This window comes from Gossypium hirsutum, chromosome A05 (genome assembly GCF_007990345.1).
Source record: "Gossypium hirsutum isolate 1008001.06 chromosome A05, Gossypium_hirsutum_v2.1, whole genome shotgun sequence".
In the NCBI taxonomy this organism is placed as follows: Eukaryota; Viridiplantae; Streptophyta; class Magnoliopsida; order Malvales; family Malvaceae; genus Gossypium; species Gossypium hirsutum.
In genome coordinates, this window is record NC_053428.1 from 20650879 (window position 1) to 20793069 (window position 142191).

The 142191-nt window shown below is 32.9% G+C and overlaps 14 protein-coding genes, 2 long non-coding RNA genes and 1 pseudogene across 22 annotated transcripts; 8 read left to right on the forward strand and 9 right to left on the reverse strand.

Moving 5' to 3' along the window:
* Positions 1–7724: 7724 nt before the first annotated feature.
* LOC107958143 (uncharacterized) lies at positions 7725–10284 on the forward strand. Its single transcript, XM_016893824.2, has 2 exons — positions 7725–8898; positions 9444–10284. Exons 1-2 carry the CDS (start codon positions 7995–7997, stop codon positions 9941–9943), a joined length of 1404 nt encoding a protein of 467 aa, XP_016749313.2. The 5' UTR covers positions 7725–7994; the 3' UTR covers positions 9944–10284.
* A 1205-nt stretch (positions 10285–11489) lies between these two features.
* LOC107958144 (SUMO-conjugating enzyme SCE1) lies at positions 11490–13478 on the reverse strand. 3 transcript variants are annotated; one of them, XM_016893826.2, is made up of 5 exons: positions 13205–13478; positions 13007–13090; positions 12234–12386; positions 12044–12157; positions 11490–11914 (listed from the first exon to the last, which is right to left on the reverse strand). In XM_016893826.2, exons 1-5 carry the CDS (start codon positions 13271–13273, stop codon positions 11852–11854), a joined length of 483 nt encoding a protein of 160 aa, XP_016749315.2. In that variant the 5' UTR covers positions 13274–13478; the 3' UTR covers positions 11490–11851. The 3 variants fall into 3 exon arrangements, with proteins under 3 accessions (XP_016749315.2, XP_016749314.2, XP_040969821.1); XM_016893825.2 differs by having other exon boundaries at positions 11490–11924; positions 13205–13392; XM_041113887.1 differs by lacking the exon at positions 13007–13090 and having other exon boundaries at positions 11490–11924; positions 13205–13399.
* Positions 13479–21344: 7866 nt separating this feature from the next.
* Positions 21345–30399, forward strand: LOC107958145 (kinesin-like protein KIN-4A). 4 transcript variants are annotated; one of them, XM_016893827.2, is made up of 26 exons: positions 21345–22220; positions 22687–22833; positions 22915–23064; positions 23459–23712; positions 24158–24342; positions 24433–24557; positions 24944–24980; positions 25123–25214; positions 25349–25450; positions 25639–25752; positions 25860–25953; positions 26054–26169; positions 26336–26431; positions 26518–26631; positions 26724–26840; positions 26961–27041; positions 27239–27310; positions 27397–27490; positions 27634–27665; positions 27761–27858; positions 27951–28049; positions 28362–28583; positions 28728–28884; positions 29140–29295; positions 29381–29694; positions 30039–30399. In XM_016893827.2, the coding sequence occupies exons 1-25, from the start codon at positions 22095–22097 to the stop codon at positions 29597–29599; spliced, it is 3099 nt and encodes a 1032-aa protein (XP_016749316.2). In that variant the 5' UTR covers positions 21345–22094; the 3' UTR covers positions 29600–29694; positions 30039–30399. The 4 variants fall into 4 exon arrangements, with proteins under 4 accessions (XP_016749316.2, XP_016749317.2, XP_016749318.2 ...); XM_016893828.2 differs by having other exon boundaries at positions 30048–30399; XM_016893829.2 differs by having other exon boundaries at positions 26057–26169.
* Positions 30400–31693: 1294 nt separating this feature from the next.
* On the reverse strand, positions 31694–34658 carry LOC107958146 (probable inactive receptor kinase At5g67200; annotated as a pseudogene).
* A 4753-nt stretch (positions 34659–39411) lies between these two features.
* Positions 39412–41505, reverse strand: LOC107958147 (probable WRKY transcription factor 7). Its single transcript, XM_016893831.2, has 3 exons — positions 40474–41505; positions 40230–40355; positions 39412–39872 (listed from the first exon to the last, which is right to left on the reverse strand). The coding sequence occupies exons 1-3, from the start codon at positions 41262–41264 to the stop codon at positions 39713–39715; spliced, it is 1077 nt and encodes a 358-aa protein (XP_016749320.1). The 5' UTR covers positions 41265–41505; the 3' UTR covers positions 39412–39712.
* Positions 41506–60685: 19180 nt separating this feature from the next.
* LOC121229464 (uncharacterized) lies at positions 60686–61205 on the reverse strand. Its single transcript, XR_005927217.1, has 2 exons — positions 61107–61205; positions 60686–61016 (listed from the first exon to the last, which is right to left on the reverse strand). It is a non-coding gene; the product is annotated as an uncharacterized lncRNA (long non-coding RNA).
* Positions 61206–61211: 6 nt separating this feature from the next.
* On the reverse strand, positions 61212–63317 carry LOC107944909 (uncharacterized). Its single transcript, XM_041111896.1, has 5 exons — positions 63084–63317; positions 62920–63021; positions 62623–62741; positions 61329–61418; positions 61212–61215 (listed from the first exon to the last, which is right to left on the reverse strand). Exons 1-5 carry the CDS (start codon positions 63186–63188, stop codon positions 61212–61214), a joined length of 420 nt encoding a protein of 139 aa, XP_040967830.1. The 5' UTR covers positions 63189–63317.
* Positions 63318–73489: 10172 nt separating this feature from the next.
* LOC107958148 (cysteine proteinase RD21A) lies at positions 73490–76475 on the forward strand. Its single transcript, XM_016893832.2, has 5 exons — positions 73490–74257; positions 74726–74964; positions 75084–75224; positions 75542–75994; positions 76108–76475. The coding sequence occupies exons 1-5, from the start codon at positions 73783–73785 to the stop codon at positions 76201–76203; spliced, it is 1404 nt and encodes a 467-aa protein (XP_016749321.1). The 5' UTR covers positions 73490–73782; the 3' UTR covers positions 76204–76475.
* A 2606-nt stretch (positions 76476–79081) lies between these two features.
* Positions 79082–81635, reverse strand: LOC107958150 (uncharacterized). Of its 2 annotated transcripts, none has more exons than XM_016893833.2 (7): positions 80847–81635; positions 80666–80719; positions 80445–80576; positions 80252–80360; positions 80112–80153; positions 79950–80006; positions 79082–79865 (listed from the first exon to the last, which is right to left on the reverse strand). In XM_016893833.2, the coding sequence occupies exons 1-7, from the start codon at positions 81002–81004 to the stop codon at positions 79254–79256; spliced, it is 1164 nt and encodes a 387-aa protein (XP_016749322.2). In that variant the 5' UTR covers positions 81005–81635; the 3' UTR covers positions 79082–79253. The 2 variants fall into 2 exon arrangements, with proteins under 2 accessions (XP_016749322.2, XP_016749323.2); XM_016893834.2 differs by having other exon boundaries at positions 80112–80150; positions 80847–81555.
* A 761-nt stretch (positions 81636–82396) lies between these two features.
* Positions 82397–84650, reverse strand: LOC107961294 (uncharacterized). The gene is made up of 2 exons (XR_001701251.2): positions 84193–84650; positions 82397–82990 (listed from the first exon to the last, which is right to left on the reverse strand). It is a non-coding gene; the product is annotated as an uncharacterized lncRNA (long non-coding RNA).
* A 1548-nt stretch (positions 84651–86198) lies between these two features.
* LOC107961295 (extensin) lies at positions 86199–88238 on the forward strand. Its single transcript, XM_016897464.2, has 7 exons — positions 86199–86628; positions 86705–86809; positions 86920–87046; positions 87129–87200; positions 87275–87320; positions 87409–87691; positions 87852–88238. The coding sequence occupies exons 1-7, from the start codon at positions 86586–86588 to the stop codon at positions 87884–87886; spliced, it is 711 nt and encodes a 236-aa protein (XP_016752953.1). The 5' UTR covers positions 86199–86585; the 3' UTR covers positions 87887–88238.
* Positions 88239–89790: 1552 nt separating this feature from the next.
* Positions 89791–93216, forward strand: LOC107958152 (mannose-P-dolichol utilization defect 1 protein homolog 2). The gene is made up of 8 exons (XM_016893837.2): positions 89791–90064; positions 90371–90524; positions 91075–91147; positions 91249–91315; positions 91535–91594; positions 92237–92297; positions 92383–92424; positions 92826–93216. Exons 1-8 carry the CDS (start codon positions 89918–89920, stop codon positions 92927–92929), a joined length of 708 nt encoding a protein of 235 aa, XP_016749326.1. The 5' UTR covers positions 89791–89917; the 3' UTR covers positions 92930–93216.
* A 489-nt stretch (positions 93217–93705) lies between these two features.
* On the reverse strand, positions 93706–95776 carry LOC107958151 (F-box protein At1g47056). The gene is given in 2 exon segments (XM_016893835.2): positions 93706–93958; positions 93961–95776. Coding segments are annotated over 2 exon segments (1602 nt in total). The 5' UTR covers positions 95480–95776; the 3' UTR covers positions 93706–93875.
* Positions 95777–99770: 3994 nt separating this feature from the next.
* On the forward strand, positions 99771–102305 carry LOC107958153 (protein DCL homolog, chloroplastic). The gene is made up of 3 exons (XM_016893838.2): positions 99771–100247; positions 101250–101364; positions 101865–102305. The coding sequence occupies exons 1-3, from the start codon at positions 99940–99942 to the stop codon at positions 102033–102035; spliced, it is 594 nt and encodes a 197-aa protein (XP_016749327.1). The 5' UTR covers positions 99771–99939; the 3' UTR covers positions 102036–102305.
* A 3996-nt stretch (positions 102306–106301) lies between these two features.
* LOC107958154 (cyclin-D3-1) lies at positions 106302–108275 on the forward strand. The gene is made up of 4 exons (XM_016893839.2): positions 106302–107232; positions 107337–107538; positions 107695–107825; positions 107925–108275. The coding sequence occupies exons 1-4, from the start codon at positions 106753–106755 to the stop codon at positions 108204–108206; spliced, it is 1095 nt and encodes a 364-aa protein (XP_016749328.2). The 5' UTR covers positions 106302–106752; the 3' UTR covers positions 108207–108275.
* Positions 108276–123661: 15386 nt separating this feature from the next.
* On the forward strand, positions 123662–125497 carry LOC107958155 (probable isoaspartyl peptidase/L-asparaginase 2). Its single transcript, XM_016893840.2, has 4 exons — positions 123662–123921; positions 124218–124451; positions 124628–124714; positions 124842–125497. Exons 1-4 carry the CDS (start codon positions 123760–123762, stop codon positions 125328–125330), a joined length of 972 nt encoding a protein of 323 aa, XP_016749329.2. The 5' UTR covers positions 123662–123759; the 3' UTR covers positions 125331–125497.
* Positions 125498–126057: 560 nt separating this feature from the next.
* On the reverse strand, positions 126058–127748 carry LOC107961296 (probable carbohydrate esterase At4g34215). Its single transcript, XM_016897465.2, has 2 exons — positions 127018–127748; positions 126058–126526 (listed from the first exon to the last, which is right to left on the reverse strand). The coding sequence occupies exons 1-2, from the start codon at positions 127615–127617 to the stop codon at positions 126239–126241; spliced, it is 888 nt and encodes a 295-aa protein (XP_016752954.2). The 5' UTR covers positions 127618–127748; the 3' UTR covers positions 126058–126238.
* Positions 127749–142191: the final 14443 nt, after the last annotated feature.

Consider the following 142191-nt stretch of genomic DNA (forward strand, 5'->3'; position numbering starts at 1 on the left):
ATTTGCTGTTTCTCGTAAGTTGAATCTCACAAAATCAACCTCAAAACCTTCTCCACATTGCATCGTAAATTCACACTACCAGAACTGTAGTCGACATACTTCTTGCGCATTGAAATAGAGACAAGCACAAACGCGCCTCTAAGAACAAGAACTAGATAATTCAATCAAGAATCAATATCTTCTTATTCTCAGCACCTCTGTTTTCTTTCTTTTTTAACACCTTCTAATAACTGTATTTCTAGTTCAACTCTATGGCTACTGCACAATCATTTCCATCAGCCAAATGATACACATAAAACAGTAATGAAGCAACTTCATTCAGGTAAACAACAATGGGGATAGTCCTTCAACGTAGCAAGGCAACAGAAATTCGATCTAACACCCTAGAGAAGCACTAATTCAAAGTGGCCATTAGATAATTTGAAGCCTCCATAAACTAATCCAATCAATTAAAATAAAAAATAAGTCAGCAACCATATTCCACTACTGTCCATTGATCAAGTTCAAGATACACATACAAAGCGGCTTGTTCACCAACATAGATGAGCCACACATACAGTACTATATTGTTGATGAAAGAGAAAATGATTCTAAACCCATTATTGTGCTGCAGTTTCCCTCTTGTTAATACCCATATTACATGCCCCTAAACCACCAAAAGCAAATGATACAGAGGCAATATGAGGCAGATATATATACCCACTTGCAAATCTTAAGACAATGGAGGACCACATTGTATACCTTTCCTAACACCGCTTTGGTTTCTTGCCTTTCAACAAATTCTTTCTGTTTCCCTTTTATGTAATTGCTTGAAATGTTATTTACAAATCCAAATTTCTCTTGCATTTCAGACCGCAAACTCCACATGTGTAAGGTTCAGAAGGAGCTACGGCTCCTTTGCGTTCGAGTATGTCGAGGCTTTTCCTCTCCCGACCTTCTTGTAAGACCACTGAGGTAAGAGGATAAACGCGTGACGGTTAGCGTATGCTGACATGTCAACCATACCCCAAATGTTCGTCCCACTGTTCTCAACTGCTTCTCACCAAGTCGATTTCTACGGCGTTGGCGTTGGCGTCGGATTTGATGGTCAGGTGCCATTGGCGTGGTGGGGATTCCGTTTTGGAGAGTGGCAAAAGTGGGAGAGAGAAAAAGAGGGTTCTGGCTTTCTCTGGAGAGGAATAGAGTTTCTGTCAGAGGGGTTTTAGAGGATTCATTGCCTCATTCATTTGTAGGCTTTGGTAGGAACTGTACTGATATAGCTAGCCCAAGACATTTGGACAACAAAAGCCGAAGGTCTAAATATCAACAACAAGTGAGCTACGGGCCATCTATTGGAGAGCTTATATGTTAAGGCTTTTCAAAAAATTGCAGCTCAAAGTATGATAGTCTTTAGGCCTCCGTAATTTGTGAACGATAGATTTGGGCCTACATATTCGACAAAATCAAAACATTCAACTTCAAGTTGAACTGTTGAAGGAAGGAATACATGCTTGTCTGGCCTTTTTATCATTTAACTAAAACCAATCAAAGTGAATAAACATGTCGATTTTTCGAAATTCTTGCTTAAAGAATGTAGGATTTTGTGCCTGATGCAAAACTAGATACTGGGACATGTCAACTTTTGTTTGTGAGGTCCCAGGATATCCCCCCCAAAGCAACCCCTTCAACCGATCATTCTCAGTGTGCATGACTGTCTGCGACATCATAGACAGATAAGATGGAAAGAAGCTCTTACTTAAATGGTTTTGCCTCATCAATCATGACAATCCTGCCAAAGAAAAAGCTTTCCTTTTTAAAAAAATTATTTTGCAGTTTATAATCACCATGCTGGCTTTATATTTTCTTCATCCCTTTATTTCAGATTTTTCTTTTCAGCTATAATATCTATATATATATACGAGCTTTTATCATTTGTGAGAAATTCTTACAAAAAAAAAAATCAAAATCCAAGCCAAAATTCTACCAATTCTTTAGCTTCAAGTACTACCCTAAAATGGAATCAGCATCCTTCTTTTTATTTTATTTCCCTGTTACCCGAAAAATATGAAAACTTTTTAATATGGGTTGAGCATGGCAGCCGACGATTTAGGATAATAATGATGCAACTATTTTGTGAGAATTAAATATAATTACATCATAAACGCAAATCGTCAATCATCATGTTAATTTTTTTATTCACAATTTAAATATTATTGTAAAAGAAGTGTACAATGACTAAATAGAAAATTTTCTCTATTTTCCTTGTACTTTTCGAGGTGATTTGACTTGCTATTTTTTTTAATATATATATATTTTTTATATGAACTGAGCATAAAAAATCAAATTAATGTGACGGTTAACTATTTAAGTTTATAATGCTATCATATTTAATTTTGACAAAATAAATTCATTATTGTCACTCCAAATTATCAATTGTTATGCTCATTTGAGATTTTCATACTCAATTTATATTATTCGAGTAATTAAAAATTTTCATTTTATTCTGATAATTTTTTTTTCCTAAAAAAAATATTTCCAAAATATTTATGGTTCCTCCGTAATGATTTATCCCCTTGAATTATGGCAATTATCTTTAGAATTATGATCTTTACCTTTTGCCTACTATTACCAACACATGATGATTATTAAAATGATGATTGCTTTTATGTTTTATTCTGATACAGGAATGAAATAAATGAAAAAATGAAGAATTAAGAAACCAATTTTTTTTTGCATTGACTACTGTCTCAGTTGTTTTTATTTATTTATTTATTTTTAAATTCACTTGTTAGACCAATGTGGGCTATTGAGTGATTGACTTGATGTAATTTTATTTTTATTTTTTATTAAAAAATTACTTGTTAGATCTGTGTTTTTATGAAAGTTGTAGATTTAATCTTTTAAGTTTTAATTTGATTAATTTTAGTATCTTTATTTTTTCGAATTAGTCAATTTTAGTCCTATATTTTTTGAATTTTGAAAATTCAATTCTGACCCAAAATAATAACGGTTAAATTCAATTACTAGTCTTGTACTATGCGTAAAATTATAAATTTAGTCAATATTCTCCAATTGGATCATTCTAAGTCTTTGTACTTTTTAAACTTTGTAATTTCAGTCTTGACACAAATTATAATCGTTGTTTCATTAACTAAAATTTTAGGGGGATTGAAAATTTAACTTAAAAAGTACAGGGGCTACAAATGACCAAATTAAAATACAATGATTAAATCCATAATTTTCATAAAGTACATAGAATACTACCATTTTTTAACTTTTTTTTTTGTATTCTTCATGTGCATCTCATTATCAATGTTTGAAATTTATGATTATCCTCCCAACAATATTATCTATAAAGTTGGATTATGCATTCTCCTTTAATCCCTTAAGAATGCAATGTATTATCTACACTCAACACTTAGTTAATTTTCTTAGTCAATGTTATTCATATTGCAATAATATGAAGATTGTAGGTTGGGTGAAGGATATTTAAATGTGTAATATATATATATATATATAAACTGTAGGAATTTGAGGTTATAGAATAAAATAAATTTTATGTGGCACAGTTCTGACACATTAATATGATGACAATTGTAATTAATAATTTCATTAAAAAATTTATAGGTTACCATAAAGGAAAGTTTTCATATTGAAATAGAAAATTTTAGTCTAATTGTAATACCCCATACCCGTACTTGAGACCGGGATAGGATACGAGGCATTACCAAAATTTTCAGAATAATTTCAATTAATTTATATTATTTAGTATTCATGTTTCATGTAACATCCTTTTCATATATTCAATTCAAAATATCCTATAAAATACGATACAATACTTAAATTGTTATAGTTACATGCTCATTCAGGGTATCTGAACCTACCTGACTAAATTGCAGAAATACCAAGATTTAGGGGCATATTGATAATTTACCATTTCCCAAATTTCACCCAATCTTAAATTGATAATTTCATTCAATTTATTAATTTAGATAATAAAACAATTTATTCCCTTCAATTTAGTCATTTTTGACATTTTTACAAAATTACTCCTAAAGTTTTACTTTTATTCAATTTAGTCCATGGGCTTAAAACATGCAAATTAGCCATGCTAACTGAATATTCATATATATTTTCCTCCTCCTCCTCTCCATTCCACATCCTTAATGTATATAACATTCTTGTAAGTACGATTTCACAATTTACTTATTAATGCTCATATCAATCTGTTCACACGAGTCATAGTCACTCAATTATTTATAATTCGAGCTACAAAGCTCAAAATTAAGATTCGTAAATTTTTCCTAAAACTAGACTCACATATCATTCCACCATAAAATTTTAAGAATTTTTGGTTTAGCCAATTAGTACAGTTTATTCATTTAAGTTTCCCCTGTTTCACTATCCAACAGTTCTGACCTCTCTTCACTAAAAATTAATTATATCACAGTACACAACTCGGATAATGTTCTCATTGATTTTTATTGAAAATAGACTCATTAAGGATTCTAAGCATATAAATTTGAGACTCTAATTAATTTTCTCAAATTTTTGGTGTTTTTCCAAAGTCAAAACAGGGGAACCCGAATTCATTCTAACATTGTCTCACAAAATTCATTATATCTCATAATTTACAAATTCATTGCTTTCACTGTTTCTTCTATGAAAAACTAGACTCAATAAACTTTAATTTCATATTTTATTCATCTTCTAATTCGATTTCTACAATTTATGGTGATTTTTAAAAGTTAGTCTACTTCTGCTGTCCAATATTGTTTTAGTTCAAGATGTTTATTACCATTTTTCCTCTAAATTTCAAAGGTCATACAATTCAGTCATTGCTCAATTAGCCCATCTATTAAGCTAATTTTTCTCAATTAACATTTTATTCCATCATTCTAAACTATTACACAATCTTTAAAAATCAGAATTTTAACACTAAACTTTAATTCACAACTTTTTCACAATTAGGTCCTAAAATCAATTTCTATTGAAATTACTTGATAAAATCATCAAAAAACAAAATCAAAGCTTAAAATTCATTTTATTTCATCATAAGCAGCTAACACTTACCAATGATAGCTTTTAATTTTGTTCATAAAATCAAAAACTAATGAATTAAACACTTGGACCTAATTGTAAAAGTCACAAAAACATAAAAATCTAAAAGAAAAGGGTAAGAATTGAACTCACACATGTCAAAGTATGAAAAACCAGCAGCTTTCAGACCTCCCATGGCGTTTTTGCTGAAGAAAAATGATGATATCTCTAGATTTTTCAAATTTGTCTTGTTTTATATGTTTAATTTGTAAAATTTCCCATTTTGCCCTTATTCTCCTTGTCTTTTTTGCTGATTTTCTTGCCCAACCGTCCAGCCCATACAATTTGGGTCCAATTCCCTTTTAAATCCCTTAAACTATTTAATCACAATTTAATAAATTTCGCACTATTTTCAATTTAGTCCTTTTTAATTAATTGACTAACCAAACGTTAAAATTTTCTAACTAAACTTTAATACTAACTTAATAACACTCCATAAATATTTATAAAAATATTTATGGCTAGGTTTATAAATCCGAGGTCTCGATACCTCGTTTTCAACCAAATTTATCTGATTAATTTTTTTAAAATCGCAAAATTCGCTAATTAAAAATAATTCTTTTAAGTTCGCGCTTGGCCTATAATTATTATTTTTTAAAATTTCTAAACTTACTCGTCGAATTTAGTGATCTCGAATCACTGTTTCCGACACCACTAAAAAATTTGGCTGTTACACTAATATTATAATATTTATTAAAATAAAAGGTAAAAAAGAAATAGAAAGATTAAGCCACAGTAATCGAAGATTACATAAATTTTCATAAAGAGTACGAGTTTATTTTACAATGTTTATTTCAATCATTGTTTAGAGTAGAGCAAAGGTAAATATAATATTATAAAAAATTAATATAAATAAAATTAACATTAAAATAAATTAATTTAACAATATATAATAAATAACTTATAAAAATATTAATAACATTATTTAAATTACAATACATTAATATTAATATTGAAGCCATAATGATTTTCTGTATTTTTTTAATATTAAATATTTTTAACATTAAACAAATTTAACATAACTAATTCTAAATTTGTTATATATTTTTGAAAATATTTTGAATTACATTAATTTCTCCATTTTTTAGGAAATTAATTAATGATGTTAAATAAAAAATAATGTTATAAAAATATTATAATGATAATATACACAATTGACTCATGCAATGCACCAAAATATAAACTAATATCCTCTAATTTAAATATAAACATAAAATAAAATTATAAATGATTAAATATATCAAAATTTTAAATACAAATAATAATACAATATTAAATGTATAATGTTAAAAAAATAAAATATTTCTTGCTTAATAGTAAGACAGACATTTTGAAAGTTTAGAGATTTTAAATTTGAATTCCATCTTGTAAGTCTTAATTTCTTAAAGTTTTTTTTTTTAAAAAAAAATTGAAGTTATAACAATTTTTGTAAAATCAATCATTATAAATATTAAATTAAATAATTAACTAATAAAAAAATTACAATCTAAAATATCAAAGATTTCCAAAATTTCAAACTTACCATTAAACTTGAATGGAGAGTAAAAACCATGCATACATCTATAATTGTGGCTAAATTAATGAGCTGTGATTTAATTCATTTCTGATTTTGGTGGTTACAACATTGCAGTCCACTATAAAAAGGCCTTTGTGTTTGGTTAATGGTTACCCAAAATAAATGATATTAAATTCTTGTTTTTCTATTAAAATATGATAAGTACAAAAGGGTCAACATAGATTTTCTTTTTCATTTGGCTTCAAAAGGTAAGGGGAAAAAAACAGTTGGTATTTTAATGGTTTTCCAGGAAAATGGAGGCCTTCCACTACTTTGCAAAACGAAACATATTTACTTTGGCTGGCAAAATGACAGGGAAATCACATAAAATCAGAATCCCATTTAAACATTCCCGAAAATACTCATTATTAATTAAATACATATATGGGTTCCTATATTGACACCTAATATGCCTAAACCAATTCCCTACCTCATTTAAAAAAGGTTTGGCCCTCAAAACATATAATCCTATACAGAAATCTGATGTCCCCACCATGGAAATAGCCTTTCGTTTTCCATGGCCAGAGATGATGCCTTAAATGAGACAAATATTCAATGTGCAAGTGTCATGTATTTTCTTTCTCAGGACCATATACATACATTTTTGTTTGATTAGATAATATTATTTCTTTTGTACATGAGATAGAGTTCTTTTTTGAGGTGTGTAAATTATAAGATATGAGACTTAATCCCATATAAGAATTTTCTAATGAATTTAGACTCTCCAATTTTAATAACTAATTTTTGGAATGTGGTTCTCCAAAGATCTGTATTATAGAACAGATTTTACATGGCATTAACAGTCACTCGACAAGTAGCCTTATTTTCTTGGCCACTTCGTCCTTACAATATTCCCCGCTTTGGCGTTTGCTCGACTCCCGAATGCTTAATTGTCTCCTATAGAAAAAGTTTTGAGACTTTCAATGGTTGGTTTTCTAGAAGGGGTTTACAATTTTACTGACGTCGAAACAAGCAATAAACACACCCCTTCTTTCTCTCTCCTTTGAAAAAACAAAATATGAAAGTGAATTAATAAACGCGTTTTTTAATGAAGAAGGATTGTCGGTTTATATTAATTAAAGAATGGACCATAAATAAAGGAAAAATAAAAAACGTTAATTGCCCATATCCCCCCTCCCCACGAAATGGTTCCCTCTTTACTACTATACCATATTTGCTCATTACCATTGTCTCCTGCCTTTCTTGAACCAGTCTTGGTCCACTCTTTCCTTTCCTTGACGTTTCTTTTTTTCTTTTACTTGTTTCTTCATCACCCTTTTCTTCACCAAATACATTTTCAGGAAAAAAAAGGGAGAAGCTTTGTTCATTTGTAAATAGGTTGAGGAAATACTACAGAGAGATGCCTGAATGGGTTCAAATAACGGTAGCAGCAGTGGGCGTCGGAATCCTTTTGATGCTTTTGGTTGTGTTTATACTTCGGTGTTGTTACCGTAAAGATAATATTGACGACAACAGGGCTGTTGTTGGGACTGGAAATTTGCAAGACGGGATTTCTAGACTTCACCAGCCGAGTCTGCATCATCATCACGTTGATTTAGATATCAAGAGAAGAGGGAATTACTATGTTTTCCGACGTGGGGTTTCGGCAAAGCCTTTGTTTAATTGGGCTGATCATCCATCTCTCATCACCGATGCAGTTGAAAACGGATGGTCTCGTTTTGGCTTCACAAAATACACGTCGTCTCCATCTACGAGGTCTAGCCTGTTGGGATTATGTGCAGCTGGTGACCATGGAAGAGGGAACGATGTAGAGGTGAACTGGGAAGTATGCCAAGGATCGGCAGATTTCATGCAGAAGATTAGGCTAAATTCCGGGTCAAAGAAAGGGACTTTAAGCCATCATTCTATGGAGGCAGCATCTGTTATTAGAACAGCTTTGCCTTTGCCAGGGCCTTCTTTGGGGAACTCTGCCTTCCCTCAAGAGGCCTATTTCGAGATCACGATTTTATACTGTCCTGGAGATAATCGTGAGTCAAGCGGCAAACTAAGCGAAGGTGAGAAGACAAAACTCATCCAAGAAAACTCGAACTCGAAAGCAAGTTCAGAATCTTTGGTCCATGCTATCGGAAGTCATGATTTTAACACGATCGACGAATTAAAGCTTGCTACTATAGATGGTGGGAAAGGTGAAGCAGTAATGTTATCAGTGGGACTAACTGCAGGAGACTCTCTTCCTTTGAAGCTTCCTGGTAGTTATCCAGGATCCATTGGTTTCAATTCGGATGGTTCTGTCTATCTAGATGGTAACTCAATTTTTTAATTTTCAATACATTTTATACATGAGAAATCCATTTTTTTATAAAGATTAATGGAGATTAAACACACTCCATTTACAGATAAAATAGTAGCTCAGAAGCTAGCCTTTGTGTTTATCAATAGAAAGAAAACTGGCAACTCTCCACCAATGAACAAATCTCTCAACTAAGAGGTCTCCAAAATTAGCCTGACCCTGAAGTAGTTGAGAGAAAGGCCCACTCTGCCACATTGTCATCATTTATGTATAGAGAAGTATTATTTTATTATTTAGGCTAAAGACCACTTAATTAGTTAATGGTGTCACCCTTCACTGTATCTTGAGTAGGTGTAAACTATTGGCCCCAAAAGATGCATCATTTTCCACTAATTTATTGCTGTATTATCTGTAACTACAAAACATTAGGCTAAGCAGTTCAACTTTCTTAGTCACATGCCACTTCTTCATTAAGCTTTTATTATTATTACTATTTTTTAATTTTGATTTCTGATGAGCACCTGAACTGAACTGATGCAATTTTTTCTAATATTCCAGGGATTAAACTAGTGTTTGAATCAGAGAAAGAAGAGTGGGGGAAAATAGAGAAGGTGATAGGTTGCGGGTTCGATCCTAGGCAAAAGAAAGTGTATTTCACATTAGATTCGGAGCTGGTACGTGTGATAAATTGCAAGACTGAGGAATTTGGATCACCCCTTTATCCAACTCTTGCTGCAAACGACGATGTTCTGGTCCTTGTTAATTTCGGACAAAGTGCCTTCGCATATGGCCCCGCAAATGGACAACGGACACCAAATCCATGCTTCATTGGCCCTCTCGTAAACTCCCCTGCCGCTGCTCTCGGCTATGAAGACAGCAAAGAACTGTTTTCGATGGGAAGAATTGATTCCCAATGGTTTAACAGAAGCACAACAAAAGGCAGCCACAACAATGGAATTAACTACTATTCAACGTCGGAATTCGATGAGGAATCTGAGGCCGATTTATTCGAAATCATCTTGGACAGTAATGGAAGATCCCCCAACTCGGTTTTGTAGCCTACAAGACTGACAATTTTGTTTGTCTCCAAGTTGTCTGGTTTTGGCGTTGAATCAAAGGTTTCTCGTGAGAGTGACATCGTTTGCCTTTGGAAGGATTAGAGTTTCAATAGGAGGTTGATTTATTTTAACTTGAATGGTTGAACCTCTGCAATATTTTTAGCAGCTTGTTCATCTTCGAAAATACAGATACATGAAACTATATGAGAAATTGAGTGCCGAAAATAATTTTAAAAATTTACAATGTTGACTGACAATTGGGCTTATGCCATGTATATTGCCTTCTCAACTATATGTAATTTACACTGTATAGAATCAAATAACACTTGATCCTTTCTTAACGGTTTTGCCTTTTGGTTTAGACAAAAAAAACCTAACGTACGCTATCGTTTAACAGTTGAATTATCAAAATCAAGACCACCAGGAAAAAAGTCAAAAGAAGAACAAAGATAGAAAAAGGGAAGGGAGAAAACAAAGAAATACCCTGTAATAGAAAAGACAAAAAGGTGAGATGCCAAATGCCAAATCTTAGTCACCATTCAATATGCTTAAAAAAAAGGGTGGGGGGATGTTGAATATATATTTGTCAATGGATTGGATTCAGCAACAAAAACAAGTGTCGACAGTCGCGTCAAGTTTTTGTTGGTGAAGGGGTCAATTTTCTAGATTAGATGCTTCCCAATACGATCGTTGGAAATGCTTCTAACTTGATGCTCCCAATCGCAAAATTCCCAAATCCTCACAAAATTAGTGTTAGATAAAATTTCATGCAATTTTAATATTATGATGTATATAAATGGTTGGTAATCGAACAAAAACTTGGTGTGAAGGATTGCACATCAATTACGGTCCTTCACAAAGTCATGGAATCCTCAAATAGACAATAATATCAACAAGTTGAGAAAAGTCTGCACATAAAAAAGAGTTAACAACATCAAAGGTTGCTTGGTGGAGAATGTCAAAACACACCATTCACACTATCATTGTTTGAAAATTAAGTCTAAGCCAGCAATATTTGGCTGCTGAATATTTTATGTATTTAGACTTAAACAGGTTGAAACAAAGCAAAGGAACTTCAGATTAAAATTTGGAACGCTGCACGTTTTACTGCTTTCTTCTAGAACTTGAAATGTAAGACCATGGTCAATGAATTTTATGTTGGAATTGTCATAGTAAAAAGAATCGTGCTACAGAATTTTTAGATAAAAATACTAAAATAAAAATTAATGTGTTTGACTTGGGATACATATCTATAAGCATAATATTTGCCACGGACATGAATTGAAGGAAATATACTTGGGTTGACTTGAATGATAGGACTAGGATTAAGGGACCGACTATCTTTATGATTAACTTGATTCATGGGACACACTCATAATATATTGAATTCCTTTTCTGACCCATAAAAAAAAAAGAGCAATTAATACATAAATCAAGCAAAATTTGCATCAGCTCAATTCTACTTATTGCCTCTTTTATATTTCCTTGCTTCTACCGTGCCTTTTTTCATATTAGACACTAATCTATAAATATAAACAAATAAACATTAGAAAAAGTGGACGAAGCTCTTATATAAGATTAAACCAAGTACAATTGTCATTCTCAAAATTGGGTGCATCAAGCTCCTGTTAGATCAAATACAAAGGCTGAAAAGGTGTGGCTCAGGATCAAAGTCGAGGGGCATTTGCTTATTATAAAAGCAAACAATTGCCATTTAAAATATGGAAGACATTTTCAGCTTGGATTTGTTAGGTAGAAAAGCATGGATCTAATTTCAAAAACGTAATGCATACATCACACTGTCTGTAAATTAAGCATAGCCTGGATTGTCGATAAAATTATAGGTAACAAAAGTGAAGTCGAAAAAGTAATATGAGTTATAACAGTTCAAGCAGATCTAGCATATAACTAGAGAGACGGTGGATATTGCAGGACTTGCTGTTGAACTCTTTCCCGGTACAAATCTGGGTTCTGTATTAGCCTAGGTAGCAGGTCAGTACAACGAAAACAAAACAATATAACATGCTACCAACAGCAACAGAAATGATTAAAGGGTAAACTTTTGTTGTTTTTTTTCCTTTAAAGGGTGATGCTACTTACAGATACGTAAAGCCGATATCCCTCTGTTTGTGCATAGTCGCTAGCATTAGGTTGATCAAGCAAATCTTGAATGCCCACAAGGATTTGCGTCACTGTAATGGAGGGTCTCCACCCCTTGGGAGGAAGACAAGGTTTTGCTTTAGCAAAATAACATGCATTTTAAATCAAAGGTTGGCGTGAAGCTACTTACACGGCGCTCGCTGAGGATAGATAAGCACACATTTCCTGAAGGATAAACATTAGGGTGGAAGAAACCATTTGGAAACTTGCATATAGGGGGTTTGCTAGGGTAGTCCTCACTGAAGTTGATAGTAAGAGGAAAGTAGCCACCTTCCCAATCAGTCTGAAAAGTTCAAAAAAAAAAAAAAGAAAAGAAAAAGAAAAAAGGAACATGAATGGACTATAAGCTGTTAATGGATAAAAGAGCAGTTTAAAAGTTAACTTGATGAGATTTTGTCTTTTGGAAACAGTGAGTTGTTCTACTAAATAAACTATGATAAAAATGTTGAAAAGTAACAAGAGAATCCATTAGTGCAAAATATTTAACTACTTTCAAGCCATGTAAATTCTCTTTCAATGTGTTCTTAGTTAAGTTGAAGCATCAAGTTATTCCTCAGTAGCTGAATCTAATGTATTGGCTAGTCTTCCAGTGCAGAATATACATGTTTTAATGCATAAAGCGATTAAAACCACACAACCCTTGATCAAGAAGGAAAAAAGAAGAAGAAAACGGGGCAGAAATTATTTATACTAAGATTTACACTACGTGTGCTTCAATCAGATATTTGAACATTGTGATTAACTAATAAACGATCATATCAATTTCAGTTCAAATAAATCGCAGGCTTACATACAACATAAGAAAACAAAACGTCAAAAGCCAACAATCGAAAAGTTCAAAGGTCCAAACTTTGCTTAATAGAAAAGAGAGAGAATTTTGTAGTTTAAAAAGTAAAGACTGACCCCTACTTTGCCGGGGATAACACAATGCCAAACCAACAAATTAACAGACCCATCTGGCGCTGACATAGGCTTAGCCACAAAACCCTTCAGAATCACCACCAACAAAAAAAAAAACTATAATATAGGGGGGAAAAGAAAGAGTGAAAGCGACAATATAGAAAAAAAAAAAAGAGTGAGAGAAGAGAATAATGTTTATACATGGGGATGATTTTTGCGCCAGGCTTTTCGTTCCTCCGCAAGACGGCTACGCGCGATACCGTCGGACATGATTTTTTTTTTTGGGGGGGGGGGCGATTGTTACTTTGTTTCTTTGTGTTACTTGAGACTTTTAAGAAGATCTGCGTCTTGTCCAGCAATCTATCTCTATAGTCTATACAAATTTTTGTTGGATGTAGACATTGGACTGAATTTGGTCTTTTAAAGCTGACTTGTGAGTTGTGACCCTCTATTTCCCAAACCGACCTCAAATGTCACGGGACCCTTTTTTGTTTAAGGTAATTAATACGAAAAAATATAAATTATGATGTAAGTTATAATATTTGTATTGGCAGGGGTTTTTAGATTTAATTAACGATTAATAATAATTTTTTCGGTACAATCATAATTTTTTTATACAATTATCAATTAACGGTGTTCAAATGATTAATTGGATCAAATTAATTAAAATTTTTAATCTTTTAATCATTGAAAGTCGAAAATTTTTCAATAAAAATTAATTGAATTAAAATATCGAATTAACCAAATTTTTTATATTTTTTTTGTTAAAAGAAATATAAAACATATAAAAATAAATTGACAATGTTTATTTGACCGAATTAATCGAATTAGTAATAGCCTAATACATATAATATATAAAATCATTTATTAAGTTCAGTTAATTCAATTAATTATCCAAATTCGAACTGAATTAATCATTAATCAAAATTCTAAAAAGATTTTAACTCACCTCCAACCGAACTAAACCAGTTAATCGATCGATTAACCGAATTAAATTGATTCGATGGATTAATTTAATTTTAACCGAAGTTTAAATCCCTTACTATTAATAATAATTTAATATGCTTGTAGGTACCAGGTTTGAGTGAAAAATACATTAAAATCCAAGTGACATTTTAGCTTTCCCTTTAATTTGATTATGCTCGGTTTGTTCTATCTCGAATTCTCGCTATTTTAAATTTTATATAAAATAATTAATATATTAGGTTAAGAAATGTTATAATGAGTATACATATTAATTTTATAAATTTATAGTCTCAGTAGCTATAATTTATAAAATATTAAATTAATAATAGTAAAATTATATTTTGACTCTAAAAAATATTAAAAAATGATTTAATCATTTAAAAATTATAAATATATAGACTATTAAAATGTTGAAATTAAAATAAATATTGAAATTATATTTTTACTATGTAAAACTACAATTTAATTCTACTAAAAAAAATTTCTGACTTTGCCCCTATATAATGCCATACAAAAATTTCAATTTTGTGCGATTTTATAAATGAAAATTTGATTTTATTCAAATTCAATAAATCACTAACATCATTTTATGTTGATATATTGCATACATGAACAATTATATTGATTCAATGTGAAAATAAATGTATGTATTTATTTAAACATTTACAAATATAGTAAAATCAAAATTTTATGTATACATATGAACTACTATTCAAGTTTAAGTGTATAATTACATTAAATCAAAGTTCATGTATCAAATTATGTATTAGACCAAAATTGATGTATAATTTTGATATTTATTTTTTTAAAATTGTAATTTAAAAAACATAGCCATACACAAATTATAAGATGGGGTAATAATTCTAGGCGGGCTTGACCTGTATAAAATTTTGTAAAGCATAGACAGCCGATCTCCTGTTTCCCAGCCGAGGGTGTAATTGCTTTAAGGGCCCGTTTTAGCCGGGCCTTATGGAACAACCCAATTTTTATTTATTTTCCGCTATGTTTTTCCGAGAAAATAATAATTTTGATAAACATAAAAGGATGATTTAGATTCATTCAATTCCAACTTTTTGGATAATTGACAGATGAAAGAATGCTAAAAGTTTGGTGTTAATGGATAAGCATGATCCCTTTTCTACTAGACAAATCAAAACTTATTTCCCAATTAAATCATTGTAGTAACATTATTATCAATATTTTCATTGTAAAAAGCTGTTTAGTTGAACCCAACTCATTTTCAAGCCCAAGAAAAGAAAAACACTGAGAGATGAATAGAAAAGATAAGAGAGAAAATAGGGCTGGCCCTCAATCTGGCTGGAAATACTGTCTACTTTGTAATGAGTCTTGGCAGAGCCAATCATCAATGCATTTGATTGTGATTTATGACTAGATATTAACAAATGGAGCATCTTTCTGAAGATGAATATACCCCTCCAGAGGCCCAAAACCCCACAATCTAATTGCAAAACATTGAAGGCATGCATGCGCATGATGAAGGCCAAGACCCTGCACATGTTTCTGTCTCCAACACATTGAAAATAATAAAAACGAAAACAAAAAAGCTTTTTAATTTCATCATCAAAGTGTTTTTACAATACTAGAGCACAACAAAGACCTTTAGCATTAGTTTTGGTGTTTTATTAGGGACAAAATCATGATGGAGTGGACAAGAAAAACCAAAAAAAGATAAGAAAAGAAACACACAATTTAGATTTGATTATTGGCTTTCTGGTTGACACTAGTGTCTTGACTGTAATAATTATGCCCTCAAGAATCATAACTTTTCTATGAAACCTTAGATCATGTTAAAAGTGTACTTGGAATATTTAAAACCTAGTGCACTGATTAGCAAAAAAAAAAACTAAGTGATTAGACAGTAGGAGGATAGTCCAAATTAGGTTAATGACTGTGTTAATGATTCTAGTTCATAAAGGGTAAAGATTTATAGAGTTTGGTTGTGAGAATGATAGGATGAAAGGAGACAGAAAGATTGGTGCTTAGATAAAAAAAAAAGAAAAAGAAAAGGAAAATATAAAGTAAAAGCTTGAGAATAATTTTTTAGTGATGTAAAGGAGGTGGGAGCATGTGATGCAAAGCTCCACATGGGGTAGAATGAAAAGAAATTAAAAAGAAAAAAAAAAAGTTGGTGCTGGAGACTGGAGAAGGGTGGGACTTGGAAGGGTGGGAATATTAATTAAAGAATAATGAATGCTATTTGCACAATTGCAGCTATCTAGCTAAGCATTCCTGAAATTAGTTATTAAATAATGAAGTTTTTTTTTTTTTCAAAGGATAAACATATGTGAGAACTTACATAGTTGGAAGCAGATTGGAAGGACCAATTGGTACCGATTCTATTATTTATAAATGTAATCATTCATTATATTATTATAAGTAGAATATGTTGAACACTCAAAAATCGAGTAGAATTTTTAAGAGAGAAAAGAGCAGAGAAAGGGAGAGAAAAAGAAGATAGGGAGAAAATCTTATTCATTCAACCCAAAACTCAACGTTTCACTAACTTTTCCAGTACACATCAGAATAAAGGCAAAGAAGAAAACAAATGCAAGATTTGTGTCCTTTTTGGATGTTGCTGGTGTTCATTGGTTGTATGAGATTTCCTCTACCTGCAAGATGGGGAACAAAACTTTTTGGTTTTGATATATAATTCTTAGGATCATCTCTTCCTTAACTGTTACTTCGCTCGCAAGAGTTTGGTTTGGATCCCCTCTTGCCCTTCAAACTAAATCTTTAAAAGGTGTCCTCATTTCAAGATGGATTCTCCAATGGTTTCAGGAAAACTATATCTCTGCGGTCTTCTCAAGAAGTACTATATATACGACCATGTCTTGTACCCTATGGACCATTTGGAAAGCAAGAAACAACCTCATCTTCAGAGGCTCCAATCCATCCCTTTGAAGGCAATAAATAAGCTTAGAGGTGACTCAAACAATTCTCAACTCTTTCTCAAACAACACCCCGCCCTTTCTTAATGAAAGAACTATGACCACCTCCCTGGTGTTTACCTCCACCCCACTTCAATGGTCCCTCACCCTTTGCATTATAAAAAACAGGCTGAATAACCTTATTGGAGGAGTTGCTATGGCTCATACCTCTAAGGGATCGCAAATCATAAATGTGCACAGCTTCAGAACCGGCAACAATTTACTTGTTTGCTCTCTTACTCTTCAAATACTTTGGTATTAAACACTACAGGTTGGTTATTCAAATGGAGGAACATCATCATAGGACGCTCCAAACTTGAGTGGAAACTACAACGTGCCTTTGAAGACATCAAACTCCTCCAAGAGATCAAGATTGTGTTACAACCATCACGCAATTATCACGTGGAGAAAGAAACTTCCTATTAGGCTAGAACTTCTTCAAAAACTCTTATTAGTTTTACGTGGCATTAATTTTGTGTTCTTATCTTGCAACAAAAAAAAAACTATCTTTGCGGAAGGAATTCGTGTATTGTTCAAACAATTGTACGTGTGCATCACTCGATTTTCAGCATAAGTGCTAAACCTACGTAAGTGTATAAGTCTACAATGGATAATGTACCAAGTGTCCAATCACCAATGAACGGTTGTTACATATATGTGTATTCAGCTAGCTTGTGATCAGCTTATGACAAGACATACAAAAGTGCGATAGCAACACAACATACGTACAGAGGAAAACCTAAAAATAATTGGTCGGATATTAAAACATATAAACCATCTAGAAGTAGAAACTGTTCCAATCATATTGGCTTGTTCCAAGATATTGCCCTTTTTGTATAGTTAAGATGTTAAATTATTAGTATTCATAACTGCATTTTTTGAACCCTTTTCAAGGTTGGTAAGATGGGGTTATCGATTTAAAATATAGGGGGAAAAAATCTCAAAGAGTAACAGCAAGTTTTACTCAATGTCACGCCATTTTTTTTTATGATAAAATAAGTAAGCACTAAGCACCCAACAAAAGGGGACAAAAAAGAAGTGGGGTTTGCTTTAGTTGCTTGGTATGTGTCCAATCTAAACGGTCGAATTGGAAAAAGAAAAGAAAAAAAAATCCAGCGATATGGTGAGTTAGGTTGAGGAAAAGGAAACTTGGGGTTAGGGTTTTTGCATCAGCTTTTGATATTGGGAGTGCTGTTTTTCCCTGGGTCATTCCTTGTAAATGAAGGTGTTCGACATGTGCCTCAAAGAATTGGTTCGATGACAAGTTTGCTTTAACTTACAGTCTACCGCATCAATAAAAAGGCAAGCAAGCAAAGCGAACGGGTATGTGTTTGTTTTCTGTTTTGAAATAATGATAATAATTTGTCTCAGTTGTTAAGCCTTAGCTAAATGTCATTTGTTATAACCTAATCTTATAAAATTAAAAGTCCAACTACAACTAAATAGGTTCATTTGAACACCCTTTTGATAGAAATTCATTGTCAAACCACTTTTCTTTTACCAGTAAAACTGATGGGAAATGTTCCTTCAACTGGATTAGTTTGTGCTTAGTTATTCATGTATCTTTTGGGATGTCATAATTTAAAAAGATTTCAACTTCTAAATAATCAATTTTCAAAATTAATTAAACTGAATTAAACATTGAAATAAGAATAAATATATTGTCGACATGAATTTTCAGCTACGGCCCACAAAAGGAGGACTGCGCAGTAGCACGCTACCTTTGGGATGGTGGGGAAATCTTATCAGTCCCTTATCAATTGCCTTATTTTGCATACACATTTTATGAAGCAAGCACTTACAACAGTAAAACAGGGGAAATTATTACAGCAACACTTTCGTTATTGGGTATAAACACAGGGGCGAAGCCGGGGGCTGGCATGGGACCCGGCCCCTCATATAAATTTATTTTTTTGGCTCCTAAAAATTTTTAAAACTTTTAAATTAGTAAAGGTAAAATTTCACTTTGACCTTCTTAAAATTATAAAAATTTGATTTAATCCTTTACAAATTATAAAGGTATAAACTATAAAAAATTAAAATTTTATTCGGCCCCTAAATATTTATTCTGGCTTCGCCCTTGTTTAAACACCAACCCTTTCTCAACTTGATGGGAAGAACCCTTTTCTTTTTTTAATTTTTTGTAAAGAACCCGTTATAGATAATCCTTTAAATTCATAGTACTCCAACTTGAAATTTGTAAATAAAGAAGTAGCCAAGAATGCATGCCTTGCAAGGGGAACCTTTCAATCCAAACGTTGCTGCCAACCTAATTATATAAGCCCCTTAATTTTGACGTTATATTGGTATTGTTGACAACACTTGTTTATCTACAAATTTGTAAAATATAATTATTAATTAGGCAGTGCCTTTAATTATATAACGACTCAGCGATGTAACAACCACCGGCATTTGGTGTGGTACTGTATGTACCGTTTTTAACTAGGACGGCTTCAGCTCGCCAAAGACGCCCAACAGTAATGACATATACCTTCTAATTAAGCCCTACAAATCAAAGGGGTGATGGACTTTTTGTTTGTGTCCTTTCGTTTTCAAACATTGGTTATTAGGAATAAAAAGCTAATTTCTGGTTGTTTTGTTGTGTTAATGATGTTTCACTCTAATTTGGTAGCTCAGAAGGTATACGTATTATACACGAAACAAGAAATATAATTAAAATAATGAATACTTATATATTTTAAAATTTATGTTAATATGAAAAGAAAAAAAAAAGAACCAAGAGTTTCACCATGATTTAAGTTTTGACTTTTAATTTGAAGTTCCTTTTCATATACATAATGCTAATTAATTATATAGATTGATAGATAGAAACTCAATTTAGCTGAATATTCTAAATCATGTCTAAATTTAACATAAATTTAGTTTCATAACTATCCATGAGGGACTAATATGTCTAAATTTAACATTAAAAAAATAAAAATCATTTCCTTTTTGTAAGATTTTATTATATTAGGATTTTGGAAGATTTTTTTTAAAAAATTCACAGTTAAAATAAAGAGAGAGAAAAAGAAATACCAATTAACCATTAATTAATCGATTTCAATAGAAAAGGAGAAAAATAACCGTTTTAATAAGTTTTAAGTCACTAGCACAATTTCCTAGTTTATGAAATAATTTGATTAAATGGTTATAATTTTTTCATTTATGTCTTTTAACTTCAATCTTTAAATTAAAATGGATTACACCACAATAAAATCTCAACTTAGATGTTACCTTTAAAAAAAAACCCAAAATATGGTGGCATCTAAATAAAGATCTCTTTATTAGTAAAATCATGAGATCATTTTAAATCAACGATTGAAATTAAAATAAAAATATATATCAATCAATTGTTGATCATACCACATAAAATTTACATCGAAAATTTTGGATTTGTCTTTTAACCAATTTAATTTATTTTAGCATTAAAGAAATGAATAAATTAATATCTAGAAAAAACAATATATTCTATAATTGATTTAAATGTTCTAGGTTATTGATAAAATTTTCTAATATATGATGTGACTTAATTAAATAATTACAGTCTCTTCATTTTTATTTTTCCACTACAATAATTAATTTAGAAAAATTCCACAAGATCTTAGTATAATAAAATCTCACCACCATCTTAATAATAATAATAATAACCTCTTAATTTCATAAATATAGTGACCAGGTGGCAACATGAGCCACACCCCTCAGGAAAGGCTAATGCAAAACAAAAACACCCAAAAGAGAAGAAGAATTAATTAACTGGCACAGAATCAGTAAAAGGTAGGACCATACATAAGTCTGACTAAGTGAAGGTGGGGTCCACTTTAAAGGATTATTATTTATATTTATACAGACCAAAAAAAAGGCCATGTGAGTGTGGGAGACCACCAGCTGGCTATGTCTATTTTGTGGGTCTTTTTCCTTTCTTTTTTAAATTTATTTTTCCTTATTTTTTCTTCTTCACCATTCACGGGTTAGCTCTCAAAACGCAAAAAAAAAAAAAAAAAACATATAAATATTTTTCTTTCATTTTTTGTCCTTGAAAGAGACTAGCTTTTTGTTTTTGTTTTTTCATGATCAAGTTTATTTCTTCACTTAATTTTAATTATTAACATATAATGGAGGTGAATGGTGGTAATTTGATTTCATTTGTTTTATCATTTATACATCAATTTATTATTTTAATACAACGTGATCTTTTAAAAATCAAAACTAGTGGCAAAGAAAAGTAACACTATATTAATACAGTATTTATATATGATCACATGCAAAAGATTAATCAAAAAGTACATGTATTGTTAGTGTACAAAAATATGTATGATCCATTTTTTTCCCAGAAAATCGTAGATGATTCCTAATCACGTGGCTTATGTGCTGTGCCATCCCTTTTTTCTACCATATTCTGGGCATAATCATGAACTGTTCAGCATCATAATATGTGGTTTTAGGAACACTTACCTATCTTCTTTTTCTTTTCGTTAGGGGTGGGGGATTAAAAAAGAAAACCCAGAAAAGATTGGTGGTGAAAAGGATATACTTGGAAACTAAGAACAAAAAAAACGTAGAGAGGGTCAAAAAGAAAACTCCATGAACAAGGATGGTAAGGACCAGAGAGACAGAGAGAGTAAGGGAAAGGGTAAAAAAGGAAAGAGTGTTATGAAAGTTAAATTAATTTATATTTTTTACAGAAAGATTTTGTAGTGAAGGCCAAGGAAAATGATAGTGGTGGTTGTCACTGCAGTTAACTTATTGGCTGTGTATTCTTGTATGCTAGTGCCACCCCACTGCCTCTAATTCCTCAACTACCCTTCTCTTTACTTTCATTTTCTCTCTATCTCCCATTCTCTCTCTCTCTTTTGTTTTCCCACAACGAGAACAGCAGCAACCCTTTGTCTGGAACTCACTCAGCTTTCTAATTTTTTTTTTCATCGTTAGTTGTTGCATCACTTTCTTTGTCCTGAAACATCTGTATTTTCAGACAATGAGAACGGTATTTTAGAAGGGAAAAAAAAAGAAAATAAAGAATTGATCTTTTTTAACTCTTTAACATAAACTAAAATAAACTTACCCCCCCCCAAAAAAAAAATCACTTTCTCTTTGTTTTTGGGTTTTTTTTTTCTCCTTCTCTCTTCGTGTTTGGAAATTGTGGAAACATTTTTTCCTTTGTTTCTTAGCTGCTTCCTATGGAAGCTGCTGCAGCTTCTGAGGACTGTTGTGTTAAGGTTGCGGTTCATGTAAGACCGCTTATTGGTGATGAAAAGCTTCAAGGTTGTAAAGATTGTGTTACTGTCACCTCAGGAAAGCCACAGGTAGAGAATGTCGGTGTTTCACTGTTGAGTTCTTGTTCAATGGGTGATTTATTGGGTTAATTTTAAGTATATGGAGATCTGGATCTTCGGATGCTTGAATGCTTGATCAGTGAGAAATTCACTGCTGGTTTTTGGATCAGAATTTTTGTCATCGCTTACTATTTCTATAATTGGGATGCTATTGGGTTGGTTTCTTTTACCCTGGAAGTTAAAATATGTAAAATTAAGCTGAATTCAGTTGGTTTCTGTGATGGTTCTATTTTTTTATTTCCATTTTTGGGGTTATGACTTTATGAACCTATTGTAAGTAAGCTTATGAGTTCTTAAGTGGAACTAGTTGATGCTGGATTTTATTTGCTCTGAAACTTCTGTTTAGGTGAAGTAATCAATTTTAAAGGAAGGAGGAACCAAATTAGAAAAAAAAATCGTTTTGCTTATGAAGTTTCATGTTGGTTGTACATTGCAGGTACAAATTGGGACACATTCTTTTACATTTGATCATGTCTATGGGAGCACCGGTTCTCCCTCATCTTCCATGTTTGAGGAATGCATTGTTCCCCTTGTCGATGGCTTATTCCAAGGATACAATGCTACTGTTCTTGCTTATGGACAGGTACAGTTGAATCTCCCACAAGACACGACTAAATATTTGCATTTTTGTTTTCTTATGATTGAAGTTCCTATAAATTTGCAGACCGGATCGGGTAAAACGTATACTATGGGCACAGGCTTCAAAGATGGTTGCCAAACAGGAATCATTCCTCAAGTAATGAATGCTTTGTTTGGCAAGATTGAAAGCCTAAAACATCAAATAGAATTTCAATTGCACGTTTCCTTCATCGAGGTTTGTTAAATAACCAATCATTTCTTTTTGTTTCAGTTTTCAGTTATGCTATTTGCAACGTAATGAGCGGTCCAATTGTTTGCAAGCATAATTTTGGGAATGCATCTGTAGGACTTGTTTTCCAACAAGCTTTTAGTCTGGTCTTTATGTTTTGGTTAAATTAATCTAAGCATTGAATGCTGGAATCTAAAACACCATTAAGGAAACTGTAACACATTTGCCAAAAATAAATCTAATTCCCAGATCAAATATACATGTTATGAATGTATCTTCTGGTTTATGTTATCCTGAATTCTCCTTCAAATGAATACAAATATCATACTTGTTTTGAGTACTTGTTTTGAGTGTCTATTTATAGTTTGTTGTTCTGAAATATGTAATTTTGGTGTGAAAGATTTTGAAAGAAGAAGTGCGAGATTTGCTGGATCCTACTTCTTTGAACAAATCAGATGCTGCAAGTCCGAATACAGGGAAAGTACATGTCCCTGGCAAACCACCAATACAGATTCGTGAATCATCAAATGGTGTTATTACACTTGCAGGATCTACGGAAGTTAGTGTCAGTACATTAAAAGAAATGGCTGCTTGCCTAGAACAGGGATCATTGAGTAGGGCAACAGGGAGTACAAACATGAACAACCAGTCAAGGTTAAATTCATGTTCAATTCTTTAGTATTTATGCGTTTTAATTTCTTCAGAACTGTGGAGATGCTATCCGGTCATTCCTAGTTCTTTAAATATGGGAAAACATTATCTGCCTAGGATCATTATTTGTTAAACCTGTAAACTATTGATGCCCTGCTATGCTAAGGTAATGTCATTACCTTAGTTTATGACGAAAGGGTCATATATTTCTACAATGGTAAAGTTTTTCCATGAAAATCTCTAAATTTATAGATGCTTTTAGAACAAGGCTTGTCCTAAATTTATTTTTATGAAATTCTTTATCTGATGTTTGTAGTTAATAGTCTTCAAAAGAAATAAAAACTCTGGAAATGTTAATGCTTTCTTGACTTGTTTTGGTTTTACCTCTTTCTTATTTTATATGCTTTTCTAAATACAAAATTTTGATAATCTATTTGTGGTTGTATAGTCGCTCACATGCAATCTTCACCATCACCTTAGAGCAAATGCGTAAACTCAATCCTGTTTCTGGAGATGGAAGTCCTAATGACATTATGAGTGAAGAATATCTTTGTGCCAAGTTACATTTGGTTGATCTTGCTGGATCGGAGCGAGCAAAAAGAACGGGTTCCGATGGTATGCGTTTTAAAGAAGGTTAGTGACACTGCTTATCCTGTCTTTATGTCATGAAAGTATTATTCTCCAAATCAAACATAATAATTTCCATCTTTTTCATCTAAACAGGAGTTCATATCAACAAGGGTCTGCTTGCACTTGGTAATGTCATCAGTGCACTTGGTGATGAAAAAAAGCGAAAAGAAGGCGTTCATGTTCCATATCGAGATAGTAAACTTACTCGGCTTTTGCAGGTATCTTTTTGCCAGGCATTATTTATCCTTATTTTACGCAAAAGTGTTAAGAATGTAAAATTGAATGTTTATTTTGTTGGAAACTGTCTATTTAGGCTTAAAATCAATTCTTTCATCTTTCTAAAGCTTTATTGCATTGGAAAATTGAGATACATTAAACATTTTACAAGATATTTGAACACTTAAAGTAGCCTAGCCAAGAGAAGAGAGATGCTATTATTCAGTCTTGAACATGTTGTATATTTTGTGCCTCCTATTTTATCTCAAAGCTCAACTAAGACTTGTTACAGAAAATTATCTCCTCAATTGGTCAAGGACTGTTCCTGCATTTAGTTGTTTGATCATGGTTATGCCCAGGTGTAATAAAAGCTTATTTCTTTGGGCAGGATTCACTTGGTGGCAACAGCAGAACTGTGATGATAGGTACTGCCATTTTTTCTAATTATTTAACCTGCTCAATTGTTTCCTTTTTTTTAAAAAGATAATAATTTGGCATATTCATGTTCTAGTTCCTTCCCATTTTGTGCACTTTAATCATTGTCCTTAACTCTTTCTTTATGAGCAGCCTGCATTAGTCCTGCTGACATCAATGCAGAGGAAACCCTTAATACTCTAAAGTATGCAAATCGTGCTCGCAACATCCAAAACAAGCCCGTTGTAAGTTGAAGACAAAAATTTTCATTACTTTCAAAAGTTTCCTCTTTCTTTTCACTCCTCTGCAGATTTGAATGTTAGATGATATAAAAGGTAGTTTCCATACAGAATTTTCACTCTTGTTCCGATTTAAATAGGTTAACCGAGATCCTATGTCCAATGAGATGCTAAAGATGCGTCAACAATTAGAGCATCTGCAAGCAGAACTTTGTGCACGTGGGGGTTCTGATGAAGTACAGGTATCATGGTACTCATAACTACTTAAATAAACTTAACAATTAATAATGATTGTTTCTTGGAATCTTAAGTTATATGGTAGAACACTTGTTATATATGTCTCAAAGATTAGTTTGGTCCTGAGTTTCTTCTTGGAGATAAGTTATATAGGATTAGTCCCACGGGTCTTTTAATAGGACTGATTTTGTAGGTTCTCAAGGAAAGGATTGCTTGGCTTGAAGCTGCTAATGAGGATCTTTGCCAAGAGCTTCAGGAGTTCCGTAGCAGATGCACCATTGTGGATCAACGTGAAACCGATGCTCAAGTACGTGAAGGGGACCCTTATTTGAAATTTCTTGGTTGATTTACTTACAAGTTTTTATCATGAATTGTGTTTTCGAATGTTTATTAATGAAAAAGTTCCTACTGCAGGATGGAAGTCCTTGTTCTGTCAAAAGTGATGGGCTTAAAAGGAACTTGCACAGTATAGAGTCTTCTGACTATCAAATGGGTGAAACCATGATAGGTACAGGCTTAACCAATCTACGCAAGCTGTATAGCATTTGTCTTCATGATTTTTTTTTTCTCAAGGTGTTTTCTTGACTTTAAAATCATGGCTATTTTAGCAGCTGATTCTAGAGAAGTTGATGAAGCGGCAGCAAAAGAGTGGGAGCACACACTTCTACAAAATACTATGGACAAAGAGTTGCACGAGTTGAATAGACGCTTGAAAGAGAAAGAGGTATATTTTTATGTCTTCAACACTTATGCAATATTGTTCATAGTTATTATTCACAAGTCATATTCTTAGGGGTCTCTATTCTTGATAAGTATATAGCATGTCTGGTTTTAGCAGACTTGGCAACTTATCCAACACTAGCTAATTCTCCTATTTTATGTTTGAGCAGTCCGAGATGAAACTTTTTGGAGGTGACACAATTGCACTTAAGCATCATTTTGGGAAGAAAATTCAGGAATTAGAGGACGAGAAAAGAGCTGTGCAGGTTTAAACAGACATCTTTTAATTCTCAGACTTTACTCGAAGAAAAAAATGCATTCTAACATTTCTTAACCTATTTCCTCCCTTCAGCAAGAAAGGGATCGCTTATTGGCCGAAATTGAAAATCTTTCTGCCGGTTCTGATGGACAAAAACAAAAAGTACAAGATATCCATGCTCAGAAACTAAAATCCCTTGAAGCACAGGTGACATTTAAGTTAAATGGCATTCATTGTTTGACTGGAGAAAAGGGCTAATTCTGATTTCATTGTTATTGTGTAAAACTTATTTGCTCCAGATTCTGGATCTTAAGAAGAAACAAGAGAACCAAGTTCAACTTTTAAAGCAGAAACAGAAGAGTGATGAAGCTGCAAAACGACTGCAAGATGAAATTCAATCCATAAAGGCGCAAAAGGTTAAATCTTATGTTTGTGTTATATTGTTCATATGATTATATATTCATTGTGCTGAATCTCCTCACCTTCCCCCCTGCCCTTTTTTTTCTTTTCTTCCCTTGCCTATTCTGTGGTTGTAGGTTCAGTTGCAACATAGGATAAAACAAGAGGCAGAGCAATTCCGTCAGTGGAAAGCCTCTCGAGAAAAGGAACTGTTGCAGGTGCCTTCTTTTTTCTTTCTATCAACTTACGCAATTTATAATAATCTGTCAGATTATTAACCATTGCACATATTATTGTGATATTACATGAGCGACAGTCATTTACTGCTTGAATTATATCTTGGATTCAACACTGGTATTTGCATCCATTGTTTGTATAATATGCTTAACTGGCTTGATATTGCATGCGCATTCAGTTACGGAAAGAGGGCCGGAGAAATGAGTATGAAAGGCATAAGCTGCAAGCTTTAAATCAGCGCCAGAAAATGGTAAGCATATTTTTGTTTCTTGTGTGGTGAGTATCTCCGACTGATTTGTTTGTAGAGAAATAATTTGCAGCTATTCTAACTTTCAGGTTCTCCAAAGGAAAACTGAGGAGGCTGCCATGGCCACCAAGAGGCTAAAAGAATTGCTGGAAGCTCGTAAATCTTCTGCCCGTGATAACACGGGTAGGTTTTTTCTTTTAAAGGTCCTTCTGTAATGCCTTACGCCAGATAGTCTAGTTTTTTATTGAGGGAAACATAAAGTATTCATATTCATGCCTTCAGTCACTGTTATTTGTTCAAATTATTAATGTTTTGGTATCTTCCAGCTATTGCCAATGGGAATGGAACAAATGGTCAGGTAATGTTCTCTTCCTTTTGTTTTTTTTTTGTGGGGGGGGGGTAGTTTTCAATATTCACGCCTTTCAACCAGTTAATGTATCTTTACTTCTGCAGACCAATGAGAAAGCGCTACAACGTTGGCTAGATCATGAGTTAGAAGTAATGGTGAATGTGCATGAAGTTCGCTTTGAATATGAGAAGCAAAGCCAAGTGTATGTAACAAAATCTTATTTGTATAATAAACCTGGTGCAGAATATATAGACTATTCTTATGTAACTTTCACTTATCATGCATTACCTCCAGGAGAGCTGCACTAGCAGAAGAGTTAGCTGTCCTGAAGCAAGTAGATGAGTTTGCTTCAAAGGGGCTGAGCCCTCCAAGAGGAAAGAATGGATTTGCCAGGTATTAGTTGTCTAAAAGCACTGTACTTCATTAGTAGCAATTTACTTCTTTTCTTACCCTTCCTGCCTTCCATAATATGGTTCTATGGCCTGGTATTAGTAAAGAAGCTTGCATAAAGTATGCTTGGCATATAACCAACATTTGTACTCTCAACATGCTTTTCCTTTCCCGCATTAATAGGTCATCCGTGGTTGGAAGTTTGAGGAGACTAGTTAAATACTTAAATGCGGTTGTAGATATGATACTTTCTCCTTTGTATAAAGTGCTCCAACCTCTCCTAACATTCCTTGTATACGTTTTTCTGCTTCACAGGGCATCCTCCATGTCACCAAATGCAAGAGTGGCCAGAATATCTTCACTTGAGAATATGCTCAGCATATCCTCTAGTTCACTTGTAGCAATGGCTTCGCAACTTTCAGAAGCAGAAGAACGGGAGCGCGCCTTCACTAATCGTGGACGTTGGAATCAGTTGCGCTCCATGGGAGATGCAAAGAACCTGCTTCAGTATATGTTCAATTCTCTTGGAGATACAAGGTGCTTTCACTCACCTAATGTTGTATAAATATACATGAAAGTAGGTAAAATGTAATGGCCTAGTCCTTGAGTTCGACAAGAGGAAAATGAAAGCAAATAAATTATGGCTCAAAAGAGTCTCTGATGTTTATCTGATATGAACAGGTGTCAATTATGGGAAAAAGACATGGAAATCAAAGAAATGAAAGAACAACTTAAAGAACTTGTAGGTCTGTTGCGGCAGAGCGAGCTACGAAGAAAAGAAGTTGAGAATGAGCTAAGAGAGCAAGCTGATGCCATTGCATTGGCTACGGCAGCTACGGTTAGTTTTGTTCAAACTTTATTAAGGTTTTACAGTGTGGCTTTATTTACGTTTTCATCTAAAGCATACTATAGCAATCTAAACTTATTGGTGGAATCTCTAAAAAGGAATTCCAACTAAAATAGGATTTTCTTTTGAAGCAAGATAAATAGAAATTTAAGTTTATTGTCCTGGATCTACTTGTTAGTACTGTTGCCTGTTTCGACATCATTGCAACTCCTAGCATTGCTTTTGACTGAATGTGTCTATGAGCAGGGGAACTCTCCAAATTCATTGAAACATGTTGCTGATGACATGAACGGTTCATTATCTCCAATGTCTGTGCCAGCACAGAAACAGCTGAAATATAGCCCAGGTATTGTTAATGGCCCAGCCAGAGAGTCTGCAGCATTCATAGGTCAAACACGAAAGGTAACATCATTCTCCAATTTTAATCATAGTGACGCAATCTGCTTTCATGCTTAACTAAGGAAAATTGGATTTGCTGCTTGTCCAGATGTTACCGCTTGGGCAGTTACCAATGAAGAAGTTGGTAGCTATAGGACAAGCTGGCAATGGCAAACTGTGGAGGTGGAAAAGAAGCCATCACCAGTGGCTCCTACAATTCAAATGGAAATGGCAGAAGCCATGGAGACTTTCAGAATGGATCAGACACAGTGATGAAACAATGATAAGGGCAAGGCCTCGTTCTCAAGCTCTAACACATAGAGTCTGATATTTGATGGTCACCAGATTACATTGGCCATAGTAATCTTGGTTATATGTATGTTCCTAATCCAAGGTGCGGGTGCAGCCTAGAAAAGAATGCAGGTAATTTCTTCTGCCTTTGTATTTTCATGTTGGTATAACCTCAAATCATGTGCTATTGATGCCCTTATTACAGTTTCTTTTAATTAGCATGGTTTCTAAGTTGTTGAGTAAAGAACCATTAACAAAGCCAGTCATGACTGAAACAATGAGACAATACTTAAAGAACAATTAACAAAGTAAACTGATGGACTGCTAAGTTGTCCACAGGGTAGCCAACTCTAATACCAAATGTCCTAGTTGATGAACTGCTTGGTTGAACCATATTTTCATCTGACTTGAGGGAATTGAGTTAGCAAAACCCTGTTTGCCATTCATCAATGAGCTTTACAGTATCTTTTTATTAGTTAATGCAGTGTACTGGAACTGGCTGTTGGAACCTGCATATGCCGAGTTGGTTTAGTTGATTTTTTTGAGAATGTCAAAGTATAGGTTTGTAATATTCCAATTTTTTGGGGGGCTCTTATTACTGCATGCGGAGCATCTTGTAAAGAAGTGTTGATGCTGCCAATGGGGTGCCAAATACGTTGAAGACATTAGCATGAGATTGTTTCAACGGTGATAAAAATAAGTATATTGGATCTTGCTTGAGCTGTCTCTAAGGTTTTGGTGTATGTTCCATCAATAACACACTTTTAGGGAAGAAACTGTTTGTAAGTCATAGAAATTTGTATGAAAGCTATAGTCTAATTGTATTTTTCTTTTTCAGTTTTCCAATTTTTTTACCCAAATTTATAATTTCTTGGTTCATATATTTCAGCATGTGTGCAAGCTGCTTGTTAGTTTTGTTGAAAGATTAAACTCTGTAGCATTTTCATTTGTTATGCAAGGAAAATTCTCCTAGTCATTTTGCTTCTCATGGAAACTGGTTTTGAGCTCTCTTTTTTTTTTTTATTAATGTGAGCCAATTAAGAGATAAGCACAGCATTTCTTTATAACCCACAGCCAAACGGTAAATGAACTGACAAAGCAGGGACCCCAGAAACTCTATTATGAAGAAACTAAGAGGCACTGCGGATAAAAATGAAATTAATTTTTTGCCCACATCAACATTTCAAACAAAGAAGCAGCTTCTTGTGTAACAAACAGTGATGAACTGGCTAAATAAAAGCCTAAGAAGGCTTGCCTTGAACGATAAGATTACGAACCACTGTGAGAAGTTACCTTCCGTCCTTACATAGTGTTGTACTTGCTGCCATGGGGCGGCGGCGGCGGCATGTCGGAACTTATAGCAGGTGGCATTTAACCTTTCCGTTCTCCGTCGATAAAATAATTTCTGTCCGCTAATCAGGGGTGAAATTCGGCTTTATTCTTACTTGTCTTTAATTCACTGGAGGATTTTGGCAAAATGAAGACTGCACTTTTTGAGTCAGCTTTTGGGATTCTTCTATCGGGCCAATCCTCCATGGGTTTAACTAAGCTCAATCAATGGATTGGGCCATAATGTTTTAAATTTCTCTACCAATGGCATGCAAAGTGCGAGGAAGAAAGTCAAGAAACTATGAATTGTTGGGTAAGTTTCTATTTCCACTTCTATTCATTTGAAGGAATTTAGGAAAAAAAATATTATTTGGAAAAGGAGAGAGATACCAATCTCCTTTTCTTTTTCTGCTCTATGGGACTTAATGAAAGAGGAATTAAGTAGGGTACCTATTTTAAGCTTGGAAAATGGAAATTGACACCGCAAAGCAGCCAAGCATGAAAACGAATTGGCAGAGGCAGCGAGTTAGATACACTTTCCAGCTGATGGACCGACAGCCATTTAATTATTTCACAAAAAAACTTACACAACGGTGACCGGTCATTAGCCCATTAACATCAGCTGCAACTGGCAGAATGATGACGGTGATAATGAAGTTCTTGCATATGAGATATCGAGAAGGAAAACGTGGACATGAGGCTCAAAAAAGGTATCCATGAAGGGGCCAACACTATGAAACGACGTATATAATGTCGGAAATGAAGATCCAAATGTAGCAAGTAGCAGCAATTGCATGCAGTATATATAAGGTGGTTTTTCATTTCTCTATTGCACGTCACTGAAACTATAGTCCCTACAATTACATGCTATTAAAATCATAAATTAATTAATTAGCACGTCCTAGAAAGTGGGTCCAATTCACCGTTCTCCATTAATACAGCTTCTTTAATCTCCTGTAACATCTTCAGGACTTGCCACATCGTGGGCCTTTGTTCAGGAGAGCTCAAACTACAGGATATGGCCACTTCAAGCAGCATCCCTAACCTTTCATCATCCCCTCCATCGTCTTCTCTACAGGACCTAAGCCAATGCATCATCTCATCCGGCGCCAACAACGGCTGCTGGGAAGAAGGTTTCCCTGACAGAAGCTCCAACAATAAAACCCCATATGTAAAAACGTCGGATTTCGATGTCGCCTGGTGATTCGAATTGCGAATTTCCGGAGGTTTACGTGCGATGCCATCGGGATCTTCTTCTTGTACAGAAGTAACTAGGGCTGCCAGGCAGTAGTCGGCAAGACAGGCCTCAAAGTCAGGGCCGAGAAGGACGTTAGTGGACTTGAGATTGCCGTGGACAAGCCTCCATGCTTGGTGAATATAGGAGAGACCTTGCGCTACGTCCTCGGCTATCTTCAAGCAGGACGTCCAGTGGAGTGGCTTTGCCCTTGTTGATTTCGATCCTGCACGTGCAGTTTTAAGTTAACAAATTGAGCCTTTGAATTTCTAATCATTTAATTTTAGTCCCCATGATGTTTTTGAGAAAATTTCAGAACTCAATCGAAAATCCAAGTGGGGTTCTTATTAAATAGTAGCCAATCGGAATTGAGACACTCGGGACTTTGGACTCTGACAATACGACTCCGAATGCGGTCCTACAAAATGTCAATATGATCCGACTATCATGTTACAGTAACAGTGCTTCACGTAGAGACAAAAAGGACAAACCATTATAATAGAAAAAAAAAGAGCTCTATTATTAAATTAACTCTAACTAATAATATTAACACTAATTAATTGACATCAAAATCATATCAATTCCCCATGTAGTGGGGGTCAGCTAGATTCTCGGTGTTTGCAGGATACTTAGATACCTCATAAATGAAAATTATGTAACTGACCAAAGCATGTATCTTTATTCTTTTTTTACTACAAACCCAAGGAATCTACGATTAGGAAAATTTATTACTAAGATTAAGCAAAGCATTTTCTCTTACACGTGTGCCTTTCCCTGAATGGCTGGCAACCCGAGTTAACACCGACTGAAATCGCTGCCTATCTCCGAAACAATGCAAATCGTTCAATAATTGAAGAAAATGAAAGCATAAAGTTATTACCGTGAATGAGGGAGAAAAGACTGCCATTGGACTGAAAATCATAGATAAGAAGCCTCTCTTCTTTGGCTTGGAAATAAGCCCTGAGGGGGACCAAATTGGGATGCCTTAAACCGCCAACTGATTCCATGTGTTGCTCGAACATTTCCTTCGTCGTGGCTGCTAATTTCCCGGCATCCAGCCTCTTGACCGTCACCACCGTACGATTATCAAGCACTGCCTTGTACGTCGTCCCTACGGTTCCCCTCCCAAGCAACTCAGCTGACGCTCTCATCAGCTGGTCCAGCGAATACAACTGCGCCTCACCCGCACAGAATATCAAGTTTCCGCTCTTGGCAACTTGCATTCCTTGCACTCTCTTTACTTTCTCTTCTAACTCGGTTTCTTGTTCCATTTGAATCACCGCCGCAGCTTGTGCTGCAGCCGCCCCATCATCGGATTCAGCCGCAGCAGTTGATTGTTTTTTATCTGTCTGTTTCCTTACTGCCAAGACGAAGCAAAGAAGTGAACCAATAAGAACAAAGACCCCGGTAGAAAAACCTATAATAATCGCGGTCCTTTTGTGTTGCTTTGAACTTGGCTGAGGCTGAGCCAACTCCACCCCATGCTCTTCTGCACTTTGACCAAGAGCCACCGTAGGCGGAGGCGCCACAACTGCGGCTGTGGGACCGAAGAAGTGGGGCCTTGGATGACATTCTTTGTGAATAATCTCTCCACAAAGACCAGGGTTCCATGAAAATGAAGAGAACTCAAATCGTTGCAACGTTGGGGTCACTGGAATTGCACCAGTAAGGTTGTTCCCTGAAATGTTAAAGGTTTTAAGGGAAGACTGGTTAAACGGAGGAATCGTTCCATTAAACCAGTTCCGGTCCAACCGAAGGTAGTATAACCGGTCTAAATAAGTTAATGAGTTTGGTATGTTGCCAGTGAGGTTGTTGTAGGATAAATCAAGGGTTCTTAATCTGTGAAAGGAAAGAGTCGAAACAGGGAAGGAACCAGTGAAGAAATTATGATCGAGAAAGAGGGTTTTGAGGTTGACGAGGGCTGAAAGATCAGGAATCGGACCACTGAGAGAGTTGTTTTGGAGACTCAAAACCCGGAGCTGGCCAAGTTGGGACAATGTGTTGGGAGCAAAAACGCCACCGAGACTTAGATCTTCCAAAATGAGACGTACCACTTTTTGCTGGTAACATGTAACTCCCTGCCAATCACAAAGGGAATGCTTGCATTCCGTGAGAACCCGAGATGGTTTCTCAGATCGGCTTTAGACTGAAAACCCAGAAGAGCAGTAGCCTCAGGTGATGTCAATAGCTTTGCAGCTTCACCGCATAATACCAACAACAAAATGGAGAAGAGCCTTTGAAGAATAAGAAGAAGACGAAGTCTTTCGTTCAGCATTTCTTGGGATACTTGTTAGCTCTCTCTCGGTGGTTTCTACCCTTGGTGAATCTCACTATGTCTTTTCCAAAAGCAATAAGCTTGTTTGATTAAACTGCCTCATTCCCCTGAATCTGATAGGGCAAAGTGTGCGGAGAGAGATAGAGAAGAGTACTTTGAGATGGCAATAGGAGCAAGCAGAACGGGACAAAAGCATGTAATATAGGTAGCGGGGCAGCTGTCCGACTGCAAGCTCAGAATCACGTGAAGGCAGGGGAAAGAATAGGGAGATATGGGCTAAAAAAATATTAATAAATGAAAGCTATCTAGGCATCTCTAATTTCATATTGTGTCAGTAATATATATTTCTGTACGGTTGAAAACTGGCTCTTTATTTGCCCTCTTAACAAGCCACTTCCACTTCGATCAAAAAACAAAACTAACCACTTCCACTCCAAGTAAACAAGTAAACTATAACTTTCCATACAAGTCTTCCCAGTGAGTTCATTAACATTCAAATGTCTGTAATTGTGTATTCAATATCGGGTTCAACCTTTTTTTTTTACATGTTGTGGTGCCATACAGCTGCCACGTGAATTCACAGTTCTGTAATCTTTGTGATGGCCGATGGGGGATTTGATCGAGCTTTTTAAGGTCAAAAAAAGATTGTGGTGTGTGATCTTGGGGTTATATAAAGTTATTTTGTCACATTCTTAACACAGGCCTTCGCCTTACTGGATTGCCTCTCATGGAAGAAAGGTACTTTTTACTGTTATCGGGGATTATGATTTATAGGGAAACATTTCCTTTTTTTTCACATAAGAAACACTTCTTAGCAAAAAAACAAAGTCATTTGAGGTTGTGGATTCTTTTAGTCTTAATCAAGATCATGTTTCAGTAATCAGCTTCGACCTCTCCTGTTTTTTTTTTGTTTTTTTATTCGTTATTTAGCCTGGTTTTTCTTAATCACGAGTAATTCAATCGGTTTAGGATAGTTCACTTAAAAATTTAAACCCATATATTTAAGTATTAAACCAAAGCTTTAATTATTGTTTTAAATAAATTTTTTTAATAATTGAATTGTATAAAGTAAAATTTTATGCAAATTAGATATTATAGGAGGGCAAAATAATTTTATGCAAATTTTATGCAAGTATTAAACCAATTTGATTTTAAGTTTAAGAGTGTAAAAATTCTTCAAATTTTTTTTAAAAAAGTAATTAAGCCTTTTTTTCACTCAATTAGATACTTGAACTTTCAAAATGTATTAAAAAGACCCGGTTGATTTTTATAATTTTTTTATGATGATTAATCATTTTTAAATACTTTTTAAATATTTTTTTAAAATTTAATAATTTTTATAACTTTTATTGATTTTTATCTTTTTAATTTTTTTGTCACATGTCACGTCGTGGTTGTGACATAAGGTGGTTTTAACTGAAAAAAACTAGAGCAATTAACTTTAACGGTCAACTATTAAAGTTAACGACCGAAGGGCTTTTTTGATACATTTTGACAGTTCAAGTACCCGATTGAATGTAAAAAAAAAACAGGAGCTTAATTACTTTTTTTAAAAAAGTTTGAGAGCCTTTTTTAACACATTTTAAAAGTTCAAGTAATTAATTCAATAATAATATTAATAATAACAGTCAATTATTTTTTTTCAAAAAGTTTCACCCATATGCGTAAAATGATTATATAAAACTCACCAGACGGGTTTAGCCTAATTATAATTTGGGCTAGCACGTTAACTCGGAAGTTAAAAGCCTTTTATGGGTTCTGATAATAGTGGAAGGTACATTCAACATGAATGCAGAGCCCAAATAAATGTAGCTGTTGAATGACCCCAATTAGCACACAATAGAACAGAGAGAGGGCCCAAGGCCCCAAACCTTGATTAGCATATTTCAACCGCCATGAAAGTTCCGCAACAGTTTATCTGTGAGATCGAGTGATGTGTTTTCTCCTATTTTTTCATCTTTGAACAACTGTCGTCTCCTTTTGCGCATACTCCAAAGTTCATCGAAACAAAATGTGAGATGCGTTCACCTTTTTCCTACAGAATTTCAAATCATTACTTCCCGTATAGATCATCTCTATAGTTTTAACTAAAGTGTTGCAATGGTGTGTGTGACTCGGTACAAGTACCACTTAAATATGATCCAACCAAGTTCTGCTGCAGTAATAAATGCATTAATTTACGAAGAAGAAAAAATAATACAAAGAGCCGATCCAACGTCACAATCTTGAATGGTAAATGCAGTGCAACATCAAAATAACGCTTATCCAAAAGGGTAGATGAACGCTTCGTCAACATTAAAGCGTAGGTAGCTAGCTAGGGCGAGGCGAAGAAGATTTATTGCAGCAATCAAAACTATTCTGCTTGTGTGAGACGAAAGAAATATATGGTCTTAAATTAGAAAAGGACCCAAACAGGAGAATGCATGGCTAAAAGTTAATGCTGCATAAATCATGAATGGCCGTAGGCCATGGCTGGGGCAACTGTTATTTCAGCCCATAAATTCGAATGGGCTGTTAAGGTTAGTTGATAAACGTAATAAATGGAAAATAAAAAATGAGAGAAGGAACTTTAATGGAAGTATTTAAAAGCTCACCTTGTGTTACGTTCATCCTTCCAAAGGATGAACATATTTTTTCTGATACAAAGAGCAATACAGTAAACTGCATTTCCCCGTCATATTGAACCATAGTACCTAATGATGAGTTAAAAACAAGTGTAAACTATGATCGATAAAACATCTTATAGATGTGCCTATATGATCATAATAATATATTCTATTAGAATAATGCAGACATGCAAATGATACAAGTTCAAAAGCACACCATATCCTTTCAAAGCGGGACGTATTCATTTTCAAAGTAAAAATAATCTAAAAAGGTCAATTAATTCAATTGAACTTACATAATTCACCAGGATTTGCATGATATTTGAAACATTATGGGAAACCTATCTACTTGAAATATGGTGATCTAGTGAAAAACTCTAGTAATTCATAATTATCATGATAAATTTGTAGATAGACTTTAATTTTAGCCATTGATGTAATTTGAACAGTACCATTAGATGTAGGACAGCTCAACTATAAATAAAGGTATTTTTTTCATTTGTATTCATTCATTCAATTTTGTTTAATCAAATTGAGAGAGCATTTACATTAAAATTTTCTTGAACCTTGGAAACAAAGTGATAAATTGTATGGTAGATGATAAGCACGTATCTAGGAAATAAATTGAAATTACACCTTATCTCATTGACTCTCAACATCAAATATTTTCATAGCTTAAAGTTTGCTTACATTTTTAAATGAAAACCCCGCCATTAATGTAGTTCCGTCCTAGTGGACGGGTGACAAGCTCCGAATGGTGTGGTGGTGCTGAAGCTGGAGGAAGGGGACAAGTTTAGATAAAGAGGAAGAGAGCCGCTAGCTTTACTCCATCCTTCTATTATTGAAACAATTAAGGTTTGAAGTTCATGTGAACAATGTACCTTAGCTACAACGTCTCTTCACTTTTACAATTTGGTTTGAAAACACGATGGTGCTAGCTTTAGGAATAAGGAATAGTTTACGTACAAGTGATACCCTAACAAAAAGAAATCAAAGTGCTCTGTTTGCAGCACTTTACTCTTTCTTTATTTCCTTGGTTTCAAAGTAATATTTTTGTCTTTGACATTCTAATTACTTGGTAGACCAAATATCTGAAGTCGTTTGCAAAATCATAACCCAACCTAGAACAAGAATAACTTCAAATTGATATTGTGTGCATCATTTTTCTGACAAAACTGGTGTTTGAATTGCAATTGTAATGTCAAAGTTTTAAACGTTGAACAACTCTACTTTGAGTTTTCAAAATGAACCCTTTCACCATAATCATAATTGACAGCTTAACAGCTCAAATCATAATGGCAAACCTAAGCCTCAAGAATTTTACTTTTGAACTTATCTTCTTTGGCTTTTAGCTTGTGACAGATTAACACAATTTCCACTTAAGGTTGTGTTGTTGGTGAGTGGAGATTTTCATTTCAGTAGGAATAATGATGGAAAAAAGGGGGGAAAGTTGACTTAAAACCAATTAAATCAATGATTCAATCGTACCAAATGAAGAAAATAGTACAAGGAAAGCTCTTATTAGAAGTGAAAATACGCCAACTTCGAGGAAATGTTCCTTGTATGGTTTAAAAAGATAGCAATGGCAAAGAAGTACCCTTAGTCAAGCAATCTAAATATGATAAAATTACGTTCAAAATAAATATCGTCAAATAATTTGATACAGCTATAAATGAAGAAATTCAACATCCCATTTCTAATTTTGACTAAATGCCAACGTAAATTTCAAAAGATTAGTTGTAACATTAAAACTTAGATCCCTCCTTGGAGCATAGGTAAGCAAAGGGCAGTTTTTGTGAATAAATAGTAGAAGTTTGACCTAAATAGTTTGAAGCATGTAATAACAAGAATAAAAGAAATGCTATCTGAATTTCCCCATCTGAAAAGCTTGGAAAAGCAAAGAATTTAGACACTAGATGATGATAATTGAGAGCAAAAAGAGGAGGGGGAGGGGGGACAATAATCAACATGCCAGACCAGCTAGTTTGACTTATTATTATTCTCCAAATTGAAAATGGACACATATCCCGAACAATCTAGATTCTCTACCACTACTAAATCTGACTATAAAATCCCATGATTGCAACTTGAGTCTACAAAACGAACCGAAATGTAGCTTGGGGAACAATCACAAGCTGACAAAAGAACCACCCATACCATTCTCTTTTTTATTATCCTCATCAAATCAAACTCCACTCAACACTAATTTAAATCAGCATCAAGAGTCAACCTTGATATGTAAGACACCATCCATTGTTAATAAAGTAATGAAAGATTCTTTATTTGTTTATTGACTGCAACACTCATTTGCCTTCAAATATAAAAATAAAGTTATCAGAATTCAGAGCTTTGGTGGTCATTGGAGCAAATTAAAGTGATACCATCCTCGACAAGATCCACCACCATATTTGAATAATATTATATATGAAATGAACAAAAATTCTGGTAATCGAGTATAACAACTTTAATAAGTAGAACGATGAAAAGAACCCACCCCCTACTAGTCCTACTTAACATTGTCTTTTGGCAAAACCAAGAATGGGGAATCCTATATTGTCCTTTTAAACAACTAATATTCCCACTAATCAATCTAATTGTCTTGTTGGACAGTTGACTATCTGAACAACCCTACTTCAGGGGGCTGGCTCGATTTAGATGACCATTGAAAAGGAGGGGGGGGGGTGCGTCCGATGGATCAAGACGGGACTAAGAAGACTCAAGGACCAAAGGTGCTGGGGAATCCGAGATGTGGCTATGATTGTGATCTCCTTCATAGGTTACAATCAGCATCATTGGGTCGTCCATAGCTCGCTCTACATGTTTCCTTGCAGGGCAGCCTCTTACGCTGCTACACTTATAATAGCCCCTGAAATTGCCCAAAGAAACGGGTAAGGGGAAACTCGGGTCTGAGTTAAGTGGACTCAAAAGCCTAACTAAATGAACTAACTCAGTGGGCAATTCAACGTACAGCGCAAAAAAAGTCAAATGAGATTTAAGGCCACCCACAATATGACAATTGCAGTTGAAAACAAAAACATTCAATGCAAACTTGAATTATTGTTTGGAGGCTTTTGGTCATGACGCAAATAGGTGAAATATCAGTTAATAGCCCACGATAAAAAAAATAAAATAAATAAATAAAAACTTGAAAGGAAAAAAATTGAATGCAAAAAGAGAAGATGTTAGTTCTTTGGTTAAACAAAAAGAACAAAAATTTACACACCTTGGATGAGGAGAACCTTTGATTGGTTTTTGGCCATACTTTCTCCAGGAATAGTCATCAGGAGGAATATCAGCCATCTTGCTGCTAATAGCTGGAACTCTAACGACTCTCTTCACTCTTGATTTCCTATATATATATACCAGGAATTCAATCGCAAAGTTAAAACTTGAGAAGGGAATCGATTAAACCATCCAAATTAGTTTACATGAAGAACTTGTATGGATAACAAAGATGGAAAACCAACCTTTTTTTGGAGCAGTGGCACCGGCTAGAGGAAGATCCACACTTGAGAGCAGCATCGTCCTTGGAATTACACTTTCTCTTCAAAGAGGAAGAAAACTGAGGTTTACCAGAACAGGGGATATGGAAAGGACTAGTGAATTGAAAACCAGAAGACAAAGATGGATGCATGCTATCAGTGTCCCCTGTTAATGAAGACATAAAAGAATTCCCATCAGACAAAGGCGGCGAAGATGAAAAATTGATAGCACTGGCCGTTTCATTTCTCTCCAAAAGACCAGTCTTTGGCACCAAAAGAGAACTGCTTTTACTCTGGTGGTGATTGTGAGGCAGAGGAGGCAACCTATGACCCAGACTTGAACAAAAAGGCTTAAAAGCAGACACCTGATTTTTGGCTACTTGAAGAGAAGAATCCCCTGACTCTGGTATCTTTTGCCGAGGTTGTCGTGCATCTTGTTGCTGGTGTTTCACCTCTTGTTCGAGATGACTAAGAGGAGCACGTCTAAATCGAGCATGTCCGGTTCTGGGCTGCCCCAATAAAGAAATAACCTTCTTGAAGGACTTAACAGTCTTATCTGTAATAGCTTGGAGTTCCATCGCCGGCTCTGAACCCGACGGAGAAGAAGTTTTAGAAGAAGCATCTTGATTGTAAAGCTGTTGACTTTTGGACATCAACCTTATCAATTCTTCAACACCTTGAATCCCAGCAGTTTTAGCTTCATTCAAGGCAGTTTCCTCTATTTTCCTTACAAAACTATTACCACCATCGTACCCCATCATCAATTCCACAGCCATCTCTGTTCATCCAAGAAGAAAACAAAATTCCCAGCACCCCACAATTTCGACAAACTCAAAAGCTAACACAGTTTTATAGATAGAAAGAAGTGAATAATACTTGATAGAGAAGAAGAGGGAAACTGAATTGAAATAACGATGAAAAAGAACTGAAAAGGCAAACAAAAGAACGTGAAAGATGATAATGTTGCATAAAAGGGAAGGGAAATGAAGTCAAACAGATGCCCTCCCTAATGCAAGGGCATTGGTTGGGTCACTGACCTGTTGCTTCTGTTACGTATTGCCCGTCAACCTTACCCACCAATCAGATACTCCCACGTATACAAAAATTTGTCAGCACGTTGACAAGCGGTTTTAAAAGTGGGGTCCACTAACAACGGGCTAATCCGGTTTGGAAGACCGTGTCGAAATGATGAAAAGAAAAAAGAGAAAGAGAGGGGACATAAGGTCAAAAGGTTGTGATTAGCCGTTGGATTTAAATCGTGAGTTGGAGACAGTGAGGTAGAGTTGACCATTTGCAGGTTTTCAAAAATAAATGTAGGAAAAGTCAGTATGGGCTCCAGTAGGAATGGCCCCACCTTCTTGTACCTGAAACCGAAAGGAACGTCAAACTCTCGTCCCACAAGTCACATTGGATTCTTTTATTCTTTCTCAATAATCAAACAGTTTTTAGTTCTATTATTAAAATGATAGTAGAAGAAGAGTTCGTTTTTTTAGTACCAACTCAATAGATATCGGCCCTGTTGGGTCACATCACTATAAAATCTAAGAAACAAAAGCCCAAGCAGCCCAAGACAATTACCTCAGAGTATACCCAATAAATGGCAACGAACCATGAATTGCCAACAAGCCGAGGACAGGTATCAGATCACAAATGACCCAGCTAGCGAAAGGTTTGAGAAATGTAAAACAGAGGAAACAAAATGGCCTAAACAAAAAAATGAGTTCTGGGCACTACTACATGAGAAGCAGATGGGAGGCAACCATGAAAGGCCTCCAAGAATCTTTACAGATTAAGTTTTTTCACTATACACCATCTTGTTTTATACCTACAAAATGACTTTGGTTTAACTTAAACATCAAAGAATAATTGGAGTGTTAACTCTGACGCCCCATGATTTACTCTCTCTTTCATTTTGTAAGATCCCTCACTTTGATAACCCCAAACCCAAATCTATATCCATATCGAATAAAACATGCATTAATTTTCTCCACTAAAATGTTAATTGTCACTAAGCCGTTAATTGTCGTTAATGGTATAACGGTAAGCTAACGTGACACGTTAAATCCTCGTTCCAAATGAACATTTTAGATTACATTATACAATTGGTCCCTATATTCTTTCATTTAAGCAATTTAGTTTTTTTTTTGTGTTCTTTTAACTTTCCTTTTTTTTTCTATTCTCTTCTGTTTCTCCCTCTGTTTTACTTCCTTCTCCATTTCTTTTAACATAATTTTCTCAATGTTTTCCATTTGTTAAAACTAGTCCCTATACTTTTATTTTTTGGAACAATTTTTTTTTATTTTCTTTTTCTTCTTCCCCTCTATTTTTCTTTCTTATCATATTCTTCATTGCAAAAATATAATCTTTGCCCATCAAATAAACTAAGTTTGTGTTTTATTCACATGATTCCTAAATTGAATTTCACTCAAAACCTAATATGATCTAAATCTTCTTGGATGTTCTCAAACAAGTTTGATTAGAAGCCAAGCATGGATGAATCGAAGAGAGTAAGGGAGCATGAAACGAAACTGGTTTTGGATAAGTTGAAGGTAAGTTTTGTATGGTGGTCGTTTTACTCATTAAAAGTGTAGAACTCATTTGAAGAATCTGTGAAACAATATTGTTTTGAGATGTAACGGCCCAAATTTCACTGGTGTCGAAATAGTGATGTGAGATCACTAAATCCGACATATGAGTTTAGATATTAGTAAGTAAAAGTTAAGTGTGATTTTAGAAATGTTTTTGAATTAGAGAAATTATGAATTAAAGGAAATTTTTAGATAAAATTAGATAAAAACGAGGTATCGGGACCTCTAATTCCTAAATTGAGCCATAAATATTTTTAGAAATATTTATGGAATGTTACTAAGTTAGTATTAAAGTTTTGTTAAGAAATTTTAACATTTCGGTAGTCAATTGAATAAAAAGGACTAAATCGAATAAGATGTAAAACTAAGGGAAGTGATTAAATAGCTTTAATAATAAATAAGAGGGACTTAAAGAGTAATTTGACCAAAATAAAATGGGCTGGACGGTTAGGTAAATATTAGCTGAGAAATAGTGTGAACTAAGGGTAAATTGGTAATTTAGTTGAAATTGAATAGTTAAAAATTGGATTAAATTGGGAAATCTAGAGTTTTCTTCATTTTTCTTCATCCTCTCTAGAAAAAACACCATTGAAGGGCTCTTTTAAGCTGGTCTGTCATATTTTTACAACATGTAAGCTCAATTTTTTATTATTTCTTGTAATTTTTGTGTTTTTGAGACTTTTACAACTAGGTCCACTTGTTTAATTCATTAGTTTTTGATTTCATGAGTAATTTTGAAAGTTTCCATGAATAAGTTCTGAAATTTTATGATGATTTAGTATGTAATTGGGGTTCTAAGTTTATTATATGATGATTTTATGAAGAGATTTTATAAGAATTGATTTTTAGGATCTAATTGTGAAAGTTGTTGAAATTAAATTTTTTTTGTTGAAATTTCGAATGTTAAAGGTTTTGAAGTAGTTTATAGTGTCTTGATAAAATGTTATTTGAGAAGAATTAGCTCAATTGATGAATAAATTGAGTAGGGACTAAATTGTAAAAACTAAAAAGTTTGGGTAATAGTGTAATTTCAAAAATTAAAGGACATAAATTGTGAAGTATAATAGGATTGAATTAGATGCGAATGAGGGAATGATTTTATAATTATAGATCAAGAAAACGAAGTGAATCGTGGAAAGAAGAAATTACAAGAATAGTCCTTGAAAATTCTACGACTTTTACAAATCAGCCCAGGTAAGTTCATATGGAAAAATTTAATGTTTTATTATGAAAATATTATGATTAATAAGGTGTCTTATTGTAGATGAACACTATCAAATTGTATTAATTACCAAATGATATTTAACTAAAAGTGCAAATTAGTCGGAACAATAGTTTTGAGTGCTTTCATTTAATGAACAAGATGAATTGACGGATTAGATGTGCTAAGTGCACCCGATAAGACCATAGCTGGGCTATGGCATCGGTGTATTGTGATATGTACTCCCGTATAAGACTATGGTTGGGTTATGGCTTCGGTATGATGTGATAACGTGCCTCCATATAAGACCATATCTGGGATATGGCATCGGTATGATATGTGATCCATGTAAGACCATGGTAGGGCTATGGCTTCGGTATGTGATATGTGACTATGTGCAAGTCCATGTTTTACTATGGCAATGTGATAATGAAACACTCAATTCCATTATTGTTCCCTAATTTAACTATGGAAGTAAATGAGAAATGGGCCCATAGGAGTTAAATTCGTGAATAGAAACATGGAAATTATTCAAATAAGGTTATTAATGATTTTGTGATTTACAGGAAGAATTAGTTAAATTAAAAGTTATATGATTGTGTACAATGTTCAGTAAGATTTATGTTTTTATGCCTATGAGCTTACTAAGCTTCTATAAGCTTACTTGTGTATGTTATTTGTTTTGTAGATTGACTTATATACATACGGAGGATCGGATCTACATCAAGAATCACACTATCCAGATTTATTCTGGTAGATTTTGTTAAACAACTTTTTAATTTATATGGCATTTATAGGGATTGATTTGATAATATAATTGTATGAATGATTAAGTATATAAGTAAGTTGAATGTAATGTTTGTGTTTGAAAATGAAATATACATGTTTTGTCTTGAAATAATTGATTGGTTGGACTCTATTAGTGTATAAATGTGATTTTGTGCAGGTGATATTAAAAAGGGTGAGAAATGTGGTCTTAAATGGCCTATTTTCAACCACACGGGTAGACTCACGGGCGTGTGTCACACACTGCCTACCTCATGGGCATGTGATAAGGTCGTGTGAGAAATAGAATGTCCAGGTTTGGGCACACAGCCTAGCATACGGGCCTGTGGCTTGGCCGTGTGACTCACACTGGTTCCAACATGGCCGTGTGATGTAGCCATGTGAAATCTGCACCTTAATTGTGAAATTTAATTATCACACGGCCTAGCAACACGAGTATGTGCTTAGACCGTATGACCTAAGTTTCTTCTTAAAAATAAAAGTCAAAGAGCTCTAAGGGTTTGGGCCACCGGCGTGTGCGACCACGAGCCTACCCACACGGGCGTGTCCCTATCCACACGGGCGTGTGGCCCTATTTCACTTAAAAAAAATTAAGTTTTCTAAAAGTACTGAAAGTTCTTAGTTTGGTCCCGATCTAACTCCAACGTATATTTTGGGCCTCGTAGGCTTGTATAAAGAACTTTAAGCATGCGTTTGAATAATAATCAATTTGAAATGAAGTTTTATAATTTGATTTTGGGTGTTACATTTAGGGGTATCAGAGCTTCGGTTTAGCTGATTCTCGAAATGTGTGTGATGTGTACGGTGCTTAGAAATACATGCCATATAAATCTGTGATAGTGTGATGTGTATGATCCGATCTAATCCCTGTTTTTATTATATATTATCTTCGAATTAAAAAAATGTCAAATAGATCAAAATATACTGAGTAAGAAGAAGTTAACAGTAGAGTACAGACCTCTAAACAAAGAACAAGTAGTGAGGTTCCAATTTCCTTGATTCGAGAACAAGAACTCAAAAATATAATTTATAGATTTCTGAATCAGTGGCATAATAAGAATGTGCGAGAAAGAATTAAGACTCAGCAACCTCCTCCCCCTATTTCAACATCAGTAGTACCCTCGATTGCTCCTCTACCCCCTCCAACAACGGAATCCAGTAAACGTCCTTTATTTGAAAAGCTCAAAAAACATGGGGCTGAAGAATTTTGGGGAAGAGTAGATGATGACCCCATCAAAGTTGAGCATTGATTGTAAAGTATAATAAGGGTTTTTAAACAAATGTTATGCTCACCAGATGATTGCTTAAAATGTGATATGTCACTATTGAAAGAATAAGCTTATAACTGGTGGGAAACAATTGAAGCCGTGGTACTGGCTGAAAAAGCCAATTGGGAATTTTTCCATAATGAAATTAAGAAGAAATATGTTGGTAGAAGATATTTTGATAAGAAGAAAAGAGAATTCCTTAACTTACGGCAGGGAAACAAGTCTGTAACACCCCCTACCCGTATTTCGAGCCTAGAATAGGGTACGAGGCATTACCGAACTTAATATGACCAATCATGTAAAAATTAGCCATAAATTTTCTTCTAAATTAAAAACTTTCATACATATGTTTAACGTCCCTTATATGGGCCTACGGGGCCCAAAACATACATTTAGGGTGGTTCGGGACCAAACTGTAAACATATGAAACTTTTGCAACACTTAGAAAATTTTCACACTTTGGAGAGTCACACGCCCGTGTTTTCAACCCGTGTAACTCTCTGTTTATAACTTCATCACCCTTGTCAGTCGTACACTCCATATAAATAACAATAAACGTGTATGGGCTCAATTCTCATTAAATTTATCATATATATACACAATTTCACGTTATGTAATCATTCAACATATATCAGCCATATCTCTGTAATCTAAATATATTTTCATAACAACTTATCTTGATTTCATACTATTTCATATTTAAGCTTAAATAATCAAAGTATTTGAAACATCATCTTTATGCAAATAGTACACATGAGGTATATAATTCCATAATTATGAATAAACACATATATCAAACATTTTCTATATTCATATATCAATGTCTCATGTGTCCATATATCAACAATCGTCATTTTCATGAATTCCGAGTTCAATTTCATAATTATTTGTCTCGTGTTCAATTTATTCCATGCCGGAACTTTATTCATTAAAACATTTGAATTATCAATACATATGGACAGTATATTCAATATGAACAATTATATAATCACAAATGAATTCATTTATCAACCAAGTTCTATACTTATATCTTATGAACTCGTACTTCATTGTATCACATAATTCCATGTAACACTTACCAAACTTTGTCAAATTAGTGAACGTCTTACGGAATTGAGTACTTCGTTTTCTCGATGCCATAGTTCAACTATAGTCTTACACATCTTCACATAATGATGCCATAGCCCAGCTATGGTCTTACACATATTCATATATCGATGCCATAGCCCAGCTATGGTCTTACACGTAATCACATATCACATATCGATGCTATAGCCCAGCTATGGTCTTACACGAATCACATATCTCACTGATGTCATATCCCAGATATGGTCTTATACAGCAGCATATATCACACCGATGCCATATCTCAGATATGGTCTTATACGGAAATCACTTGTCACTTGTAGCCAAAGCTACCACTATTCACTGATCAGGTAGCCGGAGTTATCATTTTTCACTGGTCAGGTAGCCGGAGCTACCACTTTTCACTGATCTGGTAGCAGAAGCTACCACTTTTCACTGATCAGGCAGCCGAAGCTATCACTTTTCACTTGTCATTTGTCCTTGATCAGATAAGTGTAGCTGAAGCTATCACTTATCACTTTCACTTGTCCTTTATCAGATAAGTGTAGCCGAAGCTATTACTTATCACTTTCATTTGTCCTTGATCAGATAAGTGTAGCCGAAGCTATTACTTATCACTTGTTGCCATGGTCCAACCATGGTCTTTTCCTCCAATTCATCTTGTCACTGAACTGAAATGCTCAATTTGATCATTTATTTAATTTTCATACTTTTACATTATTCACGATTTTATCATCAATAAATATGAAATAACACATCATGAAATTCATAAAATTAACAAATAATGTAATAACTCGAATTTTTCCGTTACCGAAACAGTGTATTTTCGGGTCTCCGTTTCTGAAAAACAGATTAGTAAATATTTATTAAAAATATTTACAAAGTAAATTGAGTGGTTAATTAGAGTTTAATTAAGTAAATTTAGCTTAATTAAGAGTAATTAGGAAAAATGACTAAATTGAATAAAGGATGAAAGTTGAATTGTAGATTTAAAGAAAATGAAGAGGACAAAATGACAATTATGTCATTTGTCCTAAGTGAGGCGGCATAAACATAAAAATCTGAGATTTTTATGTGTTAAAATATATATTAAATTATTATTATTATTTATTATAGTTTTATATTTAATTATTATTGTTATTGTTATTATTATTTAAATTGATATTGTATTATAAAATGAATAAAAGTAAGACAAGTGTGTGGTAAAAAAAAATTTATATGTGTACCAATGATATACATACACTTGTAATACACATATATGTTTGCTTATTATATAAGTATATTATATATTATTAAAAGTAAAGTGAATAAAAAGGAAATAAAAGAAAGAAACAGAATGAAAAGAAACAGAATGTGGAAACGAAATAGAGAAGAAACAGGGGAGAAAGAAAGAAAGAAAAAGAAAAAGGAAAATTTGGGGTTTCAAGGTTCAAAGTTAATTTGGTAAGTCAATTTAGCCCCTTTTTCTTTTAAATTTTGAGTTTATGGAATCCTAGAGATGAATACTACTTGATTTAAGTGAAAATTTTGAAAGTTGTTAGCTTTTTAGATATTGTTCTTTTTGAATAAAAAGATGAATTAATGGCTAAATTGATAGAAATTCAAGTTAGAAATGAAATAATGATTAAATTGTAAAGTGATTCATAAGTTTTATGCTTTAAGGACTAAATTGAAAGAATTTTGAAATTATGGTTTTGTGATGAAAAATAGATAATTATGTCTAAGTTTGGTTAAAAATTGAATAGAAATGAAGTATGAATTGAGATAGAAAAAGTAAGTGAATCTAGTTAAGATTAAATTGAAATTAAAGTAGAAATTGAATAAAAATTGTATTAATTAGATATAAATTAGTAGTGAATTAACGAATATGAATTGTTTTATTTTCCATAGCTAATGTTGTCTCAAGAAGTTTCGGCTAAGTAAAGAAATAGCAAAGTCGACGAGGAAAAGCTTGGAAAAACTCGAAAAATACGGTTTGTATTTTTATAATCCTAACCTAGTTATTATTTGTTATATTTATATACATATGACAATTGTTAGTGTTAGAATTATGATATTTTACTATTGAAATGGATTGATTTTGGTATGTGATGAATTTATCAAATTTATATTGATTGAAATCATTTTGATTGAATTTATATTGATTGAAATTATAATATATATAATATATATATATGATTTATGTAAAAATTTGAATATTGAATGAATGTTATATTAAAAAATTATATTGATTGGAAATATGAGGGAATTGATATGAATATATGAGATTTGTGATAATTGAATATTTGATATTGAAAAGTGAATTGAGTTATATTGGATTATGAATTAATGTGAATAATTGAAATATATTTGTTGAATTGAATGAAAATGTATGAAAATGTGAAAATGTGTGAAAATATGTGATTATTAGAATGGTATATTGATGAAAGATTTATTAAATTGAGAAAGTGAATCAAATACCCTATTAACAGTATCGGGCCAGATTGGATACAAATGGCATGCCATTGGGTTTGTGATGTGATGAGGAGATTTGTAGTTCGGCCGAGAAGATGTTTCTGTTATTACATACTTCGGTTTATCCGAAGAGGCATTTAATGCCTTATGGGTGTGTTTGGGAGGATATGATATACTGGTGTGTTATGGAGGATTTATAATATTCCGGGTGTGTTTGGGTTGGATATTCTGATGTGTTTGGGTTGAATATTCTGGTGTGTTTGGGTTTGGGTTGGATATTCTGGTGTGTTTGGGAGGAATCGTCGTATCTATCAGAGTCCGAGTCTTGTTAATAGGGGTAAATAAGTGAAAAGATAAGTCGAGTGAATTTGATTGATTGAGCTATTGGAATGAAATGAGAAATTGAATTGAGAATTGAAATTGAGATATGAGATTGAAAACATGAACCAAAAGGTTTATGAAATGAGTGAAGTTCAAATGGATGATGATTGATGTTAGAATGAATTAAAATGGTATATTGTTAAGAAGTAAAGTGTGAATACAAGTAAATTGTGAATATATTGTATATAATTTATACGGTAAGTAAATGAAAAGAATTGAACAAATATGTTATTGTGTTTGTTATATGACTTGTATAGAATTTTTATGGTAAGTAAATGAAATTTATCTATAAAACAAATAAATGAATACTTATAATTGTTATTGTGATTTTAAGTTTAGTTGTTATATTATTAAGTGTTCGGATTATGGAAATACCACTGAGTATGCCATACTCAGCATACGGTTTGTTTCCGTGCGCAGGTTTAGTAAAGATAGAACGTTGAATCAGCATCCCAGTTCGATCCCGAATTCATTAAGGTAAGGTGTGTTAATTATTGGTAATGGCATGTACCTAGATGTCTTATGTGTGTGTCATTTTGAAATTGTAAATGTAAGGATGAAATGATATTGTATGGAATTAGTGAATAATAGTGGTAAATGAATAAATATGGCCTTCAGTAGTGTAACTTTTGAAATTCACCATAAATTGTGAAAATTTAATTAAGGGCTGAATAAAATATGAGATTAAATCCTGATGAGTCTAGTTTCATATAGAGGAAACGGTGCATGCAATTGGATTTTATGTTATGAGATATTTAGATTGTTGTGAGACAGAGTCTGAATGACTTCGAGATCCTCTGTTCTGATTTCAGAAAATCATTAGAAATTATACAAAAATAATTATGAGTTTTAATTTATATAGTTAAAATCCTTATCGAGTCTTTTTCAAGAGGGATAGATAGGAACATCATCCGAGTCTCGAATTATGAGATAAATAATTTTAAGTGAAGAGAGGTCAGAACTATTGAATAGCGAAACAGGGGAAACTTTTAGAAATAAACTGTACTAATTGGCTAAATCAAAAATTCTGAAAATTTTATGGTAGAAAGGTATATGAGTCTAGTTTTAAGGAAAATTAACGGAACTTAATTTGGAGTTTCGTAGCTCCAGATATAAATATTTTAGTGACTATTGCTCAAGAAGACAGTTTTGACATGAACATAAGAAAGTAATGGAATTGTGTGTAATTATTCTGTAAACTCCGGTAATGCTCCATAACCCTCAGTCCTTGCTCAATTAATCCCTCAATTAAGATAATTTTCTCAATTGATACTTTTACTAGACATTATAAGTTATTTCATAACTATTGAAATTCAAAATTTCCACATAAATCTCTAACTTCAAACTCTTTTACAATTAGGTCCCAAATATTCACTTTCTATACAATTCTTTCAATAAAATCAACATATAAACAATTTAAAACTCTAATTCCATGCCAAATCATAATATACTTCCAGAACATATTCATATAAACTTTCAATTTCTTTCATAGAATAAAAAACTAATGAATTCAACAAGTGGACCTAGTTGTAAAAGTCACAAAAACACAAAAATTTTAAGACATAATCAAGAATTGAGATTAATTGAAGTAAAAATATGAAAAACCAGCTTAAGGGAACTCTTCCATGGCGTTTTTGCTGATGATAATGCATAAAAATAAAGAGAAATCTAGATAATTCCACTTTAGTCCTAGCTTTATTAAGTAAATTTTACAATTTTACAATTTTACCCTTAATTCTCCTTATTTTCTTGCTCATTTCATGCCCTAGCCATCCAGCCCAAAGAGACCTTGGGTCTATTTACCTTTTAAACCCTCTTTCTTTTATCATTTAAGCTATTTAATCGTTTCCCACAATTTTGCATTTGATACAATTTAGTCATTTTTGTTCAATTAACTATCAGAACTTTAAAATTTCTTGATGAAACTTTAATAATAACTTATTAACACTCCATAAATATTTATAAAAATATTTATGGCTCCATTTAAAATTCCCGAGTTCTCGATACTTCGTTTTCGATTATAATTATTTTAATATTTATTTTTAGTACACTATTCACTATTTCAAAATTTTTCCTAACTTCACATTAAACTTATACTCACTAAATTAATAATATTTCCTACTTATTTGTCGGATTTAGTGATCTCGAATCACTGTTCCGACACCACTGAAAATTAGGCTGTTACAAAGTCAGTGGCTGAATATGAAAGAGAATTTGTTTATCTCAGCAAGTATGCTCGAGATATTGTACCTGCTGAAAAGTAAATGTGTATCAGATTTGAAGAATGGCTTAACGATGAGATCAGAATGATGATAGGGGGCACTGAAATATGGGAATTTGTTGTTCTATCAGATCGTGCACAGAAACTTGAAGAAGTATATAATAGAAAGATGCAAATGATAGAAGGAGTAAAGAATCTTTCAAAAGAAGTGCATCTAAGTCGTTTTCAACTATACCGGTGAAGAAATCTAAAGAGGAATTTAGTCGAGCTACTTTAGCACCGGGAAGATCAGGAAGGAGTAGATCAAGATAATCTGATTTTAGGGCATCTGACAGACCTGTTGTTAGCGTGGGTAGTGTGCAAAATACCCCAAGGCCTAAATGCCAATTGTAATAACCCAAATTTTATGGTTATCAGAAAAAGTGTATTTTTGAGTCTCCGTTACTGAAAATTGGATCCGTAAATAATTATAAAAAATATTTAAAAAGTTAGTTGAGTGGTTAATTAGAGTTTAATTAAGGATAATTGATAAAAAGATTAAATTGAATAAAGTGTGAAAATTTAATTATAGATTAATAAAAAAAGGGGACCAAAATGGCAAATATGTCATTTAATATAGTTGAGGCGGCAATTAGATTGAAAAATCTAAGATTTTTCTTAGATTTTATATATATTAAATATTAATTATTATTAATATTAATATTATATTATGAAATAAATTAAAATAGTGACAAATATGTGGTAATTATAAAATACATGTGTAACAAATTGAATACATAAATTTGTAATATGTATATTTAATTATTAGTAGATATTTATTATTCATAAAGGACATTTATTAATTAAATAATTATATTATAATATTTTTATGAAATAAATAAATACAAATAAGACAAATGTATGGTGCATATGGTGACATGTGTAATACTAATATACATACAATTGTAAAATACATGTATATTTACTTATATAATAAGTATATTATTAAGTTATTATATATATATAAAAGAAAAGAAAAACAAGTGTATAAAAATAATTAGTACAAATGTTAAATAAATATTTGTTATTTAATAGATTTTTATTATAGTTATTATTGTTATTATATATATAACAAAACAAAAAGAAAGAATAGAAATAGAAACAGAAAGCCAAAAGAAACAGAGAGCAAGGGAAGGAAAGAAAAGAAAGAAAGGGAGAAAATGAAAAATTAGGATTTCAAGGTTTGGAAGTTTAATAGGTAAGTCAATTTAGTCATTTTTACTTAATTTTGATGTTTTAGAAGCTTTAGAACAAGATTTTGATAAAATTAAGTTGATATTTTGAAAGTTATTAGATTTCTAGATGATGTTCATGTTGAGTAAAGTGATGAAATAAGGGTTTAATTGATAGAAATTCAAGTTAGAAATGAAATAAGGATTGAATTGTAAAGTAATTCATAAGTTTTATGTTGAAGGGCTAATTTTTAAAGTTATTATGAATGAGTGCTGGAAGCATATGATGAATAAACATAGAATTGAATCTTTAATTTTGATATAAGATAATTTTATTAAATAAAATTGACGGAAATTGATTTTAGGACCTAATTGTGAAAATGTTTGGAATTAAAGTCTAGTGCCAAAATTATGATTTCCAAAAGTTGTAAAGTAGTTTAAGGTGATAGAATAAAGTGTTAATTGAGAAAAATCAGCTCAATTGAGAGGCTAATTGAGTAGGGATGAAATTATTAATTATTAAAGTTCGTGGGAAGAATTGTAATAAACAACTTGCACTAAAACAATATTGGACAGTAACAGTAGACTAACTTTGAAAAATCACCATAAATTGTATAAATTTAATTAGAAGATGAAAAAAATATGAAATTAAAGCTTATTGAGTCTAGGTTCTCATAGAAGAAACAGTGTAAGCAATGGAATTGTAAATCATGAGATATAATAAATTTTGTGAGACAATGTCAGAATGAATTTGGGTTCCCCTGTTCTGACTTTGGAAAATCATCAAAAATTGGATAAAAATAATTAGGGGCTTAAATTTATAAGTTTAGAATTTTGAATGAGTCTATTTTCAAGAGAAATAAACATGAATATCATTTGAATTCTTTATGAGGAGATAATTAATTTTTAGTGAAGAAGTGTCAGAACTGTCAGACAGCAGAATAAGGGTAACTTTAAAGAATAAACTGTACTTATTGGCTAAACCAAAAATTTTGAAAATTTTACGCTTAGAAGATATATGAGTCTAGTTTCAGGGAAAATTAGTGGATCTTAATTTGGAGTTCTATAGATCCAGATATAAATAATTTAGTGACTACAACACAAATGGACAGCTTGAATATTCATAAAAGTAAATAATAAAAATTATAGATGATGTTACTTACAAGTGTGTTATATACATTAAGGATGTGGAATGGAGAGGAGGAGGAGGAGGAAAATATATATGAATATTCAGTTAGCATGGCTAATTTGCATGTTTTAAGCTCATGGACTAAATTGAATAAAAGTAAAACTTTAAGGGGCAATTTTGTAAAAATGTCAAAAATGACTAAATTGAAATGAATGAATTGTTCTATTATCTAAATTAATAAATTGAATGAAATTATCAATTTAAGATTGGGTGAAATTTGGGAAATTGGTAATTACCAATATGCCCCTAAAACTAGGTATTTCTACAATTTAGTCAAGTAGGTTCGTATATTTTGAATGAGCATGTAAATATGACAGTTTAAATATTGTATCATATTTTATATGATGTTTGAATTGAATATATGAAAAGGATGTTACATGAAACATGAAAATGAATACTAAATAATATAAATTAATTGAAATTATTTTGAAAATCTCGGTAATGCCTTGTATCCTATCCCGGTCTCAGGTACGGGTATGGGGTATTACACCAATATTATGGCAGAAGTCACCCCGGTGAATGTAGAGGCAAATTAGGGGCTTTTTATAAATGTCGGGCCACTGACCACTTTATTCGAGATTGTCCCCAACTACGAATAGAAGAAGTAGTGCTGCTACAGGGGCAACTCGTTCGGGTGTGAAAGATACTTCTAGTTGATCAAAAGCTAGGGCCCTTGCTCGTATCTATGCCATTCGAGCAAGAGAAGAAGCGACAGCTCCGAAAATAATTGCTGGCACTTTCTATCTTTATGATGTTCCTGTATGCGCTTTAATAGACCCTGTATGTACACATTCATATATTTGCACTGCATTAGCATCTGAAAAGAATTTATTTGTTGAGCCTACTAATTATGATGTACAAGTTATAAATCTGTTAGGCCAAAGTGTGATAATTAATTTAATATGTTGTAATTGTCCACTGAAAGTTAAGGGTTGTGATTTCCTTGCTGATTTGATGTTATTACCCTTTCGGGAATTTGATGTAATCTTGGGCATGGACTGGTTAATGAAACATGACGCGGTAGTAAATTTTCGAGAAAAATGAATCAGTTTGAAATGCTAGACAGGAGATATCATTTTGGTTGAGTCTGGGAATTTGGACGATACTGTTAAAATGATTTCATCTTTTTTCGCCCAAAAATTATTGCATAAAGGAAATGAGGCATACTTAGCCTATATTCTTGACACTCGGAGTTCTAAATCAAAATTAGAGCAATTACCTATTGTGAATGAATTCAATGATGTGTTTCCTGAAGAATTGTCGGGTTTACCACCCGATAAAGAAGTTGAATTTGTGATAGACGTGCTTCCGGGAACAGCTCCATATTAGTGACACTGTATAGAATGGCCCCAGCAGAGTTAAAAAAGTTGAAGACGCTGTTACAAGAGTTGTTAGAAAAAGGGTTTATCAGACCGAGTATGTCGCCATGGGGTGCACCTATTTTATTCATGAAAAAGAAGGACGGTTCACTGAGATTGTGTATAGATTACAGGCAGTTGAATAAGATAATGATTAAAAATAAATATCCTTTGCCTCGTATTGATGATTTATTTGAACAGTTGAAGGGTGTAGCAGTATTTTCAAAGATAGTTCTCAGATCCGGGTATTATCAATTAAAAGTAAAAGAATGTGATGTGCCGAAAACAACTTTTAGAACTCGGTATGGCTATTATGAGTTTTTAGTCATGCCATTTGGTTTGACCAATGCTCCAGCTGTTTTTATGGATTTCATGAATTGGATTTTTCAGCCTTATCTGGATAGATTTGTAGTTGTGTTCATTGACGATATATTGATCTATTTAAAGATTGAATCCGAGCATGCTCAGCACTTGAGAGTTATGTTACAGATTTTGAGGGAAAAGCAGTTATATGCAAAATTTAGCAAATATGAATTTTGGCTTCACGAAGTGGGATTTTTGGGTCACATTGTGTCGATAGATGGTATACGAGTATATCCAAACAAGGTGTCAGCGGTGATTAATTGGAAAACTCTGAAGTATGTTACAGAAGTACGAAGTTTTTTAAGGTTAGCTGGTTATTACCGTCGACTTGTGAAAGACTTTCAATGATTGCTTCACCGATTACCCGATTACTACAGAAGAATATTGATCTATATGGTCTGATGAATGCCAAGAAAGTTTTGATCAGTTGAGGAAAATGTTGACAGAGGCTCCAGTGTTAACTCAGCTCGAATCAGGTGTGCCATATGTGGTATATAGTGATGCATCTTTGAATGGTTTAGGTTGTGTACTGATGCAACCATGTAGAGTTGTAACATATACATCTCGGCAATTGAAAACCACATAAGAGGAACTACCTTACACATGATCTTGAGCTAGTTGCCATAGTTTTTGCTTTAAAAATTTGGAGACATTACCTATATGGGGAGAAATGTTATGTATATACAGACCATAAAAGTTTGAAGTATTTAATGTCGCAGAAAGAGCTGAATTTGAGACAGAGGCGATGGTTAGAGCTATTGAAAAATTACGATCTTGTCATTGATTATCATCCGGGGAAGGCAAATGTAGTGGCAGATGCACTTAATCCAAAATTGTCATTATTTGCTTTTCGGGCATTAAATGCTCATTTGTCTGTTATTGAAGATGGTTCGATGTTAACAGAATTAAAGGCAAAACCAGTATTCTTCCAACGAATTCGGGAGTTGCAAGATAAAGATCTGAAGTTGGTGTTGAAACGACAGATGGTTCAAGACAACTTGAACTTAGAGTACTCCATTAATGATAGTGGTATGTTATACTATCGCAATAAAATTTGTGTCCCGAATAATCTAGGATTGAAAAATGATATCTTGTTAGAGGCTCATAGTAGTATGTACTCGATTCATCCGGGCAGTACGAAGATGTATTGTGAATTGAAGAAAATGTATTGGTGGCCTGGTATGAAGCGATAAATTTGTAAATTTGTAGCGAAATGCTTGATTTGTCAGCAGGTAAAAGCAGAACATCAAGTGCCTACGGGTTTGTTACAACCTGTAATGATTCCAGAATGGAAGTGGGAACATGTGACGATGGATTTTGTATATGGGTTGCCTGTGATTCTGAAGAAGAAAGATTCGATTTGGGTGATAGTGGACAGATTGACTAAGTCAGCGCATTTTATTCTGGTTAGAACAGATTTGGATGCTGGTTCAGTACTTGACTTCTACAACCTGCGCACGGAAGCAACCGTACACTGAGTATGCATATACTCAGTAGTATCACTATAATTCAATTTATAATTAAATACATTAAATCACACACATACTTTTACATTACAATTATCATCACTTAATGAACAATTCAATCTTTTTATGTTATCATTTGAATATATATACCATTCTTATTTCTTTATTTCAATTCTCATCTTTCACATATGCCATATCATTCAAATTTTATCAGTAAATTTATTTCATTTGTCCTATTAACTTAACTTGGACTTGGCGGATACACCGATTCCAACCAACACACCAGTACGGTACATTGTGCCTTAACGATACACAGTACCTAAACAGTAATCAGTAACGGGAACAACAATAGTATTCAACATACGAAGCGCTGAATCTGTAACAGTAACGGTAACAGTATTCGACACACAAAGTGTGGAATCGGTAACAATAATAGTAGTCAGCACATAAGTGCCTGATCAGTAAGCATGTAAAAACCCGTACTCTTCCATATCCTATGGCATGCCAATTATATCCGACTAGCCCGACTAGTTAATAGGGTATTTAATTCACTTTTCAGTACAATTTCCATCTAAGTTCGGTATCAAATATAATTCCTTATTTCAATCAGTTTCACAGTATTGTAGTAATTCATTACTTCAGTAATTTCACAGTTCAGTGCAGTACACATAACAATATTCAGTAACTTCACAATTCAATTCAGTATTCAAAACAATATTCAGTATTCCATAATTCAGTTCAGTGTCAATCTCAATTTCAGTACCCAATCAAAAATTTATCATTTTACTAAACACTTACATTAAAATACTTACCACACATAATTAGTAAATTAAACACATAATAATGATAAAGTTTGAATTATAGTGATACAAACCAGAATTCTCTTCGGATTTAATCCTCGACAATCTTTTCTTTTCCTTTTTGGGCTGATGCTTCAGGCTCGATATTAGCTACAAACAATTAAAATAATTTCACAATCATTAACACAACACAATTTAATTGCTGAAATTTTTATCTAACTTTTACTTTAATTTCAAATTTAATCCTAGCTAAACCTATATATTTTTCTTTCTCAATTCATACCTTTTTGCTACTCAATTTCTTGCCAAACTCACATTTAACTATTTAATTTTTATCATATTTTCATAATTTCAATTTTATTTCAAGTTAATCCCTAAAACTCAAAACTTATAGCTTAGTTTACAATTCAATCTTTTATTCAATTCTAATCAAAATTTCTATCAAATAAACCCCCAATTCCATCATTTGTTCAACATAAACCCTACTAAAAAATCTATTAACTTTCAAAATTTCAACTTAAATTCAACAAAACTTTATTCTAGAGCTTTTAAAACATCAAAATTAAAAGAAAATGGCTTAATTGACTTACCTATTAAAACTTCAAACCTTAAAACTCTAGTCTTTCCTTCTATTTTTCTTTCTTTTCTTTTTCTCCTTTCCCTGCTCCGTTTTCGAATAGCTATTCTATTTCTTCTTTACTTTGTTTTGTTTCTTTATTTTATTTCATTTCTTTTATTATTTTATTTTATTAACTTAATAATAATAATTATTATTATAATAAATATCTTATTTAATAACAAATATATATATATTACAATAGGACACACATATATTTTACACTTGCCTATTATCATCACCATCCAATTGTCCTTATTTTATATAATTTAATATTTTAATATAATAAAAATCTTTTTACTTAAATAAAAAGTAATTAAACAAATATATTACAAATGTATAAATATGTGCATTAAACTTGTATAATTTAATCACCATACATTTGTCTTTATTTTATTTTATTTTTAATAATAATAATAATCATAATTTAATAATATAAATTATAATTTGATAGAATAATAATAATAATGATAAATAATAAACATCTATTTACTTAAATAAAAAGTAATTAAATAAATATCTTTCAAATGTATGCATACTATTATTACATTTGTATATTTTTTTTCATCGTATACTTGGCTTTAATTTAATTTAATTCATAATATGATATTTATAATTAATTAATTTAATAATATATTTTATAATTAAATTATATATATTTACATAATTAAAATCTAAAAATATCTTAGGGTGCGTTTGGTTCGCTGTATTAGATTAGAGGTGTATTGGATTAGAGGTGTATTGGATTAAAGGTGTATATTGGATTAGAGGTGTAATAGCAAATCAACTGTTTGGTTGAATGTAATGGAATAGAGGCGTAATAGTAATCTTGTGTTTGGTTGAATGGAATAGAGGTGTAATAGCATAGTGGAAAAAACTAAAATGATTAGAATACCCTTAGCATAAATGATTATTATTATTGTTATTTAAATTTTAATAAGATTATTATTATCAATAATAAATATTTTAATCATATTTAAACATAATTATTATTAAATATATTTTAATTAAAATATATAATTTAATAAAATTCTTAATAATTAATATTCTTATATGAATTTACTCAAATCATAATATATGATACTATAAAAGATAATTTGAAAAAATTAATATTAAATATATTTTAATTAAAATATATGATTTAATAAAATTTAAAATAATTATAACTAATAAAATTTAATAAGTGAGTAAGAATTGAACTCTAAAAAATAAATAAAAAACATAACCATATCGAATTATCATCAAGAACTCGATTGAATTTACAACAATTCTGAATTAAACGGAAGTACTGCCTCAATATCTCACTTCAACTAAAAATATAAAGCAAGCATTCAATAGAAGAAATTCAAGCCAATACAATATCTCTTTCACCCTGCTCTCAACTCCAATTGGCCTTCCATGAAACCAATTCTTCACTTCAAACAAAATAGCTCACCAATCTAGCAGGAAAACGAATACTGTCCAAAGTTGCCATTGAAAATAACCTCCAACTTCATGTGTCCATTCCACAAGTTAAGGGAAAAAGCAATCTCTGCCAATTCTGAATTAATATGATGCATTGATAAATCAGAAAATAGAAGGCCATGAGGTAAGGTTGCTTAAAAATCACAATGAATCAAAAGTAATTTACCTCTCCAGGAAGGCTAAATTGCCAAGAGCACATGTTTCCTCTAAAGCACCAAAAACCAGAAGGCATATTTGTTGACAAGTTGCAGTACTGCCTCAAGATCTTTGTTCAACTACAATATAAAGCAAGCATTCAGCAGAAGAAATTAAAAGCTAAATTCAGAAAATCAATTCAGAAAAACAATTACATGACAATGAAACATGAAACATGAAATAGTATAAGAACAATTTTATTACCATAATCCAAGTTTTGGTTAGTTCCCATTGCAATGGTAACTCTTTTTCCAGGCCCAAGTGCTTGATCAACCACAACATTCTGCATAAAGAACCATGAAATAGCCCAAACCAGTTCATAAGTAATATATCAGTATCACACTCCTTAGTATACAAATTTAATCTGAACAAGAGAATATATATATAAGTTTTAAGTCATGTTTGAGCTTTCTGAATGCAAAATAGGAAACTACAACTTTGTACAAGAAAATAATTCAGAGCAAATATGATCCTTCCCATTGCCAGCTTTATATGAAAATCTTTTTAGTGCTTGATACTATAAAAAAAATTATGGCAATGCCAATAATTGAACAGCATGAAATTAGCAACTAAACTATATACATATATAACTCAAATATATGTGCTACAATGAGAAACAATCGGCTTCATCATCTTTCTCAACATGGTCTACTGTGTTATTAATTTTATGATTTTAAGCAATGAGAAATGCTACCAGAGACACCGATCACCTTTCCTTAGGTAATGCCAATTTTTTATCTTTAGCTACAACATTCGGAGCAAATAGCAGCAGATATGAACATCATATTTGAAATGAATGGATGGTCCACTGGAAGGCAAGTTATAATAGTAGTCCTATGTCCTACCAACTGTATTGATGCAAGTAATATCAATGCTATTAACTAATTTAAGGGAGGCATCCAACAACAGAAGGCGGAGTTGGTCCATCCAAAGAAAAGACAAAAAGAAGCTAGAGTCGAAACACCATAGTTGAAGCAGGAAAATCATCTAAACAAAAGGCTTTGCATGTCCAAAACAAGAATGCAGGAATATAAACAAATGTTTATTCATGTTAAAAACTTCTGAGCACACATGTAACAATGCTTCAAAAGACATATATTAGAATGCTTTACTAAATAGAACAAATTCCCCAATCCAGTAATATAAATTTTCATTTCACATTTCAATTAGAAGTTGTTACAATTGATAAGCTTAGCCTATATGCTAACTTCTTCACTAAGGCTTCATTTAGTCCATTATTATCATGCTTGATCAGCTCTCTTTTTATGATGCCTTGATCAATGATCAGGATTCACAAGGTTAAACATCTTAACAACAATGTGAAATACTAAACTAAATGCATAGGCAATTCATGTGATGCAGAGATATAACCAAATTCCATGAAAACGAACTCAATCAACATGAATAAAACTATAACACAAATGGTCTAATGAAACAATTCAACCAGTCTCGATTCAAGGAATGTTACATTGCAATGACGAAAATACCTTTTAATAGGGCCAAAAGCTCGGGAACCCATCACAAGCAAATCAGCATGCACATTTTCAATTACTTCACAAATTTTTTCCTTTGGATCCCCAATCACAACTTGAGTTTTCACGTTTGCCTGAGTTAGAAATATTCCAAACTCGTAATTCATTTTCCTCAGCAAGTTAAATACTAACAAAAACGATGAATTTAATCAAATTAATTAATCACTTAAGGTCAAACCTCTAAAGAATATTTGCCTATATACCTTAATTAACAATAACTTGGAAAAATAAATAATAATAATAATAATTGACCTTCTTTTCAGCGCAAATCTGAAGAGCATGGTTCAAGATCGCATCAGTGATTCTCTTCTGATGCGCCTCGATAGCTACCGTGAATGCAGGAACTTCGATGGGCTGAATTTCAAAAAAGAAAAAATAAATTCGCACATATCAGAAATAAGAAAAATCAATCATGCCGTGAATAGTCGGAGCTTAACATTATCGAGCGCCCATCGTAAGGCGTCCATGCTTCCTTCGTTGCCATCAACGGATACGACGACGCATCCTAAGTTTCCAGCCATTATTTTGAGCGGTTCGTTGACTTTGGCGATGATCGATCCTTCGTTACTCTCTTACCTTTCTAGCGTGATTAATCATTAAACTGAGTCGGTCCTGATAAAAATCTGAGTTGCGTTCAGAGTTTGGCGAGTGCAAAATCTGAGTCGGTCCCTTCCGTCCACCTTGAGACTAATAGAGTCATCAGGGATCTGGGTACGGTGAGATTGCGGTGAAGATGAAACTAACCCTAAAGAGAGCGTTGATGAAGTGTCAGCCGATTGAGATAACAAATCCATGGAACAAAAGCTTCATTCAAACAAAACCCAAACCAAAAAAAAAACAATAAAGGAGAGAAAAAAATCGGCCTCCGATGAAGACAATGTTGAGGATTTGTTATGAAAGCTGAAGAAATGAGGACAGAACTGCAATATCGATAGAAGAAGAAACAGAAATCTATGAGGGCAGAAAAAGGAAACGAAAATAAGAAATGGGTAAGGATTTTGTAATCGGTGCTGGATGGGGGGATTACATATTACGGGACCGGGTGTATTAGGGAAGGAACAGATTTGGGACGTAATAATAATACAACCAACCAAACAATGGATTAAAGGAGGATTAAGTGGGGCCACTGATTAGGGGTGTATTGGCTATGCCAATACACCCAACCAAACATGGTGTTAGATTTTAACATATTTGCCGCCTCAACTTATGCTAAATGGCTTAATTGCCATTTTAGCCCTTTTTACTTTATTTTAATCTATAATTAGACTTTCACTCTTTATTCAATTTGATTCTTTTTCCCAATTACTTTAAATTAAGCTAAATTCACTTAATTAAAGCATATTTAGACACACAACTAGACTAAAAAATATTCCTAATAAATATTTACGGACTCGGTTTACTAAGACGAGGGCCTGATAATGTACTTTTTCGATGCTCACGGATTTTAATATATTTAAGTATATTCAGTTATTAAAAATTTATAATTGGTTATACTCAACATTTTCTTTTATCATTTTTAAATTTTTAATATATTTAATTTTTTTAATTTTTTAAAAATTTTAAATATATTAAAAAATCTTTTTTCTCCTTTCCTATTAAAAAAATTAAATATATTAACATTTTAAAATATATTTTTAAAAAATATATTGAATATATTAAAATTTTAAAATTGGTTATACTTAACATTTTTTAATATATTTAATTTTTTAAAAATATATTAAATATATTAAAATTTTAAAATTGGTTATACTTAACATTTTTAATATATTTAAAATTTTTTAAGTTTTTTAAAATTTTAAATATATTTCCCTAAACCCTATTAAAAATATATATTAAGTGTATAAATCTATGAATTTGTAATAAAATTAAAAAATTAATATACAAATTTATGAATGTGTACTAAAATTAAAAAAATTATAACTAACACGTAGAGATTAATTTAATACAATAAAATAGTTAAAAAGAATAATAATAACTAAACAGAGACAAGTTTCATGTAATCAGAACACGTTGAGCAAAGTAGTGCTATTAAAAATATTTAAGAAAGTAAATAATCTAGTCAGCTTAAATAAATGATTGACTACTATTAAAAATAAATGTAAACTGGAAATAAATTAAAACTTGTGTAAACATATAAAACAAGCCTTAGCCTTAGACTTGGTAAATTTCGTATCAAGAATCGATCCTTGAAAATTTTTCTTCTCCTTTAAACGATAAGTGAATTTTAGCAATTAAGAACGTCTTAACCACCAATTCTTCCTCACGTAGCTGGTTCCGGTACAACCTGCAAACCAACCCTTACCGATTATCTAACCGAGATACACATGTTCCCTGTTCAAGATTTGGCAGCCTTGCATGCTGAAGAACCCAACTCAAATTAACGGCATCAACCACGTGGGTCGTTTAAATTAGATCACTTCTTCCTCGATTTGTTCTCAAAGATCTGAATACAGCACGACCGACTCGTTTCTCCAACTGTCATCTAACACGACTTCAATCCAACGTGCACTTTTTGACTTGTAATCTAGTTAACCTTAAGGGATGAGTTGTCAATCCCGATACTTAGGAAAAGAATGAATACCGATTAGACGAATTCTAGCACGAATTCGTATCTCAGATTCCCGACCGGAAAGAACACCGGCCTAAACCTAATATGAAATTTAGTCAAGCATGCAATTAATCATGCTTTGTATGTTTAGAAAGGTAGGTTGATGATAATTGAGGAATTTGGGGAATGAAATGAACTTGGAAGGCAATTAGCCCAATTTTATAAAAGCAAGCAAAATTCAAATGAAAATGGCAGTAGCTCACGTCCACTTGAAAGAAAAGAGAAGAACAATTCTATTCCAATTTGAAGTAGGAATACAGAATTAATGGATGATTTCTTAAGAACATAAAGCCCTTATTTATATATATGGGGTTTACAAAATTTAGTCTAAACTAATTTAATATAAAATAAAAATAAAAATAAATAAAATAAGATTTTCCTATTTTTGGCTTTTACAAAGTTAAAATATTTGATGTGTTCTTGGCTTCCTCCACCTTTTTGATTTGATCCCATTTCAATGATTGTCTTTTAAATTGGCCATTTTTAGCTTGTTCTTGACTAATTGCATTCCTGACAAGATTAAATTATAAAAGCACTTAATTAGTAGATTTCAGTTCAAAAATAAAGCAAATTAAACACAAAAAATATGGAAATTAACATGTTATCATATACATTTCAAGTTTTTTAAAATTAATAAAATAAATAAATAAAATAAAGATAAAATAAAAAAGAAAAAACTTTAAAAAAATAAAGAAACAATAAGATGAAAGTAAAAAAAGTAAAAAAAGAAAAGAAAGTAACAGCAGGGTAGGTGTGAGCGAATCTGGTGGCGCCAAATTAGTTGGCTCCACCAGAAAATGGTAAATTTTTTTAAAGTATCCCATATTTTCAGAAATTTTAGTATTTCACTGGTATTTATACAGATGACGTCATTCTACATGACTCCACCAAAAAAAATTTTTTTTTCATGGAAGCTGACGTGGCATGTTGGTGGCGCCAAACCATTTGGCTCCACCGACTTTTACTGTAGATTTCAGGTCATTTTCGTATTTAATTAAAAAAATGGGTTATTTTGATAATTAATTAAATTTTTTGAGTTATTTTAATAAAAAAACCAAAAGAAAAAGAAAAGAAAAAGAAAGTTTAAAAGAACAAAAAAGGAAAAAAAATAAATTACTCAAAACGAAAAAAATATAAGGACTAATTGTATAATTTAATCTAAAAATTTTATTTGAAATTATGATTTAACGTGCCACGTCAGTATATCGTTAATACTGTTAACAAAACAATTAGCGACTCAATGACTAAAATGTTACAACACGATAACGTAAGTACTAACCATAACATCTCAAACATAAGTGACTAGAATCTAACTTGATAAAAAAAAACTATTTTAATAGTTTACCTTATTTAAAATTAGTATGCATAGTTGAAAATGGAATGCATTACGGTTTTTCTTCTTTAGATCGATAGATGTAGTTTCTCAACACCTGAAAAACAAAGAAAACGAAGGACAATGGAAAGAAGCTAAGAGCCCATAACCTAATCTGGAAGCAGTCAAAGTAGCCCATTCAGAAACAGAATTTGTATCCAAAATGAACAAAGAAATAACAAGAAAAACCAAATGCCAATCCCCAACCCTAAGTGCTGCGAATTCTAGGGACTAGAGAAAAATATTTTAAAAAATGTTAAATTTTGCTATTAATCATTATACTAATAATATGCATAAGTTATTCTATTTTTTTACATACTTGTAACATTTAAAATTTAAAATTATAACCCGTAGTTATTAAAATTTTAAGTTCAGTTATGTTATTTTTAAATTTTAATACAGTAAATGTATGTGTGATGCGATGTCAACTTATTATTTCTACATATTATTTATAAAAAAGATTCAGTTAATGTATTTAAATGTTACCATTTGCATAAGGGTTAAGAATGACCCAATTAGAAAACATGAATTAAATCTTTAATTTTATGCATAGCACAAGATTAATAGTAGAATTTAACCAATTGAATTTAACTGCTATCATGTGGATTAGGACTAAAGTTTCAAACTTTTAAAAAATATAAGGACTAAATTTGACTAATTCAAAAAGTATATAGACTAAAAATGATTAAATTAAAGTTTATGAACTAAACCCATAACTAACGCAATGTATAAGGACTAGTAGCAAAATTTAACAAAAAAATAATATACAATAACAACAATGCCCAAATGTAGTCAAAATATTGGATGGAGAAATTAGTAGATATATGAGTCCTAAACATTTGAATGGTGATAAAAGTAACTTAGTAGATATTAACCCCTTCAAATGATGAAATTGAATATGGTGAGATTTGTTACTGTATAGAGTTATAAGTATGAATATTGTAGCGGGAAGATTAAAATATTTATAATATATGCGTTTGGATGCAAACATAACGGTGGTGGGCAATAAGATAAATAATAATGAGAAAGTAAAATAATTATTAAGGACATTAAATTAAATATATTAAAATATAATTTTACCATAAGAAATTAACTACATAGATTCTTTAATTATTATTTATATATAATAAATTAATATCATTTATATATTTGTAATTAACATTAGCAATGTATTTTAACCAAAAGACAAAAATATATAAATTTCTGTTAATTCGATTAATCGGTTGAATTAAATGAAATACTTCTGTTCAATTAACGGTTAAAATTTTTTACATTTTGAGTAATTCAGTTAATAATAATTTGATTTAGATATTAACTAAACCGACTATTTGAACATCTCTAAGTGATGGGAACGAGAACAAATATATAAATTGTGTTTTATTTCTTATGTTTCTATAAAATAAATAAATACTAAACATGCTTTAATTATTGAAAATGATTTTTTATTCTTATTTATCAATGGTGTTTTTTAATTTTTAAAAATAAAATATGAAAATTGTTTTTGAAACAAAAGATATATATATTTCATTGTTTTTGAGCATTGGGTTTCAGTAATAGGTTGGGTTTATTTATTTTTAAAATAAAAAATATAATATCATATTTGAAAATCAGTTAAAGCGTATTTTCCAAAACTGAACTCAACTTAATTTAATCGTTTTACCCGATCTCTTTGATGCAGACATGTAAGGAACTGAAGATGCAGCAGAAGCAAGGCGTAGAACAGTATCCATGTTATACGCACCCCCAACTTGCATTGAATTTCCCAAAATCTTGAATGCATTCAAAGAATAATTAGCAGCGAAACCCACGTTTGAGAACCATCTAGCAACAGCTGAAATCAAACTATGATGCACAGACCAAATCTCAATTGCAATAGAGCAGTCAACCTGACTTCCGCTTGAAGACTGGGGTTAGATCATAGATGACCTAACAAATGCAGAAGTGTCACCACTCACCCGTCCATTTTTATCCAAAGAGATTCGATTCAACCCCATATTTAGTTAACCAGTACTAAATGAAGATAATTCAGTACAAACCAGACAGGCGAAATTAATTGTTGGGACGAGATAAGGAACTTTGGTTTTACCCCATCTCTTAACCAATGCAATTAAAATCGTTTTAATTGATATGATTCGACTTTTGCACCTCTAGTTGCGTAAGTCAATATTTTAAAGTTTTGTTGACTGACAATCTGCCAGTTTATGCATGGTTTAACAAATTATTCCCAAGGATTTTGGTATGGGCAAATGGGAAATTTGAGAGGCTGGTTGGATTGACTTTTTGTTTCTTTAATTGGGTTCACGCCGTTAGTAATTTCAACATGCCTTATGCAATGAACTAAGATGGGGAAGGAAGTAAAGTTTGTATTAGTTTATTTTTCTTTAAATGTGAAACGGAATCAACAAGTTTCAAATTTTAAGACTTAAAAAGTCCGAGAGGCAACAAAACTCCGTAACGCCATCTTTCCACCAATAAGATGTTGAAACATAAACAACAAGGGAAAAAAAAATCAAAGTCCAAACAAACAAAAAAGAAAAGAGATCTTGCAAAAGACATAAAGAGCTCCCTGGGGAGATCCTCGCCCATATATGTCAGCACATGGGCCAACTGGCTGGAAGTATGGAGGTTGAACCCAGAAAATATCTTCTCCTTGATTGCATCAGATTCACTCACCACTTCTATTATTATTATCATCAGCTTTACGGAATCCTTTATCCAATTGGACTACCATGCATTGCATTTGGAGCTGGTTGGGGAATCTCCTCTTTACTATTATCTTATCTTTCACCATATGATGTTCTCTGATTTGTCCCGAAATAATAATAAACGGATTCCGTGAAAAAACAAATTAATGTAATTTAATATGTTTAATTTTAAACTAATGAAATAATTTTTAATGTTAAATAAAAATTATCTTACTGTATTTTAAAAAGGAGGGGGGTTGATAAGTAAATTCATTTATATGATGATGTCTGAAAGCAAATTATTAAATACCGACCACTGGCTAGCAGTATGCGATAATAATTAAGCAAGGTTAATGTATTATATATATCATCATTGTTCAAAGGCACATTAGCCATAAAAATAAAGTCTTGGTCCTATTCGTCCATGTCCTTATCGACATTATTGGTAGGTCTAAGGAGATAAAAGCTTATACAACATGTCATTCGTTGTTGGCATCTTGAGAATTTTTTTAGATTATTTCAATCCTCACTGTCGGGCTTGATTTGATTTAGTTGCCAAATATTGAATTCATTTTCATAAATAAATTTTTGTTTTTAAAAATATTTTTCAAGTTTTATAGTTTTTCAAAAATCATAAATTTTTTATAATATTTTTATATCAAAAAATATTTTAATAAGTTTTAATTTTAAATAATTAAAAAATTAAGTCTTTATAAAATAATTAAATAATTTAATGTCACATTAACCTCTACGTCATTAATTTTTCATGTCAATTATTAATTCAATTGCCACATTGCCGCTTAACGATCTGTTATAAATTTTGATGAAAATTATATTTCAAAGATTAAATTAATGAATAACTTTCGATTAAAAACTCAATTAATTTTTTATTTACTTTAGCAGGAAGATTTTTTGTTTACATTTAAACATTCTTTTTGTTTAAAACTCAGAAACAATGTTTCAACTTCTTTCATAAGCATATCTAAAAAAAAGCATTTGTAGATAAGTTAATATGTTGCAAATATATATTTATGTCAGATACAATAATTGATGATAAAATTACTATTTTTAAAGAATAGAGACTATTTTTTTCCCCATGAATTTGACATATTATCTCAACTCAATCTTTATAGTTTTTTTGTCTATTTGATTTTTTTTTTAACACCGTTCAATTTTGATACCTCTCATTTTACAACTGCAACACATGACAATAATGACATCATCATCTAAAAATATTTAAAGTTATCTAAAAAAAATGTAAGTAATAATTTTTTCAAATAAATAAAATAAAAACATAAACTTTTAAATTAAAAAAAGCACGGAAAATCAATTTTGATTTTTCTTTCTAAAATAAAATTCTTCAATTTTTTATTAAAAAATAAAATTCAAATATTTTTTTCCTTACTGGTTTTCAAAAAATCAAACCCTAAAACAATTTTTTTAGGAAAACATTTCAAAGACAAATTAAAACCTGATTTTCGAAATCCCTTCTTAATCTCCCATTCAAACTAGTTTTCAAAGGACTAATTCAGAAATTTTCAAAGCCTTAATCCTCAAAATTAAAACTTAAAAATATGTTATTTTTGCCGATTGAATTTTAACTCGATTAGTTTGATTGAGCCTTAATCCTTAAAAGCAAAACTAAAAAGTATTAAAATAGTGAATGGAAAAATAGTTAGGTACCAAGTTAGGATAAAAAAACTATAAATATTAAATTGAGAGAATGTATTAAATTCAGGGGCCAAATGAGTATTTAAGCCTTTTATTTTTATTTTTCTAAGATGGTAACTTGAAAACTGTTTAAAAATTTGATTTAAGAAAAAACTGCTTTTAAAATTATTATATTGAACAAAAATGCATATTTGATTTTATAATAATATCAATATTCGCATGTGCTTTCGTGGAAGTAGTCGGCTACATCAGAAAAGTAAGTTGGCACGTGTGACAAATTTCTTAGAGAAAAAGGAAACTAAAAGTTTTGATTTTCTTTAAAGGAATGTAAGAAATTACGTGTGAAAGTTTGATTAATCACCTTCTTCTAAATTTAACGTTGATTAATCTCAAATTAAAGAATTGATAATTCTAATTATATTAAGGTATAACGAATAGTTTGGTTTGGGAGCTAGAATTAAATTGGATAGTAAAAATGTAATTTTGTTATTTTAATATTTTACATATTTATAATTTTTAAAGGATTAAATTAAATTATTATCATTTTAGGGTTAAAGTGTAATTTTATCATTACTAATTTTTAAAATTATAAATTATAAAGGGTCTAAATTAAATTTTTTTCATTTTACCTCTGTCAATGGATAAGTTTAATCTTTAATATTTATTTTTTATCAATTTAATTTTTATTTTTAACTAAATTTAGTTATTAATTATTTTTAAAAAGTCATTGCTTTCTTTTAACGGAAATAATAGTTAAGATATTAATTTTTAATAATATTGGCGTGATAACATGTGTGATAATTCATGTGTATTTTGTACTAAAATGACATTATTTATCTTACATGACACATTAATTTAAAGCTTTTACATACTAAATGCTTGGGTTAAGGGTTTCATCACATAATTACAATTGTTGTGAGAGCTGCGTGGCAGGAATACGCTTGATAGGATATAAATAATATAAAAAAATTAAAAATTAACATGAAATATATGTGAACTTCATGCATAATACCAAGTTTAAAATTTTAATATTTTAGTCAATATTTTTGTTAAAAAATAACGATTACTTCTTTTTAAATGGTTTATTGTCAAATGCAACTGCTAAAATTAACTCAAAAAATAAAAAATTGAAATTGATAAAATTTTATTAAAGTATAAGGGAGTTTTTTGTCATTATCCTTTTTTGACATTACAAAAAGTTGCTTAAACGAGAAGGAAACTTGGCAGATTAATTTTTATTTTTCTGGTTAAGTTGGAAAACCAGTTGTATATTTAGAAATTGTTAATTAGGTTAAAATAGTGGATATTTAGTCGTTGACAAAAATATGTCATTGTCACAAGAATTATAAGTTATTATGAAAAAATTATAAGGTAGAAATTTCAGATAAGCACATTTTTGAAGTAACCAATATCATGTGATAAAATAATTCGTATATTAACACGTTCATAAATTTAAGTATTATCTAGATTCAAGTAAGTATTAGTTGCCTCCTTTTATAATTAAAAAAAAATTAATGTGATAAAAATTAATCCTTGATATCTATGGTTTTAGACAGATTCTATGAATCTTAGGAAGAGCTTTAGTTTTTTTTAAACTTGAGAAAATTGTCTAAACGTTAATATATCATCTTCTATATTAAATTTTTTTTAGTAAAAATTCTATTAAATAATTACATATTCAGATTTTCTGGAAAAGGAATTTCCTCTTGACATTTTTTTACAAAAGAAAGGGAAGAATCCTTGTCCTTTTGTTAAAATTTAGATTTAGTTTTTATGCTTCAAATCTTAAGACTTTTTTATTTTTGAATTTAAAAAATATAATCTAGTTATTAATATTTTTACATTTTTTTATCCAAAGTTATCAATTTTTACATGTTGATTAGATTGATTTAATATGATATAATATATAATTGATAACAAAAATATGTTAAATTAATAAATTTAAAAAATAAATTTAAAAAATAAATATCTAATTTTATCAAAATATAGGTACTGACAACTTATTATTATTTAAGGGAGAAGCTATTTGTATTTGAAAGCGAAATGTGGAAATGGAGAGGCAGAGAGCCGAAATTATTGACGCAAACTCTCCGAAACTATTGACGCAAATACTAAAGCCGAAACCAAAAGTCATTCATCCCTTCCAAACACTCCAACTTTGCGTATTGGGTTATACCAACTAAGAAAAGGCCCGGCCCAATACTCCCACCCGAACCATTTAGTTTGCCAATTACCATTCCAAGGTTAAAAATAATGTTCTTACCGCAGTTATAGCAGCAGAAGTATTACGACGAGCATTTCAAAAAAAGTTTTTTTTTTTTTTAAAAATGTAATCACATGAAATACTATAATTATATGAAACATTATTCTATTACATAAATATTATACGAATCATGTAAAAACGTTTTTTTAATTATATTTATTATAAATTTTTGTGTTAAAAAAACAGCTGTTTTTAGAATTTTCCGTCAAAGCAGCTTTCAGGATTTTATTACAAGAGCTCCTACTTCCGTGGGCTGGTGTCTTTTTCTCAAACCCATCACGTTTCTAACTCATCCACATGCTTCTTTGATGTGCTGTTCTACCTTGTCACTCCCCCTTCCGTTTCTCAATAAACAAATAAATAAAATTAGTGCCCAACTAATCCTGCTGGGGTATTTCTTTTCTATTTAGATTTTTATATTGAGTTTACCAAGTTCATTCCTTTATAAATCCTTCATCATTGCCCTTTCTTCTCCCCACACATTCAAAATCCTCTCTTTCACCTTTTTATCAGAGACATGGGTTTACAGCGATCAGCTATGGCGATGCTCTTGCTGATGATGTTCACTTTATCATCAGCTCTCGACATGTCGATCATATCCTACGATGAAGGCCATCCCGACAAGTCCAAGTCCAGTTGGAGAACAGACGACGAGGTTATGGTCATGTACGAGGAGTGGCTTGTGAAGCATGGAAAAGCGTACAACGGCTTGGGCGAGAAAGAGAGGAGGTTCAAGATTTTTAAGGACAATCTTAGGTTCATCGATGAACATAACGCCAATGAGAGCCACAGTTTTAAAGTTGGGTTGAACCGGTTCGCTGATCTGACCAACGATGAGTACCGAGCCATGTACTTGGGAACTAAGAAATCCAGCAACAAAGTTTCCAAGAAGAGTAATCGTTACGCGCCACGTGTGGGTGAGGAATTGCCGGCATCCATTGATTGGAGGGAGAAGGGGGCAGTGGTTCCTGTCAAAGATCAGGGAAGTTGCGGTACGTGTTCTTTAACTCCTATTGGGTTTTGAGTATTGAACTTTGTTTTAATTACCAGATCATTAATTTTAGTTGGGTCAATGCTATTCTTATTTTGTCTTTGATGGATTTTTGTTTGTTTAATGAAAACTACACCAAGTATCGTTTTGTGTTTTGATCTTTATTACCTTTTATTTGTCGACTGGAAATTATTTGTGTCAGTTGTACTTTCGAGGAAACTGTAAAAACTGAAAAAGACATGATCGAACAGATCAGTCCACATGAAGGCTCAGGGCCTACTCCATCCTGAAAACTGAAGTCATGGAAGAGCAATCGTGTTTGGATAAGTTGGCTGGATGTTTGTAGTTTGTACATAAATATGAAATAATTGAATCCAGTGTATTCTAATTGAGAGAATTTCGTATATGTTAAATTGCTCATAAATGTTTTGGTAAGATGTATTTACTGACCATCCGGTTTTGAATGCAGGGAGTTGCTGGGCCTTCTCAACTGTTGGAGCGGTGGAAGGGATAAACCAGATCGTTACAGGTGATCTCATATCACTCTCCGAGCAGGAGTTGGTGGATTGTGATACATCCTACAATGAAGGATGCAATGGAGGGCTCATGGATTATGCCTTTGAGTTCATTATCAAGAATGGTGGTATTGACACTGAAGAAGATTACCCTTACACAGGTCACGATGGCAGATGTGACTCCTACCGGCAGGTAGGTATTTAGTTTCAGGTTCTAAAGGGAACAAAGATGGTGTTTCATCCGGAAAGGATATGATTGCAAACTATATATTTATCTTTCCCTTCCTCATGTCTTTTTTTCTACACCTGCAGAAAACTGCCAAGGTTGTTACTATTGACTCTTATGAAGATGTTCCACAAAATAATGAGGGCGCATTGAAAAAGGCACTTGCGAGTCAACCGGTTAGCGTTGCCATTGAAGCTGGAGGCAGGGCTTTCCAGTTGTATGCATCGGTAAGAATAATGTCCTTCAAAATTACCAGTTACTGCAAAGGCCATATGTTTAGATTAACACCCATGATCCCCATTTTGCATTCGGTCATACTTAATGAAACCTAGAAATGATGATCTTCTCTAGTTGATGTTGTTTTTCGTCACTAGCTTGTCACTTATTGAAACCAAGGATTACAATATCGAATGCTTTGTGGCTAATTACTCTTGACTTTGTCAAGCCTGAGTAACTATTTAGTTAATTTCATAATTGATCACAAAGCAATTATGTCTTTGAAAATGGGGTTTGAATAATGTATTCTACTGTTCTTTTAATGTAGGGTATTTTTAACGGACTATGTGGGACACAACTAGACCATGGTGTGGTTGCTGTTGGATATGGCACAGAGAATGGTAAAGATTACTGGATCGTAAGGAACTCATGGGGTAATCAATGGGGAGAGGAAGGTTATATCAGGATGGAAAGAAATCTAGCCAATACAGCAACAGGCAAATGTGGAATTGCAATTGAGGCCTCTTATCCTATAAAAAATGGTCAAAATCCCCCTAATCCTGGCCCCTCTCCTCCATCTCCAATAAAGCCTCCTACTGTTTGCGATAATTATTACAGCTGTCCTGAAAGCAATACCTGCTGCTGTGTCTACGAGTACTATGGCTACTGCTTTGCTTGGGGGTGCTGCCCACTTGAGGCTGCCACTTGCTGTGACGACCACTACAGCTGCTGTCCTCATGACTATCCTATCTGCAACTTAAATGAAGGCACCTGCTTGATGGTATGATGAAAGGATGATTTTGCTGCATTTTGTTGTTTGAATAGCATATGGTCATATGTTTTTGGCCTATAAGTCATTAATGTTTTTGTTGCTTGCTTGAATTCGTTTTGCAGAGCAAGGGTAACCCAATGGCAGTGAAGGCACTGAGGCGCACTCCTGCTACGCCTTTCTGGGCCCATGGAAGTGTTGGCGTAAAGAACAATGCTTAAGGAGAAGCCTGGGATTTTATGCAGAAAATGATATTACAGGGAGAAGGGAACAGTGCTTGACCGATCTCCTTTGTTTTGTCATACTGCAATCCTTCCTTTCATTCTCATTTCGGCAGATGGATGGTTTATAAATGTTGCGCAGATGCCAACTATGTATATAGCTTCCTAATTAATCCATGCTGCATTTCTGAAACAGACAGAACATTGCCAATTTCTATTGTTTTCTGTATATCATGTCATTCAGCAATAACTTGCAAGAATTGATCTGTCAATCTTATCCTGCTCTTATGGTTAGTTCATTATCATTTCAATATTTTGACAGTCCTGCATGATTTTAAATTTGAAGTGGAAGATATGACAGCATTGGGAACCCTGGTTGCAGGGCATACCTCATAATTTGTTGAATCCTTTTATTTCAATAACATAATAGTATAGATTGATAAGTTGAGGACAATTAGAGGCTGAGCAGGGTATAGTGCCTCGAAACATGGAGTAGAACAAAGCTTATTACTTTTGTCCTCAAATTGCTTGTCACATTCAATCAATTGTTTCGTATAATGCAGGTTCTTTAATGATACCGGTAGATCGCATTAGTTCTACCGGTATTCCTTTGACAAAGTAACTGATAATTCTTACAATTGAAGCATTGAATATATTTATGCATGATCAATGTCGCCTATGTTGCAATAAGTACTGCAATTTATATTTAGGTAAGACTGTGTTTTTTCATCTTATAAGAAGGTAATGACATTAAGAACTCAAGATCAGTCCTTCAGAATTTGTTCAATGCAAACAATCTCTCTACAAAGTTCTGCCTTCTCTCAAGTTTTCTTTGGCAAGCCGACTCTTTTTTTTTTTAGCCCTTTTCCTTTTTTTCGTAGAAAAACTGAGGCCCCTTCTCTTTTTCCTTGTGGGCTTTGGCTGCTGGAATGGTGGAGCCACGCCTCCTCGTGGTCTTCCACAATTCTTCGGAGCTGGTCTCCTTTTTTCGAATAGGAATTTCTTGGATCTTGTCTCTGTTTTCGTTGAAGCCTTTGTTCTCATGGTGGTTCGATTTCGGTGCCTCCCAGGACCTTGCCGGTCTCGCATCTCGACCAGCATTAGTGTCACTGAATCAGACGTTCTTCTGGTGGGCTATATTGCCAATGTTTGGTTTCCTTGTCGGCATTGTGGCGATTTGGACGTCTTTTTCGGGCTTCACAATGGCATGCATGCCGTTTGGCCAATTGCGGTAACCTCTCACTTTTTACCGAAGCCCTCTCCATCTCCTCCTTATACTGTGACGGCGGCGTCGACTGGCAGCAGCTAGTGTTAGTCTTTTGAGACTAGTTATGGTTGGGCCAAACCTTGGGCTTTGTTATATTTTTTTCGGTTTTGTGCTTTTATACTGTAATTGGCTTTTTTTTTTAGATAAATTGTATTCAAGTTACAAGATAGTTATTAAATTATCTGAAAGTTTTAATTTAAATCGTTGGACTCTTAAAATTATTATTGTATGATCTTTGTTCACACAACCTGCACTAATAAAAAATTTTCATTCCTTTTTCTTTTATAGTTCATCTTTTTCATAAAACAACTTTAAATGTCAATAATATATAAACCAAAATTCAAACAATTTTCTCTCCAAGACACTGTAATCTGGGAGTAATCTTCGGTTACAGAAATTAATTTGCCAAATTGGCAACTTCATAAAACAGAACAACAGAAAGAACATGACATAACTAAAAGTTAACAGGTCAAAAAGCATTTTTTTTTTACAGGTAGCACCTCTAAAACATTCTGATCTTGACCTTACTGTTTTCCAGACCAAACAGTGCAAGCTTGAAGAAGCAATTATTGTAACTGATTGTTCACATTTGCTGCAGACTCAGAAAAGGTCTGAACTCTGAACAAGGACATCATGAACATGAACATTCCAATTTCACAACCGTGTTGATAAAAGGACAAAATCAAATGCCAACCAACATAAAATAAAAAATAAAAATCTAAAGCCTAGAGCACAATCAACTATAGCTAGAATCCTCACAATCAACTATAGCTAGAATCCTCACAATCAACTTGTCTCCATTGTAGATGATGGTCTTTAATCAAGCGAGGAGGTCATTTCAACTCTTCCATTTTATCACACAAATGGAAGCGAAGATTAAGAGGGCTGCTAGCAAAACCTCAAAAAATGTAGTCTGCAATTAGTGGAGGCAATCTCTGAACGTTTTTCTTGACTCAAAATAATGGTGTTTAAAGACTAAGTTACTATCTTACCTACTAAAAAGGGACCCTTTGCAACATAAATCACAACTCATTTTTCCTAAGAGTTATATAATAAGACCCAAAATATTGAAAAAGCAAAGGGGATTGGGGACCATCCACTGTGTCGGGTGGGAGGAGGGGCCAGACACCAAATGTCGTACACAACTCAATTCCAACCCCAACTCAATTATCCATCGTCATTTGATATTTCTAGGGGACCATTGCTGGAAGGGACAAGGATTAGACCATTGTGGCTGAACCCCACCCTTGCCCTTATTGTGAGAAGAGTTGCCTTCAGCAATTGGCATAACCCATATAATATCTGTCTTGATTATGAAAGCACACAATCGAAAGCTATACGTTCGGAAAATTATATTAACTCCTAAGCTCGCTTTTTAGATCTAAAAGCTCAATCTTGTTTTGTTTAACTTCTTTCATATCACTTCCTTGCTTTTCGTTCCTCTCTTTTCTTCTTCTTCTGCTTCTTAAATCTCGGTTTGCTTGGATAAACACCATTATCATCAACTTCATCACCCTGACCCTGCAACTGCATATTCGTGTGTATAAGGGTTGTTTTTAGTAGTAAACTAATGGAAAATCATACTGAGTTAGTTGGTAAGTCTATACAATATAATCAGCCAGCTTATTACATTTTATTAAGTATTTCTAATATTTTATAGACATGGGCACATGAAAGGGGTGCAAAAACAGCTAAGTGAGCAAAAAGAAGACCAATCATATCTTTTGATAATAATATAGTTGATTATCCTAATTACTTAAAGCTTTAGAATGTTTTTTCCTCGTCAGTCTTTGAGAGGTCCAAATCCTAGTTCTACTACAGCATCATCTTGTAGCACTAAATTAGCTTTTACAGTTCTTGGCTTCTCCTCATCAGCAGCTTCCAATTGATTTGAAGCTTCTATTTTTGTCTCAGCAATGGGAACTTCACCGAACGAACCTCCATTATCGGCCTTTCCTCTTTGGTTTGTATTGTTGGTCTGGTTGATGATGTTTATTTCAGGAGGTTCGCTAACGCTATAAGATGGGATGACAGAAGGCAGCTTGGATAACAAAGCTCCAAGACTGCAAGACACAGTAGGAAGAAGGGGTGGAATTGACCAAAAGGGTGGTCCTATAATGCCATTTTGTGGGCTGTTCCAACCTAAGTTGATGGACTTGATTGGAGAATCCTCGGGTCTTTCTTCGATCAATCTTTTTGTTCCGCCAAACTGGCGTTTGTCATCATGACAGATGGTTGTTGTTTCATGGTGTTCAGGCATCTGGTTATTTGGTTTAAGGGCGTACGGATGTTGAATCGGCAAGTATGGTCTTTGAATGGCGAATACACCAGGTATACTCTGGAGATAGCTGAATTTCCTCTGTATGCTGATCACCAGATTAAGATCTTCCACCATCTGAAAAACCCCATCACTCATTGACTGACTTAAAAGCCAAAAATAATATATCCAAAGAAAAAAAAGGAAAAAAGAGAGGGAGACCTTGTCCAATGAACCAAGTTGAATGATCCCTTCTCTGACAGAAATGATGGCAATTGTCTGTAAATCAACAGAAACTTTAATGAGCTTTTGAATGGAACTACGGCAGCGGTTCTTACAGTTAGAATTCTCTTTTCACATTGTTTACTTTCTGTAGTTACTAACCTGAATGCCTGAATTGAACTGTGATGTCCATGCCTTTGGCTGCTGCATAAAGGATAAAAAAAGAAACTGGTAAATCAAATTACAAGAAAAAGTACATTCACTTATGAGGACAAAAGAAACTAGTAGACGTGTTATCTTACAGGTTCAATAGACATATTCCAGGAGGAGATGAAGCCTGGATCATTTTCATTTGGGATTTCTTTATGCACCCATTTGTGACTGTTATCTGCTGCAATTTTCCCTACTAATCTGTAATCAAGGTGCCATTAACTTCACCATTCAGGTCTTCAAATTTCTATAAGGAATTTTAACGATAATTAAAGTAATTCTCACCCTTCTCCATAGTTATAAACTTCATGTGACATTTTGAAGAAAATATCAGCTCCAAACCTTCCCTTTACATAACCACTTCCAGCACGCTCACATTCATGGAAATCACAAAACCCATCTTCCCATACAAGAATCCTATAACACAAAGCCATTCAAGAGTTTAAAATTGAACAAAAATCAAACATGGCTTGTACAACAAAAAAGAGAAAAATAACTGAGTTGACCAGTTTCTTTTGTTTCCTTTGGAACGATCAAGTGCACTCCCTCCATAATCCCACCTGCAATAGAGCAATTTGATTACCTAGTGAACGTTAGACAAATTGGTTATCACTTGGTTTCGACATTAAAGACTCTGCTGAAGCGATCAAACATGTTGGCACTTGACATTTACTAGTAAGTTCTTACTTTGGTGGTGGATAATTTCGAGGCAGTATCCTCCAAAACACTGCATAAACCCACTTTGATGAAGAAGAAGAAGAAGAAGAAGAAGAATCTGAATATGAACACAAGCTCCGTAGCGTGTGCTGCAAGAGACAGTTAAGCATTGGAAGTCCAGCTTCCATTGTCACTCACAAAATTAGAGAGTGAGAAGAGAAAAGAAGAGAAGAGAGTTGCCAGCGGACAAAGAGTCCTAGTTAAAGTTGCACATATAGAAGGCAAGAACAAAATAAAAGCATAGCCACATTCCAAACGCAGGACAGTTCAGTGTAAGCAACACGCTCCAATTAAAGTGATTTTGATGGAGGGACCGGTTTCATTTATGGTTTGATTCAATACTTGAAATGTAAGAGAAAGGACAGGTTTCAACACCCTCAAAACCAAATTGTTGGCGAGTTTAATACACTCTCCCTACTAAGGGTAAGGACTTGGGGATGGGATTTCTTGAGCAGACAGGTTCCCCACGGAAGCTTCTTTAATTTTGTGTCTTTCCTTAAGAGAGCATAATGGACAAATATGAAACAGCATCAAACAGTTGGTTTTAATAATTCTGTTTGAGTAGGAAATGATAATGTCAAGAGTTTTTTTGTGGGATTATCTCACCATGCAAACTCCGGTAGTTTGCAACTGATAATAATAATATGAGGAATGAAGGCAATATGAGAATTGGGATCTTCTTTCTTTCCATTTTCCCGGGAACCAACCACTATCTTTTATTTTCTTGTATTTAGGATCTATTTAATTAAACTGAATGCAAGAACATTCAATCAGATGGATTGAGCCAATGCTTTATCAGCCTCAAATTGAAGTGCCAAAAAAGTCAAAGAAAAAGATTCCCCATTTGTGTTCTCGAATAGCTTGAAATTTCATTTTGAAAATGTTTGTTCCACAAATATATAAGACAAGAATATACCCCATTGTACCAAATATTTTGATTCTGAAATGCTTTTCACAGCTAAAAATTACAGTTCATGTTCATTTTCAAATTAACAGGTGAAAAATAAATCCACAGTCTAAATGATGTGAAGATTATGCTACTGAACAGCTAGAAAACTTTTTAACATTTCTTCTTAGAAATTTATAATTGATTTTCTGAGAAAGGCACTTCATTTGGTAACAACCCCAAGGAAAATAATGTGTTTGTTTGATTATAAAAGCCTTGCTTACCCTGAAATTAGAGCTATGATGAAGTATGAATCTATTTAAAGGGTTAAAGAAAGTGATGTAGCAACAAGCATTTCGAAACATCTTTAAAGTGTCCTTTTTTTTCCTACTTTTATTCTAACAATATTCGATATCACTATACATGTTTGTCCATCGTTGTAGTTGGATTGATCCTAAAAGTTTGATTGATGGGTCTTATGAATCAATAATGCTAATGACAGGATTATTGACCTATCAACTTTCTAACCTCATAGCTGGCTATGTTAAATGGCCATTAACCTGAACCTGAACCTGAACCTGGCCCAACATCCCAGTGGATGGAAAATGATACAAGTTAATAGATCTTCAAACAATAAAAAAATATCACTGTTCTGATATATGGAATCCAGGTTCTTATATGTCATAACTACAGTATTTCTCTAGTTCTAAGAGCCGAAAAAGTTTCAATCTTCATCTTCAGCAAGGTCATCCAAAATGGCATCTGCAAAGACCATAGTGATAAATATTGCAGGTTTCCGATTGAAGATTTGTGTTTTACTTAAGACAAATTCCTTTAGTTAGCCATGGTGCATCATCAATATAGCTATTAGCTAGTAAAGCAGTCAAGAAACCACTTCATGCATTTTCTTAAAACTCTGGTAAATTATTACAGATGATCCAAAACGCTAACAAAGCTTTCAATTTCAACGTCTTAAAGCAAAAAAAAAAAAAAAAAAAGAAAAGAAGAAGAAGAAGAAGAAAGAAAGAAAGAAAGAAAGAACAAATCTGAATGAAATCTTATTTATTATAACTTTCTGTAAATAAAAAAAAAAGTGGTCCTCTAGGCTCTAGCAATCCTTTTTAATTACTGAGAGTGCTACATCATGCTTCATGAACACGTCCCACTCACCTTTTGCAATGTCCTGGTGTAGCGCATCAACTTGTTTAACTGGACTCCATTCACATTGCTGCACTCCATCAAAAAGGAAAATTTACCCACTGTAATTTACATATAGCTGCTGCGATATGTTGGTTGAAAGACAATAGAGAGTGATTCAAAGTGAGACAGGAAGTTAATGGTTTTTCATTCAGAAATTGAAGTAATAATTGCAGAGGATTTGGATCAAGTTGAATAGGGGTGGTGGCATGCACGGTGGGGGCAGGTAAAAAGATTGACAGCTACAATTAGTAAGGCAAAAGAACATCCCAACTCTTTCTAAAAGGACATTTAGGGCCATGGCCCTGCCCACTCCACTCCTACAATTATCACTCCTTTCCTTGCCTTTCCTTATCTCTTTGGATTGAACAGTCCAACAACCCACCTCTCATTGTTGCAAACCCACTGTCCTAAATCTCATCAAAACTATGACTCCATCAAAAAAAAAAAAGATCTTTACTATTTCTTAACCTCATTCTCTATGTTCCTATGCCCTGCCACACACTTTACTGAAAAATTTGTTAGTCGCTTACTATCACTAATTGACCATCACAATTTAAAGCTTCAACAGGTTTAAGGTTGCACCAGGATGTAAAGGATATGCCAAGCTTAAGGACTCATAACAAAATAAGTAATAACATTTCCTACTGTAGAAATGGTTGTGATTCCAGCTAAAGCGTACCTGCCCAAATCTTTTGTTGACTTTATAAAATATATAGACCGGGACTTGGGTTTCTTTTAATTATACTCAAAATCTGCAAGTTTTTCAATGTCATGAATGCTTAATTTCCTACCTAGGTCCACCTCTTCATATGATCAAATAGAGCCAAAATAATATACTAATAAAGAAACTAAACCTCAGCAGCACCAGACAAAACTGTGTTTGTGCCCAATGCCTAAGAAGCATCTTTGGGTATCAATAAAAGCGACCATTCGTTAAAGCAAAGAAGTAGAAACGTAGAATTAAATGCTGGGGAAGTTCCAAAATTTGTAGTGTTATGGTATCTACAATGCTTTGCAGAGTATTCGAATTTCATCAAATAACAAACTCCAGCTATTCATGATGGGGTACAGTGCTTTATTTTCTCCTACATGCAGCAGTTTTTTCTTTTCTTTGAAAGAAATGACCTATCACATAGTTACAAAAGTTGCTTCTCTCATGGAGAAATTCCATTGAAAGTGGTATTAAAAACTCAATTCTTAAAGACTTGAACATTAAATGGTGTAACCTACCTGGGTCCTGGAGCCTCCCGTTTGGGTGGTAGATAAGACTAGAGCCACTTCCACTCCAATTTACAACAGCTCAAAACAGAGAAAGAACCGCAATGACTTGAAACTACGTACAAGGATGCAATTATAACAGCTACAAGTACTTGAAAGAAAAAAAATATCTCCAAAGGCAAGATAAGGATTATTAAATGATGTACTTTAGAACGATGTTGATTCGGGAACTTGCTTTCACTGGGATGAGGGGGGGGGCAGAAGAATTATAACAGTGTATCTAAAATTTATAAATGGTTCATAAATGTCACCTCATAGTTAAGATCAGCTAGTAAATCATGTAACAGGGGCTGCGAGATGTCAAATCGAATGAAAATTTTGTGCAGAAAAATAGGACATTGTTGTCTGGTTGAGAAATCATGGAACATGGCCTATAGGTAACCGCTTAATTCTTTATGACCTCGAAATACAGCAGCCTAGCTTGAACCAATGGCAATATAGGCTGAGGAGAAGTGATAGCAAAGTATCGGGCTTTTCTAGCTTTTTCTTTAGCCCAGACAAGAATGGCCGAACTCCGAAAGAAACCGCACAGATATCCGATAAAACTTAGGCCAAATGTCAACTTCCAGCCCGGATTTTTTGTTGAGACTTTAACACAACTATGGAAATTTTTAGAGTATATGAATATAATGATTTATTTGGTCTTTAACTTATTAAAAAAATATTTTAGTCTTTTATTTAATTTTTTGTTTTAATTTTTAGATTTATGTTGCTTATCAATTTATTTTAAAATGGATGGAAAAATTAATTTGTTGACATGTATTGTTACATAAGCAATTAATTAATTTTCAAAATTAAAAAATTAATAAAAATGTACAAATTATTTAAAAAATAAAAATTATTAAAAAATTTTAATTTTTAAAAGGTTAACGTGGCATACACATGGGCTACCACCTGGGTGCCATGTCAATAAAATTAATATCCGTTAACTTTTTCATCTATTTTGGGTGATTTAATGATTCATGTTAAAGGCTAAAAGCGACAAAAAATTAAATAGAGGGTTAAAATATTTTTTTTTGTAAAGTTGGAGGACCAAATCAGTCATTATGCCTATAAAATATAAGCATAATGTCAAATTTAGCCCTTAATGTTTACATATTTTTATTAATTTGGTCTCTCTTTTTTTTCGATCTAAATTTGGCACAACGTTTTTAAAAAAAAGGTTGAATTTGGCTATTAACCTTTCGAAAAGAGTTGAATTGTTGTTTTCTTTATTGAAAATGCTAACTAAAATATTAAATCTATGAACTTGACAACCAACATGGCAATCTACATGTGTTTCATACTAATTTTTTAAAAATTTTAAATTATTTGTTGACGTGACTTATAAGTCAAATAATGTCATGTCAGCATGAAGTACATGTGAACTATCACACGAGTTACCACGCCAATATCATTAAAAATTTAAAGATTTAAGTAGGATTTTCGTTAAAAAAAACAAATTTACTTTTTTTAAAAGGTATTAATGATCAAATTTAACTAAAAAAAATGTAAGGACCAAATTGACAAAAATGTAAATATTAAAATCTCCCCAATATCTATCATCTAAAAATGGTATCATTTAACATATGTGGTAGTAGACTGAAAAAAAAAACATTTGTGGTAGTCGTTAATTTAGAATTGATGATAAGTGCAATAAGTTCTTCTCCAGGAATAATAATATATTTCCTTGGTCAATGATGCCAACTTTTATCTGAAGATAAGGGAGCTTTGGACGAGTTAATGCCTAGCAACACCCCTCAATCGACAAACAAAACTGAGTTGAGCTGGCATGCTGTTTTTGACAATATGGCCATTGACTTCCCCCGTTTACCCGAAACGAGTTTACTTCATTGTCAACTTTGGAGGAGGAAGATAACAAGCAATCACCCCCTACTGCACCCTTTCACCCGTTGACTTTCCCCGCTTTGCGACTTGCAATAGGATTTAATCAGTAAATGGTTATATTTGTAATTGTTAGTTCAATGGTGTTCTTGTTTTTTAAAACTTTCCTGTTGAGGGTTTATTAATATTAAAGTTTACTACGTTAGGCATTTTTTAATCTTTCATGCAGTGGAGATGCTTCTCTCAATTAACTCCTCATAGCACTCGTTTATCCTACACGCTTTCTGCAAGTTGTTGGCTTTTCCCATGAAAAGAAAAATTCAAAGCGCCCCTTGGTTAATATTTAATACAACTAACATGAATGACTAAAACAGTTTCGTCAACCCTTAGCCAAATGAGGTTATTTCCTCCAACCCCTATAAATATATATACCAGTAGTAGGAAGTCGTACATTTTATATTTTCATACTAAAACGCAGGGTTTAGTTCAGTTCAGGATACAGTAGTTTCATACTAGAATTCATGTCGATCTCTGGAATCCATGGCCTGCCTTTAGAGGTTACAGGTATGATGCATATGATTTACCTTGTTTCCCAATCGGCATTGCTATTAGCTTCTTATATTCTCATATCACTTTGCAGTTGTTGGATGTTACAACTTGGAAGACAAAGAATGGGTATCAAGGCAGGATCCTTATGTTTGTCTTGAATATGGGAGTGCCAGGTACCGAACCAAAACCTGCACAGGTAAATTAATCCGTCTCTCTTTGGTGTTCGGTTTGCTAATTAAGCATATGACAGCAAAGTCAACATTTTGCTTCGAGTAATAAAGGTCGTAAGTTAACGAATGTTGTTAGATGGAGGGAAGAACCCTACTTTCCAAGAGAAGTTCATTTTCACACTCATTGAAGGGCTAAGGGAGTTGAATGTGGCGGTTTGGAACAGCAACACTCTGGTTGCTGATGATCTTATTGGCACTGGAAGGTAAACCTCACTCTATACTGATTTAATTCAGAAATAATACAAAGTCCCTAAACTCTTAAACCAGTTATTGCGCACTTCACAGGATTCAACTCCACAAAGTTCTTTCCCAGGGTTTTGAAGATTGCACCTGGCCTCTTCAAAGCAAAACCGGCAGGTTAAATAGAAGCTTTTGTATAGGGTTTATAACCATGGCAAATTCACATCTCTGATAGATTTCTTTTGGTACAGGCATTCAGGAGAAGTCAGACTCATAATGCACTACCCCAATGCCCAAGTAAGTTCCATATATATTTGTAAAATCCTATCGAATAATGCAAACACAAATATAAACCTGATCAAGTAACCATGGTTTTCAATTGTAGCAACCCGAAAAGTTCAAGACAAAAGGAGCTCCATCGTTTCCTGAATATGCACCATCAGCCCCCTTCACCCAGGTCTTACCATACAGTCATCCACCAGCAGCACTATATCCGAGTACGATGCCATATGCAACCCCTCCATTGTCTTACAATTCATATCCTCCGCCTAGTACAGCAACGTATCAGCCATCTCCATACGCTGGTTATCCTCCACAGGCCCCTTCTGCGAGCTATCCTCCACAAGTATACCCACCTCCCCCTCAGCCATCTACTTATTATCCACCAGGTACATTTTTGTTAGCTATAGTACTTGTGCACTTCGTCTTTCTAAGCTGCTACGAATCCCTAAAAGTAAAAATATTTTCAAGAGCTTGAAACTTATCCCATTCTCATGTTTTTGTCTGTTGCTTTATCTGAATTCATTTTTTTATGGTTGCTTGCTGCAGCTCCGACTGCAATCTATCCTCCGCCGCCCTATTGAGCTCTTTTTTCACTAATGTCATGCAAAGCTGAGAGAAATCATTGCGTTGAGCCACAATGGCTTTGTAATTGTGCTGATTTCTGCGGAGAATTCCATTGCGTTGTATGAAAATAATTCCCCTTTTTTAAATCTGTATTTCAAAAAAATCTCTCGGTTGTTACTGAAAATTTGGTTTCTTTGAATTCACTGCTTGTCTGCAATTCCAGATAATAAAAAGCAGTTTTCTCAACTTGATGTTGAGCTTCCTGGTTTTTCTCCTACGTGAAGTTTGCTTATTGTTATTTTTTACAAACAGAGAATGTTCAAAGTGATTATAGATTGGTGAATGAGCAAAGCATAGGCATGTGGATTATTCTTAAGTACTTAATTAAAACAAGAGGTTGGGAAAGCCCATGGATTGCAGCTTCACTATGAGAAAGAAGAAATATATAAATGAAGGATTAATGGCATTCTATAAGTTGGAAATCATTTATTAGTATAAATTAATACCACAATAATTCATCTAAAATAGCATCCTTATATTAATATTTATTAAAATCATATATTTTTACAAGATCTACATTTTTTGAATTTATTATAGAATAATCAATTTACATTATATAAATTCTTTAACTATTACATTTACTATACTATTATTGTTACAGATAATATTTTAAGTAAGCACTGTATTACATTACATTATAGTCATAAAACGATTTAGATTTTTATTTCCCTCTAATTTTGCTTTTGTAGATTTTAACGTCAACAATAATAATAATAACTCAAAAAATGTGAAGTATATATTAATTATTTTTTCAAGTATTTTAATTTTTAAATTTAATACTTTTTGTTTTATAATTTAATAATTAAATTAAAAAAATGAAGTGAATATTATATTAATTTTTAATTTTTTAAAGTATCTACTAGAGCAAGTCCGGTGACAATATTATATTAATTTTTAATTAAAACTTGAAAAATGAATAATTAAAAAAAATTAATTAATTATAAAAAGTGTATATTTAAAATTTAAAATGAATAATGTGAACATTCTATTAGTTTTAATTAAAACTTGAAAAAGAGAATATTTTAATGTCAACAAAAAAAAACTCAAAAAAGTGAAGTATATATTAATTATTTTTTCAAATAATTTAAATTTTAAATTTTGAAAAAAAATTTGAAGTGAAATGAATATTATATTAAATTTAATTAAAACATGAAAATAACAAAAATTAACGTCAACAACAATAATTTTCATGAAATCATACACCAATAAAATTATTTGATAATTTAATTTAATAAAAATAAAACTAATTACATATTTAATAATTATTTCAAAAAATTATCAAGTGTGTATACCTCTTTCATTATTTATAATTTCGAAGTTAATGTTTTTATAGATAAATTATATGAAAATAATAAATTTACATGACATCATTATACATAAGTTAATATGTTTACAACAAAACATTTTGAAATAAAAGGAAGGTTAACTTAACGAATATTTAAATTAAAACTAAATTCTCGAAATTTGATAAATACGTATATTAAAATAAATCCCAAATTAAAATATACTATTAAATTATTTTATATCTCAAATTTTAAATTTTAATTCTTATATTTTTATTTTTATGAATTTAGATACTTTATTTTTTAGATTTTAAAATTTAAGTATTACTATCAACCATGTTAAATTTGTTGGTGTGAGATTTTAAAATTTAAAAAAAAAAACCTCACTTGGTAATCATCTGAAAAAGTTAAGGGACTAAAGTATAGGGATTAAATTATAAATTTTGGAAGAGTACAAGGATTATGGCACATTTTAATAAAATCCAACTAGGGATTGAATCTGAAACTTATACATAGTACTGTGAGTAGTAGAAGAATTTAACCTTTTATTTTCCTACTAATGAAAGGAAAAGCAAACATTGGATTTCGCACTAGATACCTACTCTGTTTCCGTATTGATTAATTAAGGCGGCCTTCATTAAACTCAAAGAAGAAACAGAAAGGCTGAAAAAGCATAGCGAAGGAGAGAAGCAAAAACAAAAAGAAATGGATTACCTAGGAATCGATCTTAGCTGCGCCATTGGATCTCTAAAAGATGGCAATTTCCCTCCCAAGGACTGTTTGTTGCCTCTCATCTCCAAGCTCCTCGGCTACGCCATCGTCGCCGCTTCCACCACCGTCAAACTCCCTCAGGTCTCTTTCTCTTTTTCCCTTCCTTTCTTTACCTTACTCTTCTTTCTGCTTGCCGGTTTGGGTTTTTCCTTTTCTTTTTAAAGATCAATTTTTTAGTTAAACTTTCCGAGGATTTTTTTTTTACTGCTAAAAATTTGTTTAGATCGTTTAGTTTTCATGTAAACCAGTGATCTTGTATGTAGGAATGAGATCAATAAACCAATCTTATCTGCTTTCTGCACAGAGATCAGTTACTGTCTTTGCTTATAAAGCGTTGCTTGATCTTTTCAACTTCTAATAATGCTCTTATGGTTGTAACCGTTGCAGATATTGAAAATTGTGAACCATAAAAGTGTTAGAGGGCTTAGTCTTATAGCCTTTGAGCTTGAAGTAGTTGGTTATACCATTGCTTTAGCGTATTGCCTTCACAACGGACTACCCTTTTCAGCTTATGGGGAATTGGTATTTCTTTTGATCCAAGGTAAATCTAGCCTCTCTTTTTTTCTGTTGTTGTTACTGTGAACTTTGCTTGCGAGTAGAAGAATTTAAATATCCATGGTGATCTCTTTAAAAAGATAATGGGAACTGGAGTCATGTTTCTTATTCACTGTTAGCTTTGGATGATACCATTTGGTGCATGCTAATGAAAACATGATTTGATTTGATTTGTTTTGTGTAACATGCATGTTAATTTCTTGCTGTCACAAACTAGTTTCATGTTGCCTTACTCCCATTTTCCCCTGCTGCTTTGTGTCTTGTGGTACATGTGCATGCTTGTGGATAAATTAGAAGTAGAATTTGAGAAATTAATATACCATGCGTACGTTATAATTGAAACCAATACGTATATTTCCTGAACTTGTTAAGCATTCTATTTCAAAGATATGGTAGCAGACTTCATATCTTCACATCATAACAAACATTTTTTTTTTGGTTTGTTTGGGTTTTTTCACCTTCATGCATCCTTTTATATTCGGTAATGCCAATATTGCATCTTGAAAATGTTTGATCTGATTTTTCTTCTGTTACAGCCCTAATCTTAGTTGCTGTTATTTACTACTATTCAAAACCCGTGGGCATCACGACCTGGATCAGGGCACTGCTGTATCCTGCTTGTTTCTCTGTTAATTTTCCTTTTTCCTTCTGTTTTTTTTTTTTTAATCTGCAGGAAATATGTATGTTCTCTTAACATGATGGTATTTCAGATATTGTGCTGTAGCACCAACAATCTTAGCTGGCCAAATTGATCCTATTCTTTTTGAAGCTCTATATGTGAGTAGCATCTTTCACAGTCCATATTGTATCTTGAAAACATTGTTGAACATGTAGCGTCTTGTGTTCCTTTTTGTCCTTTACCTTGTTTCTGTCATCAACTTATGGTTATGGGTATACTATTATTAGCTCATATTCATCTCTTAATATTTAGATTTTAGAAGCTTTAATATGGCTTTGCAAGGCTAACACTAATAATGTGGATATGACCTGCTACAGGCATCCCAGCATGCAATATTTTTCTTTGCCAGGGTGCCACAAATTTGGAAGAACTTTTCTGTAAGTATAACTTGAATTCCATATTGGATTTTTTATCCCGCTCTTGAACTGTACAAATTTTTCCATAAATTTCCGTATCAATTAGGCAGAAGGAATCTGTAAACCTTTATCTGATATATATTTTACAACCGTCACTTGATATGCATAAGGCTTTGATTCTTGTCATTCCCGTTTTTGCATTTACATGCTTGTCTGCTCATCATGGGGCTCAGGGTTGGTATGAAAGATGGAAATGAGTGAGGATGAAAATTTTGTTAATCAAATGGATAAGATTCAGTTACATTCTTATTTTGTAGCTTAGCCATTAGATTAACAAATTCTCCATCCACATTCCTTACCATCCTTCATATTGTGCAAAACCTAAATGCTGTAACAGTTATAACGTGTAAAAAGTAGTTGCTTGTTTTTGCTCAAAGTGATCTACTGTTTTCATTTTGAAAACATAGTGTGTAGGATGATGGGAAATCATATATATCAGTTCCTGTAGCACAGTTGCATCACGCTAATTTGTGTCAGTTTCCACAACACTTCAGCTTACTTTCTTATTCATATCCCTCAGCTATAACTTGTTCTACTTTTAAGCAATCTGTATATCCTTTTAGCTAATTCTGTAGTTTTGTTAATGAATTGTTTTTTGAGCAGAACAAAAGCACTGGGGAGCTCAGTTTCTTAACATGCTTAATGAATGTTGCTGGCTCGCTTGGTAAGTACATATTGTTCTCAGAGGTAGTGTTTTTGTAACCAATGGCAAGCAGAAGCAAAGCTCATTTGATGTGTTTCTGTTGCAGTGAGAGTATTTACCAGCCTCCAGGAAAAAGCACCAACAATGGGTATCCTTTTTCTATTGTACTCGCATATTCTTGAAAGATTTTTATACACTTAATTAAAACATTTCCATGATTTATTGTTTCTTCTATTCTCCATTCTCCTTTGGTTAAATCAGTTATCGGTTATCGGTTATTAGATTTCATAACTGAACTGACTGACTTAGCATATATTATTTTTTAATTGTTTTAAATGTATTAATAATATAAAATATAATTTTGAAAGGAATTTTAAAAAATAAATCAGTTAGGTCGGTTAAGTATAGAAACCCGACCAACTTAACTGTAGGTCATTTTAGTCTTCTGTTTTTGGGGGGCATGTGGACTCATCAGTAAACATGGTATGTTATGAAAAACTGCATGACACCGTTGGTTTGATGCATTTGATGCCCTTGACTCCCTTGAAGTTCTTTTGGGCTCTGTACTTGGGATTGCAACAAATGGCGCAGTCCTGAGTCAAATTATTCTCTATTGGAATTCACAAGTGCCGAAGGAGAAGAAAGCAGAGTAAATTGATACCATGTCAGAGTCAGAAGTAGGAGGAGGTTAAGATTGGTGCAGTTGGTGATCATCGGATGTATGTATTACCAAGCAAATATCATCAACTTATAGTTGACACTATGAATTGGCAAATCTTGTAGATGATTCATTTTAGATATTCGTAAATGGGATTCTTCTGCTTTTATGTGCTTTCTTTAGGAGTTGATATGAATCACGCTGCATTTGCCTGTTGGTTAGTATTATTTTCATTTTATGTTGAATATTTGATATCATCTATCACCATCCATTTATTTTTAATTACTCTCTCTAACCATATTTTATATTCCTTCAATACATAAATGAATTTCAAGGTAAAGTAATAGAATAGATCACATGGAGTGGAGAAGTATTTGAAGCGTGAATTCTATGCCTAGATAAGTGTTCACCAAGTGTTTGGAACGGTCAAATGGGCTTCAAACAAAGTTCCACTGTTGGTTCTCTTTTAAACACCCAGCTCCCACAGCCAGGGCATGCCCTTCCTCAGGAGTCAAATGATCATCTAATAGATACTGTTAACACCTTATTTTGAGAGGTGATCAACCAATGAATCAGTGGGCCTCTGATTTAACAAACATATTCTCATTTGGCAAGTTCAATACAACACATACGAGTTGATAATCTCTGCAATCTGGAATTCATACACAGCCAAAACCAGAAATTGCAAAAGTTTTCAAAAACATAATATGTGAAGTCAATATGCATAAAAAGAATCGGAAACTAAACAAATATACCGATCTAACAAATGTATTAGGGTGCTGTCGTCAAAAGAATATATAAGAAAAAGAGAACATCACTTCTGAAGATGAAGATTCAAATCAACAGCACAAATCATTGAATTTAAATTTCTTCAAACATTGGATCCCATACTACAAACGCAAAAGAATGTAAACAGTTCGATACGCCTCCTCCAATCCAAATTAACTCTGAGAACTGCCATTACTGTTTCCAAACCTTCTCAGAGTACAAGCCACTAAACTCATCCCACTCAAAGCCCCAACAACTTATGCGATGTGGATCGACCAGTGCTGCTGGAAGCAATACTAGGTGCACCAATTTGACTGGCTACCATTGGAGGAAATTCGACTCCATTATCTTGTGCACCACCACCATCACTGGCACTTGCATCCAACTGTTCCCCTGTGTCCAAATTAATTACGAGTGATCCTCTATTCGTTCTTAACCATTCCACCCCCTCCGAAGTTACTCCTCTACATTTCTTCACCTTCACTTTAACCAAATTCGGGCAACCACTAGCTATGGCTTCCATTCCATGGTCTGATACAGGGCAACTCTTAATACAAAGCTTCTTTAAAGCTATGCATTTCAAAGCAATACAAGATATCTCTGCATCACCAACTGTATCACTACCGCATAAAGCTAACCGTTCTAGATTCTGACAATTCGAAGCTAACATTTCCAAACTTATTTTCGTCGGATTAACACCAATAAGAACTAATTCTTGTAAATTAAGGCAAGATTTCGCGACAGCAATTAATCCTTGGTCACCTATTCGATTGGCCTTCCATCCATCAATGTGAAGCTTCCTCAACAATCTACATTTCTCAGCAACAGATCCAAGTCCGACGTTCGTACACTCTGGAGTCTTAACGAGGTGAAGAATTTCTAGGTTTAAACAATTGGAAATTGCCGTGAGACCTATGTCGCTTACTTGGATACGTTCCATGTGAATTTCTACTATAGCCGTGACCCGATCCACTATAAGAGAAAAAAGCTTATCCCAATCACCAGAGCACCTAAAAAGTTTTAAGGATCTCAGATTCTTAGCACCAACAATAAGCGGACCAAAGCACTGTCCATTGTAAAGCTCTTTTAAGCAAATTGATTTCAACGATGCCGCTGCCACCCCTGGTCCTATCGGCTCAGCTGCAGCTCCGTCGGTGATGCCACGAAGTCGTTTCACGGAGAGTTCCTCGAGAGCTGGACAGTGGTCGAGCACGGCGTTCATGCCTTTAGCTCCGAAAGTGCAAGATCCACACGAGAGTTTCTTTAGACTCTTGCAGTTTTTAGCGAACGCCAACATCCCTGCATCGGTTAAGTCACGACATGCTCGGAGCTTAAGACGAGTCAAGTTCCTGCAGTGCTCCGAGATTTGAGCAAGCGCTTCGTCGCCAATGCTAACAGATCTACGGTCGCATTTCAGGGCCAGTTTCGTGACAGCATCGAAGCGAGAGAAGATGAAAGGAATGAGAGGGTGCAGATCTGATTGGGCGTTGAGGGAGAGTCGGTGACGGCTCTGTCCTTCAATCCTCAACCAACGCCGGCAAACAAGAGAACACCGTTTCCGGTCACCGGGAGTTAGAGACTGGAAAATGCAAGCCATACACTCGTCGGGTAGAACCGAGATGATATCCGATAACCCATCAATGCTATTTCGTTCAACCTCTTCCGCTTCCTCAGCTTGCATCTGACCGATCAGAGCCGTTGATTTCGACTTTGAACGTTGGCTACGGTTACAATCCCGACGGCTCGTGAGTTTGGCCGTCGAAACTGATTGGCCCATCAACAATAACAACTTTTTTTTTTATGAAAATCAACAACAACAACAACAATTAAGTAAACCGTAAAGAAGCAAAAGATTAAGAGACAGGCGGAGGGCTAGTATCCTGGGAGAAACCGTAGAGAACTGAGGACCATGTTTAAGGCTCTGCATCTGTTTTGTTCTCCTTGGGAACGACCAGACCAACGGACTTCAAAATGGGATTTCATTTGGCTTTTTGTGTGAACTTTGGCTGGCCTCGTCGTTCTTTTTGAACAAAATAGCCCTTCCCTATCCTATTCCTACCATCCACTCTTAAGTTTCTATACGCCTTTCCCATCCGCATAATAAATACTTTTCTTGAGCCCCACCCCTGATTTTCGGGTCAAACAAAATCAAAAGATGATCAACGGTTGAAAACAAGTTGTAAGGGTGAGGTTGGGCACGGGTGATGCTTCCTTTTGCACCTAAATTAATTGCCTGACTCTTAAAAACAATTGATTAGTGGTAATGTATTGGGGTTGGGGCACAAATCTTAGTGAAGAGAAAATAATAATATCCCAAATCAGATATTTTAAAATAATAATCTAAAACCACGACACAAGTGACACCCAATTTAGTGTTTTCCATTGAACCACCATGCTCCTCTTATTAAATTATTCACCTCCCAATTACTTGCCGCGCTTTAAGAAGTTATTCAAATTTAATTCCTTAATTATGTTAGGATTTAATACACAAGTTTCGTAAAGATTTCACGAATCTTCAAAAGCTTCTATTAATCTTCTTCACGTGTACTTGATTTTGTTCACGTTCAAAGATACATACATATTATTATCACGATGAATTATTAATGGATGATTGCTCAACTATTCATTTATTTTTAATTTTAATCCTAAATACATCTTGTTTTGTTAAAAGAAATTGAGGAAATTTAGAATATCCAGTATGGCTCCATAACTGATAAATACCATCTTATCCTTCTTTTATTTGATTTTCAAATTCAAAATTCCAAGTCTATACGGGTTTTCACAATTTAGGAGGGGGCCAATTTTCGAGTTAAAGCCTACACATGGCCTTGCCCAAAGTTCAAATGCAATTAAATATTTTCTCCGCTCAACTTGGTCATCTATTAATATTTTGCAATTTAGACACTCTATTTTTATGTTTTTTTCAATTTAGCCATTCTAACGTTAAATCCTTAACAATAGCTGATTATACACGTCAAATTATGTCCACATCATGTTTACTCTTTTATTTTGATCACTTAACTTCTAGATTGCTCTCTAGATTGCTTTCATTTTGGTCACCAATTTTTTAAGTATTGATTTGGCTTAAAAAGAATAATGATTAAAGTGAAAATGCAGAAATTAAAATAATGTATTAAAAACTTGTCATTTTGTACTTATTTATCCTTTTTCCAATATTGAAATTTTAAATATCAATACATCAAAGTCAATTAAATAAATTATTGAATTATTATTCCTTGATAATGTCAATTGATTTGTTACTATAATATTGAAATTAATTAATTTAATCTCTTAATTTTAATTTTATATTATGTTTTCAAATTATCATTAACGAAATCAACGTCAAATAACCCATGTTGAATAACTGTCTATGAACTTAAATTTCTTTTGATTATATAATATTGAACCTTCCATACTAAGTTGAAAGTCAATAAATTATAATTGCAATTAATTAAATTAATTACTTGGTTTTTTTTTGTGCAAATATTTTTTCTTTACTTTTAGCTTAGCATAGAAAATTCAATATCATATAATTAAAAAAAATTGAGTTTCGTATACAATTATTAAAAAATGAGTTATTTGATTTGGCTTTAATTTGGAAACATAAAATAAAATTTTAAATTTTAGGAGTTTAAATTATTTAATTTCAATATTATAGAAACCAATCGACTAACATAATAAAGGGATTATAATTTTCAACAATTTATTTAATTAATTTTGATGTTTTGAAATTTAAATTTTTACTACTAAAAAGATTAGAACTTTCAATAATGGGATAAGCAGATACAATAAAACAACATTTTTAATGCATTGTTTTAGTTTCTACCGTTTTTACCTAGATCAAGACATAAAAAAAATATTTTTTCGATAATCAAAATGAAAGTGATTTAAAAGTTGAGTGACCAAAATGATAATCTAAACATGATGTAGTATATAAAGTGAGCTATTATTAGAGATTTAACGCTTAAATGACTAAAATAAAAGCATTTTCTAGCAGGTGAAATTACAAAATTTTCTTTTGAAGCACCCTAAAAAATCAAGTCTGCCCTCAACATGTATCTTATGGGCCATTAGGAGATAAAAGCCTCCAACCCAAAGAGTTAGTTCCATAAAAATGCTGTTTTCGCAAGTTTTTTCCACGCTAACATGTTAGGGAGCAAGCGAAAACATCCCATTAGCTAACGCTGAAGTAGAACATGGAGAACCCACACCCAAAGGTAGCAGAACCCCATCGAGGTTATTGTTAGAAGCCGAACAATTAGGAGGATATGAATGCTTCGTCGTAGTATTGAGCCATCGAGGGACTGAACAGTCTCAACTCTTGGCGGGCAGAGCGTGGAAGTCCAATCCATTGCCTGCAAGGTGTTTACACCTTTATTTTTAAGATGTAAGTAGGAATGGATATAGATGGATTGTAGGTAGGTTTAGAGTAATTTACAAACACACGAAAAACAATCAGGGATACTTCCATGTTAGAGTTACGAATCTTTTGGGGTAAGAGCTTGTTAGAGTTCTAAAAACATAATAATAGTAAAGATGAGTCTTGTTAATCATTTTATATTTTTTATATTTGATCATTCTCTTAATTTTTTTATTTTTAATTTTGCTAATTATGAGTTGTTTTTTATATTAAAGTGTCAGGATCACCTTTGCAAGACTCTACATTTGTTGGTTAAAGTGACTTTGTTTAGCATGGTTGTGTCTAAAAATTACAATTATTTTGTAATATTTATCTTAAGTGTTAAAGTGTAGTTTTACAATGAGTAATTATTGAATTTGGATCTTTTGGGCAATTTGTTCTTTAGGCTTTGTTGTCTATTTCGTGGATTGGGGTGACATAAAAAGTTTCTAAATTTTTATTTAAAAAATTACAATTATTTTTATGTATTTTTTTATAATTTTTAATATTTTAAGAAAAGGATTGCATATTTATGATTTTTTTTTTGAATTGGCTATTTTTATATTTTAAATTTTTTTTTCATGTAACATTGTCTGATCGGTAGCAATAATTTTTTAAAGACAAAATGATAATCCTAAGGTTAAAGTCACCAAAAAGTTATTGATGTATAAAAAATATACTTAGAATATTACTTAGAAAAATATATCAAATTTTCATAATCCGCAACAAATCTTCATTATCCGATTGCACCAATCTTCATAATCCGCAACAAATTGATGCCTAAAAACTCATCATGGAAGAGGAACTAGCGGGACTCTAGATCACGGATGGGGAAGAAAAGGCATGGTAGCTATACAAGAACTCTGGCTTGCAACAACCGGACCATGATCTATGTCTGGTCAGGTGTTTTCTTAAGGCTAGTGTGGTTCACTTCCCAGCATTGCGGAATATGCTGGCAAATCCATGGCACCCTCTAGGGGGTGTTCAATTTTCAGACCTGTGTGAGAAAATATTCTTGTTCAAATTTTGATGGCAGTCGTCATCGCTCAACAAAAAGAAACTCTTTTTGCCGGAGGTAAGAATACTTTATGAAACCAAATGACAATGACAAGATGAAGTTTGTTGGGTCAGTTGGCAACCAACATCAATCTACAAAAGAAAATTTTTTTTACCGGTTGCGAAAAGTAACCAAACAAGAGAGATCTGACTGCGGCAAAGGAAAGACATGATAACACTAGAAAAAAGAAGAAGAAGAAGAAATAAGGGTCGAGCAATAGAGATAACGAATAGGAAATCATGATGCCACAAGAAAAAGAAGAAGAAAGAAAGTAGGGGTTGAGTAGCAGAAATAGCAAAAAAGAGGCTAGTCGAATCAGGAAATGCTTAACTGAAAAAGAGAGGCGATTGATCTTCCAAGAGGGGCCATTCAACCTCTTGAAAATGGGAAAAGTAGTCTTAAAAATGAAAATGTATTAAAACATTATGAGGAGTTAAGGAGGGCCACGTACCAAATTGCGATACCAATAGTCAAGGAGATTAGTTTAGTTTAGGTTTTCGTTTTCCATTTTGTGTTGAAACTATTTTGTGGATTGTTGGGACTTAAGCCCAAAACTACGCATAATTTTATTTATTTTTTGGTTTTGACCTGTTAATAAAACCCATTTGTTTTTTCATTAAAAAAAAAGTTTCTACTACAATATCCAAATTTAATATCTACGGAACCAATCGCGACCCCACATCCTCAAAACGGCGCGCTTCGATTCGATCCCTTCCAAAAAGGAAAAAAATGTGATCAGTAAAGTGATCCTCGGTTCCTCCACCACACTTCACTCACACGTATGGCTGCTCCTCTGCTTCTTAAAGGCATCCCGCTCCTCCGGCTTCGGCTGCAACGGTACAACTGTCTCTCCGCCAGAATCATTTCTTCTCCGTGCCGTCCTTGGTGCGCCGCCGCAGATCCGACTGGGCACCAGGACGGGGTATCCTCTTCGGAGAAGAGTAGCGTGGTGCTGACCGTGAAGGATCCACCGAAGTACCATAGGTGGGATGATCCTGATTACAGGAAATGGAAGGATAAGGAGGAAGAGATGCTTCGAGACATCGAACCTATCATTTCGCTAGTTAAGGAGATTCTTCACTCTAGTAGGTCAGTCTCTTAGGTCTTAGCCCTTGGGCTTTTAATCGCTACTTTTGGACTCCATCTACGTAATTTTTTAATAATAGGATTATGCATTCGACTATTCACTAATATGATTTCATTTCTGCATGGAATAATTACGTTTGAATTAGTTTTGCCTTCTGGTTCAGAAAGGAAAAGGTAATTAAAGTAACTTGAATTTCTGAAGTCTTAAAGTGCAGTTTATATGAATCATTTTTTTATACCGCTGACGATGGTATACGTTTAAATTAGATTATGCTTCCTGCTCCTGGTCATATTTAAGAGTTGTTTTAGTAGAAACCTTGAGCTACTGGTGTCAACAAAAGAGCACTCTGATGTTACCTTATCAGTTATCATATTGTATGTTCCTTCCTAGCCCCGCTGCTCCCATCAATAACCCTCGTTATCCTCTATAGTCGAGGACAGAAAAGACAAAAACTGAATTGGACATGGTATTGGTTGGATATGCAAGCATCATATCCAATTATATTTATGAATTTCCATAATTGTTAGATGCCCATGTATATATTAAAGAAAAAAAAAATAGAAGTATTGGGTGCATGGAGTTCCTCTATTTACCCATGTTTTAACAGAGGGAAAGAATAATAGAATTCTCTCTGTGGTTTTCTTGTCATTTTGCTAGAAGTGGTTAGACTGGAAAGCAACAATCGAACTCTCTAAATGTACTTGTGTTGCTAAATGACACGAATACGTTGTAATCTATGCTAACCATCTTCTGAGGTTCTTACGGAAAAAAATTCTCCAGAATTGTGATCAACTATTTCTCTTTTCTAAATTACTAATGAAAATATGTTCTATCTTAGAACCTGTGATTTACACCACTGGTAGAAAGAAAGCTAACTGATGATTTTGAGATACTTTTTTGAAGTAGAAGCTAATAAGTTGAGTAAATCAGTCTGTGCAGTGCGACACTATTAAATTTAAGTCAGCTTAGTCATTATGATTCTTCTATTTATTTCCTAATGTTAGGTATATGGATGGGGAACGCTTAACTGTTGCAGACGAGGAAACTGTGGTAGAGAAGCTTCTTCGTCATCATCCACATTCTGAAGATAAAATTGGATGTGGATTTGATTGTATTATGGTGAGTTTCTGACGGCATTGTCTTTTGCTGGGTCTTTCAGTGTTTTGGTCGTGTTGCTATATAATCAAACATGTGTTCTGGGTAAATTTCACAGTATTTCCATAGTAAGGCTTCTTTGTAGGCTAATATAGAGCTTGCATAGTGAATATCTACTTTAAACTTAAAAGAATGAAGTTGATTATTTTGTATGTCCTACTGTCAAAAATATTTCTTAACACTATATTAGTTAGCCTGATTCTTTATCTAAAGTTTTGGAATTTGCTCGTCCAAACTTTTATTTTTCTAATGAAATGCTCATCTAAACCTTTTTAATCTGCCTGCTAATGTGGCTTTTCTTACCAATGAAAGTGAATACCGTTTTATTTTTCAGTAGCTAGTGGTTGGATGAAAATAACCTGGCAGTGCTGCCTTTCATGTGTAGAGATATTCTATGATTGGCTAGCTTAAATTGATGTTGGTTTTCTAGAGCAAACTAATAATGTGCTTAATCTCCTTTGAAGGTTGATCGACATCCTCAATTTAGACACTCAAGATGTCTCTTTGTTGTTAGAACTGATGGTGGATGGATAGATTTCTCATACCAAAAGTGTCTCCGAGCGTACATTCGAGATAAATACCCATCTCATGCAGAAAGATTTATTAGAGAACATTTTAAGCGTGGTAGTGGCTAAAATGTGAAAACATAATGTTAATAGTGGTGTGTGAGTACGGTTTTGGTGTCACTGGAGATGTTTTAAGATTTCATTTGAGTAGAGACATTGTGAATTAGTATTAGCGACTTATATAAGCCTTGAATTGTAGTTGTCAATGTGGTAGATGATCCTTGACTGACGCCTCATGTTCGTTGTAAATGAGGACAAAGAAAATGATTATTTTGTAAGAAGCATTTCTTGAGATCCTCAGGTATTGGCTGTTATATAAACGTTGCTAGGATTTTCGAAGTGCTTTATTGTACGTGTGGAATTTGTCTCAAGAGCTTGTTAGACGGTTTAATCCCTTTCCAAGAACTGTGCGGTATCTTGATTCTTGATATTAAAGACCTAGACGTAGAGTACATGTTAGAAGAAAATTGCTTCAACGTTCCTGCTAGTTTTTCTTACACTGATGTGAAATAAATCCCATCTTTGGTGGTTGATGAAAGTGATGAATTTGTTTTCGTCTTCACTATATGATCTAGTGGTTCTTTTTTTCTGATGGATTGCATCAAATGGTAACAAGGGTCTTTTACTATCGCTGCTCAGTATGTTTGGCATAATAGAAGAGAGTTAAAACAACCTTGAATCACCTCACTGGTGGTAGTGATAAATGACAGACTTTAGATGGGGAGTAGCACTTAGCGCGGTTGGCCTTAAGCTTTATGGCAATGGAGGTCACTGCTTGCAACCAGAACGTTTCCAACTCCTAGGATTTGGATTTGAAGTTGGGATTTAGACAACTAGTTACCATCAACAATTAAAAGCAGGTGCAAGCTATGGTTTGAATCGTGATTAAGGGATCAAAGTGATGATTAGATTCAGACAGGCTACCCTATGGCCGCTGGATGGAGGAAATCCACATGGGTTCTTCCTTACCCATTATAGTGTTTTCAGGGTACATATGGGAGCACAATCATATGTGCTAAACACTCGAGTCAAGGAAGAGAGATGATGGAACATCTTTCTATTAAAAGCCCCTGAATATTTTTGTGATCCAATTAGCTGGCTTGCGCTTACACAGAAGGTTTCGTGGTGGCCTTAAAGGCTGCAAGCTATTGGGTTTCATGAGTTCCAATAAAGGGAAGTCTTTGCTTTCTGTGGTGTATGATTTGAGTGAGATGGCAGAACAACTCAAGCCATACTTTCTGATTCCCAAGTTGGTGCGGCCGTGTCCGACTTTGACCAGGCTTCCCTGCTTACTTTAACCCTCTGTTTTTGTTTTTAGGATTTTTCAGAGGAAATTAATACTATATGTAAAAAAGAAAATAAATATCAAAGAACTAAATTTCAAAACTCCACGGAATTATGGAGCTTGATTCCTATAACATTTGTGTATGTGAATTTTGGATTTGATTTAATATTCATAAATAGTTAAAACAGTTATGAATGTAACACTATTTTATGTTTACATATCTTATTCATAAATAATTATATGTATCTAACATAATAAATAGATGTGATTATTTTTTAAAATGTTTGAATCAAAATATTAAACTAAAATAAAAATTTATGTATAATTGAGTTAAATTAAAATTGCATGTATCACATTAAGTCTTTTGATACTTTCCAAAGAAAAATCAAATAACTTCTTGAAAATTTTATTCTAGATAAGTTTTTATTAACTTACACATTGACGTATAGCAATTTATAATAATTACAACTTATTATTTCTAGTGGATTATTGGGATTTCATACTTTTATGTTTGAATCTTGTTTATATAAATATTTTAGATTTTATATTCATCCTAGTCAAGATTTACTCTTAACTTTTACAGATTTCTTCTTAAACTTTTATTCAGTTTAAGTTCTACTCTCTAAGTTATGTCTAAATTTAATTTGATTTACGTTCAAATATATTCTAGTTTTTTATGAGTTTTCTTTAATTCTTTTTTTTTTAATCTCACATGTGTGGGCATGTTATGTTCTAATTTATTCTGATTATATTATTTAAATATGTATTATTTGTGATTATAGTTACCACTCGTAATATTTAAAAAAGAAAAAAAATATAATCCATTGTTTTTTATACTTTGCTTACGTTTAATTTTAGTGAATCTTTTAAGTTATTTGTGGATATCTTATTATTTTTATGAAAATTTCATGGTTAATTTATAGATTTTTAAAATTTTAATGTACTATTTAGTATTTGAGTTTAGTTTCAATATTTAATTTGGTATTCAAACCAAATAATAATATATGACTAAATGAATATTTGACACACATGTTCTGATAAAAAAATATTTATACTTAATTGATACGAAAAAAAACTTAAATATCAAATTAAATATTGAAGTAAAACTCAATTAGACTTCATGTACCAAATTAAATATTAAAGCTAGTATGTTAAGATAGACATAAAATTAATTGAATTTTAGTATTCTTATATAAAGATGTAACTAAGTCTGATTAGTGAAGAAACATAATATCGACTCACATATTTAAACAAATTAAACCAATAATTACATTTAGTTATGAACATATATATATTATATTGATGTTAAATCATGGCATTGCCTCTGTATAATGGTTTTAATATTATAAGTAAGGTTAATTTATACCAATAATTACATTTAGTTATGAACATATATATATTATATTGATGTTAAATCATGGCATTGTCTCTGTATAATGGTTTTAATATTATAAGTAAGGTTAATTTATGAGGTGAAGACCAAAGACACCCACCAGTTCTGTTCACATTCTCCATTGATTTTGTAGAATGTTATAAGAATTTACTAAAAATTCTCCATTGATTTTGTAGGATGTTATAAGAATTTACTAAAAAATTACATATAAAAAAGATATACCTCTCCTGCTGACACTAAACACACACAGATTTCTCTTTTTTACTTGCTGTCCTCTCAATAGCTTTATTTATAGGAGATCGAGCCCGTAAAGAAGGAAAGTGAGGGTGTAGTAGGAGTAAAAGCGAAGCAAAGAAAGCAACGCTTCAAGCCCCAAAATCCTACACGCGTCCTCACCTATACCCCCACAGTGCGACACATTTTTTGCGATTAGCCATTTTCATTTCATTTAACGCACCTTCCATTTTGCATGGCTGAAAGGCAATAAGTTTTTCTTTAAAAAAAGAATCTTGAAGTTGAAGACAAAAACAAAACGCAAACAGGGTCTCTTCATTATTCTAGAATTAACCCACTCTTGGTACCCCCAAAACAAAAAACAAAAATGGTAAAAAGGAATTGAGTTGTCGTGCTGGAGAGCAGTAAATTGCATGGGGAACTGTTCTGTGGTTTTAATTTCAAACTTTATTTTTTTTTGTGGATTTTCTCCAACCATGGATGTATGTATGTGTGTATAAATACTCTGCATAGTAACTTTCACTTTACAATGGAGGCCGCATTAATCAGCCCAAAAGGAACCCCCTACTTGGAGATGTATTATTGGGTATAAAACAGGGTACAAAATAAAAGCTCTTACAACCCTACTCAGAAGAACTTGTAGTAATGTGTAAAACAGCTAGAACCTACTTTAGAGATACCCCAATTTATTTCAAGAATAAAATTGTGCTGCATGGTTAATGATAAGACAATGATTTATTTTCATGTTTGGAATTAGAAAACAACCCTTCATTCAACCTTCAAATGGGGGACTTAATTTTTTATTCCTGAAGGAACTTTTAATCCTCCAATTGTTGATTTTTTTTCTACTGAACAAAACAGTATGACAGTGCAAGCATAAATGATATCCCTCTATACATCTTTACCAGAACCAGAGTAGTAAAGGAAGAAGATTAAGTGGTAAAAGATTGTTTAATTAATATCGATGTTCTAAAGTTGTATCTTGTATCCAGGTCCAACCACTGAGAGTTCCAAAACACATCCAGCTCATCATCGTGCATGCATCAAGATTTTACTTGCAGTATTTTATTAATATATTCTCAAGAAACCAATGACTGCATTTAATTTATGAATCAATAGAGATTTTTAATTTTCGCAAATCATGTTATGAATAAATGACAGGCTTGTGGGTTCAAAAAATATCCGGTGCTATTATTATAGATATTAGATATTAGAGTTGCCCAGCCCCAAACCTCTCACCAGTTGTTTTGCTTTGTATCTTTGGGTTTGGGGCACTGCAATCACAGGTTACTTTCATGTATTGGGTTTTGTGTACAAAATGCCAACTCCATCCTTCACTTTTTTTTCTTTCTCCCCAAATATAAATGCCAAAAAGGCAAATTTCAAATATAAATCCCTTGGTAATGAAAAAAGAAAAATTGTAAAGTCCAAATTGGAATCGGAAGGAGAAGGGATCGGTTGGGTTGGGGTCCAGAGATACAAGTTACGGAATGTCACGTGTCGAGTAAATGTAATGCATGGCCCATGTCATGATTCAGGTCTGGGTCCGATAGGCTTGCAATAATTAAATAAACAAAAACAAATCCATAAACGAAAATTGCAACTACTTCCTGCCTGCTTTCTAAGTACTAACCCTTTGTTTGCTGCAGCTGAGCTGAGCAAACCCACAAAACACGTCCTTTTGCTTACACTGCTCACTTCCCTCTCAATCCTCTAGTGTTTCAGATAGAGATTAGAGAGAGATGCCTCAAGCTCTGCCTTTTGGCCTCTCGTTCTTCATCTTCTTATCTGTTCTATAATGAACCCAACATAAACATTTTTAGAAAAGAAAAAAAAAAAGAGAGAGGAAAAAAGCTTTTCTTTGGTGGTGAACAATGGCTTTGAACTCTTCTTTTGTTTTTGATGCACTTTATTGTTTAGAAGAGAATTGGGAGGAAGAACCCAGAGAAGGCTACTTTGTGGAAGTAGAAGAAGAAGGAAGTTGTTACAATCATGGGATTAATAAGTCGAACTCTTTTCCCACTTTGTTAGACCAAGACTTATCCTGGGAAGGCGATGAACTTTCCTCTTTACTTTCAAAAGAAGAGCAGAATCTACTGTATGATAGCCTTCAAAGCAATGGGAATCTAGCTGGGGCTCGCCGTGAAGCTGTGGAATGGATGTTAAAAGTCAATGCTCACTATTCCTTCTCTGCTCTCACCGCTGTTCTTGCCGTCAACTATCTTGATAGATTCTTGCTTACCTTTCCGTTCCAAAGTGAGAAGCCGTGGATGTCTCAACTAGCTGCTATAGCTTGTCTTTCTCTTGCTGCCAAAGTGGAGGAAACCCAAGTGCCTCTCTTGCTGGACTTGCAAGTATTTATCCATGTTACTTTGTTATCTGAGTTTTCTTTACTTTTTCTTATTTATTGGTCATTTGGTTCGGCCTATTAATCTTGTTTTGCTGTCGATCTGTTTAGGTTGAGGAGAGCAGGTATGTGTTTGAGCCCAAAACCATCCAAAGAATGGAGATTTTGGTACTCTCCACCCTTCAATGGAAGATGAACCCTGTTACCCCACTTTCATTTCTTGATTACATTGCAAGGAGGCTTGGATTAAAGGACCATCTTTGTTGGGAATTCCTTAGGAGATGTGACCGCACTTTAATCTCTGTTATTTCAGGTTAGCACCAAAACATGAACCATTCTCCTTTATCTATCAGATACTACAGATAAGAATTGAATCGAATGCCTTTTGTGTAGAAGAATAAATAAGTTGAATCCCATTGTTGTATATCTGTTTTCTGCGATTCTCATATTTCATTTAATTCATCGGCAGACTCTAGGTTTATGTGCTACCTTCCTTCTGTAATGGCCACTGCTACAATGTTGCACGTTGTGGATTGCGTAGAACCTAATCTTAGAGTTGAATACGAAAACCAGCTATTAGGCATCCTGGGAATTGATAAGGTATTGTTTTATCTTTACTTATTCTCTTTCATCACTAATTCTAATTCTCTACCTTGTGCCAAGTGTTAGTCTTAAATCTCCATTCTTCCTTCGGAACAGGAGAAGGTAGATGAATGCTGTAAGCTGATAACAGATCTGGTAACAACAATAGTTCAAGGGAACCTATCAAAGAAACGTAGGTTTAGTAGCTCCATTCCACGCAGCCCGAATGGCGTAATGGATGTGTGGTTTAGTTCCGACAGCTCGAACGATTCGTGGGCGGTGGCATCATCCGTGTCCTCTTCACCCGAGCCTCAATCCAAGAAGAGCAGAACTCAACAACAACAGCTTCTGGAAAAGCTAAGCAACGGTCCTTTAGATTTTCTCAGCATTCCTCGCTAAATTTCCATCTTCAATTTCCTTAGACCATAAACAGTCTTTTGGAATAATAACATTGCTCTTCTTTTTGTATTATGATGCAAGTTAAATTGCTTACCATCTCTGCATTTTCCTATTCCAATTGAGTCTCATCTTCAGATTCTGATGCTTAAAACCATCTGCTTAGTCTGAATGGTTTTGAAATTTGCAAGCAGAGATGGTTTGCATTTTATCCGGAAGAAATTTCTTTTGTTTTTTTTCTTTTAGAAAAAAAAAATGAACATAGCAATGCAGAGTCCTTAGCATTAATGCTTTAGGCCTTTTTGTTGTTTTATCTTTTATAAGGAATAATATTGAAATTTTCTTCTAAAAAAAATGGGACATTTATAATATACTACGTCCACATTGTCTTACACATGATTGAAATGCATAGGGAATTGTGTATTTATATATATCGGAATACATGCAGAATAATATACTTTTGTACGTATATATATTGAAATACAATAGCGAAATCAAATATGGGGTGGAGTGGGGGATCAAAAAACCAAAAGAGCGGGAGGTTGAAAGTGTACACATAACTTGAGTTTTTGTTTGCATGTGAAGGGAGGAACATGTTGTCGGCCACCCACAAATTTTGGGTTATATTTTTTGTGACCATAATTTTGGGGTTTGACCTCGTTGGAAGAGCTCATCTTCGTTTGAATTTTGCCCCCTGCTCTGCTGAGTGAGTGGTGTCCAACTGAGTGAGCCTACAGCGTTTTCAAACCATGATTTTTTAATTACTCTTCTTTTCTTGCCTTGATTTATCATCTAAACCCTAAACCATCCCATTAAAAAAATGCTTCTCCTTGTTTACCATGGATCACAGTAGCGTTGTAGATAGAAACTGGTTTAAGTCATTGCAAAGACAATGAGAGCTACCCTTTGACAAGGGAATGCATATATATATGATATGGTTCCTTAAAGTTAAGTTGGTCTTGAATTTGAGTGCTATAAAGGAAGAAAAAATAGTAGAAGAGTTTTAATTCATTTACATATTTGATCCAGTTCGACTTTAAATAAGAATTTGATGTTCGAAAACTTTGAAAAAGAAATGAGTAAACAAGTAGGGCATTTGATTAGAAAATACCATATAATTTAAGAAATTTTCCTCACTACCTGTCAAAGTTAAAATCCTATAGGGCTAAATGGATCATAATACAAAGTTGTTGACGATTTCAGGAAAAATGACGGTGCAAGAAGGTTGGCATGTGCTTTCCTTCCCACCACCTTTTTTTTTTTTTTACTAAAGGGGGAATCATGACTCATGGCTTGGCTTTATTCACAACTTATTATATTACAATATTTACTTGTCTCTAGATTTATTTATTTTACTAAATTTCTTAATCTGGCATTAAACGGAAATATAGATTTAATAATTGTTTTTTAACATTAATTTTATTATAAGTTGTTATTATATCTGTTTTTTTATATAATATATAGAATTATTTATAATTTATTTTCAATTTTTATATAAGAGGATAATATATTTCAACGCACTCAAAACTATATTCTCCTACTTTAATAATAATCCCGATACTAATTGAATTAAGACTCAATCCGCAGCTTTAATAATTATTTTATAAGCTGTTAAGGGGGTTAGTATATAATATAAAGTTGCTTCATTTCCGCCCATATTGACCGTATCATTAATTCTTACTCCTAATAATAACGACGTCTATTAATCTAATTCTTATGGATCACTGTATTCCTTATCCTTTTTCTTTTATTAAAAACAACCATAACAAAATGATGAAAACTAAACTAATTGAAATGAAGATTTTGAGAATCTCCACATTTATGGATTATCAGTAAGTGTCCAGTTATGAAACAATTTACTTAATGAAATTTGGATGGTCTAATCATTTTAGGTGTATTAATATCGACCCAAAAAAGAAAAAAAAAGGGTTAAAGGGAAAAAGGAAGAAGAAGAAATAAATCAGAAGATATTGTTTGGTTGTCATGAAAAAGAGGGAGAAAATTGGTGGTGCCATCTTCTCTTCTTTTATGGACATTGTGATTTGCTGTTATCATTTTAAACTCCCCAAAGTTCAATCTCATCCTTTTGACCCATTGAGCATGAATGAATTAATTTTGTTTAAAACCTTATAACAGGGGAAGCAGCTTCATTCCCATGGTTACGTAAATTGATCATCTCCTTTCTTCGAAGCCATTGACATTGACTCATCACACATACCCCCTGCCATTTGCCTGCCTAAAAGATTATGTTTCATTTCCAGGCCATTGCATATTTGTGATAGTGGGGCTAACTCTGCACACTACAGGCATTCATTTATTCTACTTTCCCTTGCCAATAAATAAATGAAGATCAAAGTCTGGAAATTTAATAGGAAAATAGAACTGTACTAAAGGAAAAGTTTAAAAAGTATTAGTGAGCAAAGCAGTGGAGAATCAAGATTGTCAAAGTAATTTTTTAAAGTCTGGCAACTTCAAAAAAAAAAAAAAAAAAAAAAAGAGGAACAAATTGTGGTTAGACATTGTTAATTCCGATAATATTTATTGGCCCTGTGATTTGGTTCTGAGAAAAACAGAGGCATCCACCCCTTCAAATAATAAAACAAAAGGACTTTCTCCATAAGGCTTAGAAAAATTGGATTCTGACATGGACGGCCTTTAGAACACTGGAGGAAACTGCAAATCTGCAAGCACATGCAAGCAACATCTACTGCTGTTATCAGTCCAGTAAAAGGGCCTTTGTCAATTGTAGGTTTGGCCCTCTGTTTGTTGCAATTAATATTTGCCACTGTTTCATTGTTAAAGTCAATAATTGACTATATAGGTCGATTATATTATAGAACAGAAGACACTGTTAAAGTGAACGGCTCATTCATTATTTCGTTATTTTGCATAAATTATTGTAAAACAAAGGTGATTCAAACCAGCTAGCATTAGTGTGTCGAAACAGATACGGTTGAAATTGGGAGACCTCGAAACTTTAGCCAAAAAAATTATACAATGAAGTAATGTGGCAAAAATGACTGATATAAAACCAATTAAGCCTCACCATATAGACAGAGAGGGACCCTTGATTGGCGGTGTATAAATTAATATCGATGGAGGAGGCCCACACTGGGGATATAAGATTGTACATTAATTTCAGCTTGATTGGGAAGAGGATTGGGGGATTGGAACCCTCTCGGCCTCAGCGTATACACATTCCTTGCGTGACTCGTATTATAATTTTGATTCTGTAGGTCTAAAATGGTGAAATAAAGTTGGTAAATAGCGTGGGGTAGCAGAGAAGAGCAGAATAGAACAGAAGAGTAAAGATGGGCCGGGCCTTTTTCTCGGAGTCACCATCTTAGCTCAGGTAATGCCAAAATTATGATTCATCAATCACTGAGCAGTCCAATTTAAGTCATTTTGTATGCTAGGTAGATGCATGGTGGCGAGTAGACGGCAATGGATATATGGCTAGAATTTATTGTCTATATTATTATATCGATATAAAATTAATATGATTTTAAATATTTTATATTATAATTAATATTTTAATAATTAAATTTATTAATATAAATATATTTATTATGTATCTAAGTTTTAATTTATCAAATTTTTTTACTATCGCCTTAAAATATTGTCTATATTTATATATTTTTAATAATTGAATAATTTTATAAAATTTTTCTATACTTGAAACCTGACAAGCATGAATCGAACATTAAATATGAAAATTAAATTATTAAAATATTAATAATAAAAAGTTAAAGAAAGAGTATTAAATTATATTTTACAATGGTATAAGTGTATTCTTCTCTTATTATTATTACTAAATTTATTGAATATTATTAGTGAAAAATATTTAACAATTACATTTATTGTCAATATTTGTTCCCTCGCCGATCCATTTAGATCAGGCCCGTACACTTAGTGGTCCATTGTGGACATGTTTTCCGTCTGTCATGCTCCGAGATTCATGGACCTTTTCTTTAATGGTTATTATTATACTTTATTTTAGAATTTTAATAAAAAACAATATTTTCTTTTAATTAGCATTAATTTAGTTAGCACATCCCTATTCCAACAACTTGGAGGTCATTAATTCAAGCTTACTTAAGCATGTAATATTCTGAAATTTAAAAATATTGAGATATTTTATAGTTTTCTTTTTCTTTTTCAATTGAGCTATTATTTAATTAATTTTATGTATCAAGACCACAATAATTAAAGAGACATTTGGATGATTTGAAGTTCATATAGTGATTACTGGTTAGTTTATTATTAACAATTTTATAAAGATTTTCTGAATATATTAAAAATGAACTTGATTTCAATCTTTTATATAATATTTTTTTATTCACATCCCCTTAATCATAAAAAATATTTTTAAATTTTTTTATTGAGTTTTAGTTTAATTGATATCGGTATTATTGTTAATATGAGAGAACGTAGGCTTGAGTGTGTTAAAGTGTATTATCCTCTTACTTAAGGATTGAGGAGTGACAATGGATAGTTTTAAGTATTGTATTAGAAAACAAAAATTAAAAATTGTGATGCATAGAAAGTAGATAAAAAAATATATTTAAAAAAATTAAATCATGCATGTTGATTATTGGACCCGGCCGAACCCTTTGTTTTTTTTTTATAGATATTCTCCTTAGCCAAGCCCAAACCTTGAAAGGGTGGGGGTGTATCTTCTCCATTGCTAAAAGAGGGTATGTTCACTGCATGTATTATTAAATTAAGTTTTTATATACGTTAATCAGTTTTGAATATTTTCCAGAAATAGTGAAGGTCTGATTTCTTTAATAAACAATGAACCCTTTTTATTTAAATTTTGAATTTCCCTTCTGCAGATCTTGAATAATTTAAAACTAGTTTATTGATGTTAATGAAAAAAGACAACGTATCAAACACTTAGGCTAAAAAAACCCAAGTAGAAGTATTGTTATATAAGATGTGAAGAAGGCTAAAAAAAGAATAAATCCTATTTCTACCATATTCCTCAATAAACGTAAAATCGTTTTAATGACATGTGAAAAATAGAATAAAACAAAAGTTTTACAGGTATAGATGAAAATCTTCCTATCACAAGTAATGGTGAGATCAATAAGCAGATGTAGCACAAATGTTAGCTCCCTTTTGTTGGGATGATTCCATGCAAACCAATCCTCATCATCAAATGCCAACCGGAGGAGCTCTCTTCACACGCCTTAAGGATATAAAGCATTCCGAAACAACACTTCCACTCACCAACTTTCCTTCATATGAAATTAAAAGAAAAAATAATTTCGGAACTAATTTCCTCTTTTAAGATGCTATACTGCTTACTTTCGCCCTGATTGAAACAAAATGGTGGCGGGCTTAACTTTTTAGCCGAAGCCATTTTGATCCACTAATTTAATATCCACATGGGGTCGTCTGCAGAATACACAGCAAACCCTACCATTTGTTACAGCCAGCTCAGCCAAAAGATGGGACATGTTTACATTTGATTGCCAATTGGCCATAAGGTAACTGATTAGTATAATTGATAAGAAGGGTTGATATCAGTTGTCTAAGACTTGGTTTTGGTGATTGTGTGGCAGCTTGTTAAAGGTTGGAAGACCACATCATGCAATGTGACTAATGAAATGATTAGTACGAATGGGAAGAAAGTAGAGCTTGCTATTGACTGAAGTGTGAAAGTTGAGAGATGAATGAAGTGTTGAAACGAAATTAGTAGAAAGAGAAGAGTAATGGCAGATGGGATGGAGCCATCCCAAAGTTTAAATGTACACAAGCGAGAGATGTGGAGATCCCGAGTGAAAAGCCACCCGTGACGCGAATCTATTGGAGCGCACAACCTTCTGTCCTTTCTTACTTTTCTATTGTGGGCTATGTATTATGGGGTGAAAAAAGCAGCCACAGAAACAAAGTATCTTCAAGATTCCGTGAATTGTGGTGAAGTGTTGGATACCAATCAAATTCTCAAAATTCATCTTTTTGACCGCTTTACTCTCCTTGTCTGCGACTTGTTTAATCAGTCCTTACTATTAATGATTGAATACAACTTTTATTAATTGAAGTTTCAAAATTATTAAGTGCTAACTAAATTGTATTTCGTTAGGACAGTTTGAAAGGTCTCATTTGCGAGTAAATTTTCACATGCAAATATTTCAGGGATGTCACTTATTCATTGCCACACCACACCATGATTTACGTCATTCTATAGTATCATCCTATCTAAAATTTTTGACATCAAACCACTTGATTACTTATTATTGATTCACTAATAATGACCTTACACATGGCACCTCAACATAGAGATGGCATATAAATAAGGATCAAGACTTAAGGTTGAAGACAAGCAACTTACATATCCTCCTCTACTATTTCACTCCTAGCTCCATCTTCTCCTTCTTATATTATGACTATCTTACTAGATTACTCTACGTCTTAACCTAAGCAAAGTGAACCGTCAATCTCTATTACCTATCATTTTTTATGTCAAGATATCAAGATAATTTCAATAACCAAAATAACAATCAAATATTAAATTTCAATAAACCCAATGAAATAAATTAACGACTAATATTTTTTAAAAAATGGTTTTCATTAATCAAACTAAATTTTTTATGATTAACCAATTAATCAAACTTATCAGCTAATTCAATTAAAACCAAATCCCGTCATATTGGAGGTTTTGTGGAAGGAATGGCAACCCTATCTTTCTGAAATTCATGAACATCTCTTTGATAATAGGAATTAGCTCCTGACAGAAAATGGAAAAAGAAAAATCTCACGTATAAGATTAAGCCACCCGAATCTTATTTATGGTAGGAAAATTTTTATTGAGTACGGAGAGGCAAATATTAGGACTTAACTCAAACGACTGTACATGAAATTTTAAGTACAAATCACTATCAAACTTTAACACTTGTGTTGGCCAGCAGTCTACCACTACGTTTGTTTGTTAGTTTTCCTTTTCCATTTGAATTCATTTAATTCGTTGAATATGCATCTTCCTCCTCACAATAGCCACGTTTGGTGCCTCTGCGTCGCCTTATCACACAATAAAATGACCTTTTGCATTTACCCAAACACCATGTCTTCTGCGCATCTACACAAATCACACAGGGCCTGTTACTGTTAGAAAAGCAATTTAATTTACGAATGTTTTTAATTGATGAACAAAGTTTGTTTACAAAATTTATCAATTGGATTATAGGTCAATTAGTATCAATTTTAGGTTTAATCTGTGTACAATCTTTACCTATTCTCTTTATTAAAAAAAAACAAAAAGAATGGTTTAAAATTTAGACAATTATATAAATATATTTATAAAAACACAATTATGTTGTTGACCCTTAATGAAGTTAAAAATTTTACATATGAGATTAGGGCATTCTCATGTCATTGTACTATACTAATATATATATATAAGACATCTTGTAACAATCTTTAAAAAAATTATAAATATTGTGAAGTTTAAATGTTAAAATATATATAATCAAAGTAATACGGGGTTAGAGATGTAAAATTATTTCATTTAAAAGCTAAAAGTAACCTTTTAAATAATTCATTTATCATCGTGTGTAGTTTAATGTGCTTAATTGTATATCATTTGGAGGGAGAGGGATATACTTTACAAGATTCAGAATTGAAAGGATAAAAGAATTAACTGAATTTAGACAATTAGGAATGCTATTATTGGTCGATAGAGTTTTAATTCGATTGGTATGAACATTATTATCAATGAAGGAGGATGTGGGTTTGAGCCTGTTGAAGCATATTATTTGTCTATATATGGGTTAGGGAGGGGCTATAGCTAGTTCTAAGCATTGAGCCTGGCCAAAATCTATAATGATATTTACCAACAAATTAAATTTTATTGATCTAATAATATTTTTTTTCTATAAAAACAACTTTTATTTTCAAGAGCTTTACCAACAAATGGAAATTTAAATATTAATAGATTTATAGACTTTGGAAGACAATCTTTATCATTTATTTTTCAAATGATAATTAAATAATCTATTTATCTAATTTAATAAATAAAAATGTGGTGATGGTGATTTAATAGTTTCAAAAATAAAATACAGACTATCATCTAACACAATCCATGTTCAGAGTCCATGTGCATTGCCATAATAACACCTGCCCAGAGATGGAATTTGGTGAACTGGATAATGGGTTCATTTTAGATTCGATACCTAACAATTTTTTGATTATGCAATCAGGTCTCTATTTGAAGCATTTAGCATGTTCAATTAGGTCCATATCTTTAATTAATTAATTAAATATTTTACTAAATTTAGACCAAAATAAGTTATATTTTCTCATTATAATAAAAAATTATGTTTGAATAAAATTTATTTATTATTTATAATGTTAATCATTTAAATATGATTTATTAATTTAATAATTTAAAACTATATTTACAATTTTAACAGTTATATCTTTTCAATTATTCTCTCATTACATATTTGAAGTACAATTGACAGTTATACTTTTGATTATCTTGAGTTCTTATCATATAATTAAAAATTTTTTTGAACAATCTCATTATAGATTCTAATTGTATTTGTTTTTGTTTTTTTTGATAAAATGTTTATAAATATCCATAGCCTCTCCTCAACTCATAATTAGGAGGATAATACGTTTTAGTGCACTTGAACCTACGTCCTCCTTCATTGACAATAATACACATGCCAATTGAGTTAAGACTCAATCGGCTTATGATATAATCAAGTTGTGTACAGAGAAAATTATCAAATTTAATTGATATATTCCAATAACTCTCAATTTAAAGCTAAATATTATATAATGATTGGAGTTATAATATAGCTATATTATTATCTTTACCTTTTTTTTAAAGCTAAATCAAACGTCACATTAATAAATTTTTTTTTAAAATTTAATTTGTGAAGCACTCATTTTAATAACATGAATCAATTTAACATTAAATTGCTAGAAGTAGGTTTAATTTCAAGAGCTATACCAATAAACTGAAGTTTAAAATTTAATAATTGTGATCTCAAACAATGAGAGCCTAATTTGAATGGCTGAAGTCATGGCTTAATGAAACCAAGCTTAAGAATAATTGGACATTTGAAATCCGTATGCAGCAAAACGCAGGTATCTCCTTGTAAATTACAGCTGTCCTCTCGGAATAGGTGCAGAAGCAGAAGTAGAACAATTTTATTTATAGAGAAAATCTGTAAAGAAATGAAGGGGCAGTGTTGAGGAGTGAATGGAGCACGTGAACTACAAACATCCAGCAAACTTTGAGTGTACTTTGAGTCACCCAACAGCTTTTACTGCAAAATGCAGGCGAGTGGCAGTGCTACCAGGCCAGGCCAGGGTTCTCCAATTTTACGCCGTAGCTTCGATGTGCATTCTAATTTAAAACCAAAGCCTCAATTTCAATACCTGTAACCATTTACGTACAATCTATGAATATACTCCATGCAACCTTAACTCCATTACTAGATTATGATGAAGATTTTCTATCTATTTTCGTATTAGAAATTAATCTCCGGTCAGACACAGGGGTCCTCAGCCTTTTGTTCATATCTTTTTATTGCCCGCCGCCTGTGCTCAGCTACCCTCTATCTAACTTTTGGCATTCATTATAATTAATCAACATTAGGCACTGCGCAAAACTATGAAAATCTTTTGGTGCGGAACTAAGTTATCAATATTTTTTTTATTTAATTTTATCAATTTAATATTTAATATTTATATTTAAAAAAATTAAATCAAAATTTTATATTTTCTTAAAAAATAAAAATATAATTTTATTATTTATTAATATAAAATTATATAAAATTTAAAAAGCTAAAAAATAAATTTCACGTTTTACGGGAGCCAGCCCCTATCAATCCTCCCCCAGTTAGCACCAAAGTCAAACTGGATTAGTTTTCTAAATATCTAAGGATTTTTTTTTAGTTAATAAGACTTAAACTTAATATATTACTTAAAAGAATTATCTAACTTTTTATCGTTTGATTCATTAAGACTTGTTCAAAGGTTGAGTAGTCTGTTTAGTCAAATATGTTTGTTACAATTTACTAGGTTTAGATAAATGTTTTTTCACTTTGGGGCAAGATGACCCGAACTCAATTTAAAGAATAAAAAGATATTTTTAAATTAAAATTTAATTATAAAAATATATAAAATAACAATTAAAATATTTTTTTTTAATATTTTTTTAATTTTTAAGAATAAAACAGATTTTTTTTGACGATTTGACTTAAAAACGGACTTAAAATTAAAGAATATTTTGAAATCAAGCATTAACCTGATCTGACTCGATCCATAAATATTTCTAAATTCAACAAACATTAATCTTCTTCTCATAAATTTTTTAAAGAATCTTATTTTCATTATTTAATCATTAAATTAATGAAACTTTAATATTTATTTAATCCATCCTACCAAATAGAGCTTAAAAGTTTTAAAACCTAAAACCAGGGCTTCTTGTTGGCAGACTTCAAAATCAGAGTTGCACAATCTGCACGCCCGTAACAAAGCCTAATAATTGCCTTGCCGTTTCTGTCCTTCCTCTTTTTTAAAGGGATTGTATGTGGTTATCCTTGAATTTCTTTAAAAGTATTTAATTAATATTTAAATTTTTTTATTTAATTACTATTTAAATTTGTATTTCATCTTACATATGTCTCAATTTGTTAATAACATTAAAATTTTAAGAGTTAACATATTATTTGCCTCCTAAAATTATCAAAATGTATTAAATTGGCATGTGAGTTTGTCTAAAAAAAAGTATACTTTTTAAAATTAATTTATATTTTTAAAAAAGATTTTCAATTTTTAATTTATGTGCACCACATGTCATATTGAGATGTTATCATACGTCATTGTAAGATTGGTCATTAACGCCGCATCAGTACAAACTAAATGTGTTAGTAAAGAGGTACCAATATGAGTGATGAAATACAAATTTAAATTCTAACTAGGTCAAAAAAAAATCAAGTACCAACTAAATACTTTTAGACAAGTTTAAAAGATAATTTACATATTAACCCTTTACTTTTATCTCGGATAAAAAAAATCAAAATTGTATACATATCTTAGTTAAATATATTATACATACGATACATATTCAACATGATTCAAATTAAGGAAAAAAACAACATTATTCAGCATGTAAAAATCCAAAAAAAATTTAATACATTATCTCTCCTGCTTTTATTTATTTATTTATTACTTTTCTTTATAATTTTGTGTTCTGTTCTGTTTAGGTGTTGTTTTAGTAAATTATGTTGTCGTATTTACTTCAAATACGAACAAGAAGTTGGATCTACTTGAGATAAAACCAATGACGTCTACTTAATTAATTCGTGAATGATTGTACAGGCATACAACAGGGTTTCAATAAGTCGGTATTTTTTTATTCGAGTTAAAAATTATATATCTTTTAGGCATATTAACTTTTTTAGCCCTCCAACTTTATAATAAATATCATTTTAATTTTTAATTTTAATTTTTCACTCCTTTTAATTTTTAAATTTGTATTAATTGTCAAATTATCCTAACATAAATGAAAAAATAAACATTTTGAGATATGATGAATCACTAGAAAAGGTCCGACTGACTTGTTCTACCAGGATATGGTGAATCATTCTTAGCCAACACTGATAAGCTTTCTCTTTAAGCAATGAAACTGTGTATATGACACGCTCGGGCGGTGTATTCTCCAACTGATCTAGTAGTCCCTCTACTGTTTCTAGGCAATTCTCAGCAATTTCGAGTTCTGCACTCTTAACTAATCTAATAGTCTCTCTACTGTTTCTAAGCAATACTCAGCAATTTCGGGTTCTGTGCCTTTCATACCTTTAAATTCAGTGGTATCATACTTTTTGGCTATTTAATTGGAGCTTTTCGGGCTCCAATCGAAGAAGCAGATTGGGGTGCAACTCTGACAGCTCTATGCAGAACATCCATGATAGTATGTTAAGAGTGCTTAATCTCACTGACCTTCACGTCATGGTCTCACAGTTCTAGTTGTATGTCGCGCACTTGGTTGATCATTATCAAGCATCGTATGTTCATTCTCGTCTCCTTTCTCTACTCAAAGAAGCTCTCAGCTCTATTTTATCACTTATCTCATTTTTCGATTCGTTAGACATCTTTAACTATAGTAAAATAAACAAAAACATAATTAACATCCAAACTCAGCTCAGACTTAATATTATAATGGCGTGTACCTTTAGACTCAATTTTAATGCTCAGTTTAGTCTAAGAATCAACTAAGATCTAGTTTTAATACCACTAAATGTGACACTCCACACTCAACTCGATCACCAAATCCAAATGTATGATATTACATTACATTGTTGAAGCAACTCAGATTAATTCACCCTCAATTAGCAAGTTATGCGGCATTCAAGAAATTAGATTCTCAAACATACTTATTATACACACACATATAATTTAATTATTTGCCAATCAATCATCTTATTAGCATTTAAGAGTTGTATAAGGTCAAAAACATAGTTAGAATTTGAATCCAAACTCATTTACTCAAAATCTATCGAGGGCTCGAGACACAACCTTCATGTCTCGAGACATTATAAATTTTATTTCTCATTTGATGTTGAAGTGTCTTGCTACATTAGAGTTTATGTCTTGAGACTTCCTGTCACAAGACTAACCTCAAGAAAGACCTCCTATCTTTTCTTAATCTAGTTTTGATGTTTAGATGTCTCAAGACAGTAGATTATTGTATCCATACCTAGAACAAGGCAAAACTAATTTAGCTTCAATGTGCCACTGTTTAAAGACACAAGCCACTTTGTCCCGAGACCTAAGTGAGTTTGTCTCGAGACTTACTTGGTAAGTCTCGAGATTTTATATAATGAGATGCAATAAATGGTAAATTTTGTTATTGAGTTCTTGAGATATATTCTTACTGCCTCAAGACTCAGAGGTAAAATGACCTAAAATATAGGTTTCTATGTATTCAAACCTTAACTAAGACAAACTCAAACATACCAAATTTCATCACTATATCATATAATCAAATATTTCAAATACCATCCTAACACATATTCAATAAGTCACCACCTAACAAGGTAAATAGCGTAAAGAAACACATATAATAATGCATAACAATCTACTAGTCAAGCATCAAAATCCATCGTTTAAAACATCATGAATCAAGTTATCAAAATATACCAAAACCACCAAGATATACATTAAACCATAAGACTCAACCTAGATGCATGTCATAATTATATACATACAAAACAAGCACAAATTTGGTTCGAGCTGAGCTATTAAGTTTTGGATGCTTCTGACCTGATCTACTAAATCTATACGAGACTTGTGTTGCAAAAATTTAGTTTAAAAATGGTTTTTTATCATAGTAAAAAATTAAAATTTTGAAAAATCGAGCCGGTTTGTAATATTTATAGCAATAAATTTTCTTGAAAAGTACTCGTGCTTAGTGCAAAACGGATCCTAAACGCTCTCAACTTTCAACCGGACAACCTTCTTCGCCATTCTCGTACTACAAATCACTTCGAGTGTGGGCTCGAACAATCACTAATTAAATATAGAACCAAAAACAATCACATTTAATAGGAAAGTAATTCTCTCAATAGAAACCGATAGAATTGTTATTCTTATAAGATAGGATTTATATTTAGAAAATAAATTATCACTATTTTCGTGCAGAATAAAAATATTTGAAATTGTTGTATGAAGCTCATGTAATAGCTCTACTAGTACAATCTATTTATAATAAGAGATAGGAGAATTTGGTTGAATTAGTAAAATACAAATAATATCCATTTAATAGCAAAAACTAGTTTCCTAAGCTAACTAGAAGAAGGGAGTGGCACACTCTAGTTAAATATACTAGGGTTGTCACTTCATATGTATTATGAGGGGTTTTAGTCCAACTTACTACACATTTTTTATTCCAAAAATAAATATTATTTATTAATTTAATTTAATTAGATAAATAAAATTTCTAATTAAATAATTTTCTCTCCCACTAATTAACCCATTAACTTTAATTAACTAAAATTATCAATCGAAAATCAATGGCTATTAATCCATAACATTAACCAATGGTGGGATCCAACTGTTCATAACATTGTTGGCCACTGATCCTTCATTTATTGTGTAATAATTATTTTTAAGGACTTGACAATACATGGACCTATCCTGAGACTTCAATTAAACCTTCATATTTACTTCACTTATAATTTAGTCCATGTATTTTTTTTATATAAATTAGCTTAATCGATTTATTTAATTAGTTCTATTTAATAATCTATCCTAAAATTTCATATTTGACATCTACTCATTCTATTCTAAATTTTGACTTGACAACTTAATTTTAAAAAATAGCCTGAAAGTTGATTTTTTTTTATACAGTTTTAAAATCAAATCGTTACGAAAATGGTCTGAGGACAATCTTACTATCCTAAAAATTCACTTGTCGGTTGGCTAACTATTCATGTGAGGTTATCGGCCAAAGACAATGATTTCGTGGGGTTCGTAAGTTAATCTTGTTTGTGTTTTGTGGAATGTAGAGGTGGAAATTAGGAACCACATCTTTTATTCGTTGTTCCTGTTAGAAAAAACTATGGGGAAATCTGTACGAAGTTATAAAATTTTTTGAGAGGTGGATATTGAATTTTATATTTTTATGATAGAAAAAATATAATTTTATTATTTTAATAGTTTATATTTTTATAATGTTTAAAAGATTAAATAAAAAATTTTCTTTTCTTGAGTTAAAAGTACAAATTTATCATATATCAATCTAAAATTTTATAAATTATAAAAAAAGTTAAAGATGAAAATTTTTATTTTAGGTGTTGTTTGGCTTCGCCCTTGGGGAAGCATATAGGGGATAAATTTAAAAAGTATACATAGAACTTTAATTTCAATATCCAATCATATATATAAAATTTTAATTATAATTCAAATGTATACTATTATAAATTTAAAATTGATCTAAAATTTTACTAAATTAATCTATACTATTATAAATCTTTTAACAATGTTAAATCTTAATCGACGTAATAACCGACTAAAACCAACTCAACGGGAAAAATAACAAAAATAAAATAAAATTTAATTATAATAAACTTGTAAAATAGGGTAAAAAATTAAAAATCATTGAAAAAATCTACTATTAAGGTTTTTTAAATCTATAGTAATAAAAAATTATTACTAAAAAAAGTAGTTATTTAGTTTTTAAATTTTAAAATAATGATATTTGTAGTAAATAATACTATAGTGAGACATAAGAGGCAAGTACGTAATGTCGCCAAGTGGTCGACCGTAAATATTCCTTCAATTCTTTTCAGAAAATATTTAAGGAAGAAAGCGTGAGTCACACCGCTGTGATTTTAATTTTACCGTGTAATAAGAAATGACAATGGTGTCCTCAGAGGAAGAGAGAGAGTACAACAGAAATGGAGATTTGACGAAGTCTATAAAAGGAGCCCGAAGGATCGAGTATTTTGTTCACGTGACAACTTCAACTAACGAAGAGGGCTTAAAGCGAGGCGCTAGGCGAGAGCGAGAGTGAGAGGCGGAAAAGGGAGGAATGGGAGCCTGGGCTATCGCTGTTCATGGTGGCGCTGGTGTCGACCCTAATCTCCCTAAGGAAAGACAAGACGAGGCTAAGAGACTCCTCACTCGTTGCCTTGATATTGGCATCTCTGCTCTCCGCTCTAATGTCCCCGCCATTGACGTCGTTGAACTTGTTGTATGTCCATTTTGCTTTCTTCCTTCCTTTCCTTTCCTTCCCATTAACCATATGCCAATGTCGCCAGAAACAACAATTTTAATCTTGTTTGCCTATTCATAATATAGTAACTAAGTAAAGATAACATCTTTTAATAATGAATATGCAGACATCATTGAAAACGCTCTGGAAGCTTGATTCGTATCGTTGATTGTTCTTAATTTAGATCATTCGAATTTTAACTATTTTGGATACAATGGGGAGTTTTTATTTGGTTTTTCATTTTTTTAATAAAAATTTGAAAATTGATTTGATAGGTGAGAGAACTGGAAACAGACCCGCTGTTCAACTCCGGGCGTGGGTCTGCTCTTACGGAGAAAGGAACAGTAGAAATGGAAGCCAGCATTATGGACGGGCCTAAAAGGAGATGCGGTGCCGTTTCTGGCTTAACCACGGTTAAGAACCCAATCTCCCTCGCCCGTCTCGTCATGGAGAAATCACCGCATTCTTATTTGACCACCCCGGGAGCCGAAGAGTTTGCCAAGAAACAGGTTTGTTCTTTTACCTGTTTAAAACCTTCATTGTCTTGGATCTTTGATTCTGCTTTCATGACCTACACGTGATGTGAGAGTTTATAATCTTCAGTTACGTAAGGCTCTTTGTTTCCTTTTTTTTTTTAAATAAAATAAAATTTGAATTTAATGTAATGGCTTGTACTTTTGTTCAGGGCGTGGAGATGGTGGACAATGATTACTTCATCACAGAAGATAACGTGGGGATGCTTAAGTTGGCTAAAGAAGCAAACTCAATCCTGGTACGTTTGATTTTGATCTACTTTTACCTGAAACGACATTGATTAATTTGATTGATGCAGCCGCGCACTAATCACCTGGTGTGGGATTATCCATGCCTAACCTTTTCTAGTTTTGAAATTTGAGCAGTTTGATTACCGTATCCCGACAGTTGGCACCTGCGGTGCAGCTGTGGACAGCCATTTGCAGATGAACGGGCTCCCGATCAGCGTCTACGCACCGGAGACAGTTGGGTGTGTGGTGGTTGACAAGGAGGGTCGGTGCGCTGCAGGCACTTCAACTGGTGGGCTCATGAACAAGATGTCAGGAAGGATCGGTGACTCGCCCATTATAGGTGCAGGGACCTACGCATGTGAGTTGTGCGGGGTGTCGTGCACAGGGGAAGGAGAAGCAATCATCCGAAGCACCCTGGCAAGGGATGTAGCTGCGGTTATGGAGTACAAAGGGTTGAATCTTCATGAGGCAGTGGATTATGTGATAAAGAACAGGTTGAACGAAGGTAAAGCAGGCCTAATTGCTGTGTCGAAGAATGGTGAGGTGGCTTGTGGGTTTAACACCACTGGGATGTTTAGGGGCTGCGCCACCGAGGGTGGGTTTATGGAGGTTGGTGTCTGGTAAAATAAAATGTTATTATTAGGATTGCATTACAATTTTTTCTTGTGGTGTTCCCCCAAGAGGGTTTGCTTTTTTCGTGATTTCAGTCATGTGCTTCACGCACGTGTTTTCTTTTTTGGGTTTCATCCATGTGATTGAGATGTCGAATAAATATTTAGTATCTTCAAATATTTGATTTTGTAGTTTTCCAGTAACCATCTATCCTACAACTTCTGTTTGAGTTGGTTTTAGACTAAAATTTTCAAATATTGGGAAATGGAATTTAAACTTACGTGATATCGCAGATACTAAAATTTATAGTCTCAAAAGTGAAATCTGCAAGACTACAAATTATGTGTATACCAACAGCAATCATGGTGTGGCCCCTAACAAAACCCCAGCTCGACATATTGGAACACCGTAGTCACTGATACTACATCGGATGCAGCACAGCGGCTAAAAATACCATATTTGCTATCATGGAAGCAGCAGGGGTTATCCACTAAAGCAAAAAAAGACCAGTTGTGTGACACATTTTCGCACCTTGAGAAAACTTTGAGCTTGAGAAGGAGCATTTCCCATGGACTAACTATATTATTATTACTTTTTTAACATGCAATGCTTACCAGGAAAAAGGAAAATATAATTCCGCCAGCATCAACTTCCCTTTATTTAAGTGGATTTAATTGACCTTTTCATCAAGGAGTTAGACGAAACCTAACTTGGTATATAAGTCAAGTTGTTTTGAGTAATGTTGGCAAAGCTTCAGCCAAAGATTGAACTGGAATTGACTTGTTATTCACATCGTAATACCACTGTTAGTATTGAAGTTAGAATCATTTTAATCATCAAATCTTTCAATTTTGTTTTATATAATAAAAAATTTTAAACTCATACCTATGAGAAACACTCCAATATTTAAAACCCTCTCTCTAGGTGAGAATGATCCAGAGAAATTGAGCAGTTATTATAAAGAAAGGAACAAAATTAGAACAAGGGGTTGGGACATTGTTACTTTGCAACGACCTGGGCTTGAACCGAAGGTATGCGTCAGCCAACATCTCCCCAAGTCTCACTTGGGCTTGAGTGGTAAGATGTAGGTCATCTGGTTCCAATGGTAGTCCCTTTGCGTCCACGCATTTCACATTTGGCAGGCCTATATTTAACTGGGCTTCTCTCACTTCCTCAATGTAAGGTCCCTCTCCTGATGCTAGAATCACCTACCAATTAAATTTACCATTATTTAGGGCTATTGAAAAAGAAAATTTCTTTGAAGAAAAATTGTTTGATTTGGTAAAATGATGATTTCAATGACAAAACCCAAAATTTTTTACACATTTAACATTGTAAACTGTTTTTACTTTCAAAAGTATGGGCAAATAGTAATGATAAATAAATTAACATGTGCCTCCCAACTAGACTGTACAGTTGGAATCTTTTGAAGCATTTGAATAATGGGTTTCTCTCCAGTAATCTAATGTGTCCATCTTTGTCAGCAAAGCTTAGTTCTTTGAACCTTAAATCTGAAATACTTGTTCTAGGACAAAGGACAACTCATGATTCAATAGTAAGGTCCAGTTAAGTCAATTCGATTCCACCAAATTTGTGTAGATATTTAAAAGTCGCTTATATTCAGATGATTATGATCTATTCATGGTTTTAAAATAAAAACATATGATGAATAAAAATCAATCAAACAAATGGTACGTACCTGGAATATTGGGAGCAAAGGTGCGTGCAGATCAGAACGTAAATTGTCGAAAAATGTCTTCAATCTACCTTTATACAATTCAACATCTTCTTCATTGACTGTATCGGCCTCGCCTTGATACCAAAGCATTGCTCTATAAACTCCTCCGCTCTGCTGCGCCATCTCAGCTCTCTTTACCAACTGCTCATAAAGAAACTCCCCTTTCTGCCATTGGCTGATAGTAGTCCCTCCAACCGCACAAGGCACCAACCCCACCACCCCAAAGTTGGGGTCCTTGGTCAGCACCGCATTGGCAAAAGACATCCCAGGTCCAACCCCATCTGTCTTCCTGGCGTCAATGTCAGCATGGATTGGCTCACGGGCTTTGACCCACGCCAGGTCCGCACTCAGCCGGAAGATGGAAGGGTTAGGTTGACACTGTGGAGGAACAACACCGTCCCATGTCCCAATGCCGGTCGATGTTTCGTTGGCTACACCTCCACGACCGGCCATGTTGCTTTGTCCGGCCAGGATAATTATGTTCACTTTATGTTTAAGTAGATTTTGACATTCGATTGGTAAGGCGTAAGCCAGAAGAGCCAAGGCAATGAAGGAAAGCATCAGACTGAGAGAGAGAGAGAGTTTGCGGCGTAGTGTGGCAAAAAGGGAGGTTGATCTTTCCGTCTCTCAATCTATTTATGACTGAGGAAGCAGAACCATGTTCAAAGCAAAGATAATGGTTGGTTGCTTGGTTTAGGGTTTTCCTCTTGGTTTTCTTGTCTTTTATTCCAATGTCCATGTTTGTCAACTGTGTCATTCATATGGGATTTGCATTTTCTTACAAGGGTTGGATGTAAGTAGGTCATTTTCATGATTTAAATATCTATGCTAATGATGTTTCACCAGTTACAAACACTAATTTATGTATGTCTTATTATACTAGAATGAGAATCACATGCTTGGTTTTATATTTAATATTTTCTTTTTGGGGATGACAGACTACCAATAGCTATTTATACTTTCTATAGAAGAGAGCTTCAAATGACTTCATCAAATTGTTTTGAAAATGTTGACCATAGGAGCAGTATGGGGCCATGCAACTCATCGCTTTTCCATTTTCTTTTTAATTTCCAAATTGCTGCCATAATTTATCTTTTATCCTAAAATGTTGGCATGGTTGCTGGGTTCATCCACTTCAATTCAGTTTAATTTGATTTTTTTTTGGAATCTAAGGTATCTTCATATTTATTTTAAAATAGTGAAGAAAAATCCTTTCAAATTTATGGCCATTCATCTCAATAATTATTATATTTTACTCGTGATTAATTTTTTTTTCTTATATATAGTTATAAAAGAGAATCAAGTAATCTCACGATAAAACAGTGAGGCATTGGCAGCAAGTATTTGTATCTTTTCACTTAAAGAAGAAGAAGATATCATAGATTAACCAAAGAGCATATAAAATTAGTGGAAACTTTATTCAACAATGGCCGGTTGTGAAGAAGTCAGTGCTTTAAATCGTATAAGGAGTAAACAATATAGCCGCAGTTGAGTTGCATAGGGGCCGGGGTAGGGAACATTAACGCCTTGTACGCTTATCAGGGAAACGGGAAAAAGAAGTGGGGAAATGAGCTTTTCCTTTAATAGGCTCGCCTCCAACTATCTTCAGTGTCATGAAAAACTATACAAAATTGAAAGCTGAAGCATTGATTTCTGGATCAGTTGGCTGTGTAGATAATTCCCCACTGCAGCAGCTTGTACATATGAAAAGTCCTCCTAAAGCATCTTGATACATTAGCTTCAATCATAATCTGGTAACATAGAACACTATAGCAGCTTGTACAGATTGTAAATGGCAAAAGAATTGACCTTCCCTTGAGAAAATGGCAAAAGAATTGACCTTCCCTTGAGAATAATAACAATGCTGTTTCAGCAATTGTAACTCCTAAATGATGCTTATACAAGTATCTTTTGCAACAAAATCTGAATGATAATTCAATGGTGATAGGATGTCAAATTCCTATCAAGAAGTTCCAACTAATAAAAACTTTAATGAACAAAAAAAAAGGATAAAAACCCTACAGAAATTATTTATTTTTCGAGATCCCACTATAAATTCTATCCTGGATTCTGATATCCAACTCATATATACTAGATGTATGTTTTAAAAACCACAGAAATACTTAACAAATTTTATGATGTATGTTTGTATATTTTCAACGATATTTTTCAAAGAAAGTTGAATGGGCTAAGATATTTCTAGACTTTTTATAAGACAAACAAAGTTTGGAAGCTTTTAAGTTTGTGACTCCATTTATTGTTTGATACTTAAATTTGTACAATTTTTTTTAATGGAAAAGTAAAATTAGGTTTTAACTTAGATATGAAAATAAGGAGAGAAGAGAGAAGCAAGTAAAAAGTACTTGTTTAAAAATCTTTTTTCTCAAGGATTGATTTTTAAAAAATTATATAATAAATAAATCCTTATTTGAAATAGAAAAGAGTATTTTTTGGTAGAACCAATGAGAAGTCAAATGCTTCACCTGTTCAATATTCGCGCACCATAGCAGATAACATAACATAAAGTAGCTCATTTGCATTAAGGAAGATCCTTCAACCAGCCAAGGTGATTGGGAGGTGTAGAGCTGACACCTATCACTACCCTTAAAAAGTATGATAGCTTTTATAGCTTTGCTCCTAGGGAATATTAAAATGTTTGAAATATGAACACTTTTTCTTACCTAGCTTTCTAAGGCCATTTTAAGGTATTCTCCAAGTACACCTGACCCACACTTGAGCCGTTCATTGCTTCATCTCGTTGCATGAGATTACTATCCCCTTGGTCTCTTCCACTTATAGCTCACCACCATGTTATTTGCTCGTTGCTTGACTTTTGGGGTCACCATTTAGGGGGATTTCCTATCCTAGAGCTCAAGTCTTGTCCAAACCACCTATTCGACATTGTGGCACAACAATGTTGGGCATGACATCTTGCAACCACTTTCACACTCTTTTAGACGCTAATGCTGAAAGCATATAATAAAAAAATATGATATATGAGTTAAATAGGATGACTCAACTTGTAACGATCCAAAGTTTACGAGTATCAGAAAATTATACTTTTGGGTTATTATTTCTGTAAAATAAATTCGTAAATATTTATTAGAAATATTTACGAAGTTAGTAGTGTGGTTAATTAGACTTTGGTTAAGTAAATTAGCCTGAATTAAAGTTAATTTAGTGAAAGGATTAGATTGAATAAAGGGTAAAAGTTGAATTGTAGAATAAAAAAGTCAAAGGACTAAATTAGTAATTAAACCTTAAGTGACAAATGTATGGTAAAAACTAAATACAAGTGTAAAAAGTATTATACATACATTTATAATATATGTATGTATTTACTTATTATTTAAGTAAATAATAATAATTACCAAAATATAATAATATAATATAATAGTTAAAGTAAATAAAAGAAAATAAAGAAACAAAATAGAAAAAGGAACAAAGACTGAAAACGGAATAGGAAAGAAAGAAAGGGAAAGAAAAAGAAATGGGAAAATTAGAGTTTTGAAGTTTGAAGCTTAATTGGCAAGTTAATTTAGTCCCTTTTCTTGTGATTTTCATGTTTTTAGAATCCTAGAACAAAGCCCTACTTGAATTATGTTGAAATTTAGAAAGTTAGTGAATTTTTAAATGTTGATTAAGTTGAACAATTGAATGAATTATGAGATAAAGTGATAGAAATCCAAGTTAGAAGTGGGAGAAAGATTGAATTGTAAAGAGAGATACAAGTTTTGTTATAGTAGGGACTAAACTTAAAAGATTGTAGAATTGATGTTTTATGGAGGAAGTTAAGTGTTAAAACTTGTAAAAGATGGATTAGAATGAAAATATGGGATTTGTTTTGAAGAAAAAGAGTAGCTATGGTTTAAGGACTAAATTGGAATTTAGGTAAAAGCTATGTAGAAATTGAATTGTATAATGTTAAACGGTACATTAATAATTTTTGATTGTTTAATTTTTCGTAGCTAATGTAGTATCGGAAACATTGACAAAGAAAGGAAAAGAGAAAGTGAGCGAAGAGTACTTCAAGAATTACGGTTTGTATTTCTATAAACCGAACTTAATAGTTATTTATTGTATTTATTATTTAAATTGTATGGAAAATGAAGATAAGGTAAGTATCGTTATCTTATAGTACTGATTTGAAATGTGAATGTTTAAATTTAAAAAAAAAAACTGAAAAACCCTATTAACAGTGTCGAGATAGTTGGATGTAATTGGCATACCATAGGATTGGAAGTGTTCAGGGATATTCGACCTTGAGTCGATAAAACATCTCGTGTGTGGTACTGTTGCTATTACTGTTTCGGATTAATTCCAATGAGGTACTTTGTACCGTACTGTTACTGTTTATTCCGACTTTGGCCGATGAAGCACTATGTGATATACTGGTGTGTGGGTTGGATCCATGTATCCGCCCAGGTCTGAGTTATATTAATAGGGGTAAATTACTGTACTAAAGACTGAATGATACTGACTGAACTGAAAATCTTACTGGTTTTGATTCTATTGATAAATGTTAATATGAAATAAAGACAATTGATTGAAAATTCATGGTGTACTTATTTGTTAGAATCTATGAATTAAGTATAGATGTATCATTTAAGTATTGGTTTATAGAAATACCACTGAGTGTATACTCAGCGTACAGTTTGTTTCCGTGTGCAAGTTAGGTACAGAAGCGACTAATGTCTCAACATCCAAACCAACCCCCGAACTCAAATACTTGGTGATGTATCTTATTTTAAGAAATGGCATGTACCTAGGTTGTCAATGTAATCATTTTGGTATGTTAGTGAGAATGTTGCCATAAAATGCTGATGATAGTATGGAACATGCATATTTTGAGTATATGTATATATATAAGTTTAATTAGCATAATAATATAAAGTTTTGTTGATATAAATGGTAGTAACAATGAATGTATATTGGTTGGATGTTTAAATTAGCCATTTGAATGTGTTTTGGACTGGTTGAAAGATTGGATTTTAAATTGCTTGTTATTCAAGGTTTGCAGGGTTGGTAAACTTGAACTATAAGGTTCATTTTGAGTCCACACGGCCTGGCACACGGGCGTGTGATCAGACCGTGTGAGACACACGGCTTGCACACGGGCATGTTTGTAATGGCCTAAATTCAAGGTTATCGGAACAATGGTTTCATAACCATAGATCCGATTTAAAGAGAAATTTATTTCAATATTTTTTTGCTTGAAAATTGATATGATAGGAAAATCGTATGAAAATATTGATAGGAAAATTTTATCGATTTAGTGATTAGTTAGAAAAAGAAATTATTGAAGAAATTGGGTAAAATAAGGTATCGGGACCTCTATCTCGTAAAACCGAGTCGAAAATAATTTTATAAATATTTATGAAATGTTATTAATGTGGTATTAAAATTTCGTTAGGAAATTTTAATGTTTGGGTAGTCAATTAAATGAAAAGGACTAAATTCTAATAGGTGTAAAAGTTGCTAGAGTGATTAAATAGCTTAAGAGTCTAATGAGAAAGGATTTAAAAGGCAATTAGGCCCAAAATTTATTTGGGCTGGACCGTAAGGGTATGAAATCAGCAGAAAAATTGATAAATTAAGGGTAAAATTGGAATATTGTAAAATTAACTAAATAAAACTAGGACTAAATAGGAAATATCTAGATTTCTCTTCATTTCTCTTCAATTCCAGCAGCTAAAAACGCCATAGGAGGGTTCTATAAGCTGGTATTTCATAATTTTTTCACCAAGTGAGTTAATCCTTGCCTTTTTCTTGTAATTTTTGTGTTTCTAATACTTTTACAACTAGATCCTACTATTAAATTCATTAGTTTTTGATTTCATGGATGAAATTGAAAGTCACCATGGTTGAGTGCTGTAAGTTTATGATGAAATAGAATGAAATTAAAGCTTTAATTTGTTTATGAGATGATTTTATTAGGCAATTTCAATGGAAATTGATTTTTAGGACCTAATTGTGAAAATGTTTGGAATTAAAGTCTATTGCTGAAATTCTGATTCCTAAAGGTTGTAAACTAGTTTAAGGTGATAGAATAAAATGTTAATTGAGAAAAACCAGCTCAATTGAGAGGCTAATTGAGTAGGGACGAAATTATCATTTATTAAAAGCTTAGGGGAAAAATGGTAATAAACAGCTTGCACTAAAACAGTTTGGACAGCAGCAGTAGACTAACTTTGAAAAATCACAAAAAATTGTAGGAATCGAATTAGAAGATGAACAAAATATGGAATTAAAGCTTATTGAGTCTAGTTTCTCATAGAAGAAATATTGTAAGCAATGGATTTGTAAATTTTGAGATATAATGAATTTTGTGAGACAAGGTCAGAATGAATTCGGGTTCCCCTGTTCTGAATTTGAAAAATTATAAAAAAATTGAATAAAAATAATTAGGGACTTAAATTTATATGTATAGAATTTTGAATGAGTCTATTTTTAATATAAACAAACGAGAACATCATTTGAATTCTGTATAAAGAGATAATTTATTTTTAGTGAAGAAGGGTCAGAATTGTTAGACAACAGAACAGGGGTGACTTTGAAGAATAAACTATACTGATTGGCTAAATCAAAAATTCTGAAAATTTTATGGTAAAAATATATATGAGTCTAGTTTCATGGAAAATTAACGGATCTTAATTTGGAGTTCTGTAGCTCAAGTTATAAATAATTTAGTGACTATGACTCAAGTAGACAGCTTTGAATGAACTATAAATAATAATTGAATTATAGAGAATGTTGCATATGAACATGAAATGTATTAAATTGATAATTAAATTTATTTATTTAGATCTATAAGATTCAAATACGAAGCTAGGTCGAGGAAAGGAAAAAGTTTGAGATTAGTAGATTTTTACTGTTTACAAACAAGTATCAAGGTAAGTTCGTGTAACTTGAATTATATTCTTAAATGCTTGAAATGCATGTTTTTGATATGAATATGATTTGAATGTTCATGACATGAAGCAGCTTTCAAACAATCTCGAATCACTTTCACCTTTTCTTCGGTTTCTTTTATTAGATCAACTCCATAAATCTGATTTTCCCTGAGTTCAGTCCAATACAATGGCGTCCGACATTTACGACCATACAATGCTTCATAAGGTGCCATCTTCAAACTCGTCTGATAACTATTATTATAAGTAAATTCTACCAACGGTAAGTACCTTTCCCAACTACCTTGAAATTCCAATGCGCAACATCTGAGCATGTCTTCAAGAATCTGAATTACTCTCTCTGATTGTCCATCAGTTTGTGGATGAAAGGCAGTGCTGAAATTTAACTTTGTACCTAATGCCTCTTCCAACCTTTGCCAAAACCGTGAAGTAAATCTCAGATCTCTATCCGAAATGATTGACAAAGGTATTCCATGAAGTCTAACAATCTCACCGATATACAATTCAGCCAACTTATTAAGAGAATAATTTGTACGTACCGGAATAAAATGAGCCGATTTAGTCAATCTGTCAACTATTACCCAGATGGCATTTTTCTTCCCCGGAGTTAACGGCAACCCTGATAGAAAATCCATAGTAATCCGATCCCATTTCCATTCAGGAACCATGATAGGCTGGAGTAATCCCGAAGGTACTTGGTGTTCAGCTTTCACTTGTTGACAAATTAAGCACTTTGATACAAACTCGGAAATATCTCTTTTCATCCCACTCCACCAGCACATTTTCTTCAAGTCATTATGCATTTTCGTACTGCCCGTGTGAACTACCAAACAACCATTATGTGCTTCATGCAAAATCTTTTGAATCAACTTATCATTTTTCGATACACAAATCCAATTTTAAACATCAAACAACCATCAGAACCGATTCTGAAATCTGATCTCGTATCAGCTTCACACTGTTTTCTCTTGGCTAGCAAATCTTTATCATTTTTCTGAGCTTCAGAAATCTCTTGTAAACTTGATCTTATCTCTGCTAGAATCGAACCATCACCTGATATCTTTAACTGAGTATTCATAGCTCTCAGAACAAATAACAACTTTCTGCTTAAAGCATCGGCAACCACATTCGCTTTTCCCGGATGGTAGTCAATAACAAGCTCGTAATCTTTCAACAACTCCAACCATCTTCGTTGTCTCAAATTCAAGTCTTTTTGTGACATCAAGTACTTAAGACTTTTATGGTCGGTATATACCCGGCACTTTTCATCATACAAATAATGTCGCCAAATCTTCAAAGCAAACACCACCGCAGCCAATTCCAAATCGTGAGTAGGATAATTCCTCTCATGAGGTTTTAACTACCTCGAAGCATAAGCCACCACTTTTCCTTCTTGCATGAATACACACCCCAAACCATTTAGAGAAGCATCACTATACACCACAAATTCTTTACCTGATTCGGGTTGTACTAACACTGGTGCCTCTGTTAATAACTTTTTCAATTCTTCAAAACTCTATTGACATTCTTTCGTCCATTCAAATTTAACATTCTTTCGGAGTAGTCTAGTCATAGGAGCAGCAATTATAGAAAATCCATTTGCAAACCGCCGATAATACCCAGCTAACCCCAAGAAACTTCTAACTTCGGTTACATTTTTCGGTGGTTTCCAATCAACAATGGCTGAAATTTTACTAGGATCAACCCGTATACCATCACCTGAAACAATGTAACCCAAAAATCCAACTTCTCGAAGCCAAAATTCACTTTTACTGAACTTAGCATACAACTGCTTATCTCTCAAAGTTTGCAAAACTATCTTCAAGTGCTCAGCATGCTCTGTCTCATCTTTTGAATAAATTAAAATATCATCAATAAACACCACAACAAATTTGTCCAAGTATGGCCGAAATATGCGATTCATCAAATCCATAAACACAGCAGGAGCGTTTGTCAACCTGAATGGCATAACTAAAAATTCATAATGACCGTACCTTGTTCTAAAAGTAATTTTAGGCACATTCGGCTCTTTTACTCGCAGCTGATAGTATCCAGATCTGAAGTCAACCTTTGAAAACCATGTTGCTCCTTTCAGCTGATCAAACAAATCATCAATTCTCGGCAACGGATATTTGTTCTTGATTGTCACCTTGTTTAATTGCTGATAGTCAACACACAATCTCATAGAACCATCTTTCTTTTTCACAAATAACACGGGAGCACCCCAAGGTGAAAAACTCGGTCTTACAAAGCCTTTATCAGTCAACTCTTGCAACTGTGACTTTAATTCTTTCAACTCTGTTGGTGCCATTCTATATGGAGTAATCGAGATCGGAGCTGTTCCCGGTATCAAATCAATACCAAATTCTACTTCCCTAACTGGAGGCAAACCCGACAATTCTTCTGGAAATACGTCCGCAAATTCACACACAACCGGCACTGATTCAACTTTATTTTCAACTTCTTTTGTATTAATTACATACGCCAAATAAGCTTCATAACTCTTCCTCAAATATCTCTGAGCCGACATCGAAGAAATTACACTAGATAATGCCTCTGACTTTTCTGATTCAACCCGCAGAATTTTACCACTTTCACACTTTAATTCTATAACCTTTTCTTTGCAATTTACTATAGCATCATGCAATGTCAACCAATCCATACCCAAAATAATATCAAATTCATCAAACGGCAACAACATCAAATCAGCCAGAAAGTAATGACCCCGAATCATTAAAGGGCATTTCTTGCATACTTTATCAACTATCACACATTTGCCTAGTGGATTCGACACTCTAATCATAAATTCTGTGTTCTCAACATGTATATTCATACTAGACACCAGCTTCATGTATACATATGAATGAGTAGAACCGGGATCAATCAAAGCATTAACATTAACATCATAAAGAGAAAATATACCAGTAATCACATCGGGTGATGAAGCATCTTCACGTGCCTTTATGGCATAAGTTCTAGCTGGAGCCCTTACTTCAGATTTAGCTGCTGAATCTCTGGCTACATTCTTGCTGCTTGCTTCATTTCCAGCTTTTCTCGAATATCTTCCTCTCGAGTCTGCACCACTAGCTTTTACACTCAGAAATTTTTCTTTCTCAACTCTCTTTGGGCAGTCTCTAATAAAATGATCCGGAGAACCACACTGAAAACATTCATTTGCTCTACATGGGCCAAAATGATTTCTACCACACCGCTGGCACTCGGGCTTAACAAATCTCGAATTCCCTACACTAGCTGCAAAGTAGTCTGAGATTTAAGACCCACATTTTGCTTCTTAAAATTTCCATATGATTATCCGGCCGAAATCTGAGGACGAGAATACATATTTCTAGATTTCCTAGATTGTTGTGAGAATGAACTACTCGTCGGTCTTTTCTTCCAATTTCTAGTCTCAGCCTCTACTTTTTTCTTCTCTTTAAGTAGTTCTTCAGCCTTGCAAGCTCGATCTACAAGTACTATCATTTCTTTTAATTCAAGAATCGCAACAAATACTTTGATGTCTTCATTGAGTCCGTCTTCAAATCGCCTACACATTTTAGCCTCTGTAGGAATGTATTCTCTAGCATACTTACTCAACCTGACGAACTCTTTTTCGTATTCAGTAACTGTCATGTCCCCCTGCTTCAATTCAAGAAACTCTTTACGCTTCTGATCAACAAATCTTTCACTGATGTATTTCTTCCGAAATTCTTCTTGAAAGAACTCCCAAGTTACTTTCTCTTTCGGTACTATTGAAGTCAATGTCTTCCACCAATGATAAGTTGAATTCCTCAACAATGATATAGCACATTTCAAGCATTCCTCAGGTGTACAAGACAATTCATCAAATACTCGAATAGAATTCTTGAGCCAAAACTCTGCTTTCTCGGCATCATCATCAATATTTGCCCTGAATTCTTCGGCCCCTTGTTTACGGATTCTGTCAACTGGAGTTCTATGAAATTTCATCAGATCTACACCCTGAGGCACCGGGGTACAGGTTGAGGAATCGGGGGAGGTGGGGGAGGTTGAGTATTCGGGTTCGTACGAACGAACTCAGTATACCAAGCATTCATCATTTGGAGAAAGGCTTCCCGAGCCCCTTCTCCTCCTCCTTGACCAACAGTAGGAGGTGGATTTTCAGTTGGCACCGCCCCTTCAGTCGGAGCTGGTGCATTACTCTCTACATCATCAGCCGCAGTTGGATCGGGATCCATTTACTATAAAAAAATCATTTAAAAGGTCAGAAGTCGTCACACTATCACAATATATATGGCATGTGTAGCAAAACCCGTACATACAACACATTAGTCCGAGAACCGACTAAACCTACTCTGATACCACAAAATGTAACGCCCCCACGCCCGAGACCGTCGCCGGAGTCGAGCACGAGGCATTACTAAACTTGTTTGAGCACTTAAACAAATTCGGACAAGCTGTCCAACTACGTCACATTTACTTAAAAATTCATATCTCGAGTTCCGAAACTCGAAATCGAATTCCGTAAATTTTTCCTTAAACTAGACTCATATATATATCTACTAATTTTTTTTATAGAATTTTTGGTAGGGCCAATTAGTACAGTTTATTAGTTAAAGTCTCCCCTGTTTCAGGGTTTGACTGCTCTGACCTCTGTGCATTACAAATCATATATCTCCCTGTACAGAGTTTCAATAACTATGCCGTTTGTTTCTCCTGAAACTAGACTCAATAAGGATTCTAAGAATATAAAATAAACCACCTAATTATTTTGGTACAATTTATGGTGAATTTCTAAAGTCAGAACAGGGGATCCAGAAATCACTCTGGCCCTGTTTCACAAAAATTCAAATATCTCATAAAATATAATTCATATACCTGTTTTGTTCAATCCATATGAAAATAGACTCATTAAGATTAAATTTCATAACTTACTCATCATTTAATTCCATTTCTACCATTTTTAGTGATTTTTCAAATTTACATCACTGCTGCTGTCAGATTCTGTTTTATGACAGATTTCACTTTACTAAGGATTTTCATGGACTAAATAGCATTTTAAACATACATAACATCAAATATGGACTAAATGGCCATTCCAATGGCTAATCATTTACAAACCCTTTTCTTTCCAAACCATAGCCATATCATAAGATCATTTACACAAAGTGAGTATTTTGCCATACATGCCACATTCAAAACACACAAGCCATTTTACCAATTTAGGCCTTCGGATAGTGTGAACGAGTCTTCGACCTATCCCAATTCTCAAGCCGGCTTGTTAAAACTACAATGAACGAAAAGGAGGGAGTAAGCATAAATGCTTAGTAAGTTCATATGCAAATAACAAGTAACATAACCATACAATTATACCAAACAACCTTAGCATGGTATCACCAAAACATATATCACATTTTTAAACATCATTCATCATCTTACCACCTTATCGTTGTTGTATCTATTTTCAACCCGAGGGTTAAGTACATACCTGTCCAAAGTGTCCATTTCACAACACTTACCAAAACGTCACTTGCATCTTAAGTATTCTTCCATTTCACTAGAAATTTTACCCGTTGAACACATCGGAATATAATTCGGATACATGGATAATTTGCACATAAGTGCCACATTTGTAGCCAAGCTACCCTGTAACCCGCCCATAAGTGAACTCGGACTCAACTCAATGAGCTCAGGCGTTTGCATCCATAAGTGAACTCAGACTCAACTCAACGAGTTCGGATGCCTAGTTACATCTCACGAACTCGGACTCAACTCAACGAGTTCGGACATTCCACATCCATAAGTGAACTCGGACTCAACTCAACGAGTTCGGATGCTCAACCATCCTAGTGACATGTCACTTGTATCCTAATCTATTCCTAAGGTTCAAACGGGATTTTCCTCGAACACGTCTCCTTGCCATCTTCCGTAAAATACCGAAACCAATACTCGGTAGCACTTTATATTTAACAAATAATACACTTAATTTGCATTTTATTCGAAAATAACCACAAAGCATATATTTCATGATAAGAATCAGCATATCCTATATTTAACATCAATAACTTAAAAATAACAATTATGCTACATTATTTACACATGAACTTACCTCGGTACAAAATTTTTAACAATCGAGCCTATTCCTCGTAAACTTTGTTTTTCCCCCGATCACGACTTGAATCTCGTTTCTCTTGATCTATAATACCAAATTAATCTTATTTAATACATACATTCATTAAAACAGTCCTTAATACGAACTTTGGCAAAATTACCATTTTACCCCTAAACTTTTTCATAATTACACTTTTGCCCCTAGGCTCGGGAATTAAACTTCATCCCTTATTATTATGTTTTATGACATGCTGATCATTTTTCCCTTCTATGGCAACATCAAATTCTCACTCTAACATGTATTTATGACTACTAAATATTTTTTTACCGATTAAGCCTTTTTACTCGTTTTCACTCAAAACCGAGTAGCACAAGTTGTCTAACAAAATTTAAAACCTCATATTTTGTCATAAAACACCAAAATACACAAATTTCACCTATGGGTATTTTTCCAAATATGAACCATAGGTTGAATTATTGTTAACATAAGCTAAATCGAGCTACCGGGATTTCAAAAACATAAAAATCATTAAAAACAGGGCTTGAAATCACTTACTATGAAGTTTGAAAGTTGAAGAAACCCCAGCTATGGAGGAGAGCAAAAATCGGCAGAACAATATGGAGAAGATGATCATTTTGGGTTATTTTTCCTATTTTTATTTCATTTAATATTCAAATGACCAAAATGCCCTTACTACTAAACTTTCCAAAAATTCCTTCCATGTCCTAATTTTGTCCATGAACTTAAAATTGGTCAAATTACCATTTAAGACCTCCTAATTAATATTTCAAAGCAATTTCATACTAAAAACTTCTAGAATGCAAGTTTTGCAACTTATTCGATTTAGTCCCTAATCTCAACTTAAGCACTTTATGCATAGAATTTCATCACGAAATTTTCACACAATCATGCAATCATATCATAAACCTCAAAATAATTTTAAAATAATTATTTTTATCTTGGATTTGTGGTCACAAAACCACTATTCCGATTAGGCCTTAATTTGGGATATTACAAGAACAGTAACAGTAACAGTAACAGTACGGTACACAGAGTACCTCATCGGAACAAATTCGGAACAGTAACAGTACGGTACACGGAGTACCTCATTGGAACAAATCCGAAACAGTAACAGTAATGGTAGCAGTAACAACATCCTACACACAAAGTGCCGAATCAGTAACAGTAATGGTAACAGTAACAGTAGTCGGCACATAAATGCTTGATTAGTAAGCCGGCAAAACTCGTACTATTCCATATCCTACGGCATGTCAACTATATCCGACTAGCCTGACTAGTTAATAGGGTATTTAATTCACTTTCTAGTTTTCAATTAATTCATATTTTAATTAATTAACTATATAATTTCAATTCAATATAATTCCATTCACTTGTCACTAATAAATATTCAATTTCACAATAATCACAATTTTCTATCAATTTCATCACACTTCCAACTACATATATTTTCCAATATAACAAATATTTATTATTCAATTTCCACATCAATATTCATTTCAATTCAAACATTCACATATATTCATAAATTAATTCAATATAATCAATATTCAATCCAATTCAAATAATCATCTCAAAACACCTACTACATATATATATTAAATAATAAATCCAACAATTTAAGTATTAAGTTCAGATTATAGAAATACAAACCGTATTTTCTCGAGCTAACTCCCGTTGTCTTTGCCATTTTTCCTTACTTAGCCGAGATTTCCCGAGACAACGTTAGCTATGAGAATTAAAACAATTCATATTCGTTAATTCACTACTAATTTACATCTAATTAATACAATTTCTATTAAATTTCTACTTTAATTTCAATTTAATCTTAACTAAATTCACTTACTTTTTCTATCTTAATTCATACTTCATTTCTATTCAAATTTTGTTCAAACTCATACTTAACTATTAATTTTCCAGCATATTTTCTTAATTTCAAACTTTCATCAATTTGGTCCCTACAACATAAAATTTATGAATTACTTTACAATTCAATCCTTATTTCATTTCTAACTTGAATTTCTACCAATTTAACCCTTATTTCATCATTTTACTCAACATGAACATTATCTAGAAATCTAATAACTTTCAAAATATCAACTTAATTTCATCTAAACT

Excerpts from the sequence above, each read along its gene's own strand:
- LOC107958143 (XM_016893824.2), top strand. The coding sequence starts at position 7,995 with ATGCCTGAATGGGTTCAAATAACGGTAGCAGCAGTGGGCGTCGGAATC. Across the intron at positions 8,899-9,443 it reads TGGTTCTGTCTATCTAGATG|GGATTAAACTAGTGTTTGAA; the intron begins GTAACTCAATTT and ends CTAATATTCCAG.
- LOC107958144 (XM_016893825.2), bottom strand. The coding sequence starts at position 13,273 with ATGTCCGACGGTATCGCGCGTAGCCGTCTTGCGGAGGAACGAAAAGCC. Across the intron at positions 12,158-12,233 it reads CTATCCTCAGCGAGCGCCGT|GGGTGGAGACCCTCCATTAC; the intron begins GTAAGTAGCTTC and ends CTTCCTCCCAAG. Across the intron at positions 11,925-12,043 it reads GATATCGGCTTTACGTATCT|GCTAATACAGAACCCAGATT; the intron begins GTAAGTAGCATC and ends CCTGCTACCTAG.
- LOC107958145 (XM_016893827.2), top strand. The coding sequence starts at position 22,095 with ATGGAAGCTGCTGCAGCTTCTGAGGACTGTTGTGTTAAGGTTGCGGTT. Across the intron at positions 22,221-22,686 it reads TCACCTCAGGAAAGCCACAG|GTACAAATTGGGACACATTC; the intron begins GTAGAGAATGTC and ends TGTACATTGCAG. Across the intron at positions 25,215-25,348 it reads ACATCCAAAACAAGCCCGTT|GTTAACCGAGATCCTATGTC; the intron begins GTAAGTTGAAGA and ends CGATTTAAATAG.
- LOC107958147 (XM_016893831.2), bottom strand. The coding sequence starts at position 41,264 with ATGGCTGTGGAATTGATGATGGGGTACGATGGTGGTAATAGTTTTGTA. Across the intron at positions 40,356-40,473 it reads TGCCACTGCTCCAAAAAAAG|GAAATCAAGAGTGAAGAGAG; the intron begins GTTGGTTTTCCA and ends ATATATATATAG. Across the intron at positions 39,873-40,229 it reads AAAGGTTCTCCTCATCCAAG|GGGCTATTATAAGTGTAGCA; the intron begins GTGTGTAAATTT and ends GGGCAATTTCAG.
- LOC107944909 (XM_041111896.1), bottom strand. The coding sequence starts at position 63,188 with ATGGCTGGAAACTTAGGATGCGTCGTCGTATCCGTTGATGGCAACGAA. Across the intron at positions 62,742-62,919 it reads AGATTTGCGCTGAAAAGAAG|GCAAACGTGAAAACTCAAGT; the intron begins GTCAATTATTAT and ends TTTCTAACTCAG. Across the intron at positions 61,419-62,622 it reads GCTTTTGGCCCTATTAAAAG|AATGTTGTGGTTGATCAAGC; the intron begins GTATTTTCGTCA and ends TTCTTTATGCAG.
- LOC107958148 (XM_016893832.2), top strand. The coding sequence starts at position 73,783 with ATGGGTTTACAGCGATCAGCTATGGCGATGCTCTTGCTGATGATGTTC. Across the intron at positions 74,258-74,725 it reads CAAAGATCAGGGAAGTTGCG|GGAGTTGCTGGGCCTTCTCA; the intron begins GTACGTGTTCTT and ends TTTTGAATGCAG. Across the intron at positions 74,965-75,083 it reads GATGTGACTCCTACCGGCAG|AAAACTGCCAAGGTTGTTAC; the intron begins GTAGGTATTTAG and ends CTACACCTGCAG.
- LOC107958150 (XM_016893833.2), bottom strand. The coding sequence starts at position 81,004 with ATGGAAGCTGGACTTCCAATGCTTAACTGTCTCTTGCAGCACACGCTA. Across the intron at positions 80,154-80,251 it reads GGAATATGTCTATTGAACCT|CAGCCAAAGGCATGGACATC; the intron begins GTAAGATAACAC and ends TCCTTTATGCAG. Across the intron at positions 80,007-80,111 it reads AGTTCAATTCAGGCATTCAG|ACAATTGCCATCATTTCTGT; the intron begins GTTAGTAACTAC and ends GTTGATTTACAG.
- LOC107961295 (XM_016897464.2), top strand. The coding sequence starts at position 86,586 with ATGTCGATCTCTGGAATCCATGGCCTGCCTTTAGAGGTTACAG. Across the intron at positions 86,629-86,704 it reads CCTGCCTTTAGAGGTTACAG|TTGTTGGATGTTACAACTTG; the intron begins GTATGATGCATA and ends ATCACTTTGCAG. Across the intron at positions 87,321-87,408 it reads TGCACTACCCCAATGCCCAA|CAACCCGAAAAGTTCAAGAC; the intron begins GTAAGTTCCATA and ends TTTCAATTGTAG.
- LOC107958152 (XM_016893837.2), top strand. The coding sequence starts at position 89,918 with ATGGATTACCTAGGAATCGATCTTAGCTGCGCCATTGGATCTCTAAAA. Across the intron at positions 90,065-90,370 it reads CCACCGTCAAACTCCCTCAG|ATATTGAAAATTGTGAACCA; the intron begins GTCTCTTTCTCT and ends TAACCGTTGCAG. Across the intron at positions 92,425-92,825 it reads GGAAAAAGCACCAACAATGG|TTCTTTTGGGCTCTGTACTT; the intron begins GTATCCTTTTTC and ends ACTCCCTTGAAG.
- LOC107958153 (XM_016893838.2), top strand. The coding sequence starts at position 99,940 with ATGGCTGCTCCTCTGCTTCTTAAAGGCATCCCGCTCCTCCGGCTTCGG. Across the intron at positions 100,248-101,249 it reads GAGATTCTTCACTCTAGTAG|GTATATGGATGGGGAACGCT; the intron begins GTCAGTCTCTTA and ends TCCTAATGTTAG. Across the intron at positions 101,365-101,864 it reads GTGGATTTGATTGTATTATG|GTTGATCGACATCCTCAATT; the intron begins GTGAGTTTCTGA and ends TCTCCTTTGAAG.
- LOC107958154 (XM_016893839.2), top strand. The coding sequence starts at position 106,753 with ATGGCTTTGAACTCTTCTTTTGTTTTTGATGCACTTTATTGTTTAGAA. Across the intron at positions 107,233-107,336 it reads CTCTCTTGCTGGACTTGCAA|GTTGAGGAGAGCAGGTATGT; the intron begins GTATTTATCCAT and ends CGATCTGTTTAG. Across the intron at positions 107,826-107,924 it reads GCATCCTGGGAATTGATAAG|GAGAAGGTAGATGAATGCTG; the intron begins GTATTGTTTTAT and ends CCTTCGGAACAG.
- LOC107958155 (XM_016893840.2), top strand. The coding sequence starts at position 123,760 with ATGGGAGCCTGGGCTATCGCTGTTCATGGTGGCGCTGGTGTCGACCCT. Across the intron at positions 123,922-124,217 it reads TTGACGTCGTTGAACTTGTT|GTGAGAGAACTGGAAACAGA; the intron begins GTATGTCCATTT and ends TTGATTTGATAG. Across the intron at positions 124,715-124,841 it reads AAGAAGCAAACTCAATCCTG|TTTGATTACCGTATCCCGAC; the intron begins GTACGTTTGATT and ends AAATTTGAGCAG.
- LOC107961296 (XM_016897465.2), bottom strand. The coding sequence starts at position 127,617 with ATGCTTTCCTTCATTGCCTTGGCTCTTCTGGCTTACGCCTTACCAATC. Across the intron at positions 126,527-127,017 it reads CTTTGCTCCCAATATTCCAG|GTGATTCTAGCATCAGGAGA; the intron begins GTACGTACCATT and ends TTTAATTGGTAG.